Source organism: Phoenix dactylifera, chromosome 1 (genome assembly GCF_051530095.1).
Source record: "Phoenix dactylifera cultivar Ajwa chromosome 1, Ajwa_hap1_PhDact_Kaust_v1.1, whole genome shotgun sequence".
In the NCBI taxonomy this organism is placed as follows: domain Eukaryota; kingdom Viridiplantae; phylum Streptophyta; class Magnoliopsida; order Arecales; family Arecaceae; genus Phoenix; species Phoenix dactylifera.
This window is the reverse complement of record NC_143190.1, coordinates 3,259,915-3,361,587: the sequence shown is the minus strand read 5'-3', so window position 1 is coordinate 3,361,587 and position 101,673 is coordinate 3,259,915. Positions and strand designations below refer to the sequence as shown.

General features: G+C 38.2%; 2 pseudogenes; both read left to right on the top strand.

Annotated features, from left to right (window-relative positions):
• Positions 1-3,355: 3,355 nt before the first annotated feature.
• Positions 3,356-5,343, top strand: LOC103699856 (NADPH-dependent aldehyde reductase-like protein, chloroplastic pseudogene; annotated as a pseudogene).
• Positions 5,344-19,570: 14,227 nt separating this feature from the next.
• On the top strand, positions 19,571-73,538 carry LOC103709859 (NADPH-dependent aldehyde reductase-like protein, chloroplastic; annotated as a pseudogene).
• The last annotated feature ends 28,135 nt before the right edge of the window (positions 73,539-101,673 follow it).

Genomic DNA, 101,673 nt, shown 5'->3' with positions numbered 1-101,673 from the left:
GGGAGTCTGAACCCCCTTTACATCCTCATCACAAAAGGTGATTACATTTCCGACCCGCTGCCTCTTCGCGTCGGCCACCCCTGATGCTTCCACTGAGCCCCCTGCGTTTCTCACGGGCCGAGAGCAGCCCCCAGTGATGGTGTGGATTACGCCCGCGACGGGTCGATTCTGCTCCCGAGGCTCCTGAGGGGCCGGGTCGGCCGGACGCGGGTCTGCGGGGGGACGTCGGTCGTTTACATATCGACCGAGACGCCCTCGGCGGATGAGAGCCTCGATCTCGTCCCGAAGCTGGAAGCAGTCTTCGGTATCGTGGCCGTGGTCTCGGTGGTACTCACAGTACGCCCGAGAGGACCTCCTCCCAGGGATTTTCTTCATCTGCCTCGGGACCGGGAGGTTCTCCCGCCCCTTGACCTCCATAAGGATCTGGGCCCGGGGGGCCAGGAGTGGGGTGTACTGGTTGAAGCGTCGGTGCGGAGAACGAGGGCGTGGGACGCCGTGGTTCCTCGCCGGTGACGGGCTTCTGCGCCGATGTTGAGGCGTCGGGCTCCTCCTCTGGGGTGCCTCTTTTCGCCTTTTCTTCCCGAGCTTTAGAGGGGCCTCGGCGGCCACCTTGTTCCGGTGGGCGGCTGCCTCCTCGGCGTCTGCATACTGGTTCGTCCGAGACAACAGCTCCTGGAAGCTCCGCGGCAGGCGTTTGTCCAGGGAGAAGGTGAGTCTGCCCTTCCGGAAGCCACGCTTCAGGGCTGAGAGAGCCACCTCCTGGCTCAGGTTCCGGACCTCCAATGTAGCCTTGTTGAAGCGGGTAAGGTAATCCCGCAGGCTTTCTCCCTCGTTTTGCCGGACATCAAAGAGGGAGTCGGAAACCAATCGCCGCCGGCTACTGACGGCGAAATGGCTGATGAAGAGGCGAGTGAACTGGTCAAAGGACTGGATAGAGTCAGCCTCCAGGCCGGCGAACCACGCCCTGGCTGGGCCACGGAGGGTCGCCGGGAAGGCCTTGCAGAGGAGGGGATCTGATGCTCCATGGAGGAGCATAAGAGTCCTGAAACTCTCCACGTGATCCCGTGGGTCCGCCGCCCCGTCATAGGGCTCGATCGCCGGCATTTTGAATCCCGGCGGATTTGGGGTCCGCAGGATCCTCGAGGCAAGCGCCGGTTGGGAGGAGATCTCCAAGTCGGCGAAGGGATCTTTAGAGTGGCCCTTCAGGACCTGGAGTTGTCGGTGGAGATCGTCCACCCGCCGGTCCAGGGAGCGCGACCGGTGGGTGGGAGACAAGGAGCACCGAGAGGGGGACCGACTGGGGCGCGGGTTCCTTGAGGACTGGGGGGTCTGGGAACGCGCCCGGGCCCGCCTCTTGTACCCCGCGCAGCTTCGATGGGACGGTCCCGGCAGAATGGACCGTGCTCGAGAATCTTCCTCGCGCCGGCGCTCCTCCCCATGGGAGAGGAAGGAGCGCGGGTTAAGGAGGACAGGTGAGCGCTCAGGGAGCAGCGGCTCCTGGGCCCGCTGCGGCGCCCGAGACATCACACCCTGCAGGTTCTGCACTGCCTCCGCGAGGGTGCGGACCTGCTGGGCTAACTGGTCGAACTGAGCGGCTTCGACCATCTGAATCGGGGGTGGAACGGTTGAGTGTTGCTGAGAATGTGTTGGAGACGCAGCGGCCTCCCGGCCGGAGGCGCGAGAGGCCCCGCGACCGGAGACATTGGAAGCTCCACGACCACCTCGCCGTGCCATTACGATCGCTCTGAGATCAGGCCCTTCCTCTAGCGCCAACTGTTGCTGGTGGTCCAAACCGAGAACGATTGACACAGCGGTGTGGACGGGGTTCCGTCTGAGTTGTCTTGGTTGGTGTTGGTTACGCTCCACCTTCCACCGGGAAACCTGCGAGCAAGCCTCGCACCACCACTGGGGTAGTGGGGGCCCTCCGACGATCAAGTCAGAGGAGATTGGAGGAGGAGGAGAAATGATAATAGCAAGCAAGAGAGTGCTCTGGAAGATATTGCTTACCCCCCCTTCTCCCCCCAGCCGCATATATACCTGGCTGGGGGGTCTCTCAGGGGGGTTTGTCATCGTGGGGCGCGATGGAGTGGCCACTGACATGGCCGTTACAGGGCGTCGTGGAGCAGCGCTGGATACGGCCATGACAGGGCGTAGTGGAGTTCCGCTTTGTACGGCTGATACAGGAGATCGTGGAACAGCATCGGATACAGCCGTTGCAGGGAGTAGTGGAGCAGGAGGCCTCGGCGTGCCTCTGGGAAGCAGCCTGTCGTTATCAAAAGATCTCCGACTCGGGGTCGGAGTGCTGGATCAGGGGGCAGCCGACTCGGGGTCGGGCTGCGGTGCTGAGGATATCCGACTTGGGGTCGGATTGCTAGATTAAGGGGCAGCCGACTCGGGGTCGGGCTGCGAAGCCGAAGATGTCCGACTCGAGGTCGGGCTGTGGAGCCGAAGATGTCCGACTCGGGGTCGGATTGCTGGATCAAAGGGCAACCGACTCGAGGTCGGGCTGTGGAGCCGAAGATGTCCGACTCGGGGTCGGATTGCTGGATCAAAGGACAGCCGTAGTCTTCATGGGCGCGCGTGCCGGTCACGTGGAGCATGGCGGCTTAGTTCCCCCGTAACAGATATGATTTATAGCTAATTTTTATTCTAAATTTACTTTATGTATATTGGTGTGAGTGTGGAAAATTCTTACTAGGTTGTAAAGTTCACACCACCTCTTTCTATTTTTTTTCAGAGTCACAAGATGCATAATCTTAATTAGGTTGGGCGTGAAGTTCGAGAAATAGACTTATTAGCTAGTTAGTTTTCGTGATCATTGTGTAGTTTTCTTATTCTGAAAATTGAGCTACCGGTTAATGTCATTATCACTTTTAGTCTATTGTTACAATTAAACTTTAGATGAACAAGTCAATGGTTTTGCAGTAAGGGTGATTTTTTCTAGTTCTTTTCCATGTCGATCGGCAGAGATGTTTTTAAGTTAGAAGTACAACCATGATGAAGGCGAACATAAAATAAGATATTACAGACACGCTTAACAAGAAGAAGTAATTGTGCCTTGTTTGGAGCAAACCAGATATCATGACTTTTTTATTTGAATTCACACAACGCATTTATGATTGCATGCATACATCGTGTCATGTTGTTTTCAGGGATGCTCGAAGTTTTCTCATGTAATCAGTGATGGGAATCTCAGAACCAATTGGAAACGTGGAATGACAAATCCTCTCTTATGAGAAGGAAGAGGAAGAGATATTTGGGCTTGGATTGATTTGGAAATGAGAATGATAGGTGTGACATATTGAGAGAAATCCCTTCTATTATCTTAGGAAAGCTTCTTTTTGTTAGGAGAACGATGGCGAAGAAAGTCGTAGCAGCGCATAGCTTTGGGAGGAGAAGAAGAAGGCAATGAGGAGGGGATCGCATTGGCTTTGTGAAATCCTATGTGCAAGTCTTCTTGAGATTTCCAATCGATATTCTTCGAAAGGTTCTGAGAGCTCCATGTAGGTGACTATCCAACACCTATTGTGTTGTAATGCACTTTAATATATGAAGATCCCTATCAAATTTCATGAGTTGTCCCTTCTATCAGATCATTTATAGCTAAATATGAGGTCAAGCCTATAAGCTAAGTTCTAAAGAATTCTGGGCCTAATATCGAAAACCTGGAAATAATTAAGGATTTGGCCCAAAAACACACTTTTGAGCAAGTTTGCTGCCGCTGGGACGGAAATAGTTAGGATGGTTTAGGCATGAGCTTGGAGCACGCTTGACCCTGTTAACAAAGTTAGCATACGTGGGCTTGGGATGGCTGAAATAGAAAACAAGGAGAGTGGAGAGAGAGAAGGTATTTTGTTGGATATTACTTGAGTTTCTTGGTCCTATATGAGTATCCAAAATTTTTCCAGCGAATAATCGATGTGGAATTAAACACACCCCCGCACAGGTCGTCATATATTCCTCTCGTTTAAATCCTGACGTTCTTCTCAGGCTAAGAGTTCAAATTCATTAAAATCTAATTACAAGCACCATGATCGATCCGTAATCAGCCCCCATAGATCCGTGCTGCAGTGTCCTCTAGTCCACATGGGTTATGAGCCGGATTCGTTGATACCATTTGTCATAACTCTGGACCTCACTCAAAAAGGCTAGCTGGAAGGTATTATTTAAGTTTCTTGATCCTATATAAGTATCCAAAATCTTCTCGAAAAAATAATTGATGGTGGACTAAACACACGGCCGCACGAATTGTCACAATTCAAATTTATAAATATATGTTACAAAAGAATGAAAATAATACAGAATTAAACCATCAATGATCATTGATTGATTGGCTCCACATGTTTGAATCCTTTTTTTCAATGGTGAAATCTGTACTTAGCTCCTTTCCTTCTATGTTGGAATCCATCATAGGTTCCATTTCCTATTTGCCTCTTCACAAATCTATTTGAACTGCTTTCTTCTGGGGGCTCAAATTTGTGACAAAATTTGAATAATTTCCTTTTCAATTCAGAGATGTGACAAGATTGTAACCCTCGGCGCTCGCCTGGTCCTCAACTACGTCTCCTCCTCCTCCTCCTCCTGCCACGCACGGAGCTTAATTCTTCCTCCTCCTCCTCCGCTCCTCGAACCGTCGCCGTCCGCACCGACGTCTCCGACCCCGCCAACGTCAAGTCCCTCTTCGACCGGGCCGAGTCCTTCTTCGGCACCGCGCCCCACACCTCATCGCGTGCGCCGGCGTGTTCGACTCCAAGTACCCCTCCCTCGCCGACACCGCCGTCGAGGACTGGGACGCCATCTTCTCCGTCAACGCCCGCGGCGCCTTCCTCCGCTGCCGCGAGGCAGCCAACCGACTCCAGCGGGGTGGCGGCGGGCGGATCATCACGGTGTCGTCGTCGCTGGTGGGGGCGCTGAGGCCGGGGTGCGCGGCGTACACGGCGTCGAAGGCGGCGGTGGAGGCGATGACGAGGATCTTGGCGAAGGAGCTGAAGTGAACGGGGATCACGGCCAATTGCGTGGCGCCAGGGCCGGTGGCGACGGAGCTCTTCTTCGCCGGGAAGAGCGAGGAGGTCAGCTCACCGCTTTTGGTTTTTCTGTTATAAATACAGCGGTGAGGAAGGTGGAGGAGGAGTGCCCGCTGGGGCGGCTGGGGGAGAGCAAGGACATAGCACGGGTCGTGGGCTTCCTCGCTACGGACGCCGCCAGTGGGTTAACGGCCAGGTCATCCGCCCGAAAGGTTCGTTCTATACGGAAAATGTCCTCATAGTTCGTTCTATGCGGACCCTCTCTGCATAGTTACTTCTATGCAAACGGTCAATAGTTCCTTCTATGCGTATTTTCTATGCGACACAGTCCGCATGGTTACTTCTATGCGGACGAACGCCGCATAGTTCGTCTGTGTATCTTCTATGCGGACCGTTCCGCATAGTTTCTTCTATGCTTTCCATGTCTGCATAGTTCGTTCTTACAAGGTCCGCATAGAAGACCTATGCGGAACTCGCCCGCATAGAAGGAGCTATTAGAAGGAGCTATGCGGATCTTGTCCACATAGTTCCTTCTATGCGGACGGAGGCCGCATTGTTCCTTCTATGCGGATCTTGTCCACATAGTTCCTTCTATGCGGATAAAATTCGCATAGTTCTTTCTATGCGGGTAGGTTCGTCATAGTTTTCTATGCGCACAATACCTGCATAGTTTCTTCTATGCGGACAACTACCGCATAGTTTCTTCTATGCAGAAATGTTCCGCATAGTTTTTCTATGCATTCAACTTCCGCATAGTTTCTTTATGCATACCATGTCCGCATAATTGCTTCTATGCTACTCTGTCTGTATAGTTTCTTCTATGCGTAAACTGTCCGCATATTCCTGTCCCTGAAATTTGATAAAAGAGTTGGGTTCGAAGTTCTATGCGTACCCTATCGGAATAGTCCGTTCTATGCGGAGGCTGTATCGTAGTCCGTTCTATGCGGAGGCAGTCCGCATAGCTTCTTCTATGCGGAAGCTGTTCGCATCGCAGCTGTCTATAACCCATGCAAAAAACTAGAAGGAAAAGCATGCAACCCTAGGAAGTAAGCATTCTTAATAGCTATCATTGTTAGAATTTATTATCTATAATTGTTTGCTTAAAAGCTAAAAATCTGGCACCTTTTTAAGTCCATTTTGCATCAGAGCTTTTACACAATAATTTAAGACTTAATATAATTGAAATTTGCTCAAAAAAGAATGACATCACTCTGCTACCGAGAAGAAAACCACCTCATCTGCCTCATCTCACAGCCAATTTGAGCAATTGGGTGATGGAGAAGGAAACAAACAACTTCAGATCTTGCCATGAGAAAACCTGAGAAAGGGTACCATTAAGGTAAATCGAATGATTTGATGTGGGAGTGGTGCTGATTGGAAGCACCAATAGATGACTTTCTCAATAAAGTAGCTTGAAGAAATCACCATCCATCAGCAAAGTGGGTATCACTGAGCCCTGTATCGACCAACTCATAGACCCATTGCCAAACGCTGAACCAGCTCATCAGCACAAAAGGCTGGATAGGATGAGTGAATGATAGCGCTTTACATACAGTTTATAGATGAGCTAAATCAATAAACAAACTAAAATCGCATTGTGATTTTTTAATAAGAAACTCTCCTTCCAATTGGAAAAGCATTACGAATTACGTTCACATATGAAAACCACTGATACAATTCATAATAATAGTTTCTGATGAAACAGACTAAGAAAAAAAGTATAGGTAGTAAGACTACATTGCATGTTTTAAAAGTTTGCTGATAATGATTTGATTAACTCAAAAAAATGCTGCAGGACTTGAGTGGAAGTAACACTTGTACTATTTTGAATTAGCACGTCCGACACAGCACCAGCAACATTATCCTCAAGTTGCCAACATGATCCATGGAAGTATGCCTGAGGTGGACAAAATATATCTGCACCAAATGCTTTACGGTTTTATAAACTGGCTACTAAAAGCAGACCAGATTGGAGAACAACAGTGGGAGCATGTCCTAATTAAAAGAATAGCTAGTTCAAACATTTAGAGAACAATATCACTAGAATTCCAAATCATAAACTTCCTCCTGTTTGGAGGACAGCTGCAACCACTAGGCTGAAGCCTGGTTTCCATAAAAGAAAAATTCCGTTTAACAATACGACCACTGACTGGAGATTGCTTTGGCCCAAAGTTGGCTCCGACCCAAGTCCTAATTACCAGACCTATGCATCATAATTATACAAGAAAGCCAAACCTGTCAATAGGTAACCTTGTCCTATTGGACTAACCATATTAGTCTAAAGCTGGAAATAAAAAGGAATTGATGTGTGGATGTGAACTTGATTAAATGAACAAGGACTTTGGACTTATCTCGTCATTACTATTTGCCCCATCATAAGCTAGAATATGAAACTATTGTTTGCCCTTCGCAGGCTAGAAATGTAAAACTACTGCTTGCCTCGTCGCAGGTTAGAAATGTGAAACTACTGTTTGCTCCATCACAGACTAGAAATGTGAAACTACTATTTGCCTCATTACAGGCTAGAAATGTGAAACTACTGTTCACCCCGTCATAGGCTAAAAATATGAAACTATTGTTTGCCTTGTCACAGACTGAAAATGTGATACTACTAGTTGTCCTATCATAGACTGAAAATATGATACTATTGGTTTTTCCGTCGCAGGCTGAAAATGTGATATTGTTTATTTCTCCCTCATGAGCTAGAAACATGACCGAGATTTGGCCCAAAGTAGGAAAGATAATTGATCCGAATCAAGTTAAAAAAGAATGAAATAAAAAGTATTAAAATACTAATGAAGATTTATGAGATATCATATGATATATCACTCTTGAGTAGCTGGATTTCTATTAATATTTGATATACATATTTAAATTAATTATTCAATCATTATTGATAGTTGGTTTGTGATTTCATGATGTGTGCAATGATTTCTTGTGGTTTTTAAACTTATATTGTGTTGGTGTGGATGTGTAGGGATTCTTATTGGGCTATAAAACTCACAACCCCATCTTCTTTCTCTTTTTCAAAGTCGCAGGATGCATAGTTCCGAATTGGTTAAGCATGGAGTGCGAGTATCAGAGTTATTAGTTAATTAGATTTTTTTTTTTGATGTCGATAAATATTTAAAGATTTTGTAACTGAACCAGTTTGATTAATTGGATATGTTGACTTTATCTATTTAGATTAATTAATTTATTGTGGTGTTATCAAATTTTTGTTCATCTTAGGTCTTGCATGACCTCTAAGGTATCTTTTCTAGGGCGGCTGTGTCGCATGTCGGACTCGAGTGCTGGATTCGGAGCGTGACAGTAAAGGTTTGTGAGATTAATCATAGTTACTGCAATACATTATATCTTACAACGTCTCCCAAAAATATGCAATTGACTATAATTTTGACGATTAGTAACCATCTGATAGAAGAATTATGGTTTATCTTTGCTATAAATATAACACGGACTATACTGGAGCTTTGCATAATATGCATCTCCATCCCTATGTTTGTCATTTTTACATCACCCCACCTACATATTGATTTCCATCCACACTGCCCTTATGCAATCTAGATATTTGAATTTATCCAGTAGAATAGAGGTATATATATATGCATAAATGTATATGGAAGATGATGGCGGCTCCTAGAGTCAAATTTTTTGGTGGAAAGTAATGGAAGGCTACCATGCAAGGAAGTTTTGGAAGCTAGATGTCTACAATTGCAGAATTATAACTATGATTTGTGTAAAGGAACAAAATAAGATGTTAACTAATGCTTGGTCCTCTGTCCTTTTGCTAGTCAGGTTTGGAATGAACTAAAAGTACTCAACCATCAAATTCCTCTTTTCAACTCATTGCTCTGGCTTCATCAAATTCATTGCTGCCTAACTTTGAAAAAACATTAGTAGCCTTACAGCTGCATCTATAATCAAATATTTCTTTATAAATTAATGGTAAAAATGAGTCACACCTACACGTAAAATTGGACCTAAGATCTCTTGCATTGCTGCCCACTACTTAGCCGTAATGATAATGTTAACTTCTAGTATGAAGTTATAGTTTTAAAACTTATTCATTTTAAAAAATATATTATTTTAAATAAATTATCATAATTTTAATAACATTATTTTCATAAAAATTCAATCCTCTTCTTTTTGAAAGAAAATAAAAAATGAATTACTTCACTTTATTATTTATAATATTCTGAAAATATTTTTATTTAAAATATTTTAAAATATCAATAATTTCAACATATTTCTATAATCGTATATTTTTTTCTAAAGTTCTTTAAAAATAGATAATTCATGATTCTTCTTATTCATTTTGTAATTAAAAAGTAATAAAATTTAATATAGAAATTCTTAATACTTTATATTATATATTTTATATGAGTAGCTTTTGGTTTTTACATATATTTTTAATATAAATTAGGTTGGATTAGTGATCCAAATTCTTGGTTAAATTGGTTTCCTGCAAATTTTTAGTAATTATATCATAGACCATTACTTGGTTATGGTGCTTTGCATGTAATATTGATAGTGAGTTTTACATCAAAACTATTTTCATTTTAATTGTTAAACTATCTAGACTCATATAACTTGTTCATTAAATGGATCAGATGAAATCAAGTTAAAAATAACATATTTAATCCATCAACAATTTAGGTAAAAATGTAATACATAATCAATTTCATTAAATTTATTATCCTCTAATAACCAATAAGCATTAAGAATATTTTCTTAAGAAAATAGGTAAAAGACATTATACACCTCCCTATATTAATAAATTATTTGTTATGCATATTTAATTAAATAATAATCACTAACATATATAAAACTATTCTGAAATAAATCTATCATATTTAACCAAATGAAGTTGAATCTAACATATTTAGCCCATTAAATTTTGTTAATTACAAATAGAATATATTGTAGTAGATATATGTAGTTGAAACCTTATCTTTTTTTAAAAAAATTAAATATAAATTTAGTGATGAAATATTATCATCACAAAATATCCAAATTAGTTTGCAACATTACCATTTATCATAAATAAATCATAAATAATTAACAAATTTATTTCATCGACACATAGTTAGTATTCTACAATAAAACTATATATGGCCAATTGAATTTTATTTGCAAGGTACCATTGAAACATAACAAATTTTAGTAATATCCCTAAAAAAATATTACCATATCATAGATCTTTTACGATAATTGTTAAAACTGTTACTGTAGAATTCAAATTTCTTATAACAGTAATATAGTACTGTCGCTATATAATAACTTTTAATAACTTGCTATAGTACTATGTAGCTTTTATAATATTTTTTAAAATGTTTAGTAAAGAGCATTTATAGTGACATATTTTTTTGCGTGTTACTAAAATTTTGTTGCTATAGTTTATTTTTGTTGTAATATATAAGGTTTTGTCGAAAGATACCAAAGCTAATTGCCAATAGCAGTGGGGGTGCTGACAGCTATGTAAGCTTCTCTATCACTCATTCTGTTTTGGTCTGCTGGTAAGAATGGAGATTCATAGAGTTTTCTATTCCAAAGGCGGAACTCAGAGCAGCTTAAGAAGGGATGATTATAGCTGTCATACGCTTCAACTTCACTAGGATTTGGTTAGAAGGAGATTCAACTATAATTATCCAATGGATATAAGACAGATTAGAAAGCTCTCATTTGGCATAGAATCACTTCAGCCTGTGTTGTCTAATATTATCGAAACTGCAGCTCCTTTGTCGTCCGGCACACTTGAGAGTTTCTCCGGACATCCCCAGTAGATATACCTTTTTCTTTGTACTCTTTACTTTCTGGTGATTTGGCAGGATGTACTCATCTTAGAGCTATGTAAATTACCATTTTCATCAAAAAAAAAAAAATTGTAGCTCCCATGGAATCATTCTTTGTATCCGATGCTTTTAGGGAAGCAAACCAACAGGCGGACTCTTTGGCAAGCCTTCAAGAAAATATCGGCTTGTAATTCTTTACAGTTCACATATATGGGAAGCAAACCAACGGGCGGATTCTTTGTCAAGCCTTCGAGAAAATATCGGCTTTCAATCCTTTGCAGTTTTACTTTCTCTCATAAAGAACCTGGTGTTAGCTGATTCAACTGGGGTTGGCTTTGTTGGAGTTTAGTATTTGGATTTTGTTCCTCTATTTTGTTTTCATTATCTCTGTTGTTTCCTTTGGGTCTTCATGATTACCAGCTGTACCAAAAAAAAAAAAGTATAATTTTCCGGAAAGATAACATTATGGGATATCTCATCCTACCACACAATAAGTTTCTCTTCTCTCTCATATCAGAGGATTAATTGGATTTTTTTGGGAGTGTACCAAAGGATTAACTAGACTCATGAAAACCGGTGGAATAAAGAACGGTTCAAACAATTTTTACACGGATCCAAGAAATTTGGTGATATTGAAAGACACTCCAGAGTTTCCTCTTTTTTTTTTGGTGAAAATGTCTTTAGCGTCGCTACTAAAACTATTGGTAATAATTTGATAAAAGAAACAGCCTTTCCTTAGCGTAAAGGCAGTCCATCAGATCATGAATATAAAAATCGTAATGTTTATCCATTCTTACTGGATATGTCTCAATCAATTAAAGCTCCTCTCTCCTCTCGCCATGCAAGTTGTGCTGGCTGATAGAAAAGCGACCGTTTTTGTTGCTTTTTTGGTGGATTCGGTGGGTGACGAGCAGAATAATTCGATTCTACCTATAAGATATCTTTCAAAACATGTCATCGCTCTGAATCCAACACTCTGATGAGCTATGTCCTCTCTAGAGTTCGGCACGTACTGATTATTTTTTTTTTTTTTTTGCGCTAAATTCAATTTGGCCAGTCAAATGAATTAGATCTAATTCACTTAAAAAGCTGGGTTTTACAAAACACATAAAAAAAGAATTTCTTACATGAAGCGGCCCCATTTTCAGTCAATCCTCAACGGTGGTTCCTCATTTGCAGCCCCAAAGTCAAGGCTTGTGTCTCTAGTTTCATCAAAGGAAAAGAAAAAAAAGGCCTGTGCCTCTCTAGAGAATTCTTTAACCTCGAAAATATTTTGCACATTGCTTCCCCATTTTATCGTAATTGAAAATTGTTTTATATACTAAAGTATCATGACTTTTAACTATACTAATGGAACAAATTTCTTGTGAGACTTTTGTTTAGTAACCCAGTTATATCATTTTAGGCATGCAACATATGCTATCCTGGTAGTTTAGTTTGATGATGCTATCCCATACAAATGCTGCTAAGTGAACACAGTGTAATTTCAATCAGTGCTATGGATTTTATCAAAATTTAAAAAGTTATTAATAGCTGTCAGTTTATATTTTAGAGGACATACGTCACTCATTGGAAACATATTAGTTCAAAATAAGTGTCATACACAGTAGGTAGCACCATGATGTTGTTACTTGGACACTATGTCATTTGTTTCTCTAATTACTCTTCCAAGAGATTTTTTTTTTTTTTGTCTCTTGAGGAACCTAGTTTCACCTTTTCTGAAAAAAATCCCATGTTCTTTCCCCTAGGCTATTGTTTTGGTTTCCATCTGACTTTAATCTATTTTTCTTTTAACACGAACGTGCGGTCCCCATTTTTTCCACTTAAACTTATCTTTGTTTTTATTGTTCCTACTACGTCATCATTATAGAACTAGAAAAATCGTCCATTAATATTTTAGATATATAAAGGAAATGAAACGAATTTATACTTGTATTTTTAATTTTCACATGACTAATGCTAGCTTGACGGAGAATTCTCGCCCAGGAGATAAATAGCTGTTATTTCTTCTCTCACTAGCAGTTGTATAGCATCATTTACCAGCTCAAAGAAACTAATAATTTAACTATCTAATGTTCAGTTAAGAGCAATTCCCTTCCATGCGCCTATCAGTTGATGTCAACTGGTGCCAAAGGTATGTCTGAAACTAACTTTTCCACCATCTTTTTGAACTATATGTCTCCTGTCTGTTGATAAGAGAAGCCATGCCACCTGATCAGGTAATACGATCGTCAAAGACTGAATTGGAACTCCAAATGTTCAATGTCTCAAGGTCTAGTCTCTCTCTTTTTTACCTTTATACTTTTGGGTTGGGGGAATGGAGGATGTTGGATTTGAAAATCTAGTGTCACATTATGGAGGTGCTCCTTTTGTACTCCATCCTCTATAAAGAAAACGGTCCTATATGCAGATTATCTTTCTAAAGTGGAAGCATTTGCATGGGATTGTAGATTTGTAGGTTTTTAAGGATGGTTTAATTTTGTTTGAAAGGAGGGGAAAGCAAGTTAAAAGTGGAGGATAGGGGGGAGAAGAAGTGAGGAGAAGAGGAGTGGCTTGGCCGTTGTAGACAAAGAATAGATTAGAGAAGATGGAGAAGGGAGGAGGTTGAAGAAGATGGAGAGGAGAGTAATATAAAACGAAATGAAGAATAAGAAAGACGAGCGGTCTCCGGTCGCAAAACTAATTTCTCAAAAAGCAATCGAACAACCAATGGTAAAGATTCATTTTTTTCATTTTATTAAAATATAATCGATATGTGCCATAGCAAAATCCATGTCTCTGATATGGAATAGGCCAACATTCAAATTCTTGACATGCATGAGTTTCTTCACAAGAGAGCAAGGAGAATGAACCACTGAGTCTCTTCACAAGAGAGAATGAACCACAGACATTCGTGGGTAGATTGGTAGAATGTTCTTAGACAAAATGAACATTCTTACTGCTAGAAGCAAAATTTTTCTTTTTAAAATAAATGGCCTGTAAATAATTGCTTCAAAAATAATATGGCTTGCATATACGAGTCTATTTCAAAATAATAACAAAAATATACATTTGAATGAAAAGAGAGTCATTACTCTTTCATTGAACGTGCAAGAGAAAAGATAAAATTAAACCACCCCAAGTCGTGAAGCTGAAATTCTCTTCAACAAGAAATGACACTGAAAAATGATTAAAAATTCACTGATATCGCACTCGAAAAATCTAAATAAATTCTATAAGTGCGAATTTGTGTGCACGGGCGCTGTGCACCCAATGCAATATTAATGATTCTAGAGTTCATCTACTACTTTTGCAATCACTGTGCATGCATATTGCTGTAATAAGTACAACATTTAACCAAAAACATTTAATTTTTTTTAATTTTTGTTTTTATAAGCAATTAGTATGCTATTTTGAAATAAATGATTCCATATTTCATGAGTCATCAAATACATTAATTAGATGTTACATGCATTTATAAATTCTCCTTAATTTACAGAAACAAATTTAAATATATCCTCATTGTAACTAATCTTCATGGTAGCCATAGCTAAGAAAAGCTAGAGAAAATTTCAGGAAAAAATACATAATCTTGATGTGTGGATGGAAAACTAAACCCACAATTCAACTAGAAATAGAAGAATAGGGTTATTCACAAGTCTTTAACTCATTATTAAACAATTACTGCAATTTAATTTTTCATGCATTTCCCAAACCATGCATGAGCTAGTCCATATAAGTAACTATATATACTAGCATCATTTTGCTCTTCAACTTCTCTTTTTAGCATAGAAGGCAGAAAAACTTTCTTGCTACTAGTCTGCTATATTGGTTTTTAACCAATTCCCGCAAAACATATGAATACTTGTTCTTCAAGAAACGAAAAGGGAAAAGAGAGAGGGGGAGAAAAAGAAATTTACATATTAGCGCCTGCTTTGTGTAGAGAAAGAAATTATAAAGGACAGGAAAAAAGAAAAAAAAAGTATAAAATTTATACTATCAGCCGATTCTCTCATCTTTACAATTAAACAAAAGAAAATAAAAGTAATTTCAGAGTATCATCAAGCTTTTGAAATCACATGGACCATATGCCGGAATTGTTGAGCGTTGCATGGGATCATGAGGATGCCTTGTTGCCGATAACCATACTCTTGAGCTGCCATCTCGAGCAAAGGAACGATGCATGGGTCATTGAGAACCCTGACGTGCACAAGAAATCTCTCAACCTCCCCCTCCTCACTCCCCACCAGCATCGGCACATACCCTTTAGGAATTCTCTTTGTCATCCATTGGCCCTCAGGCTCCGCCAAACGCTCGTAGTGCACCGCCGGCTCACTCTTCTTTCTTCTCCAACCCATAGCCCCCCCCTCTCTCTCTCTCTCTACAAAAGAAGAAGAGATAAGAACGGAAAACTTTTCTCTTTTGGCTTGTGCTCTATGCACTCACAGGCCCTAAATTTTTCTATCTGCTTGAAAGCCAAACTACTCTATCAAGGGCTTATATAGAATGGAAAAGATAGCTCTTCCGAGTACCTGCTCTTTCCCTGAAATGTAGTTGAATAGGACCGCCGCGGTGTTTTTTGTGGACTTTGTCTGGGAACTTTGATATCATTCAACGGGGAAGAATTCTCTACCATTAGCTTATAAGTTATATTACTCGTGTGGGGGCAGTTTATTTCGTCACACCACTTTGACCAAGCTATCAGCATAAATAAGATCCAGTTGGTCGACGATGTTTGTCTCTTTTTTCTTACATAACGATGTTAAGGCTCTCAGAGCACGAACCAAATCGTTAAGGAGTTCTCACATAGAAGGTTGTGTCTCTTGGGAAGTAGGGTCTGGACTTGGACCCCTGGGGGGAAAGCGTTTGCTGAAAGGAAATTAATGGATTTGGACCATGCCTAGGGTTCTACCCTGCAAGTTAGAACGGTTCGGGATCACATGCTACAAATAACCAGTTAATTAAATATCACATATATATGACTCTGTTGGTCTCTTATGATGACTAAATAAATGGTGGTTACAAGGGGACTTGGACTGCGCTCAACCTAACCAAGGTTAGCTCGATCTGACACATAGAAGAGAGGCACGGATCATAAAGCATCAGAAAATCTCTTTTTTAACTCCGTTTCTTCTTTGTCTTTAACATCTTTCTCCAACCCTGTAGGAAAAAAATAATTCTTTAGAGCAGAAAAATTCGATCTGCACATTCCCTTTAGTATTTTTCTCTACCTATTTATTTATTTCTCTCTTTCAGACATCTCTATTTATTTCTTAACTCTCCTAGTTATCGCCGGGGATGGCATTAACGATGGCACATGCATGTCATAACAAAGATAAGAATCAAAATAATTGAGCTTTATTCGTCCAAGCACGGTGAGCTCACCATTAATTGGACCCATGTGTGCCTGAGAATTCAACAAAGATGGCTAGTTAATTTGTACATGATTACAGACTTGGTCCCCCACCTTAAATTGGGTGCTGGAATTCAATGGGTTGCAGGCAATCTACAGGCTGATGGATATTTTATGAGATCGTTCAATGGATGAAGTTATAGACGACCGAGAATCAACAAATGATAAAAAATTAAAGAATCCTCATAAAGGTGGAAAAGCGAACAAGTGGCTTTGTGAAGATTTACTCGGTTTCGAATTGCAAATTTATGAATCTTATAAAATTGATAGAAGAAAAAAAAGGGTTTAATTTCTTCCTCAGATGACATACCCGCATAACTTGAAATGCTACTCTTTACTTTTAAGTTGAAAAGATAAAATATCATGTATGGATTCATATTTTTTTTTAGCACATGCTTAAAAGAGATGCCAACCAGTAAAGTCACATCCAAGCTGCGGGCCTTGCTATTAATCTTAATTATGCTCAAACAACCGCTTATTTTGCCCAACAGTATGGTACTATGGTGAAGCAAATTGCGTCCATTCATCTTTTACTAGTAAGGACGTGATACAACACCGAACATTGTGATGATCGAGCGCTTGCTTTAGCATGGAATGACTAAACTCTAACGTGCGTAAACTCTGATGAACCATCTTACCATACAAAATTCTCATATATGGCACAGTGTAATGCCTATTCACTTCCACTAATTGATAGTGATGAAGAAAATATTAGACACCTAAACTTTGATCAGACTGACCTTAACAGTCTCGGTACAGACCGACGTAGACAACTACATCCCCAGCCGAGGAGCCCGCCAACCGAAATGAACGACTTTATCTCCAACCGAGGAGCCAATTGATACGTGCCGACAAATATTGACAGTCCCGACAATCAGCCATCATAACAGTGACTAGCTGTTGTGACAGCTTTACATTCAGTGTACGTTCGTATCCCGCCACCACTTTTGGCTGCCGCCTCTCCGGACCACCATGATTAGCCATTAGTCCACCTCTTTCATCCTCTATTTTGCCAAGAAAGAAGAGAAAAAGAAGAAGAAGAGGAGAGAGAAAACCCACCCTCTCTTTCTCGCTCTTGTTTCTTCTCTTCTCTTTATTTCTCTCTCTAAAAGGCCTATGGGCATAGTGAAAGGGTCCCACCTTTCTATCTTATGGACCGAGATTGACTGTCTCAAAGAGGCCCTAAATCGCCTTGGTGCCCGGGCCGCTTAGCAGACTGATCACCTCAACTCTGTAAAGTGTTTCTAAAACCCACTAATGATGAACACTGTTCAACGACCTTGACCCTAATTGAGTTCGTGGCCTATGATTCATTGAGCGAATCACTTAAACTTGACCCACTTGGAACCACCGGTCCACCACACGTCCGATCAAACATCCTATTTTCTTGTTATTTTAAATTATATAAAAACCATCAAATAAAAATTATTTTTGTTTTTAATATTTTAAATAGGTTTAGCATACTCGCCTAGTGAAGTTTAACGGTCGAAGGTGGTAGAAGTAGATTTTACACTCCTTATTTATTTTTAAATTATCATATTTTTCATGTATATGATATTACCATAAAGAAGTTAGATTTTTTTTTAAAATTATGGATTGGCATAAAAATCATGTTTTTATTATCAAAAGTGGTTGCATGAATATTTTTAATGAAAATAGCATATACATAAAGCACGAACTTTATCATGCCATTTAGTGTGTTACCATCAACTTATGTGCATATTTTATAAAACAAATATGAACATTTTAAAGGCTCTTAGATAGCTTTAAATGGCCTCTAGAATTGGAGAAGATCAACATTTAGAGCTAGCATCCATACGAACACATACCCTGTTGCCGGTATAAAGTGACCATAGCACGAATATCTATGAACAATATTTTAAACTATGATGTGCTAAATGGTAGAAGAATGATTTACGAATTTATTTGCAAAATGAAGTTGGAACTATGTTTATGAAATAACAGCACAAATTTTTTTTTTTCCGGCATGTTTTAGAGCCTGTACCGACGCTTATAAGCGTCGGTAATTTTGGCGTCAACGCTTTCAAAAGCATCGCAAAAGCGTTAGGTGGGGGTGGAAACTTTTTCTGCCGAGACTTTTAGAGAGTGTTGATAAAAACTGATGATTTGCCGATGTTTTTAAGCGTCGTCATGTTTTGGAGCCCACTGACGCTAGTAAGCATCGGTGAAAACCGAAGATAGGCCAACGCTTATAAGCGTTGGGCCTCTCCAATCTTCCGCCGATGCTTATTAGCATCGTTAGAGTTAATTTTTTATAAAAAAAATATTATGGTGTCGTTAGAGAAACATCCTTTGTTTCCATTCCAGAACTTGATGCTAAGGGAGAACCAGAAAATTCATTACAATTTATCCAAAGAACATATTATCCACAATGAACATGTTATCCAAAGAACATGTTAAATATTATAGAAGAAATTTCACAATGAACATGTTATCCAAAGAAGAATCACAAATCTAAATATATCATTCAAGTAGAGTCACCTTTATCCTGGAAGAAGGAGTGAAGCTTCTCTTGATGTTATCCTTCCCTATCACGAGGACGAGACGACCATCAGAGCTTGCGATGCTACTGCCGGAGGTTGTAGCGCCTATCATGGGTTGCGATGCTTGGGACTTGCCATCAGTCGGCCGCCATAGAGAACACCGGAGAAAAGAAAAAAAGAGGAAAAAAAAGAGATAGAGATAGAAGAGATTAAACCTGAAGGTAATGGCGATATCGTTCTCAAATTTCTCGAAAGCCTTATCCATGATCTCGAGAGGAGAAGTATTCTCGAGCTCTCTCACTAGCTGATTGTAATCTACCTTCTCTTCCTCCTTCTCCCTCCCCTTCCCCTTCTCCTCCACCACCGCTTCCACCATCGTAGCTAGTGCCGCCGCCGGTAGCGCCACAGAGTCATTCCTCCTGGTAGGCTCCACCGCATGAAGCAGCTTCACGGCCCGTCACATCTGGGAAAGACATTTGAGCGTCGATGGCACAATCGACGCCTCCAGATGCCTCACAGATCCAATTAGGGCAGTTGTGCCAAGAACCATCTATCTCAGAAAACCAAAAGGCGAAGAAAATTGGGAGAAAGAAAACGCACCTCGCCCATCACAGGAGATGAGCGAATGCGAAGAGATTGAACCGAAAATCGGAGCAGCAGATGCCATTAGAAGAGATTTGGTTTTAAGCATCGTCTGGGTTGGAAGGGGGCTACTGGAGGGGGGTGGGGGGCGGCCTTATCCATCGGCCTGGCCGACCGGACCACCGACAAGAACCTGGCCCGGGCCGACCCGAAGTCGCAGAGCTTCAGGTCGAGCCGGCCATCAAGGAGGACGTTCGCTGCCGTGATGTTGCCATGGACGATCTGGAGCTCGCCGGACCCCTCGTGGAGGTACTCCACGGCGCCGGCGACCTCGAACGCGATCTGCATCCTCCGCCGCCGCCTTGGAGCTTCTCGTTGAGGCTTCCTCTGCGAATCAAAAAGGGCAAACCTCAATCTGGACTCAGAGGCGGTGAGAGTTGGGTTGAGGGGAGGATCTTAATTAAAAGTTTTATGGATTTTGTTCGGGAGTGAGGTGGTGTCCGACCGCGCTTTAAGCATCGTCTGGCCCAAGGGGATCGCTTGATCTTCGATGACACTTAAAAGCGTTGTCTTAAGTTACTGTTTAATATGTTTAGAAAAAAAAAATAGCGTTAAGTGGGGGGAGTTTAGTATATTGTTTTGCGATGACGCTCTTAAGCGTTGTCTACTCTTTTACTCTTTGGCCTCCAACGATGCTTAGAAGCATCATCAAATAAATTTGGTTTCCACGATGCTAATTAGCGCCATCTTAGTTTTATCCCTATCGACGCTACTAAAAAGCGTCAGCAAATTTTGGTACACTCATCAAATTGCCGACGCTTCTTTCGTGCATCAGCACATAAAAGTCAGGATAGCCTCTTTGCACTCAGAAAATTGCCGTAATCAGCTCCAATGGATCTATGCTGCAGTATCCCATAGTCCACATAGGTTATGAGCCGGATTCGTTAATACCATTTGTCACAACTCAGGATCTCACTCGAAAAGGCTAGCCGGAAGGTATTATTTGAGTTTCTTGATTCTATATAAGCACCCAAAATTTTCTCGGTAAATAATTGATAATGGACTGAACGCACGACCACACGAATTATCACAATGCAAATTTATATATTTATGTTACAAAAGAATAAAAATAATGCAGAATTAAACCATCAATGATCATTGACTGATTGGCACCACATGTGGAAATCGTTTTCTTCAGTGATGAAATCTGTACTTAGCTCCTTTCCACTGCCGGCTCGAGCCTTAGGCGACCGCCCCCGGCCCAGGGAAGGCCCCCACCAAGGCACGGCAGCCACGTTTTTTTTTTTTTATTATTGTTTAATTAGAGAGTGGGTGACGACGGATGTGAAAGGCACTGGGGGCTGGGGCTGGGCAGTGGCGGTGGCGTCTGGCAGACGGCTGAGACGGGAAGGGGACTGGGCGACAGCTACGAGCTCCACCCGTACGCCGCTACAGTGCGTCCCTTCGGCGTCTCCCCGGTGTCACAAGCTAGGAATGTAGCTACGGTAGGCCCTGGGCAACGGCTACCGGCTACGACAACGTCGACAAGCAACGGGCAACGAGCCAACGGGCATTTCCTCCCCGGCTCCCCCCTTCTCTCCCCCCTTCTCTGCCGCCTGCGGCTGCGGCCTGCCTTTTTAATGCCTGAACCTTCTCCGGTTCTCGGCACTCGGCAGAATCGGCATTCGGCAGCTCGGCTTGCAGACCGCAAAAGAAACGATTTTAAGCTCCGCTCTCAGACCTCTCCAGCTCTCCTCGCCGGCTCGCCGACGTCGCCGTCCTCGGCTCCTCGGCCTCCTCCCATCCTCCGGCCTCCTCGGGCCTCGGCTCCGCTCGACCGCTCGGACGGTCCGCTCTAAAGTCCACGGTCTACCTCCTGGTCCTCCTCCGGACCTCCTCCTCCGCTTTTGTCCGTGCTGCCTGCTTGCCTCCTCCTCGGCTCCGAGGTCCGAGCTCCGGCCTCCGGCCTCCCGTCCTCTCCTCTCCAGCTCTCCTTGCCGAGTCGCCGTCCTCGGCTCCTCCGGCCTCCGGCCTCCGGGCTCCGCAGCGACCGAGGCCTCCCGGCTCCCGACTCCCGACTTCTGACCTCCGACCTCCGGCCTCCGGGCTCCGCGGCGATCGAGGCCTCCCGGCTCTCCTCGGCAGTCGGCTCCTCCGACAGTCCGACTCCGAGTCGCCCCCACCCATGCACGGCCTTACGGGTCGGTTGACTCGGTTCCCACAGCCATAGGCCACAGTCCCACACTCCCACTTCACGGGTCGGCTGGCCCAGTTCCCACTGATCCCATTCCCAGGCACAGGCAGTGAGGCAGGACCGGCAGGTGAGTTGGTTACTTAGTTTATTAATTAATTTTTGGTCCAATTAATTTTTATTTAGCCAAGTAATTAATTTGGAATTGATTATTTTTAAAATATTTTTATATTTATTAAAAAATTTATTATTTAAATAATAATAAAAAAAGGCCTCTTCTATTGAGTTCGCCTAAGGCCCCAGATGTATTGGGCCGCCCCTGCTCCTTTCCTTCTAATTTCCTTTTGAATTCAGAGATGTGACAAGATTGTGACCCTCGGCGCCCGCCTAGTCCTCAACTACGCCTCCTCCTCCTCCTCCTACTCCCACGCACGGAGCTTAATTCTTCCTCCTCCTCGTCCGCTCCTCGAACCGTCGCCGTCCGCGCTGACGTCTTCGACCCAGCCAACGTCAAGTCCCTCTTCGACCGGGCCGAGTCCTTCTTCGGCACCGCGCCCCACACCCTCATCGCGTGCGCCGGCGTGTTCGACTCCAAGTACCCCTCCCTCGCCGACAACGCCGTCGACGACTGGGACGCCATCTTCTCCGTCAACGCCCGCGGCGCCTTCCTCTGCTGCCGCGAGGCAGCCAACCGACTCCAGCGGGGTGGCGGCGGGCGGATATCACGGTGTCGTCGTCGCTGGTGGGGGCGCTGAGTCCGGGGTGTGCGGCTTACATGGCGTTGAAGGCGGCGGTGGAGGCAATGACGAGGATCTTGGCGAAAGAGCTGAAGGAACGGGGATCACAGCCAATTGCGTGGCGCCAGCGCCAGTGGCGACGGAGCTCTTCTTCGCCGGGAAGAGCGAGGAGGCAGTGAGGAAGGTGGAGGAGGAGTGCCCGCTGGAGCGGCTGGGAGAGACCAAGGACATCGCACGGGTCGTGGGCTTCCTCGCTACGGACGCCGCCGAGTGGGTTGACAGCCAGGTCATCCGCCCGAACGGTTCGTTCTATGCGAAAAAATGTCCGCAAAGTTCGTTCTATGCGGACCCGCTCCGCATAGTTCCTTCTATGCGGACCGGTCTAATAGTACCTTCATCCGGTCTAATAGTTGTTTCTATGCAGAAAAAATGTCCGCATAGGTTTTTCTATGCGGACAACGCCCACATAGTTTCTTTTATGCAGAAAACTCCTCATTGTTTCTTCTATGCGTACCCTGTCCGTATAATTTCTTCTATACAGAAAAAATCTGCATATTTTCTTCTATGCATACTTTGTCCGCGTAGTTTCTTCTATGCGGGCTATGTCCGCATAGTCACTAAGGAAGATCCAACACAACCATATGCTTGAGGAAGTCTTATGATGGAAAAGTTATAGAACCAAGGCAAGTAAAAGATAGGACATAGTAAACTATTTTGGATAAGTTTTATGGGCTCTAATTTCCTAATATCTCAAGTCTAATGCCAAATGCATTTGTAGAATTATACCAAAAAAAATAAGATCATCAGAAATAATTTGCATATTTTCATTGTTAATTGATTATTTACTCTGAGGTAAGTCACTGCATTTTATCCCACTTTTTTATTTATCTTCTATCTGCCTTATCACATGCTTTGCTAAAATTGGAAAAATCATATCAAACAATTTTTCTTCACTTTATCTAGCTTACCCTTCACCGTATACAGAACATTCTTAGAGGTCGATATCATTTAGATTGTACTGTTTCAATCTTACAAAATAATTTCAAAAGTTTACTTCAAGCAGCATAATGGATGTGGCGGCATCATTGTTGATAGATTGAGAAATAATTGAAGCATTACCAACCAGACTTTATGATACTTGATACTACATTTTTCCACTAATGCTACCACCCCCAACAAAAATCATATGGGGAAGGCACCGTAATACATCATATGGGGTGGGAAACTTTTTTTTTTTTCACGTTTCCTCTTATGCCTATCTTAAAGAGAAAATCCAAAAGTCAAATAAATATAGAACTGCTCCTACTAACAAAATCCGTCAATTCTATAACTTAGAAAATAATTAAATAAATTCATGCACTAATAAAGATCGTACGCCAAGAAAGACTGTCGTATTCTTTTTCATTCTCGTCAAGTGATACATACTCATCGGCTTCCTGATACATACTCTAAGCTTCTTTGATACACGCCTAGTAGCAACCCAATATATACCTTCAAATAAATTGATACATAGTTTCCATAATATAGTGTTTACCAATACATAATATATGGCTAGTTGATAAACACCTATCAATATAATCATCCAACATCCTATACACACCTCTAGATAAATCAATACATATTTTCAGATATGATGCTCACCAGTATATACTACATGATTAAGTAATACATACTCATTGTCTTTTGATATATACTATAAGCTTTTCTGATATACACTAAGCAGCAACTCAATACGTATCTTCAGGTAAATTGATATATAATTTTTAGAATATAGTATTCACCAATATACACTATATGGTTAGATGATACACACCTAGCAAAATGTTATGTAACGTTTCAATATACACCTTTATGTAAATCGATACACAGTTTTCAAAAAGAGAGAAAGGAATTAAAGAGGAGAAGAAAGACCTTATGAATGGAAAAGATGGCTTGATAAGAAAGAAGATGGAATTAGAAGAGGTTTGACGAGGAGGAATGAGGATACAGATGGTCTTTCTTTGTGGATGATCTCTCTTGGCATGAGAAGTTTTTTTTTTCTCTTTAAGTTAAGGGACTAACTGACTCCGTTAGTAGGAATCTTCTTATCTCTATTTAACTTTTTGATTTCTTCTTTAAGATAGGTGCAAGAGAAAACGTGTCAAAAAAAGAGTCTTGTCCCAATTGATTTCTTCTTGTCCGTTAGTAGGTTCTTTGCCTTCTTATAGGCACATCTTACATGTATAACATGTAAACATGTTTTTATTCTTTTTTTGCAAAAATGAGGAAGCTTGGCCTAATATTTTGAAACTTGGACCATTGATTAAACTACAAAAGGGATTGGGTCACATGTCGTGGTTCCATTGTCAAACCAACTGTAATTGGACCATGACATCACAATTACATCATAAATATAATTGTTAGTTCAAAAAATGGTATATGTGACTATTAACTATTTTAATTCGAAAATTAGATTAGAATTGTGGTTGTAAAGTTAGGAACACAATTCAAGAATTCTTAGCATGTTTTACAATTTTTAGCAAACTCAAATATTCACATGGCAGCATGATAGATTCATAATGCATGAGTTTGTAATAGCACCTTATGTAATTCAAGTTTGCAAAAATGACAACTACATGTTCTATATTCTTATAAATTCAAAAATAGATTTTAAACTTTCACTAAATTTAATTGGGTTTCCTTGTAGCTTATTGTAGATTATGAACAAGGGATTAGATCAGTGAATAAAATAAAGCAGGCACGAGTTAGAGAAGGGGGATAAGAATTTCAGTAACAATAAACCCTAAAGTCTAAACTAAGGCTTTGTTTTCCCAAACAAAATACTAAACAGAGGTGAGTGATGGGGACTACGTGGGGGTTTGTAGAGAGTGATGCAGTACTTCTGTTGCCGATCTCTGGCGCCGCTGGGCTTCGCTGCAGGCTCCACTGCAAGCAGCAAGAGGACGTTGAGAGACAGTTATAGTAGAGAGAGAGAAGCATGCCATTCACCAGTCACCATGAAGTGGGAGAGATCATCGGCGGCCGTCTCATCAACTATGATATTTTTACTCTTTAGTAAGATACTATGATCAGTCATACCAATTCAAGAACATCATGCATAGAAAAGAGAGAAATCGACTCAGAAACAGATAATGGCTTATTCCACCAATCCAATATCGTACATAGCTCTGCATAAGATCTGATCTGTAGCTAAAAGAAGGAGCCAAAAGAAGGCGAAAAAAAATTACAAGCTAAGTGGTCTTTGAGATAGCACCTACCACCTGTCGGAAGTGATCAACATCGCATGGTATCCTCAAGATCCCTTCTTGGTTGTACCCCAACTCATCTGCAGCCATCTCAAGCAGCATAATGATACGTGGGTTGCTGAAGAGGTTAACATGAAGCAAAAATCTCTCCATTGTTGCACCCTTTCCAACAAGTATCGGGACATATCCTTTCGGAGTTCGATCTGCCATGGCCTTCTTGGATGGAGGAGCTAGTCCTCAACCAATTGCACCAAGATCGCGAGTTCTACCCTTGTGTCCCCCTCTTTTTATATATGATCAGTGTCTATATAGTGAACCTAACATTTCGTGACAGTTGATACTACTGTGATGGTCAGAGAGGGAGTAGTGTCTTCGAGAAGGGTTCATGGATGATGTCCGTTGAGTGGAAATAATATACATGAGTAGTTAGAATGTGCCTTTGGAACTGGTTTAAGTATGCTGGATCAGGTTTTTTTCTTTTTCGTAGTAGCTTTCTATTGGATAGCTTTTCAAACTGGCTATCATTCTTGGAATTCAGAAGAGAGGGTTTCGAGGTAATATGAAGAGACAAACAGACGTGGGAACTCGAACTAAAAAATTCAGATTGACCCGGAGCCATAAACTCCTCCTTTCTTACCGTCCCCATGGAGACCAGAATCCCCAGTTCTTAATTTTATATGATCTTGAGCAGACGTTTCTCAGTTCCTTTCTTTATTTTTCTAATAATATCAAGTATCAAAACCTTTTTTCCCCTTCCTTGGTTTGAAACAGGTGTCTGGTAGCAAGGAGTATGAGGTTTATAAATGTCTATTTATGCTTCAAAAATGATAGGCACCACAGCAGAGAAAAGGAGAGAACTCTGATATTATGTTTCGATGAAGTGTCGTCTAATGCATGAGTTCTACAGACATGCAAATATCTGAAGTCGTGATGGATGATGCCTCACAGAACTTTCAGTATAAGTAGTCAAGTTTAAAATTACAAAAGGTGGCTTTCCAACAAGTCAGGCGTCAAGGGTTTATGGCTGAGGACACGCGCCTTTGAACCGAGAGAATTTACAGAAAACATTTAAGCATCAGCAATGATGTAAATTATGCATACCAAACTTGAGCTGCATTAGTCCATGAGAGAATACCTATTAGCATTGTTTCCTAATATAACAACCAAGGACCACAACCAAAAAGGTTAGCCGGAGTATTATCTAGGTCCTTGATCCAATGCATAGTAGATGTGGGACGAAACACACACTTGCACAAGTCCTTGTATGCTCTTCCTGTTTATGTCGTGGCATCCTCACCAAGTTAAGCATCAAATCTATTCATATTCATTCACAAATATTATAAATCCAATTACAAACATCATGATCAGCTAACGGTCAGCCCAAATAGGCCTATGCTGTATTATCTACTAATCCACATGAGCTACGGAGTGCAACTATTTTAATATCATTGGTAACAATTCAAGACTTTATCTAAAATGCCAAAAGATATTGTTTGGGTTTCTTGGTCTCGTATAAATACTCAGGATCTACGCCGATATAGGAATAAACACATACTTGCACAGATCCTCACACCTAATATAGACTAAATTATCATTTGCTATAATCTCTTTATAATTTTAGCTTAATAACAGCTGAACCAACTTAATCCGATCAAATTAAGAAACTATTCTTAGTTATATGCGAAAGGAGAAAGGGATCCTCTTAGAACTATGACCAATGATGGGAGGATCCATAACAACCATAAATACAGGGTTTTGGTCCTTCACTACTTACGAAAAGATATCCCTAGAAGATGGATCCCTTATGCCCTCTTGTGACAATGGAAAGCGAGTAAAGAGAAAACAGGATCATCCAATGGTCCCAAGTAAATTGTGCATACATATTTAGCTAGGTATGGAATTGCATGGCACGAGAAAGGTCTTCCGATATCAACTTCATTGAGCAAGGTGTGCTCTCTAGCTTATTGGTTTATGCTTTGTATAATTGCTTGATTAATTATGACTCCTATGTATGTAGATTATTGTTGCATATAATCTAACATAACCCTGCAATACTTAAACATGTTCAAATTGCACCCAGGCATATTAATTGCATGAGAACCCCGATCTTTTTTCGAACAATCTAAGAATGCTTGTTTATTAAAGGTAATTTTTTGCATAATATAGGACACTTGAGGACCAAGGGTAGAGTTTGATGTTGCCTCCCCTCTCTCAGTGCATGCATTAGGGACTAGTTCTAGGTCCGAACCTGAAAGGTATTATTTTTTTATATTTTCAATATACAAAAAATAAAAAGATAGGGGCAAGGGTTGTGAGCCTTAAAAAAAGGATAGTCTAGAGCATGAGGCTCATGTCATTGTAAGATTTGAGTAGGGTTACATATACGCATCCTTACCCTTACATATAGAGCTATTTTCATGTTTCAAATCCTGGACCTCTAGATTACAATGAAAGTTAAGCTCAGCTTTGTTCGTGTAGCACAGCTCAGCTTTGGCCAAGTTAAGCTGGGCTTTCCAGCGCTCGCTGATAGGTTTTTTTTGTTTTCGGAACAAGAGAAAAGAACGGAAGAAAAATCTCCAGCATTTGGTGATAGTCAAGCAAAGCAATTAATTTTTTAAACAATATTCTACACACTGGCAACTGCCTCCCTAGTGTTTTTAAAAAATAATAATTAAAAGAAAAAGACAGCTGCATGCCCCCGTAATGAATCCAAGTCCCCTGTAATCAAACAATAGAGATTTTGTACTTTATTATGACTATATTTATCACAACAATCAACATGGATGTATGAGAGCTGACATTATTCAAACCCGTATGCTCTTACAACGGCCATGAAAAATTCCGTTTAACAATACGACCACGGACTCGAGATTGCTTTGGCACAAAGTTGGCTCCTACCCAAGTCCTAATTACCAGACCTATGCATCATAATTATCCAAGAAAGCCAAACCTATCAATAGGTAACCTTGTCCTATTGGACATATTATTGGGCGAACACAGTTATTGTAGCACTCAAAGCTTTATTTAAGAAATTTAGTTCTTGTGGTTGCCTAGAGCCCCTCTCATTGATCTACTTTTATATTGTTGATCATGATTTGCTTATTGAGCTAGAATTATTCAAAGTTTTTCATATCCTAAACCCATATACCCCAAGCATCCACAAACATCCCTATCTTTCCTGTCCAAATTAGAGGAATAGTAGTCAAATTTATTAGGTGGAACATCACATCAGATGGCAGGTTGTCTTTGTCACTTGTTGGAATCTGCTATGAGACAAATTCCCTTCATCTCCACCCATGGCATCGAAGGTGGAATAATCACCATTTTGGTTAGAAGTCTCAGAATTTTACCGGCACCTAAGAATCAAGAGCAGTAGAAGGTGGCTGTGGATTTAGTTTGTTCTTTTTCTTCCAATTGTGATGGCAAGCCGTCACTGGTTGGAAAAGTTGGATAAAGCCAATTTAAAGGAATTTCCTAGATGCTATCAAGTTAGAAAAATGGAGGCATGTCCAAACCTTCCTACAAGTGACGCGTGCAGTTCTATGACAGTTGTCAACAATTAATATGGTTCGTGTGCATTATCCCGAGTGGACTACATGCATGGTCCGCTCCGAAGAACGTTGTATTCCTTTTACCTTATATATATTTGTAGAGAGAGAGAGAGAGAGAGAGATTGTATGTGTGTGTGTGTGAGAGAGACAGAGAGAGAGAGAGAGAGAGAGGAGGAGGAGGAGGAAAGGGGGGGGGGGGGGGGGGGGGGGGGGTGTATAGCCTTTAATTTACATATTTTTTTGACTATTTAATTAACTGCCTATGCATTGTGGAGGTCATGTGTAATAACACTATTCAACATTATACAACTTCAATGGTCGACTATTCTCATCTATCTTTAATTTTAATGACAATTTTATTTGGTCCCTCACCTACATATTGTATGGGTTTGTAAATAGTCCAACGCAAATCATGATGACCTATCTATGTATTGTGAGGGTATGTAAATGGTCCTTAATTTTATTTTATGTTCCCTTTAATATATATGTAAAGAGAGAGAGAAGAGTATAGAGTTGGTTATATATGAGTAGATCTTCACTCACGAGACGATATATATTTTTTTTGACTATTTAATCTATTGCCCATGCATTGTGAAGGTGTGCAATAATGCCATTAAACTTTATACTACTTTGAAGGTTGTCTATTCTCATCTATCCTTAATTTCAACAATACAATTTTTTTTTATCCCTCGACTACGCATTGGGAGGTTATGTAAATGGCCTGGTTCAAGACATGATAACCTCTTTACATATTGTGAGGGTGTGTAAATTGTCCTTAATTTTATTTTATATTCTTTTTCTCAAATATATATATATATATATATATATATATATATATATATATATATATATATATATATATATATATATATATATATATATATATATATATATGTAGAGAGAGAGAGAGGTATAGATTTGGCTATGCTTGAGTAGATCTTCATCATGAAGCAAACTTTTTTTTGGACCATTTAATCCGTTGCCTATGCATTGTGAAGGTATGTAATAATGCCATTTGACTTTTTATGGCCTCCTTAGCTGTCTATTCTTATCTATCCGATTTTTCAACGATATAATTTTAATGGATCCATTGCCCACACAATGTGAAGGTGTGCAATAATGCCATTCAATTTTATACAGCTTTTTTTTTGTTGTTTGTGCTCATCTATCCTTAATTTCAACAATACAATTTTATTTGATCCCCCATCTATGTATTGTGAGGTTGTGTAAATGGTCCAATTCAAGCCATGATGACCTACCTCCAAAGAAAAAAAAAAATGATGACCTAATCTCCATCTACTTAGTCCTAATTTGATGAGATATTTAGAAGCAGATCTAGGCCAAAAAATTCTTTAGGAGTTTGCATTTGAAAAACTAGGACTTGATTTGATCATAAATTTTTCAAACCTTGAGTATTGAAAATGAGTCACATATTAAAATTTAACCCAACTTGACCAGATTTGGCTCGCACATTTTTATAACTCCTCCAATTAATTTTTAGATATACCTATGATTTAAATCCAAGACCTCTTCATGGGCAAGCTGCTAGGGCAAGCTGTCAACCAACATCGACTCATCTTATTATTGTATAAAAATTTTATATCTATTTCTTTATTGATTCGAGGCTCAAGTAAGATTGAACAGCACCTTCATAAACAAAACTAGTTGGGACAGTCCATACAAGTATATTTTGATGATCCTTTTCTTTCACTTTTCATGTCATTATTAATTTGCCTTTTAGTTTTGGAATGACTAATTATGTACTTTTTACTTTTACTTGTATTCAGATCCAAATATATCATGTTGGTTTTGGTTACTTGCCTCATACAACCTAAATGATCTGATTTGTAGGCAAATTACTTTATAGGCCCGTACTAGTTAGCTAATAATTTAACCATGACTCAAATTAAAAAGCGAAGGTTCAAGTCAGTTTTATTCCTGGTCAGACTTCAATCCAATTACAAGCCTGCAAGTGTGTAAAAAATAAAAATAACCATATATGAGTACATTTATAATTGCTCAAAACAAGTCCAATCATGCGTAAAGGACTACATATAAAGTATTAAATGTGCAATGACCACTAATAGCTAGTAGTCAAAAAAGATTTTGTGTCAAATTATAATTATACATAATAGTTATTATTTGGTCATGCATATGCTATCTAACATGAATAGTTCCATTTTTTAATTTCACTCTTTAAATTTAATTTTTTTGGCTTGGTATTTGAAATATTAAGAGTTACTAATTTTAAAATGTTAGTACATTATATAAATAAGCACCTTTTGAATTTATATTACTTATTTGTTATTATTATCTCTATTATTATAATCACAAGTTTTACGAATCTTTGTTATAAATGTAACAACCCAGGATCTCACCTAAAATGGCTAGCTAGAAGATATTATTTGAGTCCATTGATTCTGTATAAGTACCCAATATCTACCCAATGAATAACAGATGTGGGACTAAACACACGCTCGTACGGATCCTCATATACTTCTCCCATTTAATCCCTAATGTCTTCATGAGTCTAAGAATTCAAATCTATTCAAATTTAGTCACAAACATCATGATCGGCCTGTGGTCAACCTCAATGGATCCATGTTGTAGTATCTTCTGGTCCACATAGTTTATAGGCTTGGTCCCCTCTGATACAATTTGTAATAACTTAAGAGGTTATCAAAAATGGCTAGCCGGAAGGTATTATTTGGATTTCTTGATCCTGTACAAGTACTCAAGGTATACCCAGCGAATAACTGATGTGGGACTAAACACACGCTCGTATAGGTGGGAGTCTTCTCCCCTCTGATTTAGATGGAGAAGAAGGTTTCCTATGTGCAGTCCGAGTTCGAATCAAACTCAGGGATCTTGCCTAGATATTTCTCCTCCTCCTCCTTGGATATCCTCCATCCAAATTGCCGTGAATCACCGCGTTCCAATCTTTTCTTCTTCTGAATTCTTTCATTGATTTCTTGTCGGAAACCTTGTCGGAGCTTCGCCAGACCGAGGTGAGAGCTCTTCCCCTGCTTCTCCTTTTTTTTTTTTGGTTTTAGAGCTACTGTCATTGAGCCGGCAATCATAGAAATTCCTCCCAAAAAAGAGGTGCCCTATTTTAGCACCCTTCTTTATGCCGCCACCGGCTATCGAATTTGGCCAATTTTCGCCGCCGTCTAGGACCCCTGAATGTGGCTATTGATCTATGGAATCAGCCATGACATAGGCTGAGATTCATCAACTCTTGGTCTCGCTTTCTTCCTTTCTTCTTCTTCATTGTACCAGCTGGCTATCGTCGCTGGCGAGGCTGCGGCAAAAGGACCGCCGTGGGCCGTTGCCACTGGAGCGGGCCGCTTTGGCAAGCAACACCTTGATTTGAGAAGAAAAGAGAGAGAGAGAGAGAGAGAGAGAGAATGGTTCTCCCCTATTTTGGTGAAGAAGAGAGCCCTCTCTCTTCTTTCTCTCTCCTCTCTCCTCTCTCTTGGATTTCTCTCTACCTAGATTGTTTCTCTCTTTTATTTCCCTCTCTACTTGGATTATTTCTTTCTCTACCTAGATTGTTTCTCTCTTATTTCTCTTTCTATCTAGATTCTTTTTCTCTCTCTTCGCGTGGTTCTATGGACCTAGCAGGAGGGTCCCATATGTTTTTATTGTAGACCTGGGTTAACCTCAATAAGAGTCCTAGACTAGTGTCATTGCGACTACTTATCGCGCTAATCATACTCCGACCATTATTGAGTACTATTGAACTCTATCATTATGAATTTCTATTGTATTATATGTATTGTGGACTGATTTTTGTTTCATAATTTGACTAGTTGGATTGGCCAGAGCGGACCGACCCGGATCGTTGGATACTGCTACCTAGTAGACGTTGTTCGTCCTGCACTCGATTGTTGTCAACCACCATTGGACTATAGTTGAAACATCGGATCTATTGTCTTGATTGGATATATGTTTTCCGATCAGATTGGATTACGTTATGCGGACTGGTTCATACAATTGGGTGATGTTATCTATCTGGCCTCGTATATCTTTCTATACGAATTTATTTTTTATGGCGAGCCCTAATTTTATATGGGACTATAGTCATCCGGGCAAGAAAAAACCTAATGAGATCTTATACTCTAGTTTCTCTCTCTTTCTGCTAGTACTTTCTCTCTCTAGCTTGATTTAAGAAGATCATTGGTTGTGAGGGCTACTAGATAGCCCTGGGTTGCTACGTGATGTGGACCCCTTTAGTGGATGAGTAGAGGATTCTGGGTTGTCGGATATCTTGGATAATTTTTGATGTTGACTTGGTTCTGTAGAAAAATAATCTTTTGAACAAGAGGACATTGAGTAGAATTTTGTGCACCCCGATTCGTAGATCGCAATGTGGGCCGGTGATTAATCGTCTGGGTTATCAGCAAAAAGGTAAGAATCCTTGTATACCGACCTGCATAATACAGATATTTTGCGCCTATATGTATGATATGCTAATGATCCAGATAAGTAAAAAGCAAAAATAGTTTTACGATGGTTTTGGTATTAAATCATATTTTGATAATGTATGCTTATAATTGATAGTATGATGGATGCATATATGAGCATAACTTATACTTGCATATCAGACTAATAGATGTAGTGCTCTGGATTAATCATGTTAGTCTAAAGCAGAAAACAAAAGGAAATTGATGTGTGGATGTGAACTTGATTAAATGAACAAGAACTTTGGACTTATCTCGTCACTACTATTTGATTTGTCATAGGCTAGAAATGTGAAACTACTTTTGCCCTTCACAAGCTGGAAATGTGAAACTACTGTTTGCCCCATCATAGGCTAGAAATATGAAACTACTGTTTGCCCCATCATAGGCTAGAAGTGTGAAACTACTGTTTGCCCCGTCACAGACTGAAAATGTGATACTACTGTTTGCCTCATCACAGACTGAAAATGTGATACTAATGGTTGCCCCATCACAAACTGAAAATGTGATACTATTGGTTTCTCCATCACAGGCTAAAAATGTGATACTGTTGGTTTCTCCCTCACGAGCTGGAAACATGACCGAGATTTAGCCCAAAGTAGAAAAAATAAGTGATCCAAATCAAGTTAAAAAAGAATGAAATGAAAAGCATTAAAACACTAATGAAGATTTATGAGATATCGTATGATATATCACTCTTGAGTAGCTGAATTTTTATTCATATTTGATGTATATATTTAAATTCATTATTCAAAAATTATTGATAGTCGGTTTATGATTTTATGATATATGCAACGATTTCTTGTGGTTTTCAAACTTACATTATGATTGTATTGGTGTGAATGTGTAGAAATTCTTACTGTGCTATAAAACTCACAACCCCACCTTTTTCAGAGTAGCAGGATGCATTGTTCTCTTTTTCAGAGTAGCAGAAATTCTCTTTTTCAGAGTAGCAGGATGCATTGTTCCGAATTGGTGATATTGAAGACACTCTAGAGTTTTTTTTTTTTTTTTAAAGGTCTTTAATTAGAGTCGCTACTAAAACTATTGGTAATAATTTGATAAAAGAAACAGCCTTTCCTTAGGCGTAAAGGCAGTCCATGAGATCATGAATATAAAAAACGTAACGTTCATCTATTCTCACTGGATATGTCTGAATCAATTAAAGCTCCTCTCTCCTCTCGCCCTGCAAGTTGCGCTGGCTGATAGAAAAGCGACCGTTCTTGTTGCTTTTCTGGTGGATTCGGTGGGCGACCAGCAGAATAATTCGATTCTACCCATGAGATATCTTTAAAAACATGTGACACTCCGAACCCAACACTCTGATCGGCTATGTGATCTCTAGATTTGTGCTCGGCATGTACCGATTTTTTTTTTTTATTTTTGGTCTAAATTCAACGACTGGGCCATTTTCAGTCAATTCTCAACGGTGGTTCCTCATTTGCAGTCCCTTAGTCAAGGCTCGTGTCTCTAGTTTCATCACAGGAAAAGAAAAAAAAAGGCTTGTGCCCCTCTAGAGCATTCTTTAACCTCGAAAATATTTTGTACATTGCTTCCCCATTTTATCGTAATTGAAAATTGTTTTATATACTAAAGTATCATGACTTTTAACTATACTAATGGAACAAATTTCTTGTGAGACATTTGTTTAGTAACCCAGTGGTTATCATTTTAGGCATGCAACATATGCTATCCTTGTAGTTTAGTTTGATGATGCTATCCCATATATACAAATGCTGCTAAGTGAACACGGTGTAATTTCAATCATTGCTATGGATTTTATCAAAATTTACAAAGTTATTAATAGCCGTCAGTTTATATTTTAGAGGACATACGTCCCTCATTGGAAACATCTTAGTTCAAAATAAGTGTCATACACAGTAGGTAGCACCATGATGTTGTTACTTGGACACTATGCCATTTCTTTCTCTAATTACTCTTCCAAGAAATTATTATTATTATTATTTGTCTCTAAAGGAACCTAGTTTCATCTTTTCTGAAAAAAATCTTATGTTATTTCTCCTAGGCTATTGTTTTGGTTTCCATCTGACTTTACTCTATTTTTCTTTTAACACGAACGTGCGCTCCCCCTTTTTTCCACTCAAACTTATCTTTGTTTTTATCGTTCCTACCATGTCATCATTATAGAACTAGAAAAATCGTCCATTAATATTGGGAGGACCTGTGCGGGCGTGTGTTTAGTCCCACATCGGTTATTCGCTGGATAAATCTTGAGTACTTATACAGGATCAAGGCACCTAAATGATACCTTCGGGCTAGTCATTTTGGATGAGGTTCTGAATTGTTACAAATGGTATCAGAGCGGACCCGGTCCATAACCCTATGTGGACTAGGGAACACTGCAGCATGGATCCATTGGAGCTGACCACGGGCCAATCGTGGTGTTTGTAATTAGATTTGAATTGATTTGAACCCTTAGCCTGACGAGAACGTTAGAGCTTAAATGGGGGGAATGTGTGAGGACCCGTGCGGGCATATATTTGGTCCCACATCAGTTATTCGCTGGGTAGATCTTGGATACTTTTACAGGATGAAGGAATCTAAATGATACCTTCTGGCTAGCCATTTTGGATGAGATTCTGAATTGTTATAAATATTTTAGATACAAAAGGAACTAAAACGAATTTATACCTGTATTTTTCATTTTCACATGACCAATGCTAGCATGACGGAGAATTCTCGCCCAAGAGATAAATAACTGATATTTCTTCTCTCACTAGCAGTTGTATAGCATCATTTACCAGCTCAAAGAAACTAATAATTTACCTATCAAATTTTCAGTCAAGAGCTTCCCTTCCATGCGCCTATCAGTTGATGTCAAGTGGCGCCAAAGGTACATCTGAAACTAACTTTTCCGCCATCTTTTTGAACTGTATGTCTTCTGTCTTTTGATAAGAGAAGCCATGCCACCTGATCAGGTAATACGATCGTCAAAGATTGAATTGGAACTCCAAATGTTCAATGTCTCAAGGTCTAGTCTCTCTCTTTTTTACCTTTATACTTTTGGGTTGGGGGAATGGATCCAGAGGATGTGGGATTTGAAAATCTAGTGTCACATTATGGAGATGCTCCTTTTGTACTCCATGCTCTATAAAGAAAACGGTCCTATATGCAGATTATCTTTCTAAAGTGGAAGCATTTGCATGGGATTGTGGATTTGTAGGTTTTTAAGGATGGTTTAATTTTGTTTGAAATGAGGAGGGGAGAGCAAGTTAAAAGTGGAGGATAAGGGGGAGAAGAAGTGAGGAGAATAGGAGTGGCTTGGCCTTTGTAGGCAAAGAATATTTTAGAGAAGATGGAGAAGGTGGGAGGTTGAAGAAGATGGAGAGGAGAGTAATATATAAAAAATGAAATGAAGAATAAGAAAGACGAGTGGTCACCGGTCGCAAAACTAATCTCTCAAAATGCCATGGAACAACCAATGGTAAAGATTCATTTTTTTAATTCTATTAAAATATAATAGATATGTGCCATAGCAAAATCCATGTCTCTGATATGTAATAGGCCAACATTCAAATTCTTGACATGCATGAGTCTCTTCACAAGAGAGCAAGGAGAATGAACCACTGAGTCTCTTCACAAGAGAGAATGAACCACAGACATTCGTGGGTAGAATGGTAGAATGTCCTTAGACAAAATGAACATTCTTACTGCTAGAAGCAAAAAATTTTCTTTTTAAAATAAATGGCCTGTAAATAATTTGCTTCAAAAATAATATGGCTTGCATTTACGAGTCTATTTCAAAATAATAACAAAAATATACATTTGAAGGAAAAGAGAGTCATTACTCTTTCATTGAATGTGCAAGAAAAAAGATAAAATTAAACCAGTCAAAGTCGTGAAGCTGAAATTCTCTTCAACAAGAAATGACACTGAAAAATGATTAAAAGTTCACTGACATCGCACTCGAAAAATCTAAATAAATTTTCTAAGTGCGAATTTGTGTGCGCGAGCGCATATGCACCCAATGCAAGATTAATGATTCTAGAGATATCTACTACTTTTGCAATCACTATGCATGCATATTGCTGTACGTAATAAGTACAACTTTTAACTAAAACATTTAATTTTTTTACATTTTTATTTTTTATAAGCTATTAGTATGCTATTTTGAAATAAATGATTCGATATTTCATGAGTCATCAAATACATTAACTAGATGTTATATGCATTTATACCTTCTCCTTAATTTACAGAAACAAATTTAAATATAACCTCATTGTAACTAATCTTCATGGTAGCCATAGCTAAGAAAAGCTAGAGAAAATTTCAGGAAAAAATATATAATCTTGATGTGTGGATGGAAAACTAAACCCACAATTCAACTAGAAATAGAAGAATAGGGTTATTCACAAGTCTTTAGCTCATTATTGAACAATTACTGTAATTTAATTTTTCATGCATTTCCAAACCATGCATGAGTCCATAAAAGTAACTATATACTAGCATCATTTTGCTTCTTCAACTTCTCTTTTTAGCATAGAAGGTAGACAAACTTTCTTGCTACTAGTCTGCTATATTGGTTTTTAACCAATTCCCACAAAACATATGAATACTTGTTCTTCAAGAAACAAAAAGGGAAAAGAGAGAGGGGGAGAAAAAGAAATTTACATATTAGCGCCTTCTCCATGTGTAGAGAGAGAACATATAAAGGACAGGAAAAAAGAAAAAAATTGTACTATCATCCGATTCTCTCATCTTTACAATTAAACAAAAGAAAATAAAAGCAATTTCAGAGTATCATCTAGCTTTTGAAATCACATCTATGGACTATATGCCGGAATTGTTGAGCATTGCATGGGATCATGAGGATGCCTTGTTGCCGATAACCATACTCTTGAGCTGCCATCTCGAGCAAAGGAACGATGCATGGGTCATTGAGAACCCTGACGTGCACAAGAAATCTCTCAACCTCCCCCTCCTCACTCCCCACCAGCATCGGCACATACCCTTTAGGAATTCCCTTTGTCATCCATTGGCCCTCAGGCTCCGCCAAACGCTCGTAGTGCACCGCCGGCTCACTCTTCTTTCTTCTCCAACCCATACCTCTCTCTCTCTCTCTCTCTCTCTCTCTCTCTCTCTCTCTCTCTCTACAAAAGAAGAAGAGATAAGAACGGAAAACTTTTCTCTTTTGGCTTGTGCTCTATGCACTCACAGGCCCTAAATTGTTCTATCTGCTTGAAAGCCAAACTACTCTATCAAGGGCTTATATAGAATGGAAAAGATAGCTCTTCCAAGTACCTGCTCTTTCCCTGAAACGTAGTTGAATAGGACCGCCGCGGTGTTTTTTGTGGACTTTGTCTGGGAACTTTGATATCATTCAACGGGGAAGAATTCTCTACCATTAGCTTATAAGTTATATTACTCGTGTGGGGGCAGTTTATTTCGTCACACCACTTTGACCAAGCTATCAGCATAAATAAGATCCAGTTGGTCGACGATGTCTGTCTCTTTTTTGGTACATAACGATGTTAAGGCTCTCAGAGCACGAACCAAATCGTTAATGAGTTCTCACATAGAGGGTTGTGTCTCTGGGGAAGTAGGGTCTGGACTTGGACCACTGGGGGGAAAGCGTTTGCTGAAAGGAAATTAATGGATTTGGACCATGCCTAGGGTTCTACCCTGCAAGTTAGAACGGTTCGGGATCTCATGCTACAAATAACCAGTTAATTAAATATCACATATATATGACTCTGTTGGTCTCTTATGATGACTAAATAAATGGTGGTTACAAGGGGACTTGGACTGGGCTCAACCTAACCAAGGTTAGCTCGATCTGACACATAGAAGAGAGGCACGGATCATAAAGCATCAGAAAATATCTTTTAAACTCCGTTTCTTCTTTGTCTTTAACATTTTTCTCCAACCCTGTAGGAAAAAAATAATTCTTTAGAGCAGAAAAATTCGATCTGCACATTCCCTTTAGTATTTCTTCTCTACCTATTTATTTATTTCTCTCTTTCAGACATCTCTATTTATTTCCTAACTCTCTCTGTTATCGCCGGGGATGGCATTAAGGATGGCACATGCATGTCATAACAAAGACAAGAATCAAAATAATTGAGAGCTTTATTCGTCCAAGCACGGTGAGCTCACCGTTCAATGGACCCATGTGTTCCTGAGAATTCAACAAAGATGGCTAGTTAATTTGTACATGATTACAGACTTGGTCCCCCACCTTAAATTGGGTGCTGGAATTCAATGGGTTGCAGGCAATCTATAGGCTGATGGATATTTTATGAGATCGTTCAATGGATGAAGTTATAGACGACTGAGAATCAAAAAATGATAATTAATTAAAGAATCCTCTTAAAGGTGGAAAAGCGAACAAGTGCATGGCTTTGTGAAGATTTACTCGGTTTCGAATTGCAAATTTATGAATCTTATAAAATTGATATATAGAAGAAAAAAAAGGGTTTAATTTCTTCCTCAGATGACATATCCCATACAACTTGAAATACTAGAACTTGCTCAGTTGTAGTTGGTACTTTTCTTTTTATTTGAAAAAGTAAAATATCATGTACTTAAAAAGAGATGTCAACCAGTAAAGTTACATCCAAGCTGCAAGCGCTGCCATTAATCTTAATTATGCTCAAACAACCGTTTATTTTGCCCAACAGGATGGTACTATGGTGAAGCAAATTGCATCCATTCATCTTCTACTAGTAAGGACGTGATACAACACCGAACATTGTGATGATCATCGAGCGCTTGTTTTAGTATGTAATGACTAAACTCTAGAATGCGTAAACTCTTATGAACCATCTTACCATACAAAATTCTCATATATGGCATAGTGTAATGCCTATTCACTTCCACTAATTGATATGATGGGAAAAATATTAGACACCTCAACTTCTGATCAGACCAACCTTAACAGTCTCGGTACAGACCGACGTAGACAACTTCATCCCCAGCTGAGAAGCCTGCCAACTGAGATGAACGACTTCGTCTCCAACCGAGGAGCCAATCGACGCGCCGACAAGTATTGACAGTCCTAGCAATCGGCCATCCTGACAGTGACTAGCTATTGTGGCAGCTTTACATTCGGTGCGCGGTCGTATGCCGACCATTTTTCACTGCCCGCCACCACCTTTGGTTGCCGCCTCGCCAGACCACCATGATTAGCCATTAGTCCACCTCCTTCATCCTCTATTTTGCCAAGAATAGGAGAAAGAAAACCCACCCTCTCTTTCTCGCTTTTGTTTCTTCTTGTCTCTTTATTTCTCTCTCTAAAAGGCCTATGGGCCCTAGTAAAGGGTCCTACCTTCCTATCCTATAGACCGAGGTTGACTCCCCCAAATTAGGAGGCCCTAAATCGCCCTGGTGCCCAGGCCGCTTAGCAGACTGATCACCTCAGCTCTGTAGAGAATTTCTAAAACCCACTAATGATGAACAATATTGAACGATTTTGACCCTGATTGAGTTCGTGGCCTATGATTCATTGAACGAATCGTTTAGACCTGACCCACTTGGAACCACTACATGCCCAATCAAACATCCTATTTTCTTGTTATTTTAAATTATATAAAAGCCATCAAATAGCAATTAATTTTGCTTTTAATATTTTAAATAGGTTTAGCATTCTCGCCTAGTGAAGTTTGACGGTCGAAGGCGGTAAAGGTAAGTAGATTTTACACTCCTTATTATTTTTTAAATTATTATGTTTTTCATGCATATGATATTGCCATACAGAAGTCATAATTTTTTAAAATTACGGATCGACATATTTACTATAAAAATCATGATTTATTATGAAAAGTGGCCGCATGAATATTTTTAATGAAAATAGCATATATACATAAAGCACGGACTTTATCATGCCATTTAGTGTGTTTTCATCTACTGATATGTATATTTTATAAAAAAGATATGAACATTTTAAAGGCTTTCAGATAGCTTTGAATGACCTCTAAAATTGGAGAAGATCGACATCTGGAGCTAGTATCTATACGAACACAGGCCCAGTCGCTGGTATAAACACTACAAGAAAATGGGGTTTTACCGACCCTTTTTTGCCGACGCTTTTTAAAAGCGTCGTGGTATATGATGGCCTAAGACGACGCGTATACGCGTCGTCAGAACACAAATTCACAAGCGGGCCGTTCCCCTCCTCATTCTGCTCCTCTCCTCCTTCCTCCTCTCCGGCGACGAACTGCCACGACGCAGCCCACGTGACCCTCTGTGTTTGGTGCGCCCGTCGTTCGCCCCTGCAAGCAAAGAGGGGCACCCTCTCGGTCATAAGCATTCTATGGTCGGTGGGAACTCAAACCACCTTCTGAAGAACGGACAAAGAGAAAAGGAGGAGGAAATATCTCAGCCGATAAGGAATCGAGAAAGACCAGAGCGGAGCCCTAGAAGAAGATCCAAGAAGAAGAAACCGTAGGAGAGGCTCACAGAAGGAGAAACAAGGTCACAAGAAGCAGGAGAGTAGCAGAAATGACAGAGCCAGAAAGGTAAGAAATCCGGTTCTCGTTTCAGTGATTGCGATTCCATCATCATCTTTGCTCAAGATTTACTTTCTTTTTTCTTATCCTTTGTGATCTCGAATTAGGGTTTGGGTTCCCTCTTTCTCATCGTCACCTAGTAATTATTTCGATAGTTTTTGTCTGGGATTTGGGTTTCCTCGAGTCTTGATTCCTTTTTTTGGCGTTGATCCTCGAGGCCTAGGGGTTGTAAGTTATGGGTTCGATTCGGTAGTCGTGTCATCAAGTTTGATGGATACTGCGGTGCTACTTTGAGGACTGGAGTTTTGATGTTACAGAAAAGGGGAAGAATAATTCGGTAGTACTGGAATTTGTTGAATCTGGGTATAAAGTTCGCTGTCTTGCATTTCGATTGTGAATATTTCTTTATCGGGTTGAAATTAAAGATCCGGATTGGAAACCCCCATTTCAGGAGGCTGTTCAGTGGGGGGATTGCCGGGGCGGTCTTGCGAACCGCGGTCGCTCCCTTGGAGACGATCAGAACGCATCTCATGGTGGGTAGCAATGGGAACTCGACGACCGAAGTGTTCCACACTATTATAGGGACTGAGGGGTGGAAGGGGTTGTTTCGTGGCAATTTTGTCAACGTCATCCGAGTTGCTCCAAGCAAGGCTATCGAGGTAAGTGACTGTTGATTTTGTCTTGAGCTTGTGTTTGCTTTCTGTGACTCTCTTTCTGCCATTACTGTTTACTTGGTACAACCTATACTGGAGTAAGTCTTTTTGCTTGGAAAGAAAATTCTTTTTCGATTTTCTTTTGTTCCTCGTTTTCTTCTGACTCGTTTGTTGTCGATTTATTCGATCAGCATGAGGCCTTTAAGTTTTCAAATGTATTCACCGTTTGCCTTATGCTTTAGTATATTATACTCGAGTTGATTCTGTGTGTAGTGCTCCTTTCCTAAAATTGATTTTCTGTTATTCTAGTATTCTGAGTTAGCAAGCTTAAATATGCCAAGGATGCATGGACTTAGACAATAGGGGCTTGTACTAAAAATAGAAAAAAATGTACCGTTTTGCTTTTTCTTTGTTTTTTATTTGTGGAACAATTTTGAATTGTTCAAAGTGTGAGTTGCAGGATGCATCTGAGTCATTTGATTGAGTATATATCGTCACTGATTGCCTTCTCTTCTTTACCTTTTCTGATGTAAGCAAGGATACAGGCATGCAGTTTGTCTTAAGCTCGAATTGGAAGTCCATTTCATGATAATACTTTCATTTCATCTCTAGGCATATCTATTGTTAGACAGAGGCCTAACAGCGATAGCACAAAGTCATTTTTGCATGATAGCACGATTGAAATTTTGAAGCCTTTTTTTTTTTGCTGTTTCGAATGCTAATCCTCTTCATATGAGAATTCCAATTTTTTAAGGCTGAAGCTGGGTGTCATCTCATGACCTCAAAGTCAAAAGTCAATGACCAAGTTATGACCCAAACCAAAATCATGTCATGTTGCTTGCTATTCGTGTTATGAAGGCAAAAAGATTGTCCGCAAGTTTTCACACATGGTTTTTATTTTGAATGTGCATGTCATAGATGTTCAATGATACTTTCAAATGGTTTCCCCTTTTTTTTTTTTGCGGATTCCTGAAACTTTAAAAGCTCATAGAGATGATGATGATGGAGCTGAATCCCGTCCTTGATACCTTCTAGACTGGTTTTTATGAAGTTTGATATGTATATGTTTCTTATTTTGTAAAGTACATTGTAATTCTAAGATATGACAATTTAAATATTTCGAATGATTTGAATGTTTGTGTCAATATAAATGTAATACAGGTTCATATCGTTATAATATGTTTTTATAATTTATATCCGTATTTTTATTTTTTTTAAAAAAATAGCAATTCCGACGCTTTAAAGCGTTGGTAAATAAAAGTTGTGGCACGCCTACGCCGACGCTTTAAAGCGTCGGTAAATTGAACGCCTACGCCGACGCTAAAAGAAGCGTCGGCAAAAATAAGTTTTCCGACGCTTTAAAGCGTCGGCGAATGTAGTTTTTGCCGACGCTTTTGTCAGCGTCGGGAAAGCCCTATTTTTGCCGACGCTTTCTCTTAGCGTCGGCAAAAACTTTTGCCACTCCGATATCGTCGACGCTTTTGCGACGCGTCTGTTTGCGTTGCAGGAACTTTAGCCGACGCTTATAAGCGTCGGTAAAGATTATAAAAAGCGTCGGAAAAGATGAGTTTTCTTGTAGTGAAAGCGATCATAACATGAATATCTATGAGCAATATTTTGAACTATGATGTGCCAAATGGTAGAATTAATATGGTGATTATGTATGCATGATTGGCTTTTTGACTTATTTTGATATATTGTACTATAAAATACTTTATTTTTTATAATATTTATTATTTTTATTAAATGATGAATTAATATGTGAAACTTATGCTTGATCCAATAAGATAGTGTAAGATTTACTTACTAAGCCGTGTCGCTCATATATTTTTATTTGTTTTCTCTTTTCATACGAGTAGGGTTAGTAGAAAGAAAGGATGGTCCAAGCTTGGATTTGCACTAACAAGCTTCGAGATTTGTAACAGAATTTTTTTTTGTTGGTTGATTATGAATTTATAGCTTAGTTAATATTTTTTTAAATATTGAGGATTACAAGTTTGGTACTTATGTTTGAATTTAGATGCTCTAAACGGGTGTTTACTTTATTATTTGGCAAATGGTGATATTGAACTTTTATTTATTATATTTTGTTGGAGATGGATATGGAAGCTAAATGTAATGATTGGCTTCATATTATCATGGGTTGTATCTCTCGGTAGCATGGTCGTGTTATGTCCCAAATTTGGAGCGTAACATACAATACTTAATAATAATTATTTAAATGCAATACAATCAAAAACAGTTCCACAATTGTGACTCTAATTAGCTAGTCGGATCGTTAATTAGCTTGTAATTGTGTCGTTCACTTGTAATTTAGTGATCCTAATTTAGGAGAATTATTGGACTCAATGTGGACCACTTTGAATACTACGAGTATTTAGGAGGATTATCAAACTCGATGTGGATCACTTTGGTCACTATGAGTATCCAAAGAAATTACCAAATTCGATGTGGAATATTTTGGCCACTACGGATATCTAGGAGGATCACTAGACTCAATGTAGAATACTTTGGCTACTACGAGCAGGGCAGGACAAGGTTCAAAAACGAGATTCGCCACATCGAAAAACCGAGTCATATGCCAAACTTCCGGAAGTCATAACTTAGTCATATGATGCCCGATTGAGATGATCTTTATTTTAAAATTGGATAACATTTTGAAATCTACAATTTTAGGCCAACCTCCTAAGAAGTTGAATTGGGCTAAAATTCGATATTTTAGGCTATGAAAGGAGTGGTCAAAGTAAAAGTTTTCTTTTTGGGTAAAACTTTCACCGGACATAGCTCTTTATTAGAGAAGAATTAGATGGAGCGACAAAAGGTAGAGTTGATGTAGAAGTCGAGATCTACCTTCTCGATATTTTTATTTTTTTTGCTAGAAATGCCTATTTTAAGAAAAAGAATCCTACTAGAATTAGGAAGAGGAATACGATCCAAACTATGTTTGGGCGAACCTCACATTATAAATAGAGGCTATGTACCTCTTTTTTTAAGGATAAATAAAAGAAAAGGAGATTTAAAGCTCTACTTTCGAGATTTCTCCATCTTGTTCTAATTATCTTCCGAGAGATTCGAGTTGAGCGGGTTGAAAGAAATCTTTTTTCTTCCCGATCGGATCAAGTTGGTATCCGAGTCATGCTCTTACCTGGTGGAGTTCTAACTTGATTTGATCGGATCAGGTTGGTATCAAAGCTTTAGCTCTTTACATCTATGGGAGCCTTAGTGCATGATCTACATGCACGAGCAGTACAAGCAGTCAGAAGAAGGGCGATCCATGCATGAAGTACATTAAAGAACAATGACAAGTATGGCTACTACTTCTATCTCGATAAATGATAAGATGATAGAACATCTCACACAATTAGAGAAGAAGATAGCCTAATTCACTGAGATTGTGTCTCGATTAGCGACACCTTCAACATAAGCACTAACAACTCTATCTTTGAACAAAACCAAGTGGTTCAGCTATGAGGCAGGGGAGTAAGTATTTTTTTCATATTTAGGTCTGATTTAGTAGGAGCTAAATCTTCTAAATAAGGAAAGCTCTGATCCAAGAGGATCACCATACTTAATGTAGACCACTTTGACTACTACGAATATTTAGAAGAATCTCCAAATTCAATGTGGATCACTTTGGCCACTACGAGTATCAAAGGGGATCACCAAACTCAATATGTAACACTTTGGCTACTACGGATATTCAGGAGGATTACTAGACTCGATGTAGAATACTTTAGCCACTACGAGTAAGCTGGACAGAGTTCGGAAGCGAGATTTGCCACATTGAAAAGCCGAGTCGCATGTCAAACTTTCAAAGGCCATAACTTGGTCATACGATGCTCGATTGAGATGATCATTTTTTTAGAATTGGGTATCTTTTCAAGATCTACAACTTTGGGCTAACCTCCTGAAAGATTGAATCGGGCCAAAATTCTATTATTTAGGTTCCCAAAACAGACCGGTCAAACCAAAAGTTTTTTTTTTCGGATAAGACTTTGACCGAGCATAGCTCTCTATTCGAAAAAAATTAGACAAAACAATAGAAGGCAAAGTTAATATAGAAGTCAAGATCTATCTCTTTTCTCTACTAGAAATGTCTATTTTAGGAAAAAGACATCTAGTAGAATTAGGAAAAGAAATTCGACTTAAATTATATTAGGGCGGATCTCATATTATAAGTAGAGGCTATATACCTCATTTTTTTAAGGATCAATGAAAGAAAAGTAGAGTTAAAGTTCTATTTTCAAGATTTCTCTATCTTTATCTTCCGAGTTGAGTGATTGAAGAAAATCTTTTTTTCTTCCCGATCGGATCAGATCCAATGAGCAATTCAATCAAGAATCCTATTGATTCAATCTAGATCATACGGTCCTTAAGTTGGACCACCAGATTTTAAAAACAGTGGCTCCCCAAGCCTGCGGATCTGGTTGTATATTTTATTAGCCTAAGCTATATGCAAGGAGAGAAAAGTGGTACATCAATAAGGAGCCAAAAGGGCGAAAAACTTAGCCCACCGAATATTTGCTTTAGTAAAAAAGAAAGAACTTCTCCATTGAATGGAATTTAATTTCTCTTCAGGCAAGCTTTAGAGGCCACCTTATAACCTAATACAACCGAGTCAGGAGGATGGAATTTCATAAATAGGAAACATAAAGGGTGGGGGAGACTGCATTTTGGAGTTTGAAATTAAGAGTTTTTGGCTTAGAAGTTCATTGAGAAGCGATACGAAAGTTACTGCACTTTTGCTGAATGTTGCTTAAAGCATGCTAGTCAATCATTGGCCCTTGCTTATAAGTTATTAGTATTGCTGTTTATAAATTCTACTTAGGATTTTCATGAGGACATTTTTCCTAGCTAGGCCGAATTCCTGCGATGTTTTAATTTCCTCCGACTGTTCAGCCAAGCAAGAAACTTCTTTTTATCAGTGAACTGTTTTTTTGAGAAGAAAGATCAATGAGCAGGTTTCCTTATCAACTTTTAAGATAAGACACTTCCTAAACTCAAGTAAGAATTTGAGAAATATATTCATAATAGGAGATGCTACATATTTTAGTCCTCCACTATCTTTGCACTGCCACACAATTTTTTTATTTGGTTGTGAAACTTTTCTATCCCAATGTCTGAAAGTTATTGACTAATTGATACTCTGCGTGGTCATGTGATCTTCTCACCCTAGGGAACATTATCTGACCTTTAAAAATAAAACCAGTTCCTTTAAAATTGAGCTAATTGTTTCATGAATAAACATCTTCTTTGAAAAGAAATAATAAGCTTAGAATTTTGGATGCATGTTCTCAAAAATTCAGCTGCCTATTCGGTTGTGAGACATAGCACTTGCTTTATCTAGCAATATTCAAATTGTATTTGATCATCCACCAATTTACAAGCAGTCACTTAGAAGAGTCCTATGGTACCAATCCTTGAAAATTTTAATTAAGATTCAAAGATCTCATGGTATCCAAGGAAAGAAGATCTCATGCTCTCACCATCCCCTTTAATGGCTGTGAAAGCCAATACCCTACAAACATCAGAAAGAGAAGAACAAGAGAGAAGCAAAAGAAAAAAAAAATTGTCATCTAATCTTGGAGATCGCATCGACCATCCGCCGGAATTGTTGTGCATCCCAAGGGACTCTGAGGATCCCTTGCTGCGGATAACCAAATTCTATAGCAGCCATCTCAAGCAACGCAGCAACGGACGGATCCTTCAAGACCTTCACACGCACCAGAACTCTCTCCACCTTCCTTTCCTCACATCCCACCAGCATCGGAACGTACCCTTTTGGGATCGTTTCCTCCATTCCCTTTTCGACGCCGTCCACCAAATTTTTGCTGTACATCAAAGACTCACTCTCTTTTCTCCTCCAAACCATTGATGTTGCCTCACTTCAACTTTCACGTCTAAGCTTTTAAAGCAGCTAAAGCAGTAGCTTGTTAAGTGGCCAGGTATTTCATACTTTGAGACCAACCTCTGAAGGGGTTTATATATATAGACTCCAAATAAAGAAAGAAGAAGGGTAGACACTATTCATTTGTGGAATTTCTTTGACCCTGTAGGATAGAATTCTTTGGAAGTCCAAGTTAGCTGCCGCACTCGTGGTTTGAAGTTGTGGTCAAGAGTTTTAGCGAGCAGCCGGCTGCTTTAGCTGCGGAGTGGGCCCGTTCAAACGTATTATTATACTTCTACGTGAACTTGAGAGGAACAGCGTCACATCAAAACAAGCCGCAAACTTTTACCGTAATTTAATATTTTGGTTTAGTACTACATCTCATTAAAAAATTAGATTTGATGGTTGAGCTGAGCGACCCTTTCTCAATGGGACAAAATTCGGAAACAGCAGTCGAACGGCACACGAGCAAGTGTGGGCCCCAACATACCGACCATAGATTTTTTTTTTTTTTTTATGGATGTGGATATAGATATAGGGGAATGTTTTAAGACCGGGTCACCGCACGCGTTGAATATTTCATTTTTTTTTAAAAAAAGCAAGAATTTGACCTCCCACAGCTTAATTTTCATAGAAGAGTTTGGATAAGAATCAAAATAATTGAGCTTTTTTCATCACGTGAGAACGGCTTTCTATCTGTCTTTGGATGGAGCAATGGAAATCTCAGTCATGTGAGATGGTTGAATAAAGACAAGAGTCAAAATAATTGATCTTTATTCGTCTTGGCATGGTGAGCTCGCCATTAAATGGGCCCTGAGAGTACAATAAAGGTGGCTAGTTAATTATGCTTCCGAAAAGGTACCAGATGTGATATGAAAATTGAGCCACTCTGAATTTTGATGTTTTTTATTAAAATATCATTTGGATGGAGAAAAGGATATAATAGCTTAGTCTTCTGAGGTTAACAAAACACAGCTCTTCTTGTTCAAAAGATGATGGTACAATAAAAAAGTGTTGGTCTGAAAATTTTTGTGAAATTACTTAAAATTTTCAGACAATAAATGCTCCTGTTCGTAGGTTTGGATAAGTTCCTTTCCTCCACTGCTTCTTCTTACGAGGATTAACATTTTCGGCATTTTCTGATTATTAGACACTTGGTTTGGGGCTATTTAGCTTCTTTTCTTTTGCATATGTCCTCTCCTCCTTTGACAATGCAACTCATCTCTATCTTTCATCTCTGTTGTAAATATGATTAATTTTCAATAAAAGTCGGGTATCTCCTTTTTGCCTCTCTTTACAACAAAAATTTATTGGCACCTAAGTAATATATTAAGATGGGTATGTAACTGGATAACCAATTTTGACGTCTAAATGATGGAACTACATCAAATTAATAACATTATCTTCGCTTCATTAGTTTGAAATACCCTCCATTGGTTCAGAAGGCATGCAGTGCTAAAATAGTAGAAATTGATATTGTGAGGACCCGTGCAGGCGTGTGTTTAGTCCCACATCGGTTATTCGCTGGGTAGATCTTGAGTACTTATACAGGATCAAGGAACCCAAATAATACCTTCCAGCTAGCCATTTTGGGTGAGGTCCTGGGTTGTTACAAATGGTATCAGAGCGGACCCGACCCATAACCTATGTGGACTAGGGGACACTGCAGCACGGATCCATTGGGGCTGATCATGGGCCAATCATGGTGTTTGTGATTAGATTTGAATAAATTTGAACCTTTAGCCTGACGAGGACGTCAGGGCTTGAACGGGGGGAGTATGTGAGGACCCGTGCAGGCATGTGTTTAGTCCCACATCGGTTATTTGCTGGATAGATTTTGGGTACTTATATAGGATCAAGGAACCCAAATAATACCTTCCAGCTAGCCATTTTGCGTGAGGTCCTGGGTTGTTACAGATATAGAGCAGTCCATTTCAACCGGCACCATGCATAAGGCAGATGAAGTTTATCAAAAAAAGAAAACTGTCACTTGAGGGGAAATCCGATGAGCATTCCTTGTTCATAAAATTGGCATCAGCTTGAATGGTCCCTAAGCTTAATATGCCGTTGGTTCAATGCCAATGTCAGTCATGATTGCACAAATTAACCATTCACCATGGATGTCCCTCGACAACATGTGAGGAGTAATTGACACCCGTGTGCTGTCTCCCCTTTCATAATATTCCCTGCATGGGCTTTCTGGAAGTTTGCAGTACTAATGTGTTCCGGTTAGTTTAAGTGGTGGTCTGACAAAGAGGCATATTAATCACATGTGGTCCTTTCTTCAACTCTACTCAAAAGCATGAGACCAGCATTGCCATTGTTGAGGCTAATCTAGGGAAATCGATGGGGACTATATTCATGGACCTACGAAACAATGGATAAAGACGAGAGCTCGCTGGATTAGCTCCGACCAAGTCACTCCAAATCAACCTTGGGTGATGGTTCTACTGCTCCTCCTTTCTTTTCTTCCAGGTAGTTGGCCGTCATGTTGATTCTCCCTTTTTTCCTTTTGTAGGATGGACTCTCCTTGGAAAAGGTTTCTCTAAAATCATAGGAAAACACTTCATCTGGCCTTATGGAAGGCTAGGAAGAAGGCTGCAGAGGCAGAGGTCAGACCTGGACAGGGGCGGCCCAATACATTTGGGGGCCTTAGGCGAACTCATTAGAAGGGGCCTTTTTTATTATTATTTAAATAATAATTTTTTTAATAAGTATAAAAATATTTTAAATTTTTTATTTAAAAATAATTCGCCTAGCTTTTTGAGAAGCAAAATTACTAATTAAACTTTTATACTCAAGATCCATTAAAATACTATTTTCAATCGATAATATAGCTAATCCATTTAATCTTTCTTGTGACATAGTTGATCGCAAATAAGATTTTATCAACTTTAATTTTGAAAAACTTCTTTCAGCAGAAGCAACTGTTACAGGTATTGTTAATAATATCCTATATGCAATGCATGCATTTGGAAAAGAATCTGTTTTTTTTATAAAACTTAAAATATCAATAGGGGTACTAGTTTCTGTTTGTAAAAATTCTTTTAAAATTTTTAACTCTGAAAACAGATCAATACCATCAATATCAGAATATTCACCATGCTTTAAAAAGTTTTCAAGATTAAGACAACACTTTTTCAAATCATCTTCATTTAAAGATTTTAACTTTCTAAAATTAAACAAAAAACCAAAAACATTTTCATATACGGTAAATTGTTCAAACCTATTTTGAATTGAAAAAATAGCTTGATCTACTATATATAAAAAGTAATCAATTCTAAAAGATTCTTCAGCTGATCTTGTTATCTCATCATCATTATTTTCAACAAAATATTTTTTTCTACGGAAAACACGTTTTTCACGAAATTTAGGTTCTATTTTCATTTCATTTGCAATTTCTTTAGATGAATTCAAAGCATTCATGAATCCATTTTCCCTATAACTTTTCAAATAAAAAAGAAGACCTTTTAATTGATCTATAGCAACATCAATATGCATGTCTTCAGATTGTAAAATCTTACTAACTGAGTTAACAGCAAACAATATATCGTACCAAATATTCATGCCTAATAAAAATTCAAAATTTTCAATCTCATATGTAGCTAAACATGTGGCTTCACTCTTTATTTTAGGATCTTCACTAGTTTCCGCTAATTGAACTAAAGCATCTCTTATTTTAGGAGCTTGGTTTTTAATTGCTTTGACACTTTCAATACGACTTTCCCAACGTGTTTGTGACAAGGGTTTAAGAGTTAATGTGGATATATTATCTTGTAAAATTTTCCATCGTTTTGTAGAAGAAGAAAATAAGGTATAAATTCGTTGTATCACTCCAAAAAAAGATATAGCTTTAGGACACGAGTTAGCAGTATCACATAATACTAAATTCAAGTTATGACATCCACATGGTGTGTAAAATGCTCTAGGATTTATATCTAATAATCTTCTTTGTACACCTTGATGTTTTTCTTTCATATTAGATCCATTGTCATACCCTTGTCCTCTTATATCATTAACCTCAAGTTTATGTTTTTCTATTATATTTATAAGTTTATTAAAAAGGCCCTTTCCAGAGGTATCATCTATTTCTAAAAATTCTAAAAAATATTTCTACTTTTACTGAACTTGTTGAAGTATCTACACATCTTAAAACTAGGGTCATTTGTTCCTGATGGCTTGCATCAGGAGTGCAATCAAGTATTACAGAAAAATATTTTGCTTCTTTAATCTTTTTAAGTATTATAGCTTTAATTTCAAATGCTAACATTTGAATCAATTCATTTTGAATATTATGACCTAAATAATGATTGTGAATTTCACCATATTGAATGCGTCGAATATGTTCTTGCATTATTGGATCAAATTCTGCAATCGTTTCAATAAAACTTAGAAAATTTCCGTTATTGCTTTGATAGATCTTTTCATTCTTTCCTCGAAATGCTAAATTATTTTTTGCAAGATTTTTTACGACAGCAATAATTCTAAATAGAACTTTTTTCCAATGATCCTTCTCTTGGTTTATTTGTTCTTGGAGACTTTTATCAATTGTATTATTTTTTAGCAATCTCACCTCTAAATCAATCCACCTATTCATGCTAATGATATGTTCATTAGTTGTTTCATGACTTTTAAGCTTGATGCCTAGATTTTTCCAATCCCTACTTCCTTCATTGACTAATTGACTCGTGCTAGGCTTGGAATCAAATAATTTACCGCAAAAACAATATACTCTATCCAAATCTTTCGAATACACTAACCATTTTCTATCATGTTTTTCACCATTAGGTAACTTACGAATATAATATATCGTAGAAAAGTGTCTATTGTTTTCATCCTTAGGAAAATGAAAATCATAATCCCTAATTGGACCTCTTTCTACTATTAGATCTCTAAATTTTGTATCAATCATTTTCCATTGACCAGGATCATATAAATTTGTAGGAATAGAATTAGTTTCACAATCTTTTTCCTTATTTATCTTATCTCCATCTGATTCTCCATTGTGTTCTTCACTAGATATTGTTTCACTAGCAATCTCATTTTTTAACTCTATTTCGGGTGCCTGTTCTATTGCTAATTCTTGAGTTGAATTTGATGTAGTGTTATGTTTGTTTGTAACAACAAATCTATCTAGAGCTCCTTTTTGAGATTGTATGAGTTTATCGATTTTTCTTTTTCTTTTGAGTTTTTCATACCCACAGTCATATTTTCTATTAGACATTTTAATCTATAAATAATATTATCAAACTAAGCAATTAAAAAAATACCACAAACAAATCAAAATATAAAAAAGTTAAAAATGATAAAACTTAATTGTGTCAAGAAAAACAAACTCGGGTTCCGATAAGTAGTGCCGAACTTAATTGTGCCGAGAAGAAGTGGAATAGTTCCGAACTCGACGGCGAGAAGAGGCCGAATAGTGCCGAACCGCTGAAGTAGTGAAGTCACAACCAATCTACAATTGGACCAAAAAATAACCAATTCTAAATTAATTACTTGACTAAATAAAAATTAATTAGACAAAAAATTAATTAATAAACTAAGTAATACAATTACTTACTAACTCACCTGCCTCACGGGCTCACACTCACAGTGAACCGCGATTCGCCGAACCGGGGGTCCGGGATCAGTGGGAACCGGGATCAGTGGGAACAGGGGAGGAGGACGGGAGGTGGGACCGACCGTGGCAGGAGGTCGAGACTCGGGCGTCGGGAACCGGGAAGTCGGGAACCCCGAGGAAGCCGGAGCGGCGGAGGAGCTGAGGAGAGGACGGGGTCACGGGAGGAGGTCTGAGGCTCGGAGCGGCGGAGGATCGTGGGTGGGGGCCCTCCCTGGGCCGGGACTCGGGAGTCGAGACTCGGGAGGAGGTCGGAGACTCGGAAGTCGGAAGAGCCGAGGTGGAAGTCGGAGACTCGGAGTCGGAACTCGGAGGTCGGGAGGCCTCGCCGCCTCGGTCGCCGCGGAGCCCGGAGGTCGGAGGAGCCGAGGACGGCGACTCGGAGTGGACGAGGAGAGGACGGGAGGCCGGAGACTCGGAGCTGAGGAGGCCGAAGCTCGGAGCCGAGGAGGAGGCTGCACGGACGCACGGTGGACCAGAGCTCGGAGCTCGAAGGCCGGAGCTCGGAGGCTCAGAGCCGAGGACGGCGACGTCGGCGAGGAGAGCTGAAGAGGACTGAGAAGGTTTTTTGCCGTTTTGCCCTCGCCGCTCTGCAAGCCGATTCTGCCGAGAACCGGAGAAGGTTCCGGCATTAAAAAGGCAGGCCGCAGGCGGAAGATGGGCAGAGAAGGGGGGAGAGAAGGGGGGAGCCGGGGAGGAAATGCCCGTTGGACTTGGCCGTTGCGTTGCCCGTTGCTTGTCGACGACTCGACCGCTCGACGCCTCGACGTTGCTGGTTGCCCGCCCGTTGCTTGTCGACGACTCGACGTTGGCCGAAGGGACGCACTGCAGGCTGTAGGCTTGTAGCGGCGTACGGGCGGAGCCCGGTAGCCGTCGCCCGTCACCAGTCCGTCTGCCAGACCGCAGACGCTTCACATCCGTCGCCGCCTAACTACTGCCCAAACCCACTCCCCGTCTGCCATAGCGCCATTATAGAGCAATTAAAAAAAAAAAAAAACCGTGGCTGGGTGGGGGCCTTCCCTGGGCCGGGGGCCTTAGGCGACCGCCTCGGTCGCCTAAGGCTCGAGCCGGCACTGGACCTGGATCCCTGAAGAGTAGGTTGGTAGACAAGAAGGATTAGACCCAAGCAACGCTACTTAGAGCGATGCTGTAAAGGAAGTCCTGAATGTCGCTCGACTTCGGATCATCCAGGTTGAGAAGAAAGCTTCCCGAGCAGTGGAGAAGTTCATGGCATTGGGGAGCAACTAAGAGCGACTCGCGATCATTGCAGTCAATCCTTCATGGAGGGCTTCGATGAGTGCTGCAGCCAAGGTCGAGGCTCTTCTCATAGGCCGAGTTCAACAATCTCAATCCAACCACGGACAAAAACGACAAGGCCTAGAAATTCAACCACACTATATGATCGCATCAAATTCTTCAGAGTTAAACTAGCCTCTCTTGGTGCATCGTAGGGGGAGTTTTTCATCTGCATGAAATTACATGCAAAATCAAGTAGGCTATCTCAGGTGACCCATTCGGATAGACCTTTAATAACTCGGAACATATAGAGCTCTACTTCTGCTTGTAGAGCGCCCCGCATGGTATTTTTCACCTGGGATCCCCCACCCCCGAGTTTTCTCAAGGTCAACTTCGATAGTTGCATCCTAGAGGGTGGAGAGAGGGGTGGTGTGGGCTTTGTTGTCAGGGGCCCAGATTACAGGGTGATTGCTATTGGAGGTTGCCAGCTGTTTGGCACCTCTGTGCCTGGGGCGGAGCTGAGAGCAGCCTGGTCCGAATTGAGTATGTGCGCCGCGCATTACAGGCCAGAGATATTCTTCTGGAGGGTAACTCGGCGACGGTTATTGGATGGATACTGCAGACATCAGGTGGGCTCGGGGATCACCACCCTCTGTTGAGGGATATTCGGGCCATGCTGTATGATGGGATGGTTATCCAGGCGAAGCATGTGTTCAGGGAGGCTAATGGGGCTGCGGACTGGGTAACTTTCTTTGTCGCCAACCATTCAAAAGACCACCTACGGGTGAGAGAGGCAGAGGTGCCCAGTTCCCTCCGTGATGTATTGCTTTTTGACTTTCTTGGTTGTATCCGTACACGTTATGTATGATACTTCCGTTTTAGCAGCAGCAGCAAAAAAAAGAAAAGAAAAAAAAAGAAAAAAAAAAGAAAAAGAAAAAGAAAAAAGCTAAGTTGATCCATGGAACTAGTGAATTTTGCAATGCTGGGATACAAATACTGGGCCCATGTAATTGGGCCGTTGTGTGAATAGAGCAGGAAAGGATGGTGGAAGACCTGATCATACATACACTCGGCATTTTTGAATAGCTTGGGCAGCAGAGCGACCGAGTCTTCTAGGCCCATAAGAGTAATGCCCAACCTAACTTCTGGGCTTTAGCAATTTCTCGTGGAAGCTTAGCCCATTTCGTCCAATCAAACCTTTAAGTGTCCTGGCTTAGGCTAAAAGTCAGAGCCCAAATCTGTGGCCAGTAGCCAAGGGTCAGACAACATGAACCTGTTACCCAGCCAGTTTTCAGAGTAGATTTCAGATCTATTGTGTCAATATGCGGCCGCAGACCGGTTAGCCCAAGTCCCCCAAGGATGGGCTTATTGTGCTGTTATAGGTATTATGTCAAGTAGGATGCAATAGGGTCAGGTTAGGGTTGGATCATGTCAAGTAAGAAGAATGCCTTTGCATGCTTGATCTATACCAAAGCCAACCTAATGTTAGATCAAGATTTAAGACTCCTTGACCGAAACCATCCATAAATGTCTCCAAGATCAGATCCTACTAGCGTTTAGCCTAGCCTACAAGTCTACATGATCCAACATGACTCATTCTACCTCCAGTTCCTTTAACCCGACTCGACCCAATATGACCCATCTTGATTTATTAGGATTTCAGCTTTATTAGGATTTAAATTGCCTTGTCTCATAATTTTCTTCTTGAACGGGAGTGCTGCTTCTTAGCACTGCTTGTTTCATTAGCACCAAACACCACGCTCTGGTGCTGTCAGTGGGAAAATAGCATGGTGTTGTTTAGCTTCTTCTCTATAGTTATATTAGTCCACGTACATATCTATAGTTATATTAGTCCACGTACATGACATCTACTTGTCGAACAAGGGAGTGTGGTCAATAAGTCAATATCTTGTTCTTCTTGCCAACTCCAGTTTGTTGTTCTAGGGTAGGGAGAATTAAGCAACCATAGAAGGAGACAGTAATATTTAAAGATCTAAACTAACATAGATGGCCCACATAAATCGGGAGAGAAATCTACCGTGTGACATAATCTAGTCAAAGCTCCAGTCCTAAAACAACCGTTTCGCCCAGGAGAGAACAAAAAAAAAAAAAAAGGCAAATCCTTGCAAGCCGTCGCTGGTTGGAAAAGTTGCTTAAAGCCAATTTAAAGGAATTTCCTTGATGCTAGCAAGTTAGAAAAATGGAGGCATGTCCAAATCTTCCTACAAGCTAGTGACTCGAATTACTATGGATGCTAGTTCTATGAAAGGTTTTTAGTAATTACTATGGTTCATGCGGATTATCCCGAGTGGACTACATGCAAGGCCTTCTCCGAAGGACGTTGTATATTCCTTTTTCCTTCTATATATATATATATATATATATGGAGAGAGAGAGAGAGAGAGAGAGAGAGAGAGAGAGAGAGAGAGAGAGAGAGGGGTATAGTCTTTAACTTACATTTTTTTTTTGACTATTTAACTCTTAGCCTATGCATTGAGGAAGTTTGTAATAATGTCATTCAACATTATACAGGTTCAATGCATGGTCGACTATTTTCGTCTACCCTTAATTTCAATGACAATTTTATCTGGTCCCTCACCTACATATTGTATAGGTGTATAAATGATCCAGTTCAAATCATGATGATCTATCTATATATTATGAGGGTATGTAAATAGTCTTTAATATTATTTTATATTTCCTTTACTATATATATATATAAAGAGAGAAGAAAAGAGTATAGACTTGATTATACTTGAGTAGATGTCCACTCACGAAACAATATATTTTTTTTAACTATTTAATCCTTTGCCCGTGCATTATGAAGGTTCCCAATAATGTCATTCAACTTTATACGGTTTTGATGGTTGTCTATTCTCATCTATCCTTAATTTCAACAATACAATTTTATTTGATCCCTCGACTACGTATTGGGAAGTTATGTAAATGGTCCAGTTCAAGACATGATGACCTATTTACATATTGCAAGGGTGTGTAAATTGTCCTTAATTAAATTTTATTTTGTATTCTTTTTCTCAAATATATATATATATAGAGAGAGAGAGAGGTATAGACTTGGTTATGCTTGAGTAGATCTTCATCATGAAGCAAAACTTTGTTTTTTGACCACTCAATCTCTTGCCTATGCATTGTCAAGGTATGTAATAATGCCATTCGACTTTATACGGCCTCCTTAGCTGTCTATTCTCATCTATCCTATGTTTCAACGATATAATGTTATTTTATCCTTTGCGAAGGTGTGCAATAATGCTATTCAACTTCATACGGTGTCGTTGGTTGTCTGCTCTCACCTATCCTTATTTTCAATGATACAATTTTATTTGATCACTCATCTATGTATTGTGAGGTTGTGTAAATGATCCGATTCACGTTATGATGATGTGTCTACAAAGAAAAAAAAAAGGATGACCGGATTTCCATCTATTTAGTCTTAGTTTGATCAGATATTTAGACTTTTGCAGATCTAGGCCAAAAAATTATTTAGAAGTTTGCATTTGAAAAGCTAGGACATGATTCAATCATAATTTTTTCAAACCTTACTTGAGCATTGAAAAAATTTAACCCGACTTGACCAGATTTGGCTCACCCACTTTTATAACTCCTTCAATTAATTTGTAGATATACCTGCAATTTAAATCCAAGAACTCTTCAATGGCAAGCCCGTAGGGCACGCTGTCAACCAACATCTACTTTCTTATTATTATATAAAATTTTTAGATCTATTTATTTATTGATTCGAGGCTCAAGTAAGATTGAACAGAACCTTTATAAAAAAAATTAGCTGGGACAGTCCATACTAGTATATTTTGTTGATCCTTTTCTTTCACTTTTAATGTCATTATTAATTTTCTTTTTAGTTTTGGAATGATTAAAGTTCTTTTTCTTTTTACTTGTATTCTGATCCAAATATATAATGTTGGTTTTGGTTCATCCCTGACCTCGTACAGCCTAAATGATCTGATTTGTAGGCAAAATATTTTGTAGGCCCGTACTAGTTAGCTAATAGTTTAACCATGACTCAAATTAAAAAGTGAAGGTTCAAATCAGTTTTATTCCTGGTCAGACTTCAAGCCAATTACAAGCCTACAGGTGTGTAAAAAACAAGCATATCATATAGGAGTACATTTATAATTGCTCAAAACAGGTCCGATTATGTGTAAAGGACTAAACATGAAATGTTAAATGTGCGAGAGCTACTAACAGCTAGTAGTCAAAATAGATTTTGTGTCAAATTACAATTTTACATAATAGTTATTATTTGATCATGCATATGCTCTCTACTTTTTAATTTTCACTCTTTAAATTTATTTTTTTTGACTTTGTATTTGAAATATTAAGAGTTACTAATTTTAAAATGTTATTAAGCACTTTTTGAATTTATATTACTTATTTGTTATTGTTATCTCTGTTATTATAATGCCAACTTTTAAGAACCTCTATTGTAAAGGTCCATGCGATTAATCTTAGTTGCTGCAATACGTAATAACTTACAATATTTTTCAAAAATATATAATAGATTATAATTTTGACCATTAGCAACCGTCTGATAAAAATATTATAGTTTATCTTTGCTATAAATATAACACGAACTATACTAGAGCTTTGCATAATATGCATCTCCATCCCTATGTTTGTCAGTTTTTTACACCACCCCACCTGCATATTGATTTCCATCCACACTGCCCTTATGTAATCTAGGTATTTGAATTTTGCAAGTAGAATAGAGGTATATATGCATAAATGGATATGGAAGATGATTTTTGGGCAAATATTCCGAAAGCAGGATACGTTACATTTGGAGCTCGTTTGGTTCGCGGGAAGCATTTTTTCTCATAGAAATATGATTTCTGGGAAGCAGATTTCTGAGAAGAAGATGTCTAGAAAAATATTTTTGGCATGTTTGGTTGACCATAGAAAAGTTACAGATTTTCAGAGTACTTATGTTTGGTTGACCATCCACTTTTCTTAAAAAATTATATGTAATTCCTATTATACCCTTAATAAAAATTAGGTATTTAATGTTTTAGATCATATAAGGATCCTTGATGGGCCTTTTTGAGAAAAAATAAAAGGGCTCATTTGGTTCGCGGGAAAAGAAGGAAAAAAGTGTGGTCAACGGAAAAGTAAAAAGATGCCTCTTGTTTGATTGGAGTTTTCAAAGGAGAGAGACAAAAAAATGTATTCTCATGGGAATATGATTCCCACATTTAATGAAAAAATCTTTCCTATGAAAAACATGAAAAAGTTACTTTCTCGTGATCCGGAAATCGAATAAATAAATAAATAAGATAATAAATAAATATATTTCAATGAAATAAAATAATAAATAAATAACTAAATAAAATAAATAAATAAATAAATAAAAATAAATGTTCGTAATTATTTAACTAATTTTATCATCTATTTAGAAAATTTATTAGAGAGATAAATGGTCATCAAGAAGGTAAAAAAGTAATTTCCATAAATAATTATAATATTTTATACATTTATTATTTATTATACTATGAATATAATATTATATTACATTATATCATAATATATTGATATGTTATGTTAAATAATTTAATATTATATTAAATTATCCTATAGTATACAATGTTATAGTACTATATTATAATAATATTATATTACATTGCATTAATATTATATTATATCATATATTAATATATTAATATATATTATATTTTATTATGCTCGATTGTATAATACTAGTAATATCCTGTATGGTTATTTTGTCACACAAAAGTACTTTCTCAGTTTGTTTACCAAATACATGTTAAAGTGCCACAGCATTTTAGAAATATAGTTACCAAACAGCAAATGACTTTTTATATAAGCTCTACTTCCAAAAGTTCTACTATTAACAGCTCCCCTAAACAGGGCCTTGGTCTTCTGAGATCAACAAAACATAGCTCTTCTTGTTGAAAAGAGGATGGTATAACAAGAAAGTGTCGGCCTGAAAAATTTTGTGAAATTGTTTGAAACTTACAGGCAATGAATGCTCCTGCTCGTAGGTCTGGATGTGGCCCTTTCCTCCACTGCTTCTTCTTACGAGGATTAACATTTTTTGTCCTGATTATCAGATCGATACTTGGTTTGGGGCCATTTAGCTTCATTTTTTCACATCTGTCCTCTCCTCTTTTGACAATGTAACTCATCTCAGTCTCTCATCTCTGTTATAAATATGATTAATTTTCAATAAAAGTCGGATGTCTCCTTTTTGCCTCCCTTTACAGCAAAATTTTTTTGGCACCTAATTAAGTAATATATATATTAAGATGGGTATGTGACTAGATAACCAATTTTGACGTCTAAATGATGGAACTATATCAAATTAATAACATTATCTTGGCTTCATTGGTTTGAAATACCCTGCAATGGTTCAGAACACGTGCAGTGCTAAAGTAGTAGAAATTGATATAGAGCAGTCCATTTCAACCGGCACCATGCATAAGGTAGATGAAGTTTATCAAAAAAAGAAAACTGTCACTTGAGGGGAAATCCGATGAGCATTCCTTGTTCATAAAATTGGCATCAGTTTGAATGGTCCCATAACCTTGATATGCCGTTGGTTCAATGCCAATGTCAGTCATGATTGCACAAACCATTCACCATGGATGTCCCACGACAACATGCGAGGAGTAATTGACACCCTTGTGCTATCTCCTCTTTCATAATATTCCCTGCATGGGCTTTCTGTAAGTTTACACTAATGTGTTCGGGTTAGTTTAAGTGGTGGTCTGACATAGCCTCTAATGTTTTGATCAATTATGGAGAGGCATATGAATCACATGTGGTCCTTTTCTTCAACTCCACTCAAAAGCATGAGACCAGCATTGCCATTGTTGAAGCTAATCTTGGGAGGTCGATGGGGACTATATTCATGGACCTACGAAACAATGGACAAAGGCGAGAGCTTGCTGGATTAGCTCCGACCGGATCTTCCGATGCTAAAATCAGAAAGAATTTTAGAGGTGAACAAAGATACAGTATTTTCCCTAGCTTCGGTGATTATTTCTTAGTTTAGTTTTGCTTTTGTTATCTTTTTGGCAGAGGGCCTCTGGATTTATTTATAGCTAGGATCTTGCTTCTCCGGCGAACCATATCCCAACAAACTCAGGGTCTTGTCATAACAAACTGCTGATATGGGATAGCAACCTTGAGAACATGCTGTAATATCTTGGCACGTGATTGGATTGTTGAGGTCATGTGTAGATTTAAGGCAGAGGGGCTGAGCTTATTCCTTCGCACGAAGGTCCTGCTTGGCTCGGATCGGCGGCCAAGCTAAGCCAAGAGATATCAACCTCGAAGGTCAACCGCTTCAAGTCTGCTCGTCTTGGCAAAGAAGTTTCGACCATAATACCCTAGAGAGTTTCTGAATATGCCTAGGTGCCATATAAGTCGTGAGCTGCATGTATCTCATTGTGCCGCATCACTTTGATTATTAAATACCATAACACTAGCCCCTTACTTTCGAACTCAAAGCATCTCTTCGATTGAGACGAACGAAGTAACCGTCTGTCAGACTCCACATCATATTAATGAGGGCATTAACTCTAGAATGGTGTCCCATAAAAGACGAGTCGTGATGCTCTATCTCCCAAGGCGTCGTTTGACCACTGCAGCAATGTTGGTGTGATGCATATCCATTGATCTTAATGGGAAGACAACTAAGCGAACCAACCCAGGCTGTCCAGAATTCTTTAAAGGAGAGTAGAGCCCCCGACAAATCCACCATGCTTGAGAAGGCTTTAAGCACTCCTTCCATTTCTCTGAGAGGAACTCTTGTAGAACCTATTCACCGAGTCACTCCAAATCAACCTTGGGTGATGGTTCTACTGCTCTTCTCCTTTCTTTTCTTCCAGGTGGTTGGCCTTCATGTTGATTCTCCCTTTTTCCCTTTCGTAGGATGGACTCTCCTTAGAAAAGGTATCTCCAAAATCATAGGAAAACACTTCATCTAGCCTTATGGGAGGCTAGGAAGAAGGCTGCAGTCCCTGAAGAGTAGGCTGGTAGACAAAAAGGATTAGACCCAAGCAATGCTACTTAGAGCGGTCGTTGCAGGGGAAGTCCTGAATGTCTTGGACTTTGGGTCATCCAGGATGAGAAGAAAACTTCCCGAGCAGTGGAGAGGTTCAAGGCATCGGAGAGCAACTAAGCGCAGCTCGCGCTCATTGCAGTCGAATCCTTCATGGAGGGCTTCGACGAGTGCTGCAGCCAGGGTCAAGGCTCTTCCCATGGGCCAAGTTCAACAATCTCAATCCAACCACGAACAGAAATGACAAGGCCTAGAAATTCAATCACTCTATATGACCGCATCAAATTCTTCGGAGTTAAACTAGCCCCTCTTGGTGCATAGTAGCGGGAGCTTTTCATCCGCATGAAATTGGAGCAGCATGGACTTACATGCGAAATCAAGTAGGCTAACTTGATCCATGGAACCAGTGAATTTTGCAATGCTGGTATACAAACCTCGGCCTACGGAAATACTGGGCCCATGTAATTGGGCCTTCTTTGTCTGAATGGAGCAAGGAAGGATAGTGGATGACCTGATCATACACTCTGGCCTTTTTTAATAGCTTACGCAGCAGGGGATGTCTTTCTGCATCCAGAGCCCATAAGAGTAATGCCTAACCTAATGACTTCCAGGCTTTAACCATGACTGCATGCAAGCTTAGCCCATTTGGTCCAATCAAACCTTTAAGTGTCCTGGCTTGGGCTAAAAGTCAGAGCCCAAATCTGTGGCGAGGGGCCAAGGGTCAGACAGCCTGAACCTGTTACCCAGCAGGTTTCAGAGTAGATTTCAGATCTATTGGGTCAATATGTGGCCGCAGACCGGTTCGCCCAAGTCCCCCAAGGATGGGCTTATGGTGTTGTTATTGGGATTATGTCAAGTAAGATGCAATAGGTCAGGTTTAGGGTTGGATCATGTCAAAGTAAGAAGAATGCCTTCGCATGCATGCTTGATCTATACCAAAGCCAACCTAATGTTAGATAAAGATTTAAGACTCCTTGACCAAAACCATCCATAAATGTCTCCAAGATCAGATCCTACTGGCGTTTAGCCTAGCCTACAAGTCTACATGATCCATCATGACTCATTCTCTATACCTCCAGTTCCTTTAACCCAACTCGACCCAATATGACCCATCTTGATCTCTAGGTTTGATTTTATTAGGGTTTCAGCTTTATTAATTAGGATTTAAATTGCCTTGTCTCATAATTTCTTTTTGAACGGGAGTGCTGCTTCTTAGCACTGCTTGTTTCATTAGCACCAAACACCACGCTCTGGTGCTGTGAGTGGGAAAATAGCATGGTGTTGTTTGGCTTCTTCTCTGGAGAGAGCAGGTGTCCATTGAGGCGTCTATTTCTATAGTTATATGAGTCCACGCACGCGACATCTACTTGTCGTCTTGTCGAACAAGGGAGTGCGGTCAATAAGTCAATATCTTGTTCTTCTTGCCAACTTCAGTTTGTTGTTCTAAGGTAGGGAGAATAAAGCAACCATAGAAGGAGACAGTAATATTTAAAGATCTAAAGTAACATAGATGACCCACATAAACCGGCAGAGAAATCTACCGTGTGACATAATCCAGTCAAAGCTCCAGTCCTAAAACAATCGTTTCGACCAGGAGAGAACAAAAAAAAAAGAAAAGAAAAAGAAAAGGCAAATCCTTGCTTGATGGGGTCTGCTATGAGACAAATTCCCTTTATCTCCATCTAAGGCGGCGAAGGTGGAAAAATCTCCATTTTGGTTAAAAGTCTCGGAATTTTAAAGGCACGTATGAATCAGGAGCAGTACAAGCTGACTACGGATTTAGTTTGTTCTTTTTCCTCTAAGTGATAGCAAGCCGTCACTGGTTGGAAAAGTTGCATAAAGCCAATTTAAAGGAATTTCCTAGATGCTAGCAAGCTAGAAAAATGGAGGCATGTCCAAATCTTCCTACAAGTGACGCGTGCAGTTCTATGAAAGGTTTTTAGCAATTAATATGGTTCATGCGAATTATCCCATGCAAGGTCTTCTCCGAAGGGGAGGGGGGGTATAGTCTTTAACTTACATATTTTTTTGACTATTTAACTCTTAGCCTATGCATTATGGAAGTGTGTAATAATGCTATTCAATATTATACAGGTTCAATGGTCGGCTATTCTCGTCCATCCTTAATTTCAGTGAAAATTTTATTTTGTCCCTCACCTACATATTGTATAGGTGTATAAATGGTCTGGTTCAAATCATAATGACCTATCTATATATTGTGAGGGCATGTAAATGGTCCTTAATTTCATTTTATATTTTCTTTACTATATATATATATATAGAGAGAGAGAGAGAAGTATAGCCTTGGTTATACTTGAGTGGATGTTCACTCACGAAACAATATATTTTTTTTAACTATTTAATTTTTTGCCCATGCATTATGAAGGTTCCCAATAGTGCCATTCAACTTTATATAGCTTTGATGGTTGTCTATTCTCATCTATCCTTAATTTCAACAATACGATTTTATTTGATCCCTCGACTAAGTATTGGGAAGTTATGTAAGTGGCACAGTTCAAGACAAGATGACCTATTTACATATTGTGAGGGTGTGTAAATTGTCCTTAATTTTATTTTATATTTTTTTTCTCAAATATATATATATAGAGAGAGAGAGAGGTATAGACTTGGCTATGCTTGAGTAGATCTTCATCATGAAGCAAAACTTTATTTTTTGACCACTCAATCCCTTGCCTATGCATTGTCAAGGTATGTAATAATGCCAGTCGACTTTATGCGGCCTCCTTAGCCGTCTATTCTCATCTATCCTATATTTCAACGACATAATGTTTATTCTTCATACGGCTTCGTTGGTTTGTCTGTTCTCACCTATCCTTAATTTCAACGATACAATTTTATTCGATCACTCATCTATGTATTGTGAAGTTGTGTAAATGATCCGATTCAAGTTATGATGATGTAACTACAAAGAAAGAAAAAAAAGGATGACCGGATTTCCATCTATTTAGTCCTAGTTTGATCAGATATTTAGACCTTTGGTGGATCTAGGCCAAAAAATTCTTTAGCAGTTTGCATTTTAAAAACTAGGACATGATTCGATCATAATTTTTTCAAACCTTACTTGAGCATTGAAAATTAGTCAAATATTAAAATTTAACCCAACTTGACCAGATTTGGCTCACCCACTTTTATAACTCCTCCAATTAATTTGTAGATATACCTACGATTTAAATCCAAGACCTCCTCGATGGCAAGCCCGTAGGGCAAGCTGTCAACCAGCATCTACTTATCTTATTATTATATAAAAATTTTAGATCTATTTATTTATTGATTCGAGGCTCAATTAAGATTGAACAGAACCTTTATAAACAAAATTAGCTGGGACAGTCCATACTAGTATATTTTGTTGATCCTTTTCTTTCACTTTTAATGTCATTATTAATTTTCTTTTTAGTTTTGGAATGATTAAAGTTCTTTTTCTTTTTACTTGTATTCCGATCCAAATATATAATGTTGGTTTTGGTTCATCCTTGACCTCATACAGCCTAAATGATCTGATTTGTAGGCAAAATATTTTGTAGGCCCGTACTAGTTAGCTAATAGTTTAACCATGACTCAAATTAAAAAGTGAAGGTTCAAATCATTTTTATTCCTGGTCAGATTTCAAGCCAATTACAAGCCTACAAGTGTGTAAAAAACAAGCATATCCATATAGGAGTACATTTATAATTGCTCAAAACAGGTCCGATTATGTGTAAAGGACTAAACATGAAATGTTAAATGTGCAAGAGCTACTAACAGCTAGTAGTCAAAAAAGATTTTGTGTCAAATTACAATTTTACATAATAGTTATTATTTGGTCATGCATATTTTAACTACTTTTTAATCTTCACTCTTTAAATTTATTTATTTTTACTTTGTATTTGAAATATTAAGAGTTACTAATTTTAAAATGTTATTAAGCACTTTTTGAATTTATATTATTGTTATTATTATCTCTGTTATTATAATACCAACTTTTAAGAACCTCTGTTGTAAAGGTCCATGAGATTTATCTTCGTTGCTGCAATACGTAATAACTTACAATATTTTTCAAAAATATGCAATAGACAATTTTGACGATTAGTAACCGTTTGATAAAAATATTATGGTTTATCTTTGCTATAAATATAACACGGACTATATGAGAGCTTTGCATAATATGCATCTCCATCCCTATGTTTGTCAATTTTTTACACCAACCCACCTACATATTGATTTCCATCCACACTGCCCTTAGTAATCTAGGTATTTGAATTTAGCAAGTAGAATAGAGGTATATATGCATAAATGGATATGGAAGATGATTTTTGGGCAAATATTCCGTAAGCAGGATGCATTACATTTGAATCAAAATGAGGTCATCTTCAACTTTCCGAAGAATTAAATACTGATTTCTGGTTGGAATTGGAGGCCAATCTTTTTCGAATGGGGTCACCAGCAGGCGAATGGGTGGACACAGCCAACTTGCCGCTTTCTTTGTGACAGCTAGGCCATTTTACAAGGTAGTAGTAGAATTCGGCACGGCTGGCTTCATTTCTCAACGACTCAAAACACCTACCACCAAAGAGGATTTAACTGTAGGTTATAAAAATATGAGTTTTTTTTTTTTCCATACATATCCTCCTAAATATTAAAATTTACATTAATACCCTTCCAAAATTGATATTTGCATATACACCCTTATAAAATATTTATTTTGCGTGTATTCCTTTTATTTTCTTTTTTCTTGCATGTATATCCATACTATCTAACGCCATTAGGAAATTAGCAGTTTAAAATTAAAAATGATTGAAATATTTTTAATAGATAGATATGCAAAAAGAAATATTTATAAGGGTATATATACAAATAACACTTTGCGAGGATATTAATGCAATTTCACATATATAGGAGGGTTTACATTTAAAAAATTCTAATTTTATTTTTTTCTATATTCATGCAATTTCTATATCAATTTAGAGGGCATGCTTAAAAAATTTAATATTTAGAAGGATATTTATGCAAAAATCTAATATTTTTTTTATATCTATACCCTCCTAAATATATAAAATTGTGAACAATGCGGGGTGGAATTTGTTGATTCTAGGATACGAAGATATTAAATGGGATACATCAAACTCGCATGTCCAGTGACCTATAAATACCTTTCAAAATTGCTATTTGCATGTACACCTTTATAAATGTTTCTTTTATCATATTTACCTATTAATGGTATTTTCGTTATTTCAATTTTAAACCACTAACTTCCTAATGGTGTTAGATGGCATGGTTACATACACAAAAAAGAAAAGAAAAAAAAAATATACATACAAAACAAGTGTTTGGTAAGAATATACATGCAAATATCAATTTTAAAAGGGTATTCACGCAATTTCTAATATTTAGGATGGTATGTACGCAAAAAATTTTAAATATATTTGTTTATATCGAAAGATATTATAATTGGAAATGCAAATCATAGGATATGAAATTGGAAATATAAACAACGATCAAAATTTCATATGTATTTTTTCAATTTCATATCCCATGATTTGCATTTCCAATTACAATATCTTTGGATATAAACAAATGTTTTTATAACCTACAATTAGGTTCTATTTGAAAGCTTATGAGGTCGTTGGTGGTAGGTGCTCGAGAAATGAAGCCAGCCATGCTGAATTCCACACCTACCTTGTAAGCGAAACCAGATTCAAAAAAGATTGGCCACCTCCAATTCCAACCAAAAATCAGTATTTCTTGGGAAAGTTGAATGCGACTTCATTTTGATTCCAAAGTAACATACCCTGCTCACAAAATATTTGCCATTTTTTAATTTCTCGAAGCAAGATTTCAAGACAACAATAAAAAAGATTCGACAAAATATTAATACATCATATATTAAATCTATAAATGTTAACACAATATATATCAAACGACCCTATCCAAGCTCCTTCCAATTGGTTGCTTAATGCTCCCTACCCTATAACAACAAAATTTAGAGCTGGCAAGAAGAACAAGATATTGTCTTATTGACCACACTCCCTTGTCTGACGAGTAAATGTTAATGTGGACTCATATAACTATGGAAATGGGCGGGTCAATGGACACCTGCTCTCTCAAGAGAAAAAGCTAAACAACGCCAATGTTATTTTCGCACTCATTAGCACGGGCGTGACGTATGGGGCTTGCCCGTCACCCACGTCATCTCCATGCGTCGCATCAATTCCTAATCGCCATGAGGGACTCGTGCTAATGAAGCAGGTAGGGCTACGAAGCAGCACTCCAGTTCGAGAAGAAAATTATGAGACAAGGAAATTTAAATCATAATAAACTGAAACCCTAATAAAATCAAACCTAGAGATCAAGATGGGTCATATTGGGTTGAGTAGGGTTAAGGGAGCTGATGGAGGATCGTCTAGTGAAAAATCTAGACAGATTTCTACTCGATGCAAATATAGAAATTAGAAAATTTTATTTTATTTGAAAACTCTAGTACTCAAATATTATAATGACTTCAGTATTTTTAATTTCAATATAGATTGTTATTAAGGTTTTGCATTATCAATGTAAATCCATTACCATATTAATTGGAAATATAGTTTTTATTATTAAGATTTGAGAATATTAAAAATTGGGATGCTCTCTCCCTCTACCTTCTTCTTCTATCCTCCATTAAATCTTATCCACTGCCATTACCGTATCTTTGCTGCTCTATCACTGCAACCCTCTCTTGATCTAGAAGGATTCCAAAACTCGATGTAGAGCACTTTGGCTCAAATGAAATCAGCCACATCAAAAATCCAAGTCGTGAGCCAAACTTTTGAAAATCATAACTTGGTCATACGATATCTGGTTGAGATAATCTCTTTTTTTTATAAATAAGACAGTTTTTCGAGATCTACGATATGACGTCTCACCTTTTAAGGAGCAAGCCCCTAGCAGTCGAGCCCAAATTTCATCGTTTGAGGCCTGAAATAGGCCGGTCAAACTGAAAGTTTTTTTTCGAGTAATACTTTGATCGGGCACAGCTCTTCATCTGAGAAAAATCAGATCATAAAGTGACAGAATGCAGAGTTAATACAAAAGTTGAAATCAACCTCTTCAAAAATTTAGGCTTTTTTCTAGAATATTTCTACTAGTAATGTCTTTTTTAGGAAAGAGAGCCTTATTAGAATTAGAAAGAAGAACCCGACTCAAATTGTACAAGAACGGATCTCAATAGAGACTACGTAGTCTTTTGTATGATCAATATAAGAAACAGAGACTTGAGCCCTACATTTGCAATTCTTTTATCTTCTTTTATTATTTTTTTTGAGAGGTTGGAGTTGAACAAGTTGAGAAAAATTTTTTTTCTTTCCAGTCAAATCATTTCTAGATGCATCATCCATACTCCACTGCAATAATACCCAAAAAAAGGAAAAAAAAAAAAATCTTCTTATCGTTATTTTGCTCGATCCCTTGATTTTTTGCAGCTCCCCTCTTCCATCCAGGTACTGGCAGCTTGCCGGCCCTTCATCGAAGCCCTACCACTCTCTCACGATCGACCACGCTAGTGCCGGTCTCCGTAACCTCCACTAGCAGCATCGTCCTCCTAAAAAATAGGATTACCGAACCTCCCGTCGAACCTCATTGCCATTGCCAATAGCCCATCTTCTTCCCCAGCGCATGTTCCGACACGACGAAGCACTTTCCGAAGCAGAGAATGCTCTCCACAGATCTCCTATCGCAGCTGTCAATGGCCTTGGCTGCGGTCTTGGTGATGAACAGTCTAGTCCACTGCAAGTCCCACTCCTATATGCCTGCTTCACCCCTCCAACGAGGTTGACCATGCCATCACCTTTGGCCTCAATTTCTAGGGGTCAACGCCTCCTGCCCTTCGGCAGCCTCCGCACCCCCTTCGTGGTGCGATTAGGGATTCCAACTCAAAACTTTGCAAGAAAGGAAGCCCTTCGCAAATCTGGGTTTAGATTCGCTTGACCCTACCCGATTCAGATTTCCTTAATCAGAGCCACATCATATTATACTGCCACATCATCAAAATGCACCATGTCAATGGCTGAGTTAGCAACACATCATTGCCAAGTCAGCACATCTGTGCCACATCAATAATGTGTGTCGTGTCAACCGGCACGCCAGCACCAAATGATTTGCTACGTGCTAATTTCAACATACTGATTCCGTTTTTGATGTATGTTTCTACGGATTCTATCTCTACGGTGAGTTTTCTTTGCTAGGTAGTAGTTTAAAGTGCTTTTTATGACATAAGATCTTTCCTTTTGAAAGTTTGATTGATATTTATTTTATTAAATAACTAATAAATTGTTTTAGTTCCAAGTTTAATTTTATCCCCCTTTTTCCCACCCTATATTTCTGCACCTAATCCTTATTTGCATCTAGTCTTATTTTTGTTGCATCCATCTTACTTTCTGAATTTTGGCATATCATTTGCATTAAACTTACTAGTTTTATGTATATGCATCATAGTAGTTTAGGATTTTTATTTACTAATGGCAATTTTTAGTCTATTTCTGTATTCTTTCATTTTCCTACACTTGAGTGCATCGCACTATAACCATAAATAAACAGAGTGACCATTCATCCACTAAGGACCAAACTATGATAAATGTCATTCCCTCCAATTCTACACCACCATTTAACCCTCAAGCTTTTATGAACTCCATAGATCAAAAACTTGAGCAAATGAGTTTGTAACATGAGCAATTGAGTCAGCAAGTAGCTCAAGCTCTAAGAATTTTAGGATAGATGAGTATGTTAGGCAACCTGAGGGGTCCCCTCATTCACGTGGGTTAGTTCAGGATATCCTTCCTACTCCTAGGTCAGTAGCAGCTATTGGTAGGATGAGTTATACTCCTAGATATGTTGTTAGAGTCTAACCTAGGATTCCTTATTATAATATGGATTCTAGGGCTCATGAGGGTGTACATGAGCAGGATGAGTTTATGGAGGAGCATCAAACCCCTAGATATCAACATGGACAGGACCATAGGCAGCCTGTCCATGACGATCCAAGAGTTGTCCGTCATAGGCTAGTTGATCAGCATGCTAGATGTCCTAATAGGGTTAATAGACATTCCTCTCCATCTCATAGATATGATTAGGAGGATACTTGTAGTATTATTAGTTTGGTTAAGATAGATGTGTGATTTTACAATTGTAAATTAGACCCTGACACCTTCCTAGATTGGTTGCATAAGCTGAAAGGATTGATTTGATTGGTATGATATGATTGATAAAGGAGTTCATTTTGCTAAGATGAAGTTGTTAGGAACTACTAAAAGATATTTGTAGAGTATCCAGCAAAACCTTCAACATCTAGATGAACTGCTTGCCATCCAATGGACAGACATGAGGTGGAAGTTAATAAAGAAATATCTACTTTCTCGCTATAGGAGTCAATTGTCTGATCAACGGCAAACCTTAACTATGTCCAAATACACGAAAAGATTTGATGAGCTTATGCTTAGGATCAGAATGCAGGAAGATCTATTTCATACAATTAGGAGGTTTATCAATGGACTTGGGAAGACATAAAGAGAGAGGTATGCTCCTAATTTTTCAGAGGAGACCTATCAAAAGGTTGTGCTATAGAGAGATATCTTAAGACTCCTTCTCAGTGTAGGTTCTCTTCTCAAGTGAGTGAGTCTTGTCAGCTTAGTCCTATTTTCTAGTCGAGATTTGTTATCCAGTCTAAGATTGTTTCCTAGATAGCCTCTAGGGATAGTACTATTAGAAATAGGGAATCTCAGTCACATATTCATCCTAGTGGTTCTATAAGTGATCCTCGTTCTAATGGTTCTACAGTGAAATGTCTTCACTGTCATTATATGGGTCACATAATTGCATGTTATCCTCATTGAGTTTTAGACTCAGAGCAGGAGTCTGATGATCCGCAGAAGAGTGTGAGCCAGGTAACAAACCCCATTGAATATTTTGGAGATAAGAAGAAGTTTGAGAATGATTCAGAGGTAGTTGACCATCATTGTGATGTCGTGAGGTGCAATTTTTCTGCTATTGCCTTCAAGTATGTTATCAGCACATGTTGCCCCCAAGCAAGTCGTCAGCGAGTGCCCTTTTCCGCTCCATGTATGTTTCTTCTCATGTAACTATGCTCTTTCTTATTTCAGCTAACTTGTTCTTGAAGTTTTGTTCTAAAGATTTGCCTGCTGCGATAATGATAATCCAATTTAAAGGCAACTTCTATAAGTTGTGGCTTACAAGCAATTGGACTATTTCAAGCAGTCTAAGTTGGCTCTCTCGGCACACTAACAACTCATTGTTCTAACATGTTAGTGTGGGCAATATCTGGATTATATAACCTACATGTTATCTAAAGGAGAACAAGCTCAATATCCTTTTTTTTTGTGTGTTGATGGAGGACAAGAAACTCAATATCAGAACTATATTATTCTTCAAAATGAAAATGGAATTAGAGAAAATCAGTACGTATTGGCCAGAATTTTGACGTTTAACTGAAAATATGATGGACAGTACCACTGCTTCGTATTTGTTTTTTGGACAGAAGCAGGGCTAAAAGCCCCAGCAATCCTTTCCATTAGAAAACAGAACATACAGTATTACTGCTGCACTTTCCAGGTACCAAACCTTCCAACCCAAGATTTTTTTCCCAGAAAAAAAAAAAAAAACAAAAAAAAAGGAGTAAAGGTCCTATCATGCAAAACTTATGCATTAAACTGCTTGTACTTAATGTAAAGATTTTATCCCAGAAATGAAAAGGTCATATCATTTGCAGGACTTATGAAATTAACTGCTTATACTTGATCCACAAATCAAGTTGCATCATGTTTCTGAGAAGCTAGGGGCATCTCTGGCTCTTTGGTAAAGCAGAGAGAGAGAGAGAGAGAGAGAGAGAGAGAGAGAGGGATTCTCTTGGAAGAGTAAAAAATTACTAAGTTTGATGTTACATAGCCTTGGAAATCACCTCAAGCACTTGTTGAAAATATACAACATCGCATGGTATCCTAAGAACCCCTTTCTGCTCATACCCAAACTCCTGAGCTGCCATCTCCAACAAACCTAGAAAACGTGGTTGCTTGAAGACTTCAACGCTCACCAAAAACTTCTGCATCTCCTTCAATTCCCCGACGAGCACTGGAACGTATCCTTTTGGCGCTCGGTGCTCTCTGCTCTTCTTTTCTCCGACCGAGAGCTCCAACTTTAAGGGCACCCGCTCCTTCCTCATATTCACACTCTTCTCGTGGCCTTTCCCAGTTGATTTAAATACTCGATCTATAGGGGAATCTATGGAGCTGCTTTGTGGCAGCGCAAAAGAAACGTGGACGAATGGTTGTGATGGAGGAGGAGAACATGGGCATCTTCGAATGGCGCACGTAGACGTTTCCTGGATGCACTTGCTAGCTTTTGATGTATTCTTCTTATTAGTTTTAGATTCCGGTGGAAGGTGGGAAAGATTGTGTGGACTTTGGGTCATATAATCTGCTATTATTTCTGCTGAAGGAATGGGCTGGAAGTTCCCCAATTGGAAATTTTCTCAATCTAGAACTTCTTTGATGGGAAGCGTTCGACTTGCTGACTTGACTGCGGTGAAGGGTTTGGTAGGTCCAATTCTTGCACCTATCAGCTTGGCAAGATCCAAAGGGACAGGTTAGATGTTAGCTCATTACTTAGTATTTGTTAGACTAATGATGCTACTGGTAGATTGTTTAATTGCACTCGACTGTTCTTTATTTTTGTCGTACACGAAATTTGTGGACTACTACTTTGTCGAAGCTGGTTGTGAGAGGTTGGCTGGGCAATTTGACGAAGGATTTGATGGGCAAAACTTGGAATGTCTATATGAACGGGGAAAGCGAATTGAGTTTGTTGAGTTCTAAACTTATTGTTTTCTTCTTCTTTTTTTGAGAATTATGTGGGGACACCACCATTATGATTCAAATCCTAGGCCTCTCAAATGTGAAAGGAACATTAACCGGCTAAGAAAACGCTGGTTGATTGCAGCAGCATTGCTTCTTAAATAATTGGATCGATAGGGACGGGAGGAGAGGGGGAGAATATCGCACTCCGATCCCATCACCTGGGTCGACAATGTAAAATGGCCACACAATTTCTAAGTCAAGGCTCTAGAGAATATGCAAAGCCTATAAATTCATCACAACCTCAAAATTATTGGTCAAAATGAACCTAATTTCATAATAAGATAAAATAATATCATTTACAAGTAACAAGGCTTGTCCAATTACAAATTTCAATTACTATACTGTTATCGGCCCCGTAATAACTATTCATCCTCTCATGAGGATCCCAAATTGCAGCTAAGTATTAAGCACCCTGCAACTCTAAAAGGAAAAAGAAAAGAAGTGGTCTAAGCTTTACAGCTTAGTAATCTGGCAAACATATGCACAAATATATATTATTTATCATCAAATATCTGGCTTATTCAAAAGAGATATATCATAGTTATCATCAAGTAAAACTATTTTATTCAACAATGGTTTCATATATCTTATCATTCATTTCCCATTAATAGGATCCAGATCCACTGACAATTAGCTTTTCGTTTTGGACTAACCATGGCCACAATTCGACCCGTGACTACATTCATGCCCATAGCGGGGCTATTCATGATACCACGTTCCTGCCCGTAGCGGGGCTATCCATAATACCACGTTCCTACCTGCGGTGTGCATTATAATAGGATTTGTGGTGTGCATGACCAAAAAATTAATTGCATATTATGAAGTAAGCTTGTAGACTCAGACCCAAGCTGGTGAAAGTTAGGAATTGAAGATCTCTGTACCTTGTTTTCAGATGAGTTCTGCACCACCACAGAACAAATGATTTCGCATAATAAATCTTATATCTTCGAGCAAATCTTTCCTGTTTAACTAAATGATCATGCAATGTGAGGTAGAGAATGCAAGGTAAAGATTGTGCACTTACATTGCTAGCAAATTGTATAATTTACAAAACAAATAAGCTTGTCATAGGAGTTTCCCTACATGGATGATAACTTGCTCATGCTTCATTCCGAATCTCTTCATTATCCTAATAAATCTCTCTTTTCTCTGAATTCTAGAGAGGTAGAATTTCTCCTTGCTTGTTTACAGGTAATTTTACAATTGTCATTTAGTACTCGAAAAATACATGCTAAAAATTGATGATGATTAGTTTGGCGAAAATCATCTTGCTGGCTGCCAGGTTGGTTTCAAACGGCTATCACACATTCACATAAAAATTCTTCTGCAGATTGAAGAGTGGCCTAATGTCGGCGGGCATTGGTTTGGAGCTCCCCTGAGGTCGAGGAACACATGAACCAAATAAAGCATAAGAAGGATTTTACCTCTAGGATGGACAAAGGGACTAGTTTTTGAGGCATACACTGCATGGAAGGACTAAAGGAAAGCCGCAACATGAGCCGGCATTATCATGATATATCGAGCAGAGGTAGCCGAAACATCGGATGTGGGATTTCATTTTCCTAGGGCTCATTTGGTTCGCGGGAAAATAAGGAGGAAAAGTATGGTCAACGGAAAAGTGACTAAAGGAAAGCTGCAACATGAGCCGGCATTATCATGATATATCGAGCAGAGGTAGCGGAAACATCGGATGTGGGATTTCATTTTCCTAGGGCTCATTTGGTTCGCGGGAAAATAAGGAGGGAAAGTATGGTCAACGGAAAAGTAATGAGATGCTTCTTGTTTGATTGGAATTTTTAAAGGAGAGAGACGGAAAAGTTGTATTTCCATGGGAATATGATTCCCACATTTCATGGGAAAGTCTTTCCTATGAGAAACATGGAAAAGTTACTTTCCCATGAGGCGGAAATCACTCCATTTTTATTTTTTCCTAAAAAGGCCCTTCAGCATTAAAGAAGCATTAAAGAGGCATTAAAGACCTAATTTTTATTAAGGGCAAAATAGGAATTATACATAACTTTCCCAAAAAAGTGGATGGTCAACCAAACATAAGCACTTTGGAAATTTGTCACTTTTCCATGGTCAACCAAACATGCCAAAAGTACTTTCCTAGGCATCCTCTTCCTAGGAATCTATTTTCCAGAAATAATATTCCTAGAAGGAAAAATGCTTCCCGCGAACCAAACGAGCCCTTAAAGTTTTCCGTTTCAATTGTAGCTTCTTGTGATGTTTTCCGCTATGGAGGGGACTAGGATTCTAGGGTTTTGAGGTTCAGAGATGTGTAACATCACTTCCACTATATAACATCACAGTTGCTATGATGTTGTTTTACTCAATCAATGAGGGCAGCATAGCTATGTAACAAGGTAGACTATGGACTACGGATTGGGCATGCATATATTGCAATGTTTCTATCACAACTCAAGAGATCACCCAAAAAGGCTAGCCGGAAGGTATTATTTGGGTTCCTTTATCTTCTATAAGTACCCAAGATCTTCTTGGCGAATAACTGATGTGGAACTAAACACACGCCCGTACGGATCCTCACATACTCTCCTTGTTCAAGCCATGACGTCCTTGTCATGCTAAAAGTTCAAATCCATTCAAATCTAATCACAAGCATCACGATTGGCCTATGGTTAGCCTCCATGAACCCGTGTAGTGTCCCCTAGTCTACATAAACTATAAGCCAAGTTTACTCTGATACCATTAAGTCACAATCCAGGACCTCACCCAAAAAAGCTAGCCGGAAGGTATTATTTGAGTTCCTTAGTCCTGTATAAGTACCCAATATTTTTTCGGTAAATAACCAATATGGGATTAAACACACGCTCGTACAGATCCTCACAATTTCTACAAATATTTCGGTATTGAGAACTTGCGCAAGCATAATGTGGTGCAACCAAAGATGTTTAGATGAAAATCAGTATTTGAAAAATATCTGCAAATTTCTGACTTTAGTGGGTGTATCCATACACGTGTTATATGAATCACCCGTTCTAGCCAAAAAAAAAAAAAAAAAAAACCTGCAAATCAGTCTTGAGTGCAAGTTGCTATTAGGATTCATGAAAAGCAGTCAAAATTATATTTTCATGATCATTAATTCTGGTTTCCATATAATTTAGTTTTACTGAGACTTGAATACCAATTAGCCACTACCTGACAAGAAATATTTGCAGACCCTGCCACATAACTCATTCACAGGTACATTTAACTGGTCCCTAGGGTGACTTGTCTGCCTTGTATATATAACTCAGGTAAATTTAGAACTCACTAACAATCTTGACCATGATTATAATGTTAACTGGACAAAGCAGCTAGCTAGCTTTGGCTAAATTGACAAGATCATTGTCATCCTGCTGGATGTAGATAAGCAAAGCATGTCACTTTTGAGACAACATGCAGTGGTGCAGATGTACCATATGGCTACTGCCAAAAGGGACAATGAACACGATGAGCAAAAAATGTCCTTGGTATACATACCAATACCCATGGAGGAAACAAACCAAAAAATCATGTGTCTCATGTGCCTTTTATAACCAGTCTCAAACTCAAGTATTTCAATGTCTTTGTCTCTATTTCATATTTCTGCCATCTAGCCCAGTAATTCTGATGTGCAGTTTGAAATAATGCCGCTAAGCAGTCAATTTATTTAAAAATTATTTAGTAATTAACCCTCTCCTCGGCTACACTGAAAAGAAAGAGAGAGAGAGAGAGAGAGAGAGAGCAGAATGGTAAGTCCTGTGTTGTACTTTACTTGACTCTCCCCCACTTGCTGCTTGCTGATTGCTGTGTTCAAAAATGACACAAGGATATGAGTAGATGTTGTTGGTCGAAAATGTCTCTCATTCACAATGAAGAATGGTAAGTAATGATTTAAGAATGTATTGTGATAGGTTCGAGAATCAAGCCAAGGAACCAGAGGAACAAGGCACCTTTCTTCAAGGAAGGCAAATTCTGGATAGAGTCCTAATAGCAAACAAGTGCATTGACTCAAGAATTAGAAAGGCGGGGGGAGGAAGCTACTCTATCCACATTATTGGAACAAAAGGAGGAGAAGAAGAAAGAGAGAGAGAGAGAGAGAGAGAGAGAGAGAATATGGTGGAAGTGTTAGCACTCCAAGATGAATTTTGAGAAGCCTTGGCTATGTAGGCTTTCTTTCCCTCTATGAATGTCTCCATGCGCATAAATGCACATGCATGCATGACCCACTCTGAGAAGAACCCACCAAGAAATCTTATCAGCAAGCTAGCTTGTAGCTAGTGCATGCTTTCGGATAACTATCATCTCTGTCACACATTTATGCAGATACAGACATAAGAGTGTCTTGCTTGAACATTATGACCTCATGTACTTGTGAGTGAAACAGCATACATGTTGCATTTTTTTCTTTTCCTTCTTAAAAAATATAGCAGAAATAATATGTACCATCCTAAGAGAGAGAGAATTTGAGACATCTTCATTAAATAGATTTGTCTTTTTTTTTTCCCTTAATAAGTTTGCGTGTGCATACAGGTAGGCACATACGTGAAAACCATCAAGAAATCTCATAAGCAAGCCAGCTAGGTAGCATCTTTGGATGACAACCATCTCTCTCGAGCATGCATGCACAAAGACATGTTGACAAAAGTGTTATATTCGAACATTGTCGCCTCAAGTTAGTTGTGAGTCATGTAATATGTTCCTTTTTTGCTGAGAATATGATTCATGCATGGAACATGTCATTTGCAAGGATGCACATGGTGGGACTGGATGTTGGGAGGGTATCTCCAGGAAATATTGTGCTGATAAAGAAGAAGAAGGAGAAGAGGATGACGATGACAAGGAAGACAAAAAACTTGGAAGGGTATCTTCAGTTCAGAATTATTTGGCTTATTTGATTAATGACGATCATCACAGACAATCAGGCCGTCGATGACGATCGAGGGATTCAGGAGTAGGTATACAAAAGTAGTTAGACTAGTTATCTTATTTCGACAACGAATCAACGATGGCTCGTTGCGAAAAAAATCAAGAGAACTCGGATGAATCTTACCGACGATTGATCAGGGATTAAGAGCGATGCATAGAGGAAAGGAAGGGAGAGCTTTTTTCTATAGATGAAATCCTAGGTCTTTCACTAGAGTCTGTCAAGCCCTAGGACTCATCTTCCTTGACAGAGTCGGGGATGATGAAGACTCTGATCGGGAGTCTTCCTTCCCCCATGACTTGCCATGCCACCGGAGGTAGATTCCGACCAGCCCAAGCTGGACCAGGCCGGGCCAAAATAATGGACTATTACAAGTTGCACAATCTGTACAGGCCCAGCTGGTACATGCTTGATTTGGATTTTTTGTGCCTCTAAATTTGGATAGCCATAAAAAGCTGACCAGGTTTCATGTGCTTGGGTTGCCTTCGGGAACTATGGATCACAGGAAGCAACCATATAGCTAATTCGAAATGCCTGAGGCTCATTTAGCTCATTTGGAAGAAAGATTGTTTGGTGTGCCAAGGTATCTGTAGGACTTTCTGATAAAGATGGTGGCTCATTTTGTGCATTCTGGAAAGGCGTGGTTTAAGATCCACTGCACAATGGTATCGTTTGCAACGCGTCTTAGAAATGTGCATAAAATGTGGAACCTAGATGTATGGTGTAATCTAAAACTCAGACTGGGGCTGTATCTTTCGCGCAAAAGAACGATTCACCTTCCTTCGCACGAATAAACTATTGAATCATGTAATAGCCCCTTCGAGATCTATGCAAAAGAATGAAAGGAGGAGTCTGGAATGCTTTGAGATCTGCATTGGATGCGATCCAATGGCGACATTGTAAAAGAAGATCAATTATTCTTTCGCGCGAAAGATACAATCCGAACTCCTAAAGTTTTAGAGTAAAATCAGAGCACAGGAGAAACAGCTTCATTTCACTGCGCAGCAGATGTTAGCCTCACCAGTTGTGGAAAAGGACACTGGAACTCTTCTATTATTATAGCTCACAAGTTGGAACATAGCTTCACATATCTGCCCATGACCATCTAAGTCTTAATTACTTCATCAACCCATCGTTATGAGCTTGCATCTAAAATGAACAATAGGCATGCTTTAAAAATTTTAGAATTAAAGCCTTTGCTATAGAAAGAAAGGTAGATAAGGTTAAGAGATAAGAGCTTGTAGGTTTGCCTTCATATTTGTATGAGTATGTACGTAGCATCTTCAAAAAATGGATGTAATTTGTCTTTGTGTAAACAATATAAATGATATAACTTGAAATCTATCATTTGATCCCATCACCAGACTCGACATTCAATGACAAAATGATGCATGACATTTCTTTTTTTTTTCAGGGATACCTTTTTCTTTTTTCTTCTTTTTTCTTCTTATTTCTTATCATGTGTTTTTACTTTCTTATATGGATCAAAAATTTCCAGTTGCATTTCTGATCAACGGAGACTTGGTCCTAACGCTGTATACATACATAACACAGACATCCAAAGACATGACCAATATTTTGAGTCAAAATTTAAGCATTATGTCTTACAACCAGGTGAGCAAGTAGCCCTTATTGTCCATTTTTGTATAATTTTGTTGCTCTTCCCTTCTTCATTTCCTCTTTGAAAGTTCGAAAGGATAATATCCATGTCTCAGTCCTCTCCGGCGGTCACATGTAAGCATGGAAACCCTGAAGGAGAAACCTTGAAGGACTTTGTTATATTATTTTCTAATCTTTTAATTAGTGAGTAAATAACATTTAATTGATACAGAACGATTAAAATCTTGTATCTAGAAAGGTTAACCAACAAATCACATACATACCAGGTTTATGTATATGGTTCGAAGGTTTGCTCCAAATGTTAGTCACCACACTATGTAATTGAGATCTCCCACACCTTTAACAAAGTTAATCATGCCAGTTGGTAAGCAAAGGTCAAAGATCAAAGCCATAGGTTGTGGATGGAAGATAGGTTGTGGGTGCCCTTCCCCCCAATTACCAAAAAAAAAAGAAAAAAAAGAAAAGAAATATTAATGAGGAACTTTTTTTTTTAAACTCATTAATTGTACTAATTATTAATGAAGGGGCTCCTTAAAACTTATGATACAAGACATTACAAAATTCTTAGCATGTTTTATGACTTTCACTCTCATTGTACTATATGTTCTATTTTAATTTTGATTAATATTTAAAATATCAGTTCATTACCCTACCTACTTAACTAATATGCATATGAGTTGGCATATTGCTAATTTGTTTCAATTATGAGGGAGAGAGAGCCAACCATACTATAATTTTCCAAGATCAAATAACCGAGGACCCCTCATCCAAGTAACAAGATAGAACCCTAGTTGTTAAGCAGAGGAATATGACCGCCAAGACAAGCTAGTATTCAACAGAAAGGAATTTTGAACAAACGATATCGAACAATCCAAAACTAATTATATTATTCTAATGTAAACTGTGAACAAGGTCAGCACACTGCAAAGTTGAAACTAGTTTTGCTGGTTCAAGTTTTCAAGGTACTATAAACATTCAAAGAAGCATCAACAAGCTAACTTTAGGCCCTTTTAAAAGAAACTATGACCCACTAGATAAGAATAATTAAACAACAAGGTTCTTTCAGAGGAGTCATCCATTAGACTTTAGAAAAGAGAATAATTTACGCATCGTGATGCAATTGTTTAAGATTCACGTTGACACGCAATTCACAATGCATCATTAAAGAAAGCATCAGCTTTTTGCTCGAAAAAGATAGCATCAACTTCTTTTACGCAACTTGGAGTCCAACTATATGATCAACATTGACAGGTGGCCTTTTTTTTCACTCAACATACACAGTTTTCTCTTATCTTTGCATTGCTTCGTTGCGGAACAAATCTATCCATTGCCCCTTCATTCATAGTCCGAGCAATTAGTCATCGTTGGAGCCCACATTGCCTTGTATAATATTAAACTTTACGTTATGTCAGCATCCTAATCTTTCCCCACGAAGACAATTATTTGTTAATTAATGATGACAGTATGATATGACCCCCACACTTAATTCGCATGGACTTGGACCCCATGCATGACCAAGCGTGCAACGAACAAGCAAACATCTCCATCGCCTGTCCCACTTCACATAAAAGAATACAATCTTTCATATAGTTTGAACGCATGTTAGACTCCCTTTTCACCACTTTTCCTCCCGGCCATCCACACGTTGCCAACACGTAAATGGCTTTGAAGTCTGTACGTATTCGTTGATGAGGCTCGAGAAGCACGCCCGTGATGATCCACAACGCACTGTTTTTATGAGACATGGAAACTTTAACGCTTGCTTTTATTCTCAGTTATCCGAAGTTCTGGCCCAGAACTTCAGGGAGCCCCAAAGCTTAGTCTACATGATAGAATAATTTATTCAAAAATTAAATAAATGAACAAGTTTAGTAGGTATAAAATTGCGTATCAATATTCATGAGCCAATCTGAAGAAATGGTTGAGGAAAATACGTCAATGAGTGTTTGGCTGAATAACTAGGTCAAGTGTTTTTTATTCTTTCTTATTTTGCTTTCCAGCTACACCTAGCTCAGCATGTAAAACTGTTACACAAAAGAAGAAAAAAAACATATAGTCAAGTGTTTCATTAATAATCTAATTATTCCAATATATATAATGGGTATAACTTTTAGATTTATATAAATAATCTCTTTCTTTTTCAACCACCATTTATGTACCATTTCTTTCAAGAGGAGAAAACGGATGCAAAGAGATTAAAGATTGAACAATAGTATTTATAAAATAAATGGTATGTATGCACTTGTTATTTGCATTTTAACTACACTATCATAATGCTAAATAATGTATATAACACTTGTCACTTTAGATCTTGATTTTAAGATTCACTTTGATCTTACTAATTCCTTGATATAAATGGGATCATGTAATGGACCCCTCTAATGATATTTATATAATTTTAGCTGTATTATGCAAAGAGACTAGATCTAGAGATAGTAAGACAAACAAAGATAGAGAAAAGTAGAGATTTACGTGTTTGGCCTACGATCTATTCTCACGCATGAAAATGATCAAAGAAAGCTTCACTAATGATGAAAAAAATATACAGAAATAAAAAATTCCAATACAAAACCCCAAATTTCACAAGCTATCAAAACTTTTAAATATAAAAAAATAATTCTAAAAATTCTAGAATGACTGTCGCCTCCTATATATGTACATCTCGAAAATCCAAATCAACTCTTACAATGGGCCTAGAATATAATTTTGGCTATATTATGCAAAGAGACTAGACCTAGAGATAGTAAGACAAACAAAGAGAGAGAAAAGTAGAAATTTACGTGATTTGGCCTACAATCTATGCTCACGCGTGAAAACAATCGAAGAAAGCTTCACTAATGATAAAAAAAATATTGAGAAAAAAGAAATTCTAATACAAAACTCTAAATTTCACAAGCTACCAAAAATTTTTAAATATAAAAGAAATAGTTTCAAACATTTTAGAATGACCGCCACCTTCTATATGTGTACATCTGAAAAATCCAAATCAACTCTAACAGTGGGCCTAGAATATAATGTTAGCTATATTATGCAAAGAGACTAGACCTAGAGATAGTAAGACAAATAAAGAGAGAGAAAAATAGAAATTTATGTGATTTGGCCTACGATCTATGCCCATGCGTGAAAACGATCGAAGAAAGCTTCACTACTGATAAAGAAAATATAGAGAAAAAAAATTCTAATACAACACTCCAAATTTCACAAGGTACCAAAAATTTTAAAATATAAAAGAAATAGTTTCAAAAATTCTAGAATAACCGCCGCCTCTGATACGTGTACATCTGGAAAATCCAAATCAACTCTAACAATGGGCCTAGAATATAATGTTAACTATATTATGCAAAGCGACTAGACCTAGAGATAGCAAGACAAATAAAGAGAGAGAAAAGCAGAAATTTACGTGATTTGGTTTACGATTTATGCCCACGCATGAAAACGATCGAAGAAAGCTTCACTAATGATAAAGAAAATATAGAGAGAAAAAAAATTCTAATACAAAACTCCAAATTTCACAAAATACCAAAAATTTTAAAATATAAAAAAAAATAGTTTCAAAACTTCTAGAAGGACCGCCGCCTCTACATCTGGAAAATCCAAATCAACTCTAACAGTGGGCCTAGAAAAATCTTTTTCCCAATCTATATACAGTAAGAGGCTGGGCTGTATCTTTCGAGCAAAAGAAAAAATTTACCCTTTTTTTCTCATGAATCCATCATAAAATTATCTATTGATTGCTTTGGGATTTGTGCAGGGCGAGCGTGTGCAGAAATTATGCGGGACACACTTCCTTCTAGATGAACGCCACGGCAGACAGCCCAACCAAGTGAGAGCCGGTGCCAACTTTGCCTTTCGGCCGTCCTTCTAGGCCTAGTGCTTCAGGCAACAGACATTAGGACAAAATAATTGTTTACGTGCTTGTATCTGGTTGGTTAGTACATGTCTACTGTCACGTGTCAACCGCATTTTAGGTGCATGCATGTAAGGAAAAGTTGGGCGTCGAATGTACACGTGTCGAGCGCTGCAAATAAGTCTCCACTACAAAATAGATTTAGCTGGCAATTGACATATGTGTGTGTATATATATAACCAATTTTATGTTGTCATTTGGAAACCATATCCACGGAATGTGTGCATTTTTTCAAGTTTTGCTGCCATTATTTCTCCACTTTTTTTTTCATATCATTAGCGTCGGTTGCAAAACATATAATTGAAACAAAAAATATAATAGATAATAGATTTTGTTTGAGATGACAATATTAATTAGGATGAGTTGCATGGATTTCAATCTTTGTACAGAAATTTAAGCTCTTTGCGATTAGGAAAGTCTGATCATCATATGGCTCAAAACCAACTCCATGCAAAAAGTTGAGCCCAAAAGCTCCATCAAGAAAATATATTTTTTTGGATAGAGAATTCTTAAGTTTGTTGGTATGTAGAATGAGGATGTGTTAAATTTGAGTTAATAATGAGGAGTCTATTTATACGCTCATAAGACCTTCACAAATTAATATAGTCTATTATTTGCCAAAGTAATGGGTTAGAGGGTGAGAGAATAATAAATATACCATTACAAAAATAGAGACAATTAAGCCTATTAATATGTGGGTAATGAGAATAGTGGGAGAGTGAGTGATAAATGTTCAGTTAGAAAAATAGAAATAATTAAGCTCATCAGAACATGAGTATTGGTGCTAATACATGGAACTTCTATCCATTCATATCTACAATTTATTAACAAATTATTGTTATTTTAATATTAAAATATACCTATTGCCACTAGAATCTGAGTTGAGGTCGGCCATTGCCTGAGGTTGGTTGAGGTTGGCCGGCACCAAGGTGAAGAGCAGGTCAGTCCAAAACCAAGGAAAGACTTCGAAAGGTTGAAGGGCTATCAATGCCTCTCCAAAGTGCGAGTCCTACTTAAAAAGAAGTATTATTGTCGGAAGGTTTTCGGGAGGAGACCCTTCGATGTTTAAGTGGAATCCAGAGCAACAACGGAAGAATGAGGGAGAAGAATGGAAGTAAAATAGTAGTTTTCGAGAGCTTATCTAAGGGTCCCTCGATTCTCTCTATATATACGATGGGGTCCGTATCTGTTATCTTAATTATCGGAGGGTGCAATAGCTGCACAATAATGGCTAATCGTACGTTAACCGCATGGTAATGGTTCCATATGATGTACACGTGGTGATAATTGCGTCGATTATGCATTTATAGCTGAACTGGAGTAACAACTGCCGAAATCATAACTATGGCTTCTTTAGTGATCCTCGACATTTTTTCATGCTTTGCCCAACCTAAATAGCACCTCAACCAATATCGAGGTCATTCATCTCGAACCAAACTGAGGTCAAGAACTTCGGGATAATCCGATGTCAAGATGGCCAATATTCTTTCCATCACTCGTCCCCCACTTTTTAGCATGGTATTAATTTTACTTCAAGCAATGGAAGTTCTGCTGTCATCTAGACCGAAGTTTGCCTATCTAGAAGAGGTATTAACCGTCGATTGGTCTTCTCGAAGCATCATCATTCTAGCATGAATTGTTGAGTGGTGATAGAATTTTTGAAGATATTTAAAGTGAGAATACATCATCCGTAGCATATCCCGAACAAGTTGGAAAAGTGAATTGTCGCCTTAATCTGAGCCATCCGTGCACCTATATAATACCCTCTCTCTCCTTCACTTTCATCTTCACTTGCATTTCCTTTTGAGCGGCAGCGAGTTTTGTGTGGCGATTTTGGGTTGCAGCGGAGCTTTTTTCCGATCTGGCGGAGCTTCTTTCTGATTCGGCGGACCTTCATCCTATCTGGTAGACCTTCATCTTGTCCAGCAGACATTCATTTCGTCAAGCGAGCTTTCGAACACCCTCTTCTTTGATCTCGATTCTGTAGGTTAGATATTCCCCTTTTTTTCTCTCTCTTTCTTCATCCTTCTCCACTTTTCCTTTCATTATGAGTGAAGCCGAGCTATCTGCTAGTAGCTGGTCATCAGACGAAGCTTCTCTTCAGGCTCATCATTCTCCCTTCGTCAATCAAGAGGGTGGGTTCAAAGTTTACTTCAAACTAGAGAACGAGGAATCTATTCTCATCCCGGAGTATTTGGACAGATATCGGGCTCAATATTTCATTCCTTTCTATTTTCACGTTGAGCTTGCTGGTCTCAAGGATCAAGTGACTAATCCCCCTCCTGCTTCGCTCAGTCTATATAAGAAAACTCTTTTAAAACTGGGCTAAGATTTTCCCTTCATCCCTTTATAGTTGAGCTAATGAGGTACTATGTTGTGGTTTCGACCCACCTCATTCCCAACTCTTGGTGGGTCATTATTGGATTTTTTTTTTTTTTTTTTGCCTTCTTCGTGCATTACATCCTTTCATCATCCTTCTCTAAGGTTGTTTCACTTTGAAGAGGCATCCTGGAAAAAAAATAGTGGTACTTTTCTCCTCGGAAGAGCCGTCAACTGATTCGAAGAACTCCCTCCTCTATCCATGGGTGGAAGGAAAGATTTTTCTTTATATTCTCAGAGTAGCCATGGGGCTTTTAAACCCACTAGGGAAAGCCTTGGAAGTCATTGAACTAAACCCTGGAGTTGTTCGATGATGATCAACAGTCACTCGATACTCCTTTTTGGATCCAACATTCCACCTTTATGCGATTTGTTATCCAAAAAGACTTTGATCAATGTCGGCCTAAGCACGGCCACTCCCCAAGGTAAACACTTAAATAGTTTTTCTTTTTTAGCTTGACCAATCCTTTTAATGTTTCACCTCAGTTTGTAGCCATGAAGGCTGACTTGATGCCCTGAAGAAGACCGTTCATAAAAGGGAAGCCCCGAGAAAGGAACCTCGAGCTAAAAGGGTTTAGAAAGGCTCTTCGTCAACAGCTTCAAGACCTCCTTGAGCTGGTAGGCGCTGAGTTTGGGAGCAGAGCCTTAGGGTGAGCGGATCGAGCTTGACCTAGGGATTAACATTGTCTCTCCTCTTCACTCGGCTCCACTAGAAGCCCTTGTTCCTTCTCAAGGAAAAATATTAGCTATCCTAACTTGAGTTGTTCCGAAGTCTCGGACCTCAGTTTGGCCCAAGATGAATGACCTCAATACTGGCTAAGGTGCTATTCAGATTGGTCCAAGCATGGAGAAACACTTAGGATCACTAAAGAAGCCATAGTTATGATTTCAGCAAGGGTTACGCTAGCTCAGCCATAAATACACGGCCGTCATAATTATGCCATGTGCATATTGTCTAAACCACTAGCATACAATTAACACATGATTAGCCGTTATCAAATGGTTATTGAACCCTCCGATAATTAAGGTAACGAACACTGACCCTATCCTATATATAGGAAGAATCGAGGGATCCTCAGGTAAGCTCTCAGAATCTGCTATTTTACTTCAATTCTTTTTTCTCATTCTCTTGTTGTTGCTCTAGATTCCACTAACTTAAGCGTCGGAGGGTCCTCCACCGGAAACCTTCATATTCCTTCAACATTCCAAAGTCTTTTATCGGTTATGGCCCAACCTGCTCTTCACTTCAGTACCGGTCGACCTCAGGCAATGACTGACCACAACTCGGATTCTAATAGCAACAATACCAATAATTAGTCTTGCACCTATCTAGATTATTGGATTAACCAATAATAATTGAACTCAAATTGGTGCTCTTGCTTTAGAGGATATTGCACTATACACTGATAGAATACCAAATAATCCGATTGAATGTAGATTGTTTGGATGGTTTATGTAATATATTCTTGAATTTTTTTTTCTTTGACTAACAATTGACAACAAATTATTATGACACACAAATTCTTATTTGATTGGAGAAACCCCGAGCTCCAAAATCTCTAAAACCTTTCAATGGAACCCATCGTCTGGAGAAAGATGGGATTGTGAGTTCTTGCAGGACTCCAAATCACTTCACTGGCTTCTTTCTGCCATATATACGATAACTACCAACCATCCGATGAATCAGTCAAATGAAACATTCGGCAATCCAACTACGCCTTTAGCGCATTTGATGTTGGGTGGATTCCGAGATTAAGATAGTGTGTATATATATATTGTACAAAAATGAGGGAGCCTTGGACGGAAACGAAGCCGGTGGAGTTCAGCGTCAATGGGTCAGTTGCCATTCTGCACGGAAAGTGCAGTCGTCGCGTATTTGGTCCACCTGGGACCCACCACGCACCACGCCGCTTTTTCGCAATAAGAAGAATGATTATTTTTTTCCCATACGGTAGACTTTTGGTGTTGAAAAAGAAGGATGGAAAAAACGAATTGTGCTTCCATCTAACTGTTACAATGTTCAGGACCAATCTTTATATAAGCTAAGAGTAGACTAAAAGGCTAATAAAATTTAGTAAGACCAATTAAATTTAACACAATTAATTATAAATTAATAAAGATAAAATTTGGTAAGGTCGATTAAGTTTAGTACAATCAATCATGATCCTAATCAATTATATGATTTTAACATTTGGAATGAAAGTTGGGGCATTTTATTTACCAACGAGACGATGACCGTTGAAATTTTACCCAAGTTAGGCATTGTTCTCATCTTTAATTAAACTCATGCATTGTTTATTTGCAACTGAGGAGAGGTAAGGAAAGAGGAGGGATTTAAAGGAATGAAAGAGGCGGAAGGAACTAGGAGGGATTTGGATTGAAGGATTGCGATGGATAAATATTTTTTATTTCTAATTTAATTTGATTTTTTAATTCATTTCTATTTTATTATTGCTATTTTTTGCATTATTTTTGTATAATACTCTAACATCAACGTTAAACCCAAATTGACGGCAGAACAAAATTGCAATACTTTATAAAATATTCAAACTCAATTGTAAGAATTGGAATGATATACTAAAATTAAAAAAATGCCTCAGTATAAAATTTGTTGTGGTTCAAATTTGGCCCGAGGGTGAGCACGCTAGAGGAGTCGAAGGAGCCGCCGGAAGGTTGAGAAAGAATGTGAGCCATGAGGATGATAGTGTTATTTTGATGATTAACAAGTAATTATCTAGAGCATGCTATAAGTTAAATTGATACTTCATTTATAAGTTCATTACTCTCAGTACATTTGTTTAATTGAAAATATATATATGGTCTTGTTCATTTGGATGAATCTAACCTTGAGAATGCAGCAAAGTGTGGATTGAGTCGACCCATAGGTTGATTGGGTCGACCCCGGCACATCTAGGAATCATCTGGCACACTCCTGCAAAAACAGCACAAATGAACAGTGAGTTGGGTCGACCCAAGGTAAGCATGAGTCGACCCAACCTCCAAAGAACCTCAAAACGCAAAGGAAGAATGCTCTCTGGATTCACTGAGAGGGTCGACCCACACAGTGGTTGAGTCGACCCAAGCTTGAGTCGACCCAAACTCTGAGAGGGTCGACCCAAAGGGCAAGACAGAAAGACAGACAGAAAACGGTTCTCTGGAATTACTGAGAGGGTCGACCCAAGAAGAATTTGAGTCGACCCAAGTGAACTTTGAGTCGACCCAAAGAATGGTTGGGTCGACCCATGGGAAGAAAGGCTGAAATTGAGGGTTCTGTGGTTACTGAGAGGGTCGACCCAAGAAATGGTTGAGTCGACCCAAGGCAAAGTTGGGTCGACCCAAGGACAGGTTGAGCCGACCCAAACACGGGCTGAACAGTAACGGCTAGTTCTGCAGATGTACTTTTTGTCCTTCCCAAGGCATGTAACGGCTAGTTTTTCAAATCTGACGAATGGGGCTTGTCCAAGGAAGGTTGAAAACTATTTAAAGGGGCACTATTCATCAGAATAAACAACTTTTGAGTGGGATATCAAAGAAAACACAAGAAAACAAAAGAGCCCTAATCTCCTTCATCAAGAGCTTCATTCAAGAATCAAAGAAAGGGATTGAGCACATTCAAAGAGGCATCAAGAGCTCCTTCCCCCCTTGAAGAGTGAAGCTTCCTTGACAAAGAAGAGCAAAGCGACTTCAAAGCGATAATTTCTTTCTAACTCTTCTTTGTAGTTCATATTGCTTTATATGCTCATTTAGGAGTTTAAATCTTTTCTTTTCATTTGTTTTAAATACTTTGTAAAGGTTCGTTGGTAAGCCCGCAAAACCAACAAAGGTTTTTGGTAAACCCGGAAAACCAAAGTTGTATAGGTTCGTTGGTGAGCCCGCAAAACCAACAAGGTTTTTGGTGAACCCGGAAAACCAAAGTTGTATAGGTTCGTTGGTGAGCCCGTAAAACCAACAAGGTTTTTGGATTGTGAGCCCGGAAAACAATCCAACTGTAATCCGTGAGATTATAGTGAATTCCCAAGGGTACGCTTGGGGAGTGGACGTAGGTGCTAAGGAGAGCACCGAACCACTATATATTGGTGTGTTTGCATTGTGTTTGTGATTTCATTTTCCCTTGCTTTATCTTCTATTCTTGTATTAACTTAACTCACTCAAATAACCTAAGAAAGCATCCACCGCACTTAATTACGAAAGTTTTTAAAAGCACTAAAATTTAGAAGAAACCAATTCACCCCCCCCCCCCTCTTGGATTGTCACCTTGGGCAACAAGTGGTATCAGAGCAAGGTGCTCTAATAGTACTCATTGATCTCACAATCAAGAGTTAAAGATCATGACAACCCAAGTGGGATATTCTATGAGTGAGGGACAATTAATTGATAGACCTCCACTATTTAATGGCATAAATTACACATATTGGAAAGCACGCATGCGTATTTTCATTCAAGCACATAACTATGATTTATGGAGTATTATAGTCAATGGGCCACACACAAGCACTAATCATGATAAAGAAATGGCTCAACAAAATTCAAAAGCAATGAAGCTGCTATATTGTGCATTAGATGAGAATGAGTTTAATTGCATATCTTCTTGCATAACTGCTAAAGGCATATGGAATATGCTTGAAGTTAAGTATGAATGCACTAACAAATCTGAAACATCATGTGTAGAAGAAGAGCAGCATCATATTGCAAATTCATGCTTAATGGCACATGAAGATGAGATATATGAGGTACATGCTAAAACTAAAAACGATTTTACATTTGATGAACTTCATGATGTCTTTTCTGATTTGTATTTAGAACATAAGAAACTTATTTGTAGGAACAAGAACTTGAAGAATGAAAATCAAATCCTAATAGATGAAAAACTAAAACTGACTAATGAAATTGAAATCTTAATTAAAGAAAATAAAGAACTAAATCAGAGAAATCAACTTCTCACTGAAAGCCATGATAAACTTAAGAAAAACAATGAATTGCTCTCAGAAGATAATGAAAAATTAACTAAAGAAGTTGATAATTTGAAACCTACTGTTGAAAGATTCACTCTCAGCTCTGAAAAACTGAATTTAATGATAGAAAATTTAAGAGCTGTATATGACAAAGTTAGATTGGGATATCAACCTTGGTACACTCAAAAATCTTTCGAGAATATATTTCTTAAATCCTCCACTATTCATCCTAAAACAATTTTTCACAAATCTGGTGAAACTAATAAACAGAAACAGAAAACTGAAAATTCATTATCTGTTTTTGCTAAATCTATGTTGTTTAAATCTAGCAAGAGTATGCAGAAGTATATTACTTGTAATCCTAAAACCTGCAAACTAAGAGACAAAATAGCTATTAAGAAAATATGGGTTCCAAAAGGAACAATAATAGCTAACCTACAAGGACCCAAAAGAGCTTGGGTTCCTAAGTTGAAAATCTGAATATTTTCTGCAGGTGTGTCTAGCACTCAAGGCTCCAACAAAAGATGTTAATTTAGACATTGGGTGCTCTAGACATATATTAAAGAATGAGACTTAAAATATAATTAAGAAGAGTGACTAAAATGGAAGAAATAATGAAATTAGTAATCCTTGCATCCTCTCATATTGAAATTGTAGCTAGTATTAATCATTTCTGTGATATAAGTGATACTTTTGGTATGAAAAGAAAATATATCTAAATCACTCCATCTTTCTATATTATGCTTCAGTTATTGATGGATAATTTGCTTAATCAATACTCTTAGAATAACTCTTTGAATTCTCTATATGCTTGATTGAGAGTTCTTATCCATGGCATTATCTTCTATTGAATGTCTACTTGGTATATTTTTTTATATATGCATTAAGAATACCAAGATTAAAGAGTCTAGTTTTGGCATATAAAATCAACTCATACTAGTATGGACTTAATCTCAAAAGACCTTGTCATTGGTTCACTTAGATTAATTTTTGCAAGGTCAAAGTTTGCTATGTATGTCATCTAGAAAAATAAACTAGAATCGTTTCTAAATTTGAAAATATTGTTTCCACCTTTTAGCCGTTGGAAATTCTCCATAAGAACTTATTTGGATCTCTAGGATTGTGAACCTAGGAGATAAGCTCTCTAATTTTGTAATTATGGATGATTTCTCAAAGCTAATGTTGGTTTTATTCTTGGCACTTAAATTGAAATATTTTTTGCTTTGGCATAAACTTACAAAAGGTTTCAAATGAAAAAGGTTTGCAAACTATGAAAATAAAATTGTATCATGGCATAGTTTTGAAAACCAATTTCTTATTAAGTTGTGCACAGAAAATAATATTGAATACAATTGTTTCTACACCAAGAACACCATAAATAAAATAGGGTTGATAGAATCCTTGAAGAAATGAAAAAGACAATGTTGTATGATAGTCATCTACTTAAATGATTTCTGTTAAAGGCTATCATCATTGCTTGTCATACATATGGTTTCTATTAGAAAACTCCTTTTGATCTTCTGAAAAATAGAAAATGATATATTGTATATCTTTTATATTTTTCAGTCATACATGTCATGCTTGATATGTTCTTATGGAAATAATGTCAAATCTGATAAAACAAATATTTCTTTGGATATCACTCTTCAAGCAATGTATATTGAAAATTCAATGAAAAGATATTAGTTGTAGAAATATCAATTCATACTATTCTTATTAAAACTAGATCCTTTATTGAGAATATAGTTTATCATTTTGATTCTATGTAACAATCTGAATTTTGATAGAAACAACTGTTTAAGATAATTTGATTAAAACTTAGCTAGCACGTCTTATTGATAATTATCTTATGCAAATAGAATCTAAGTTAAATTGATTCTGAAAACAAAAAAATTTGATTTAACTTTAATGAATCTTTCTATTGCCTCACATGCTTGTCCTTGAACCATTTTACTTAATGAAGTTATCTCTTTAGTTCAAGTGACTTGTGCTTGCTTATACTTAGGCAATCTCTTGAGTAAAGTGACTCAAATTCAATTATTGTCATGTCTCATGTTGAGTCATCTAGTTAAGAAATATGTTGTATGAATGTTTTTGTATCCTAGAGAACCTAATGAATTGCCTTCAAGAAAAGAAAAAGATTTTGCTAATGATACAGAATTTATGAGCAAGAAATTTCAACTTGAAGGACACATCGATGAAAGATACAATAAACATTCCCTTGCAAACAAAAAAAAGAGAGAGATTTTCTTCAGCCAAGGGTGTAAAGAATCTAAAAGGTATTTGGCTTGAAGAATGCTAAATGCACTGGTAATCTAAACTCTTCTCTTGCGAGTTAGTTGAGCAAAATCAATAGTGTGAAATTATATGGTTGCATGATTAAACCTTTAATTGTTGATCATCTTGATATCATGCTTCATTCTCATGCTAGTAATAATTGTTTCATGGTGTGATTAAACTACCTTTTTCTATATAATGCATAACCATGAAATACACAAGCTTATGCCTCAAACCTCTAATTCAAAATAACTTGTGATAAGCTATGAATCATTGGGCATAATGAAAATGCTGTTTGCATGGTATATATTTATATGCAGCATATTAGATTAATTTTTTATTCTGCTCTTTCATGTAATTACTTGAAATAATAAAAAGAAAGAGAGATAAAGAAAAGAAAATGAACAATTATTCAAGGGAATACTCCAATCTTTAGGAAAAGCAAAACAAGCATAATATATTTGGCACATTTGTGAGACTAATATGAACATTCCTTTTGGAAGAGATAAAATCTGTAATTAATTACATAAAAAGTTTGAAGTGAACATTTTAACCCTTCTATATTGCTCATCATAGGGATGGTGCTAATGGGGAGGCTAGTGGTAGTACCCGGCACTATTTGACCCAACTATTCGGTGTAGGGTATATTAGGGACGGCACAAGAGGGAGGCTAGTGGTAGTACCTCGTGCCCCTTCCAACTCCACCGGATAGGGAGCAAATAGAGTATAGAGCATAAGAAGGTAAAAATGAAAGTATATAAGAAGAATCAAGTCAAATTTTTAATCACTTGAAAACACACCTTTAGGATAAAATCAATGTAGAATTATATATAAATAGGGAGAGTTTATTTAAAAAGAATAAATTTTGATCCTTGACATGCTTGCTCTTAATGTTTTAATACATGATGTTATGACTTAATGCATATTATGTTTTGCATGTAACATGATGTTATGAATTATGTGTTTTCAATATTCAAATAACAAAGATCTTTCCTAAATATAACTTGTAATGCTTCATGCCTATAAAATTTGATTGAAACATGTTATTACCAACAACAACATCATTTTGTTTTAATGAATATATTTTGAAAAATAAAAGAAAAGAATAATTTGAATTTGCAAATTAGGCAAAATGAATTGATTCTGATTTATCTTTTATCTTGTCTAACATTAGTACATAATGTCCTCCAATTCGTACCAAAATTCAATATGAATTACAAAGATTCTGGATGTACTCTAATGTTCTTGAAATATGTATTTTCAATCTTAATAATTTAAGATGAGCTACAATGTAGAAGATGCATATCTCAAATTATAATCCTGAAAGCCTCCTTGAAAATTTTTATGAAATTCAGAATCTAATTTTGTATAAAAGCTTAAACTTAATTTAAAAAATGCTTCTATCATTGCATTTTTGTAACTTTCATTATATGCTTCAATGATTGCATCATTTTGAGGAATAACTCAATATGATTCCTAGATGAAAACTACGGTCTAAGAAAAATAGAATTAATTTTGATGCCTTGATTGTTTGCTCCGATACGCATCTGAAACATATCATTTTCTATCTTATAAGTTTATTAAAATTAGTCTAAATGATGCGTTTTTCAATGATCTTGATTGCAAATGAATGGTTCTAAACATATGATATTATTTTGATATTAAAAAGATTTATGGTGCTTCATATATACATTGCTGAAAAACTATGACTAAGAAATTAATATTTTGAATATACACTTCTACATAATTAAATGCTTCTATCATTAAAAAGAAAAGCTATTTTTAAGAAGAGAGTTAATGATCCTAAAGCTTAGAATATTTCAACTCACTTCAATAATTCTTATAGGAAAGAAAATGTAATTACTTTTGAAAGAAATTTGAGCTTCAAAAGAATTATTTTCTGATTAATATTTCCATACATATTCAAAAAAAAAAGAGGAAATATAATTTATTCTTGAAAGATTAAAAAGAGTGATTGATATAAATTTTGAAAAATTCTAGATCACTCTACATTCTTGATATTATAGAAGAACAAAAAAAAGGTTTGAAAGAAAATGCATCTTTTGAGGGGGAGCTTTAAATACTCAATCTCTTTATTGAAAATTATCTTCAAAGTTTAAACTCTGAAATGGAATGATTAATTAAGGGGGAGAAAGAAAATTTCAGAGTGAGAGATCATATAGAACTTAATCGTATAAATTCGCATCTAAAGATGAGACAAAGAATACTAAATGTAAAGTGGTATTAAACTTTGTGCTTCATTGAATATCTTTTGAAAGTTGGATTTCCATCTGTATTCATCGGTAAATCATTTATTTCTGAAAATTTAATTGAAAAGGATTCCATCTGTCTTAGTTTTGAAAATTTATCTTGGAATCTACTTATGAGTTCTTATTGGCTTGCACTTTGGTGTTTCAATCCTGAGCCAATTCATTTTAATTGATTTTGATGCTATGATCTTTAAAGGAGTAAAAGAAAGTTTTTAAGAGAGCTCTAAAAGAACTTTCAAAGCCTTGAATTTTATATCCTACACTGCATAAATTCATGTTTTGGTATATATGCCCCAATACTTTTATATCATGAAAGAACTTTGAAGTCATTAAGAATTAAGGATTCAACATAATCTTATGTTTTTTCGAGTATATAAGTTTTGATCTTTATTTGCTCTTATACTATACTCTGAAAATTAATTAGATTGCTCTCATCTTGTTATATACTTAATATATATATATATATATATATAAAGATGTTGAGTTTTCATTCGTGCCTTCTTTGAATATTATTCTTGATACTCCTTGAAATAACTTGAAAAAGATTCCATCTACACTTGATTTAAAAAATATCTTTGGAATCTACATTTAGAGATCACTTCTGGCTTATATCCTAAATATCTCATTCCTAAAGCCAAACACATAGAAATAAGATATGATTTTATTAGGGATCATGTGCAAAATGGAAACATATGTATTGAGCATATATGCACTGAAAAATAATTAGCCGACATATTCACAAAACCCTTGAGTGAAGATAGATTCTGCATGCTAAGGAGGGAATTAGGCATATGTGATTCTTTTTATTGAAGAAATATAAAAGGGAGCAAGTAGTTTCATGATACATTCCTCCAATTTCTAAAAATCCATGAAACATGAGTCAAACTTGTTATCTATAGATTCCTTACTCATGTATCATTGTTCCAGAAAGAATTTATAAGGATTGGAAGCAAGAAAAATTTTTAGAAACAAAAAGGAAGAGAAAAGAAAATTTCTGCACTTGGGTCAACCCAACCCAGAATAAGGTCGACCCAACGTTGAGTCGACCCAAGAAGTTTCTTGAGTCGACCCAACGTCGGGATCCCACTGTTAAAAGGGGGACCCGTGAGCTATCTAGGGCACTGTTTACCCTTTGTCCTCTTCCGAAAACCCTATTCCCCACTCTCAAATCTTCTCCAATCATCTCCAAATAGTAGAATACTTCAAGATCTTGGAGAAATGGGACCCAAGAGAGTTGTAGCCAAGCGATCCGGGAGAGTCTCATGATCTTGTTTAGAGCCTAGGATATGTATCTTGCTTCTTCTCATATGTATCTTGCTTTTCCCTTATATCTTTAAATCTTGATTGAGGAACATTGTACTTATCTTTATTTTGGGCATTAATGTATGAAAATGTTCCTATTGTGATCAATGAAGTCTGAAGTTTGTTCTTAATTGCATCTTTTCCCATATATATGTTTTTGATGATAACAAAAAGGGGGAGAAGAGAAGGAAAGAGTATATAAAGGAGAAGAGAAGAAAAGATAGAATATTCACTTTAGAATATATAAAGGGGGAGAAGAAAAGATAGAATATTCACTTTAAGAAAAGAAAGAGTGTTTCATTTGAGAAGTTAAGAAAGAGTATTAATTTTGGGAGAAGTAAAGATAGTGTTTAGAATATGTAAAGATAGTGTTTAAAGAAAGAGTATTAACTTTGTGAGAAAGAGTGAGTAAAGAAGTTATGAAACGAAAAGAGAAATAAATGGACAAACAAATTGAAAATCATATAAGAAAGCTTATATATCTAAGGGGGAGCAATTTGTAACAATGAAAATCATCAGATCAAAAAATTTCTATCATAATTCAGAATTTGGCACGCTCCTCTCGCACCCCGATACATAACCTGAAACTCATATGATATCTCAAATTTTTGAAGTTTCATTGCTAATGAATTATAAATGAAAGGGGGAGCCATTCAAAAAGTCAAATTGGCAAATTTTGAATAATATAGGGGGAGATTTCACAAGTATATATGAAAAGCTGAAATTCTGAAATTCAATCCCTTTTATAAACTGATTTTAAAGACAAGTATCAATAGGCTTATACTCTTTATTTTGTAATCATCAAAAAGGGGGAGATTGAGGATGATAGTGTTATTTTGATGATTAACAAGTAATTATCTAGAGCATGCTATAAGTTAAATTGATACTTCATTTATAAGTTCATTACTCTCAGTACATTTGTTTAATTGAAAATATATATATGGTCTTGTTCATTTGGATGAATCTAACCTTGAGAATGCAGCAAAGTGTGGATTGAGTCGACCCATAGGTTGATTGGGTCGACCCCGGCACATCTAGGAATCATCTGGCACACTCCTGCAAAAACAGCACAAATGAACAGTGAGTTGGGTCGACCCAAGGTAAGCATGAGTCGACCCAACCTCCAAAGAACCTCAAAACGCAAAGGAAGAATGCTCTCTGGATTCACTGAGAGGGTCGACCCACACAGTGGTTGAGTCGACCCAAGCTTGAGTCGACCCAAACTCTGAGAGGGTCGACCCAAAGGGCAAGACAGAAAGACAGACAGAAAACGGTTCTCTGGAATTACTGAGAGGGTCGACCCAAGAAGAATTTGAGTCGACCCAAGTGAACTTTGAGTCGACCCAAAGAATGGTTGGGTCGACCCATGGGAAGAAAGGCTGAAATTGAGGGTTCTGTGGTTACTGAGAGGGTCGACCCAAGAAATGGTTGAGTCGACCCAAGGCAAAGTTGGGTCGACCCAAGGACAGGTTGAGCCGACCCAAACACGGGCTGAACAGTAACGGCTAGTTCTGCAGATGTACTTTTTGTCCTTCCCAAGGCATGTAACGGCTAGTTTTTCAAATCTGACGAATGGGGCTTGTCCAAGGAAGGTTGAAAACTATTTAAAGGGGCACTATTCATCAGAATAAACAACTTTTGAGTGGGATATCAAAGAAAACACAAGAAAACAAAAGAGCCCTAATCTCCTTCATCAAGAGCTTCATTCAAGAATCAAAGAAAGGGATTGAGCACATTCAAAGAGGCATCAAGAGCTCCTTCCCCCCTTGAAGAGTGAAGCTTCCTTGACAAAGAAGAGCAAAGCGACTTCAAAGCGATAATTTCTTTCTAACTCTTCTTTGTAGTTCATATTGCTTTATATGCTCATTTAGGAGTTTAAATCTTTTCTTTTCATTTGTTTTAAATACTTTGTAAAGGTTCGTTGGTAAGCCCGCAAAACCAACAAAGGTTTTTGGTAAACCCGGAAAACCAAAGTTGTATAGGTTCGTTGGTGAGCCCGCAAAACCAACAAGGTTTTTGGTGAACCCGGAAAACCAAAGTTGTATAGGTTCGTTGGTGAGCCCGTAAAACCAACAAGGTTTTTGGATTGTGAGCCCGGAAAACAATCCAACTGTAATCCGTGAGATTATAGTGAATTCCCAAGGGTACGCTTGGGGAGTGGACGTAGGTGCTAAGGAGAGCACCGAACCACTATATATTGGTGTGTTTGCATTGTGTTTGTGATTTCATTTTCCCTTGCTTTATCTTCTATTCTTGTATTAACTTAACTCACTCAAATAACCTAAGAAAGCATCCACCGCACTTAATTACGAAAGTTTTTAAAAGCACTAAAATTTAGAAGAAACCAATTCACCCCCCCCCCCTCTTGGATTGTCACCTTGGGCAACAAGTGGTATCAGAGCAAGGTGCTCTAATAGTACTCATTGATCTCACAATCAAGAGTTAAAGATCATGACAACCCAAGTGGGATATTCTATGAGTGAGGGACAATTAATTGATAGACCTCCACTATTTAATGGCATAAATTACACATATTGGAAAGCACGCATGCGTATTTTCATTCAAGCACATAACTATGATTTATGGAGTATTATAGTCAATGGGCCACACACAAGCACTAATCATGATAAAGAAATGGCTCAACAAAATTCAAAAGCAATGAAGCTGCTATATTGTGCATTAGATGAGAATGAGTTTAATTGCATATCTTCTTGCATAACTGCTAAAGGCATATGGAATATGCTTGAAGTTAA